Here is a 144,179-nt window from a genome sequence, read left to right as displayed (position 1 = left end):
CAAGCCGGGTGATACGCCAGTATGGCGATGACGAATACACGTTTCCAATCTGCGTTCACTGCGATGTCGCCAAACACGAATGCGACAATCATGATGCTGTAAACAGAACCTGGATTCATTCGAATATATGACGTTTTGCCATTTGTGCACCCAGGTTCGTCGCTGAGTACACCATCGAAGGTGCTCCTGTCTGTTATGCAGCGTCAAGGGTAACCGCAGCCATGATCTCCGAACTAATAGTCCATGCTGGTGCAAACGTCGTGGAACTGTTCGTGAAGATGGTTATTGTCTTGCAAACGTCCCCATCTGCTGACTCAGGGATCGGGACGTGGCTCCACGGTCCGTTGCAGCCATGCGGATATGATGCCTGTCATCTCGACTGCTAGTGATGCGAGGCCATTGGGATCCAGCACGGCGTTCCGTATCATCCTCCTGAACCCACCGATTCCATATTCTGCTAACAGTGATTTGATCTCCACCAAAGCGAGCAGCAATGTCGCGATACGATAAACCGCAATGGCGATAGGCTACAATCCTACCTTTATCAAAGTCGGAAACGTGATTGTACGCATTTCTCCTCCTTACGCGAAGCATCACAACATCGTTTCACCAGGCAATGCCGTCAACTGCTGTGTGGATGAGAAATCGGTTGGAAACTTTCATCATGTCAGCACGTTGTAGGTGTCGCCACCGGCGCAAACCTTCTGTGAATGCTCTGAAAAGCATATCACCGCATGTTCTTGCTGTCGGTTAAATTTCGCGTCTGTAGCACGTCATCTTCGTGGTGTAGCAATTTTAAGGCCAAGAGTGTATTTTAGTAGTTGTAGATCCAGACGAAGCAGCCAACACCTTATCGACGTTACTGACAAACCTGCTGTGATGTTTCTATTTAGCATTGGTCACCAGTCTACATTGGCGACGACTCGTTCGTCGTCATCATAACAAGAAGAATGGGTCGAGCAGAATAGCTTAGTGACTTCGATCGTGGACTAATTATTGGATGATATCTGAGTAGGAAATCCTTAAGGAGCCTATCAATTCTTCTAAAGTTGCCTAGGTCGGCTGCTGGTGATGTGACTGTGAAGAGGAAAAGTAAAGGAAGAGCCACACCTAGACCATCACCAGGCGGGCATCATGTACTGACAAGGACCGTCGAACTCTACGGAGGGTGACTGTAGAAAACCACCTGATATCAGCAGGAGGAGTCACTTATGAGTTTCAGAGTGCTACCAACAGTCCAGGTAGCATCGTTATTGTGCGTACAGACCTAAAAGTACTGGGGAAAAATTGGCGATAAGCTCCTCAAAAGTCACCCATTTTGGGGGGTCAACGCTAACAAGGGAAATTCCCCATCGCACGCTCATCAGATTTAGTTGTAAGAAAGCCCAGTGGATAGTCCGTTGATCACGACATCTTGAAAAAGGTGCAATGAACGATGAAATAAGAGGCAAAATAGAAACAGTGAACGGTCCAAGTTCAAGATATGCCACGTCGAGAGAATTTGAATAGCCACGGGGTCATTGTTATGTGGTAGTGATGTTGGACTGCGAAGGGGGAGATCCGTGTTCAAATCTCCTTCGTGACCCATTTTTTCAATAACATTGTGAACTGTCCATTCTGTCACTGACGTATCTGTTCGCTGTATTTAATTTTATTTCTGTGTCATGGTGTAATGTCCATTTGCAATAGCGAGTTCTAAGGAAGAGACTTCCAAACGTATGTGCCTCCTATTTTTTCTACGTAAGTACCACAGGTTGTGACCACTGCGTTCCATTTTGGAAGATTTAACTTTTGAATTCCTAGTTGTAGCTTGGTTGTTCTCATTTCTGTAAGAGGTCTATGCGGCATCTCACTACCTGTCCCTGTTCTTCACATTTATTTGCGACATTAATATAATCTCACCTCATGAATCATAACCAATGAACAGTATGACAAGAAGTGCAGGAATGTCAGTGACCAGACGGATAAGACATTATGAATTAAGTCCAGAAAGCTGCTTCTTTTTTGAGATGTTTATTTAACCACGGCAGGCCTGTTTCAGCACTACTGCCATCATCAGGCGATCTAACAGTAATGGTTTTATTATATACTATTTTCTAGGGCCGACGGTAGTCTACTTGACGTATATGAGATTGACAACCATACATTTATGGAATTCTTAACTTACCTACAACATCGCTGTTTAGTGACCTAAGCGTTTTTCTTACGTCTTTTAAAGGTATTTTATGAAGTAGCATGTTTTGGAAGTTATAGCCTGATTTTTGGTTAAACGTGAAACAAAAAATTGTCACACACAACAAATAAAATTCAGGCTATAACTTCCAACAAACGTAGCCAATGAAAGCTACGTCATAAAATAACTTAAAAGACGTAAGAAGAACGCTTAGGTGACTAACCAGCGATACTAGGTAAGTGAAATTACAACTTCTTGTGGTTGTTGTGGTCTTCAGTCCTGAGACTGGTTTGATGCAGCTCTCCATGCTACTCTATCCTGTGCCAGCCTCTTCATCTCCTAGTACGTACTACATCCTTCTGAATCTGCTTGGTGTATTCATCTCTTGGTCTCCCTCTACGATTTTTACCCTCCACGCTGCCCTCCAATACTAATTTGGTGATCCCTTGATGCCTCAGAACATGTCCTACCAATCGATCACTTCTTCTAGTCAAGTTGTGCCGCAAATTCCTCTTCTCTCCAATCCTAACCAATACCCCCTCATTAGTTGTGTGATCGCCGGCCGCGGTGGCCGTGCGGTTCTGCCGCTGAGGTCCGGAACCGCGGGACTGCTATGGTCGCGGGTTCGAATCCTGCCTCGGGCATGGGTTTGTGTGATGTCCTTAGGTTAATTAGGTTTAAGTAGTTCTAAGTTCTAGGGGACTTATGACCTAAGATGTTGAGTCCCATAGTGCTCAGAGCCATTTGAACCATTTAGTTGTGTGATCTACCCATCTAACCTTCAGCATTCTTCTGTAGCACCACATTTCGAAAGCTTCTATTCTCTTCTGGTCCAAACTATTTATCATCCATGTTTCACTTCCATACATGGCTACATTCCGTACAAATACTTTCAGAAACGACTTCCTGACACTTAAATCTATACTCGATGTTAACAAATTTCTCGTCTTCAGAAACGCTTTCCTTGCCATTGCCAGTCTACATTTTATATCCTCTCTACTTCGACCATCATCAGTTATTTTGCTCCCCAAATAGCAAAACTCCTTTACTACTTTAAGTGTCTCATTTCCCAATCTAATTCCCTCAGCATCACCCGACTTAATTTGACTACATTCCATTATCCTCGTTTTGCTTTTGTTGATGTTCATCTTATATCCTCCTTTCAAGACACTATCCATTCCGTTCAACTGCTCTTCTAAGTCCTGTGTTGTCTCGGACAGAATTACAATGTCATCGGCGAATCTCAAAGTTTTTATTTCTTCTCCACGGATTTTAATACCTACTTAGAATTTTTCTTTTGTTTCCTTAACTGCTTGCTCATTATACAGATTGAATAACATCGGGGAGAGGCTACCACCCTGTCTCACTCCCTTCCCAACCACTGCTTCCCTTTCATGTCCCTTGACTCTTATAACTGCCATCTGGTGTCTGTACAAATTGTAAATAGCCTTTCACTCCCTGTATTTTACCCCTGCCACCTTCAGAATTTGAAAGAGAGTATTCCAGTCAACATTGTCAAAAGCTTTCTCTAGGTCTACAAATGCAAGAAATGTAGGTTTGCCTTTCCTTAATCTAGCTTCTAAGATACGTCGTAGGGTGAGTATTACCTCACGTGTTCCAATATTTCTGCGGAATCCAAACTGATCTTCCCCGAGGTCGGCTTCTACCAGTTTTTCCATTCGTCTGTAAAGAATTCGCGTTAGTATTTTGCAGCTGTGACTTATTAAACTGATTGTTCGGTAATTTTCACATCTGTCAGCACCTGCTTTCTTTGGGATTGGAATTATTATATTCTTCTCGAAGTCTGAGGGTATTTCGCCTGTCTTATACATCTTTCTCACCAGCTGAAAGAGTTTTGTCAGGACTGACTCTCCCAAGGCCGTCAATAGTTCTAATGGAGTGTTGTCTACTCCCAGGGCCTTGTTTCGACTCAACTTAAGGTTGTCAATCTCATATATGACAAGAAGGCTACCGTCTGCCCTAGAAAATAGTTTATAATAAAACCATTATTTTCAGGTCGCCTAATGATGGCAATAGTGCTGAAACAGGCCCGTCGTGATTAAATAAACATCTAAAAAAAGATGTAGCTTTTTGGACTTAATTCATAATGTCTTTACACGAAATATACCGAGCTGCCGGCCCATTGGAAACAGAAAAAGACCAGACAGATAGTTCATAATTTTGTGGATATAGGAATCAAGACAAATTGGAATCCAGATCTTCCACTTTGTAGTCCTACACCGTGACCACGGAATCACGACGCAATGGTTTCCCAGTATGCTCGACGTTGCACGTTTTCAGCTTGGATCGATCGCTATTTCTATTTTGCTTCACCCTTTTTCGCAGATCAGTGCACTTTCTTCCTGTTTTCCTCCTTGAGCTGGCCGCTGTGGGCTGGTGGTTCTACGCGCTTCAGTCCGGAACCACGCTGCTGCTACGGTCGCAGGTTCGAATCGTGCCTCGGGCATAGATGTGTGTGATGTCCTTAGGTTAGTTAGGTTTACGTAGTTCTAAGTCTAGGGGAACGACGACCTCAGATTTTAAGTTCCATAGTGCTTAGAGCCATTTGAACCATTTTTTTCCTGCTTGATACGTGTTCAGTTTTTTACGGACGATCCACTGGGGCACCTTACAACTAAATCTGATGTGATGCGATTGGGAGTTTGCCTTGTAAGTGACGCTTGCTGTACTGTTTTAATAATTAAAATACCAGTTTCTTTCTCAATAGATTTTTTTATCATTTTTTTTTTCAAATCACACAGTATGACCCTTGCCAAATCGAAATACACGCTAACTGCGTAGAATCGTAAGTATCTCATTCTTATTTCTACCAACACAGTAACCTTCTCTTATACTGGTTCGGTATGGCTGCGTTTATTACTTTGTGGCAATTAGAACTGACACACGTTTCCCTTTATTTCCCGGGTAGAAAGTACTGTACTTCCCTGCTGTTTCTGAGATTTTGTATTGTACACATTATGACTTCCCGACAATTACTAAATTTATATTGTAAAAAGCAAAAGACTGTATCGTGCCCTTGATGTCTGTCTCAATGACATTTCTGTTTCCAAGGTAAGGAGCAGTTGTTGCACCTTTCGCTTTGGCGCAGTGTATTTCATTTTCGATATCCTTTCTTTTTGTTTCCTACTGTAGGGCGCTGCTGTATTTCGTAATTCCTTTTGCTACAGGGAGAACCTTTTTAGAACGCACGGTCGCTTTCAAAAACCTTGTAAATTCTCTAGAGTGCAGGAGTTCACCTTCCTCTCAACATGATTCATGCCGTGTCGAGTCAGGATTCACTGTTTCTGATGATGGCGCAGCACCATCCAGTTTATTCAGATGCCGTCTGGCCGTAGGCTGGGAGATTTTGCTTTTCAAAAGGTCAGTCTGTGTTGGTTGGGCTTCCTCACTTTGATACTTGTGTGCATGTGGCAATTAGTTTCTATCATTTCTAACGTTTTTGACGACAAGAATGAGTGAAGTAGGATTGCAACCTTCCCACTTCTCTTATACGTGCCTTCTCTGGAAAGCAGGCTTCTGGAATCTCCATAAACGTCTTCTCCAAAGAATGATGCTAGTCACAGGAACCTTAAATACTCTTCTTATCACTTGCAAAATAATTCGGTACTCGAAGAATATTTTTCAATAACTATTGGTATATTTCAGCTTGATAAGAACAAAATTCACACTTCGCACATAAACATTTAACGTCTTGTAAGTAACTCGGATCGTCTCACATTAGAAACAGATTTAAGTCCATTTAGAAAGGAATTGGCTTAACAACCATGTCTCCACTACAAATTTGCCTCCAGCAAGTCCTAGATAAGAGTTTTTTCACAATTCAGATTCTCAGCTGATCTTTTGTCACTTTCAATAGTCACAATTACTAATCAGCACAGAATAACATAGAAGTTCCTTGGTGCTGCCGTATGCTTTCATTCGACTTCCATGGACTGACCGAGTACTTGTCGGTGCCGTTCGACCGCGGGTCTACTGTCTTCTCACGATAAACTTCGGACCTGCACACACAGAGAGGTGACGCTCAGTAGATAGGATTCCTTTCTCCCACTCACATCTAAAATATCGAGTGTTCGAGACTGTGGAAGGCCGAGTGATTCTAGAATTTGAGCGCAAATTCTCGAAACACTACGTATGCCCCCCCCCCCCTTTTCAGATCGAACACGCATTATTTTATACACAATCATTGTGTACATAACATCACAAATAATGACAATTCACATTTCAATAATATACATTTATTTTTCTTTTAATAATCGTGAGGACTATGTATTTTTTTTTCTGCTATATTTCCAACCGCAAACTCCAGGTGTTCGTGAAACATGAGTAACCTACTTCCTGTTCTCACCTTTTGTATTACTTTTACTATGTACGTACTAATTGTAGTATTTTTGTGTAGTTTGGAGGAACTCTGGGCAAAATGAAAGTGTTCTTCTGAGACTCGTAAACTTCCAAAAGAGGCAATAATGCTAGTTGTGCGTAGAATTCAATCTTACCAGAATAATCGCTATGAAATGTGTGACTTCAGTCACGATACTATCCCCTTCTCCTAGTATCAGTACCTATACCTTGCATGTGGGTTGACCTTGGAGAGCACTTCAGCTTTCCGTATTGGTAGGTATGCCCCTTTATAAAATATTTCAGGCCGCAGTTCGTCCTATCTCCCTGTAAGTATGCCTGTCCTATATACTTAGCAAATGCTGGGTACTCCCCCCTTGTCCTTTTTGAGTAGGCCCCATGGTTCATTACCCTAGTATACATTTCTATGCATGCTATAATTATTTCCTGGTAAAGCTACAAATCAATTTTACACTTCACATGCTCTTTTATAATACATCACTTAATCCCTGGAGTCCTTCCCCACGTCTCAACTCCTATATCATTAGTATATACTATATCTACCTACAATTTAAGTCTCACTATCCTACTATTCATCAATTTATTAGAGTATTTGCTGCACTGACTTATCTTCAATAGGCTATATATATATATATATATATATATATATATATATATATATATATATATATAGGTGATGTAGAATCCTCATAGTGTTTATATACCTATATGTGTATGTTTCCCTCCCTATGTACACATATTCTTTCTCCTACAATACCTGGCGTTCTCACATGGTGACAGGTTACTAGTCAGTAATTTTAATGTTTGTGTATAAATGTAATTTTGTGTGTATGCAGTGTGTTCTGGTTCTTCGGCCTTCTTATCTGAAGATAAGATGTAGGTTATTGGAAATCACGGAAACCAGGAAGGACTTCTGCGATAGAAGTAGATGAATATGGGAAGAGGGAAAACATAGGTAGGTCCTCAAATGAGAAGTAAGAAAGGAAATAAATAGAAATGGTTCCTAAGGCTGAAGAAGAGAAAGAAGATACTCCCAAAGACAGGATACCCTTCCCATCCCCCTTCTCCAGTTTCCCTATCTTGCAGGTACTTGAGTGAGACGCAAAAGGAGGTTTGGTGTCAAATCGTCTCCTACAGAACAGACATTCCCACCTTCACCCTTGAGGCCACATAGGAAATCTTAGCAACCCTATGGAAACACCAAATGGTGAAGAATCAGTCAACTTGTTTGCGAGGGTTGTCTAAAAGGTGTGATGTGTGTTTTATTTTAGTCATGATTTATCTGTTGTACATAATGCTTTACAATACCCACCCCTTTCAAAATTGATACAAACCCTCCCATTTAAATCACATCTCATAAAAGTTATCAAATATTCTACAAAAAATATAAAAATCTATACGCTACTGTAATATATTTATTTAGATCTTCATTTTATACTTTATACTCATGTAAAATACTCTATTGATTTCATTTAATGCCAATATCAGTTTCTTTCTTATTCTGCGATTCTCTTGGATTGTTTATTTATTTTTTTGTCATATCCAGTTTTCTAGGTAATAAGATTATACGATAGTTCAAGATTTTAGAAGTAGATGATTGAATAGTTTAAGTTTTGCAAGGAATTCGGCGCAGAAGAACTGTTATAGGACTGGAAATGGAAATGAGCGTTTGGCATCATTGGCGGGGAGGCCCCGTACGGGGCAGGTTCGGCCGCCGTGGTGCTGGTCTTATTACATTCGACGCCACATTGGGTGACTTGCGCGCCGGATGGGGATGAAATGATGAAGACAACACAATACCAAGTCCCTGAGCGGAGAAAATCTCCGACCCAGCCGGGAATCGAACCCGGGCCCCCGAGGACGGCAGTCCGTCTCACTGACCATTCATCTAATGGGGTGGACACTGTCATAGAAGAAACACCGAAAACTACTCGGGATTCAACGGTCGTCAATCCGCCCGTTAACTCAGAATGTTAACGTCCCTGGGGGATAAGATGGCTTCGCCCGGGTCGCATGGATCTGATATTAACTTCACTTGAGCAGGTGCAGACCAGTACGTCTCGTTAAATTTTGTTTTGAAATCTCCCCACTAAGAAAAGTTCTCAATATTTACAGTACCCCATTCTGAGGCATCCCCTAAAAGGTACCCCACAGCTAATTCAATCAGTGTTCCCGATTTTTCGACAGAGCTTATTTAAACCTTTTCAAGAAATGTGTTGGGTGCACATCTCCATCGGGCTTGAATTTAGGGAATTGTCTCGATAACCTCGAATTCGCCCCCTATTGTAAATCAGTAACTAGTTCACTAGCCAACACAACAGTTGGTGACGTTGTCCGTTTTTCCACGTTATCCTGGATCAGTTTGAATTCTTTTCACCAGACATCTATAAGCTTTCGGGTATCTGAAAGATCGGAAGAAACCATAGGCGACACGTTCCCGGATGTCATTTTCTCGGTGATTTTTCGATCTATAATCCTTTCAAATTGTTCCTCCAAGCTAATTATATTTACTATATCAGCGTGTTCTATCTTCTCTTGGAAGCTTCTTTCTACATTATCCACTCGTGTACTTACACCTGTAATTTGCGACTGGAGGACAGGCGTTAATTCGCTTTGCTTATCGACGCCCTATTTTAAAGTATTCACTCCCTGCTTTAGTGCATTAAACGCAACATTACATACATTTTCAAAAGATCCTAACTTTTCATTAATTTCTGATTCTACAGTATTACATTTTTCCTCAATATCAAATTCTAACTTTTTACTAAATCTTGTAATTGATCATTCTATTTCTGACTAAAGTAAGTGAGTGGTTGATTTACATGAAAGTCCAATGAATTGGTTAATTCTTTCTTTAAGTCTAGTTTCAAATACTCTACTTTACTATTTAAAGTGTCAAATTCAGTCTTTAAAGCATCCATGCCTTCGCATAGATTACCACATTCTTTTCTCTGTGAGTCCACTTTGGCATTTAACAAACCTAGATTGGTTGCTTGACTATTCAAGGTTTCACTCGGTTATTTAGAACTTTACTCTGAGCATTTAAACTAGAATGTATAAATCCTATTTCTTTTCTTAGAGTTTCATTATGAGCATTTGACTGCTGACTCCGGTCATCTAACTTAGCATTTAAAGTTGTGGTTAGATTTACTAACGGTTGTTAGTTTCAATAAAATTCTTCCTGTTCAGTTAAATATATAACTTCCAGAGACCAATTAAATAAAATTTATAAGAGAGTTGGTTCCGTACGATTCCTCTTTTCACACAATCGTAAACATGTTGTAAAATATTTCTTGCCCCCAGCAAGTTCAAGATAAGATTTTTTTTCAGAATTCAGAACCTCAATTGTTCTTTTGTCACTAAAAATATTCACAATTACAAACCAGGGCAGAATAATACACAAGTTCTTTGGTGCTGCCGTGTGCTTTCATTACGTCTTCCATGGACCGACCGACAAGTACTTGTTGGTGCCCTTTGACCGCCGTGTCTACTGTCTTCTCACGATAAACTTCGGACCCGCACACACAGAGAGGTGACCCTCCGTAGATAGGGTTCGAGACGGTGGAAGGCAGAGTGATTCTAGAATTTGCGGGGAAATTCTCGAAACACTACACATTTTCTACTAACGAGTGGTCTCGCATTATCAGTGGCTCACGAAGCTTCTCTGATCCTGTGTTATTTGCCGGCATTAAGAGTATTTTGTCGATTGCAGTTTCAGAAATTAGATTGTCCTGCGCAAGTTCTCATGAATCAACAACTGATGCCTGAGGATTATCGGAAGCTTCTAAACTCTTATAGTTATGTGCTGGTGGTTCGGTGTCGGTAGAAGAGCGACATCGGCTTGTATACTCTGGGAGCTATTTCAGAACTGTCGGCGGAGAGATGCCCACGTCTTTTTCCGTGATGTGTGATGTCTGGGTTGCATCAAGCGCTTCTCGAACTGGCAAATCTACAGATGATATGCAGGGAAGTCACTTCCGATACCTACACCGTCGACAAGATATGGGCAGTTTACCTTTATGTAACCTGTAGGTTATATATGGACATGAAAATACTATCCTCGACTGGAATCTGCAATTTAGAAGGTACTTTACCAAAATCTTCAGTGGTAGATGGTGCAGTACCTCGAAAAGACTTTATGTGAGCACGGACTTAGATCCTGAGGGTACATCGCGGATATGTCCAAGCCCCCGGCGTGTTTACACATTCAGTCAGTAACAGAAATGTTAAGTGTGAAAAGAAACACACTCAACTTTTCCAACTCCTGAGATGAGTAAAAGTTCCCTCCTTTGTTATGTTTCCATTTGTCTAAAGAAGGAGCAGATGTTGCCAACTACGATACTAGAACAGCGCGTAATACCTGTATTAAATATTATGTCACTAAAGCGCGTAAGTCGTCATCGATGATGATGACATTTACATCCTCGATGACCAAATCATTGTTTGGAAAGACAGTGTGAACTGCAATGGTTCTATGCATTCTACTGAGGTACGCTGAAACTACTATCTAGGGATTTCCTCAGTTAATAGTTTTCTCTTCAGGTTTGAATTACTGCACAACCAGCACTTTTAATTCAGCGCATTAGTGAGGAATGTACTAATCAACATATTTTTGTGCAAATGATGTACAGTTCATCTCTGGCTAGTATGAAAGGTATCAACAAGACGAGTCATACCTACCAGCAGGTGGAAGCACGGTGATATTTAGGTATGTGCCGGAGAACAGCTTACACGCTTGTAACAGGAGTGTGACAGAGTTATCGCGTCGACTGTGACCCGAATGAGAAGTCGATAACTGTTCCGAGACATTAGTCTCCCATCGCGATAACCGACTGTTTGCGGCAGAGAAACCGACCCCGGCGTTGTCGTGTGGTTCGCGGAAAGTTGCAGAACTGATGCCAAAGCGGTAATGGAACGAACTCCCGATATTCCTCGAGGACCATTAATCCTGTCACTGATATTCGGTGATAGATGTCGTTGAAGGGGGTGTCAACTTCTAAATTAATTGTGTAATGAGTATTTACAAAGGAGAGAAACTGTTTCTCGAAATCAAACGTAAAGTTAGAAGTATTCAAAGGAGCCCAGAATTTTATTACTCCTTACATTAGTACTGTTATCCCATGCACTCGATACCGACAGATTTCTTGTTCTTCGCCGGGAATCTACCCTGACATGCCACGCATACGTGTCCATGCTCTCCGCTATATCCCTAGCCTTAATGTCCTACCCTTAGTTCGACTCCCCGTCTCCCACGCTTTCTCTCCCCTACCTGTTCCCACCTCCACTTAAACATCGCACTTCCCAGCCTAACGGTCACCCCAGTCCCTCCCCCTACCTCTCAGTTTGTTCCGGATAAGTGACTACCTAGATAGTCCTCCCTTTATCCTTCCTTACTACTCACACAGAATTTGCACGAAACAGATCTCCTGGTATTTATCAGAATCATCATCAAACTTTTCAACATATTAACAACTGCCACACCATCATCGTATGTGATCTGTGATAAATAATGAAAAAAATCTTTTTGTTATATTTTAATTCTATTATAACGTCTTTTTAGTATAATTGTCTACAGAGGCATACAGGTTGAACCAGAACTGCAAGGACAAGATTTTTGAAGATTGTTTGTTGGTATTTTCGAATATTTTGGTAAAAGGGACATGTGGTCCCCAGTAGCTCCTTGCAGAGTATCATTATTATGTTTCCTTCTGTGCTAATACTTTCACAACAGTGTGAAAGCTTGTAATATGCAATCATCAAAATGTAGTAACCGATCCCGTTATCGTGAGAGCCCACATACAGATAAAAAAGTACTGTGATGTGTTTGCCGACGCTGCGGAATAGCTCAGCATATTTTGGCCGTGTCCCTTTCCTTTGCACTCAGTGAACCCATAGACGAGCTAAATTTTTCATCAGTAAACCTGCCCATCCTGCTACGTCCCTTTTAAGACACACCTAACACTGCCGGAGAAACCAACTCGGGAATGGACCGGACGGAAATGAGTGTACACTTGGGGACCATTGTCAACAGTACCGTAAGTGAATGCCACAAGTTTGTTTCCAAACAATACACACAGCACATACCGTTAAAAACTGCACTGTTGTGCGGACATTTTAACTGCAATGCAGATACTCCTTGTAAGAAATCAAACGAAATGTCATTACTCTGTAGGGAGCTACCGGTGGGACCGGGTACCTTGTAAGAAATATTCATTAACAACTACTGAAATTTTGTCAGTCGAGTTTTGGTTGACCTTATCATTATTTTAAATTATAGTGAAATCCATACCTTTAGCTCCTAACAGGCGTTGATAAATATCAACGGGCACATTTGAAAAATGTGTGCCCCGACAAGGATTCAAATCCGGGACCTCCTGCTCAGACGGATAGAGCGTCTGCCACGTAAGCAGGAGATCCCGGGTTTCATTCCCGGTCACGGCACAAGTTTTCAACTGTCTCCGTTGTTATTTATCAACGCTTGTAAGCAGCTAAAGGTCTGGATTTCATTATGATTTCATTCTTCGCGAGGTGCAAGATCACCAGCTTCATATTCATTATCATCCTTTGGCTGTAGAACTGCCAGCCAGCCCCGCCGCCATGTTGAGTTAATGAAAACAAATCAATATATAATAGAAATGTAAGTACTGAAAATGGTCATCCTGGAAATGACAGAAGCGAAAACGAAAGAATCTAGACAAGAAGTAATTGAGGACTGTATTCTGTTTTGGAGTGGAGTGGGAAAAACTTAAAGAACAAAAACAGTAGTAGCAATTCTAATGAAAAGAAATTGAAAACAAGGAAAAATTAATTGGAAGGAAGTGAATGAATAGATATAACAATGAAAATTTATTTCATAAAATTAGAATTAATTATTGTGTATGGCCCTAACGAAGATGCGTCTGACGAGAAGAAGAGGGATTTCTTCGATGAGTTGCAAGACGTAGTTGACCAATGTCCAGATGGGCGTGAATTGTTAATAGAGGGAGACCTACAGGGACGAACCGGAAAAAGATTAAATGGTGATGTTGTAGGACCATGGGGAGGGGATGCAGAAAACGATAACGGAAGGAGGTTTATTAGCGTCTGTAGAGTTCTGAAGTGTGCTGTCATGAACGGCCAATACCAGCACAAAGAAATATACACGTACACTTTGGCCAGTCCGTTAAGGAATCTAAAATGAATTATGGACTGTGTAATAGTACGAAAGCAGTGGGTAATAGATTGTGGCTCCGATCACTTTATAGTTACTTCAAAAATTGCTTTTCCGATTAAGACCAAGATAAAACAGGAGGAGAAGGAGGAAGATGGTGGAAATAGAACTATAGAGGATCGAAAATATAAGACACATCTGCTATAAGATTAAAAGTTTGAAGAGCTTGTGTCAGCAAGGCTAAAATCTAAAATCGTACGCAGTGGGGGAGGACTGGAGTGCTGTACGACTTCCTGCAACAGTCAATTAAGGAGGCAGTGTAGGATGCTTTAGGAAGGGAAAGGGAAAGTAGTGAAAGAAGTGAACGAACGACCACGAAGTTGCTACAGAACTAAGAAGAGAAGAAGAACCTGTATCACATATAGTCAAGCTCTGGGAGTGAGGCGAATTAGAACAGGTAGAAACGGTGTAAAAAGAAGGCTAATAAATGAAATAGGAAGTATAAGGGAGAGCAACGAGAAAGAGCGTGTGGGGAAATAGAAAATCTCTTGGATACAGAAGATTGACTGAAGAAAGCAGGATGATAAGGAAGATGAAATGCTAAGGAATCCCGCACCCACAATACAATTATTGGCATGAGGACATCGACGCGTGCTACAAAGAAATCGCAGAGCTAGCTGCGTGTGAAGCGATAACTGAGAAACGAGTGGAATCTTCTACTGACTCCTATCAACACATGGATGACATCAGCGAAATCCAGTGTGTCAGCAAGAAATGAATGGTTGCAACAATAATGTAAAAAGCTGAAAGCTTGCAAGCTTTCAAGATGATTTTCACTTACATAAAAAGCTGAACGAAACGGTTGGGGTATGTAGAAGAAAACACCCTTCCTTGGGAGTTAACGTAGATAATGTAGCGCACAAAAATGAGATATGTACATCTACACTTACGTATACAATCCGCAAGCCACCGCACGGTGCTTAGCGATGTGTACCCTGTCCCATTGCCATACATTTCCTCCCTGCTCCACTCGCTAATAGAGCGAGGAAAAACAATTGCCTATATGTCTCCGCATGAGCCCTCCTTTCTCATATCTTCGTTGTCCTTACACGAAAATATTGGATTCCTAAAGTTTCTAAGTTGCGTTCCTCGAAAAGTAATATGGAAACTGCCTGTTGCCCTTCATCCACAGTTCGCAGCGTCCGCAGCTCGTGGTCGTGCGGTAGCGTTCTCGCTTCCCACGCCCGGGTTCCCGGGTTCGATTCCCGGCGGGGTCAGGGATTTTCTCTGCCTCGTGATGACTGAGTGTTGTGTGATGTCCTTAGGTTAGTTAGGTTTAAGTAGCTCTACGTTCTAGGGGACTGATGACCATAGATGTTAAGTCCCATAGTGCTCAGAGCCATTTGAACCATAGTTCGCAGCATATCATGTGAAAAAGGGCAAGCTGAGTTCCGGGATAACCGTTCTGATTCGTGGACAGAATCTTTCCTGTTCGAAGGAAATGTATTATATTCGAACTGAGAATACGTTCAAGGATTCTGCAGCAAATTGATGCTAAGGTTTTAGGTCTGCAATATTGCGGGTCCGTTCTTATACTCTTCTTATATACATGAGTCACCTCTGTTTTCTTCCAGTCGCTTGGGACATAGGCTAGGCGATAGATTAGCGACCAGTGCGAGCTAAGGAAGCGGCAAGTGTTGTTTGTAAAACAGAATTTGGGTTGCATCCGGACCTGGTGACTTGTTTGTTGTTGCATCCGGATCTGGTGAATTGTTTGTTTCGTACTCTTTTAGTTATTTTACTACGCCATGGATACCTATTACTATGACGTCTACGGGGGTGTCTGTGCACTGGTCAAACGACCGTATGTTTGCACGATTCTCCTGCGTAAACGATTTCTTAAAAGTGAAATTTAAAACTTAGGCTTCTCTTTTGTTGTCTTCTACTGCCTCACCAGCCTGATGAACGAGTGATTGTATAGAAGACTGACTCGCTTACCAATTTAATATAGGACCCGAATTTTTTCGAATTCTCGGCCAAATCTTTTGTTGTATAATACGCATAAAGTTCTTTTTACAGAGGCCCGAATCTCTTGTATACTTAACCTCTTGTCATTTGGGAAGAATATATTTGAAACTATTTTTCAGATGAGAGACCGAAAGTTAAGATTACCAGGAGCGAAATCTAATATTACCTCCATCTATGAAAAAAAAAGATGGCCATAAGAAACCCAAAAACCAATAAACCAACTGGACTTGTCGAAATTCCAGTGTAACTCTTTAAATTTCTTAATGAAGAAAATATCAGAGCCTTACAGAAATCTTTTGACAAAATTTACGATTCAGGTCATATTCTGCCGAATGGCTATTTTCAATTTCCATTCGCTTACCAAAAAAGAGTTCACGAGAATGTGAAGGTTGTCGGCTCATTAGCCTTACGAGCCATTATTTGAAAATGTATCTGAAAGTCGTGCATGAAAGATCACACGGAAAATGCCAGAAATCTATTGGCCAGACTTTTTTTCTTTTCTTTTTATTGCTACAGGAGGAACAATAATTGCAGTACAAGCTCGAGTGCAAAACTGTTGTTATCAGGATAAAAATGTCACGCTTTTTTTTATTAATCATGAAAAAGCATTTGACGGGGTATTTCATAACCTTTTGCAGATACTCAAAGGGATGGTTGTGGATCAGAAGGACATTCGTTGTACAGGTAATTTACACTTGAATCAGGCAGCACAGGTTGAGATTGATAACGAGGTTATCTATTTGGTTAATATCCGTACAGGAGTCCGGCAAGTATGTGAACTCTCATCTCTGTTATTCAGTTTGTTCTCACTTTTACAACGTACTAGGTGATGTAGAAAAAGGCATACAGATTAATGGAGCCTTCATCCGCAACATCCGTTATGCCGATGACACAGTTCTGACTGCTGATAATGCGCATGATTTTCAACGACTTGTCACAACAGTGGAGCACCAAAAAGACCCATTTTATGACCGTCACGCGACTGCTCGCCTTCTTTATTAATGCAAACCTAAGAATCAATGACTGCTTAACAGAGAGCACCTTTTGAAGTACCCAGGAGTGATGCTGTATGAAAATTGGAGATCATACATGGGGACAAGATGTCGCATAGAAACGTCCCTAATGCTTTCAAGAAATTCACTAAAACCTTCAGAATTACAGCTCCAGAACTAGACCTTCATGTTTTATTTGTAGATGCTTCTTATTGAGTCCTCTTAAATGTGGCTCAACTACATAATGTTTAAAACACAATGGACATCAAGAATAGCTAACACCGAAGTACCGAGACGAATAGACAAACTTCTAAAACTATGAAACGTCCCCTTAGAAAAATTATTGAATTACTGTGCTGATAAATCTCTTACGTCATTTGGTTTTCAAACAGCTCTTTACCTATTCTGATCAACACTAAACTGACACACAATATTTTTTAGCGCAACGTAATTTGACTTTCAATAATCCCTACAAAAGAATGGCCCTGACCAACATTAACCTATACCTTTCACAAATCACTTACCTCACAAAAATCTTCGTTACTCGAACTACTGCAATACGGCGAGCGCCACTACTGCCAGCTATATAAAAGATTGAAACTACTGAAGGCACTAACTACTGATAGGCACAGTTAGCAAATGAAAGATTTTGATAGGGAACAAACAATGTATTTACCTTAATAGTGTTCAAAAGTCATAATATATATAGCAGTTCATGGCATCCATTCTTACAAATGTACTGTTTCTGATGGACACACGTCCAGATCACCCGCTCTCAAAAATCCGCCATCTCACTTCCCCACATCCACCACTGCTGGCGGCTCACCTCCAACTGCACAACGCTGCGTGCTGTTAACAGCCAACAGCCCAACACTACAATTGCGAATATTACAACAATGCCACCCAGCCACAGACTGCACACAGCACAGCCAGTGATTTTCATACAGAGCGCTACGTGGCGTTACCAATATAAAAACCTAAACAGCGTACTTACAAAACTTAAGAACGTTTCAACGAAAAATAACTTCGTATCAAGGACGTATCTTACAGAACAACAAATATAAATTGCTACAGTGGATAACAGAACAGAAAATCGCGTGTAAGAGAGGGAGAATCTGATGAAGAATAACATCGTGATTAGGTAGCGTGAAGCAGTGGAGAGGGATACAAATTTCAGATCAAATACTACATATTGCAATATACAGAATAAAGGCTATCATGTGATCTCCAACATCCCTAAAGGAACAGTAGAAGACGGAAAAGAAGAAGAAGAAGCTGCGTCGTTTATCAGTGACACGACTCCTCAGCCAACTGAGGCTTTCGTAGTGTCGAGATAGGTTCAGATGGGTCAATGAAAGTCGTTAGGCGATGTTCAAGAAACAGTACCGCTTTAGTATGTTGCAGTCAAATCGACACCAAGACGTCCGAAGACAACCAAGTGAAAGTCAAAGGATTCTCGGTAACCATAACACTGCAATTGTGGGAGTTGTACCTCTGGTATCACTATTTATCCTCTTCTCTGTTCTTCTCCTTCTTCTTCTTCTTCTTCTTTCGAATAACCCATTTGGAGGGTACGATGAATCCACTATGGCTACCCTTCATTGTATTAGATTTCCTTAGTTTTCAAATTTCCTTCATCGCTTTAGTGTTGTTCTTCTCTGTTCCATTCAGTAACGCAGCGTGGGATGAAGAAATGTTTATAAACTTCTGTATATCTTCTGATGTCTCTGATTTTCTACTCCTGATCATTTCGCAAGGTATATAGGGGACGACGTTATATGTTTACTGACTTTTCTTCGGACGTACGCTCTCGGAATTTCAACAGCAATTCTCCCAGTGATGCACAACGCCACTAAATGACTGCCACTGGAGATTGTTTAGCATAGCTGTAATGCTTTCGCACCGTCTGAACGATCCCATCATGAAACGTACTACTCTTCACTAAATCTCCTAATTTTCTTTTGTTAATTCTTTAACAGTGCTGAATTAGTAATTATGCTCGTCAGTAGGTCACAAGACCTGTAAACTCTGTTATCATACACTCTATCACCACGGCACCATTTGGCAACTTTCAGTCGGTTAACGGAAGAGCTTAGAAAGGAGTTCGTCAGTGCTCTTATCTATCTCACATATTGCAGAACACAGTACTCACATGAAATTCATGACGCAGTAGAAAAGAATAAAACTCGTAAATCTACTAACAATATTTAGTCTCGTATTTTTTCAAATGCAGGAACGATGTATAAAACTGTCGCAAGATTTATATTCAGTTTACTTTTAAATTCTAATTATATTTTAAAATATTAGTCATTATATCTGTTTGTACAATTTATTCTGAAATCATTTGACAATAAGTATTTAAATATATATCTAAAGCCCTCTGGATGTAAAATATACTTGTATTTTATGATCTATCAATTGCGACCTTTTGTATCCTAGTTTCCTAGTGTAAGAAGTATATAAGAAGTTAGTCTGACATGATGTACATTAAAAGTTGGTATGTTGTGGCATGAGTTTCTTTAACTGACTGTCATGAAATTGGTAAGAAACTGAGGATTGAAACCAGTTTCTGACATTTTATTTAAATATGAGACGAAGAGAATAAAGGGGAGAATAAAATTTCATCATGATGCCATGTCCTTATTTGTCAAGTACTGACCCTATAATCTTCCTAGCCATCAATGATGATTATATCGACCAATAGTTTTTGCTGAATGTGAACGAGAACTAGGTGGCAATATTTTAATCTCAGTTATTATATAGAACTTCCTAATTGTTTAAAATAGTTACACCCAGTGTTACTGCACTGAAACAACAATTGATGATTTTTGTTGAAACAGATAGAGAGTTCATGAAAATTACAGACTATGGAGATCTTTTTGCATGCTGATTGCTTGTACATAAAATAAATGTGATGTAACAACATTCAGTTTCTTATTCAGAACATACAGTCTGTTCTAGATTTATAGCCATAATTGGAAAACTTTAAACTAATTGTTGTTGAAAAATGAGTATTTCCATACAAATATGTGTTCACAAGCAAACAGGAATTTTTGTTGTACCTTACTTGTAATGTGGACCTTGAAATTTTGATTGTGACATATGTAAGGTTATGATGAACAATGCACAGTCATAGTGCACTTAATGGTTTTCCTAAGTACTATCTAATTATTTATTACCATTCTGTTTTAGGTGACTAGCGATTTTCTAACTTTCAATTGTTTAATGTTTTTCTGTTTCGTTTAGCTATGGTGTGCAATTTTCAAAAGAATTCCTGTATTGGCCTGGAAACAGAAACTGAAATTTTTTACTGAGTAATGTTCATAATGGGAAAGACAAAGAAGGTAATTAGCTTGGTTTCACTGAAATGCTACAAAAATAATGTCATTAGTTTAAAGAATACAAAAGTTGTTGGAGTTAATACTGGAAGAAGAGATCTGAATGTAAGTTTTTAATATGAGTAGCAGCTATTTTCAGTCATTACATATGTAGTGTGAAGTATTTGTCAACCACAATAGAACAACATCTTTATCAAAAATCTGTATGCACCTGTCCAGATCTGTGTGACTTAGGTATGTTGAGTAAAATGATGATATTGTTTGAACTTTTATCTATAATGTAGTGATGAGAAAGTGAATGTTACACTATTGCTTTGATGTTTCAGTAAGGCGAGTTTACTGGTGTCGATGAACTTTAATATGATGATGGTGATGATGACAATGATGATGATGAGTATCATAATAATGATTACATTCATGTGTAGCGGAGAAACATGATATAGATTGACCAAGCACTTTGTTACAGCTTTTTGTTTGTCATGCATTGTATTCACAAAAATCATATAATATGAAGTGTGGTGAAGTTATTGTAATTAGATAAAGTGGTTAATGCAATAAGAATTTAACCATGCAATCAGGTGAAAATAGATTTTACAATTACCATGCATGTGAAATGAATAATGATACAAAAACAGAATAGAAACAAGCTTCATTTGAATCTGCTATGAACAGTAAGACTTTAGAGAGAGATAGCACTAGTACGTGAGGTGTGGAAAACATGGTTTAAAGATAAAATGAGACTTCTACTTGGAAAAAGGATTCTGCACTGCAATATTCTTATATTTTATTGAGAGTGATGAAAAACGTGTTTTTGCATGAAATAATCTTAAATGTACTACATTCTTCATTCTGACTGTATCTTGGGGAAGTTCTGTGGGTAAATTTTGTCTCCTTTTGAAAGCTACCACTTTTCTGTGAAATGTAATACGGCATTTACGGTTTTTACTTGTAAAAATTACTTCGAGATTTTGTATTAGAAATGCTTCATGTATGTTGTGTACAGTTTAACAGACAGATATATGTAGATGTAATTCAATGCAGTTTGCAATACTATTATGCCTCTTCAACCAATTTTGTAATATATCAAAGAACCACTATACTAGTATGAAATGTATTTTGTGCTAATGAAGAAATTATCTTATTTCATTTATTCTTTGCTTTCTGAGCTTTCTTGTTTAATAGTAATGTTTGTACACAACTCTTGATACGTGGCCTAAAATCTCATTATGAGTAAAAGCTTTTGAGATGGAATTTAACTTATCTTAACAACTCTGAAGTAATTACCTCAATGATAGTAAGCAACAAGTGACAATTAAGAAAGAAATCTGTTATTCAGCCATTGTACAGTAAGGTAAATTATGTAATTTGTAACATGTGAAAGCTCTAAGCACTTTTGTCAGTTAGCTTTTTAATGTTGAAAACATTTTGAGAAATTGTTGACAAGTAATGAAATTGATAAGGACTAAACGATGATACACTATGGTGAAGATGTTTTCTCTAACATGAAGTTCGTATGGTCAGAAATATCTTGTGACATTATGTTGAAATAGAATCTTAGTGAGATGTTTAGATATGAGGAGATATTCTAATATTGATGTTATTGATGATGATGGTTTTAATGTGAAGATGATTTTGATGTTGACGACGTGTAAGATGAAGATAATCAAGTTTAGGGAAATTTATTCTGAGATATTTTATAATTATTTTTTTCATTGCTTGTGTTACTAAATGCGGTTTGTTCAGAGGGTTTGCTTAACTTTCATTTTATTAACTGGAACTTTTCTTTAAATGGCTGTATGAAATTTCATTTGTGGAGAACTCTGGGAAATAAAACGTAATTACTGAGACCAAATCTTACTCTACTGAAGTGCTAAAGCTACCATTACCCTGATCCATGGAGTTTCTATCACAATAAAAAGCTCTTCACCATATCAATGAGATTCTGATATGTACTATATTTGTATTACAAGTTCTACATATTTAAGTGCTGTGTAGTATAGTAAAGATATGCTGAGGATATTGATAATTCTTTGATAACAGAGTTTCATGGACAGTAAAATTCTGTATGTTTTTAAAAGTACTTACATAATGTGGAGACATTTAAACCATACTTCATCAGCGGTCATACTCCACCCTGTACCTTGATGTATATGATGTTTTCCCATGAAACATGAGATACAAACGAATTAAGCTTCCTTAAAGACTTAAGAATTTTTTCTGTCTCGAAAATGGAAACTTGTGGTAGTGGCCAATAGCTCCTACTTAGAAATTTTTTAGCTTATAACTTTTTTTACATAAAACCTCTTTTTAATTTTATTTCACTTACAGATTGTTGGTATGCTGTGGAGTAATAATATAATACATTAGCTATTAAATGCAATATTGACGAAATTTTCTTGACTGAAACACTATTCAGTTCGAAAAGAATATTTGTTCCTCGTGTTCAACCTGACCATGTTTTACTATTGAAACTGTTTTTCATATTTGGAAAATCATTACATTTTTGGAGTAGTGTTGGTAATCTTAGAAAAAGGGTGCAACGAAGATACTACAAAAGGGCGCAAGACTTGACTGCAGTCTTCTGTCTGTACCATTCAATCAAAGAAGCAAATGATGGAAATAAAATAAAGGTTCGAGAATGTGATTAAAGTTAAAGGTGCTAAGATTTGCTGATGGCTATCCTCAGTGAAGTGAAGAAGAACTATGTGCCTGCACGTAGCAGAAGTAAGTTTACTGAGGGACTTGACGTCAAGATTAGGGATCAAGAAGTAGTTAAGGAACTATGCTACCTAGACAAAAAAATAATAATAAGCACACTGTTACTCTCAAAAAGTGCTTTCTTTGCCAAGAGAAGTCCACTAGTATCAAATATACGACTCACTTTGAGGAAGAAATTTCCTTTTCTGTATGTTTGATGCAAAACATTATGTGGTAATGAAACAAGGACTGTGGGAAAACCGGAAGAGGAGAGAATCAGAGAATCTGAGATGAGGTACTACAGAATAATGTTAATAATTCGATGGAATAGCAAGGTAAAAAAAGGTGGTTTCTCCACAGAACCGGTGAGTATAGTAACACAAGGGAGAAACTAACAAGAGGATGATAGGACATGTATTAAGGCATCAGGAAATAACTTGTATTGTACTAGAGAGTGAAAACTGTAGCGATGACAGAGACTGCAGTGCACCCTGCAAATAATTGAGGACGTGTATTTCAAGTGCTGGACTGAGATGAAAAGTTTTGCACATGAGAGGACTTCGTGGTGGGACGCATCAAATTAGTCAAAAGACTAATAACAGAAATAACAGAGTCATTTCAAAATGGAATAGCAACGTACAATAAATTTTTACAAAAGTGTCGACTAGAGGAAAAAGTGTGAAAAGTGTCCCAAGGCCAACATTCTTCCTACAAAATTTGACAAATCCTTATTCCCTCTCGAATCAGTCATTACGAAACTATCATTTTGTGTCCTTATCTTGCAACATTGTAACTCCTAATACAGTTATTTGTATATTCACCAGTTCTGATTGCAAGCTGCACCAATAATAGATTTCAGCTGCATGTCATTAAACACATCAATCAATAATTCCCATTTAGATATTACTAGCTGTCACCAAAGAGGACATTGGGGGGAGAGCACTTGTAACGCTGCACTAACGCACACGATACTCCTTAAAGCCTGTACTATGGTAAGTTGACGTGCTTCACCTTAAGAGAAAGGATTTTTGTATAGATATTGACCGCGTGTACCTGAATGGAGGCAAAATCAGTCTTACACCCACTGAGCAATAATAATGATACGTCAAGCAAGTCTGGAGTGCAACTACACATCAGGACGGACAAGAAACAACACAGCAGATGCTACCAATTTGTTAATAATATGGTCGCGAGCCTAATTAGGCATTAACTGAGTTTCTTCCCTGTACAAGTTGATGTACGTTCGAGCATAACAACACGTACTAACACTGCATAATATGGTAAATTTTAGAACCAGAAAATCTACTGAATTGAAAATTTCAGTTTCTGTACTAATATGGATAAATTATAAATACATAACATTACACTATAATGTTTACTACAAAACTTCGTACTGTTCATTGATCTGATTAAAATCGGGCCTAGGTTACTCTAGAAATAGCACTTTCGAAATACACACACAATGTCAATTTTGATAAAGGTAAAACACTGATAACTTTTGGTTTTTATATTGACTTTAACTTTGCTGGTCAAATCAGTTCAGTACACTTCAGAATTCAAATGAATAAGAAAGAGGGGGGGGGCTGAAACTGTTATGATCACTGTATTGAAAAATTTGATTATTGAAATCATTAAGCACTCAAGATTTCCAATATATGAGTTACTACTCTTTTTATCTTATATCCTGCTCATTTAACTACCATTATATCTGTCTCAAATTAATTAAACTTCATTACTAAACCAATTTCAAAATTATCTTCCAACTTTGTCAGACCTTTGTTATTTACCTATAGATTCATTAACAACAAAGTTCTTTAAACATCATTCTAACATAGCTAGGTCTGCAGGTAATTATTATTAAAATAAACTTTAATTCTTCATTTCGGGACACTCGGATTGCACAACATGTGGAAAGGACCCTGTCTAGGTTAGTTGTGAGGATAATTAAATGATAGGACAGTTCTGGTAAAATTTAAGTTGTTATTGAACAGTATGGAACAAAAGTAACACTGGTCCACACGAATACAGTACTAAAAGTTTTAACCTGTTTGTATCGATGTGGCGGTTGGCGGGCGGCGAGATGGCGAGGCACGGAGTACACATACAATCACAGCTATGGCTCTTGATGTATCGGCACTTTACTTCTTCATAGCGTCGCAATATTTTTCCATTTAGTGCCTATGGAATTTTGCCATGCTGTTTAGGCGTCGGAAACGGCACATCCGAGGCTCAACGAAATCACGTTTTCCAGGAGAGCCTCCTCGATCCAGAACGTGTTACTCAGACCAATGCCCAACTCCGACTACTACCGCTGAGCCAGTTATGCCGTGCAGTGCCCGTGTGCATTTTCCCGCGCTCGCCTACCATCCACCTTTTACCGCTCCCCTACAGACAGGGTATTCACCCGACGTTTTGCATTCTACATATCCTAATACATTGCCTATGTATGGACCAGATGCACAATTACAATTTTAACATCTTACAATAGTTTCAACGTTTCTTACATTTCAATTCTGTTATAATATTGCTTAAACATTTATCGATTACACTAATTTATCGAACATCAGAAGAAAAAATTATTATATGTACAATAGTACAGCGTTGTTGTTGTTACACATGCCCCTTTTTCCAGTAAATTTCACTAAGTATAAGTTTGATGGGAACACTGAACTTTATATTTATACAGGGGTTCTGAATCTCTGTGTGAATGTCCCATCAAAAAAATTTTATACCACAAACTTCCTTTCACTCACATTATATAGGTCTATACTTTTTAATATCTCGTGAACATTTACCTATCGTTTGCTGAAGTGCCTTTGGCACACTCCAACCTCCTATCACAACATGATTTAAACAGAAAATTACTCATTTTTATTAAATGTCTAAAAAAAATTCAAATTTTGGAACACAAACACTTAACTACAAAAGCAAATACAAATAGCTATATAAACTATAAGACAATTTGTTGCTGCTTACATTGAATGGCAGTCCATTTCCTTATTTACTAATAAAACACCCAATAATATTCAGAAAATTACTACACATATTTGCTGCCTGTTATTCAGATTTGGGCAGTTCTTTTCACATCATATTATCACATCTCCTGTACCACACTTACAATTCTCCTTTGACTATTTATCTGCCCTCTTTGGTGTATGGCAGTCCCTTATATTATGACTTATATACCGCCCACTTTGGTTTTCGACAGTCCCATCTTTTATCTGGCTGACACCATTTATCCATTCTTTTCAGCCCTTTTCTCCATACCTCTTTACATTTATAGTACATTTGGTAATCTGAAACTCACATAAGTACATTAGCACACTGATATTGGTATACATACATTTACAAAGATTTGTTACATTTGGAATAAAATAGTTTCAGTATAAGACACATCACATTTACTGCAAATTGCTCTCTGAGTGTACTTAGGTCACTCACTCCTAGGAACATACAGTTTCAGGTCCACAACATTTCTTGCACCTAAAGGTCTTTTGGATTTTGGGTAGATCAGGTAGTAAGCATTATCGTGTGGAATGTTCTATATTATATACGGTCCATTATAAATATATTTAAATTTGGAAATTTCATGGTTCAGTTCACTAGACTTTTCGTGGGTTTTTAAAAGAACATAATCCCCAATTTTAAATTTTGAAACTTTCAGATTTTTATCATGTCTTTTAGATCTTGATTCAAATTTTTGCTTCGCCCTTTTTCTGACTAATACTTTCTTTTGACTCAACCCCAAGCTTGTACAAGGTGGAAATTCTAGTTTTTCCTCAATTAAACTTTTACTTCTGCTGCCTAATAAAATTTCTTCTGGAGGGAACCCAGTAGTTTCATGATGTAAGGTGTTCATGACATTCTCAAAGTCCAATATAAATCTGCCCCAGACTCTAAATCATGCCCCTTCCCGTTTTTTCCACAACGCACCTTGGTCGACTGTGACATTGTTGCAAGATACGTTCCTGACCTGTGAACCATTTATATCTGGTGGCTTTTTCGGTTTCTGGAGTTCAAAGTCTTTGCTTACTTGAACTCATTGCAAAATAAACACTGAATCATCCGGTGGCTCTTTCTTTCTTTGTTCAGCCTCAACATCTGGATTTTGTTTTGAAACTTCGTCATCTTTTGGCACAATATCGCAATTAGCTGTATCCCCATTATTTTCACTAGTACCGAAATATTCGTCATCTGAACTATCGTCAGAATCCGACCATTCTGGATCGCTTTCAGGTTCTAACATAAAAGCTTTTCTGAGACAGGCACTTCTTCCTCTGCATTTTCATCAGGCTTTGATTTTAACTCGGTATCTTCTTTCGACAAAACGGCCTCATTATCAGCTTTACTCACATCCACTGTTACTTCATATTTAGTGTAATCCTCATGGACTTCAATTACTTTCAGGTAATTACCTGCCTCTTCCTCACGGTGCCTTCCGGTAGCAGCTTGTACTGTTGGCGGATTGTTAACAGAAGTTACTTTCTCGTCAATGCTTGGGATTTCATCCTCCAATTCCTTCCTATCTTTAACCTTCGTTCTATCGGTAGCACGCGTACTTTGCGCGGCGTTTTTTACTCTCTCCTCTTCAAATTTGGGCCACGTCCCCTTATCGACGTCCCTACTATTTCCTTTATCACTAATTAGCCTCCTTGCCTCATACTGCTTCTTCAAATTCTCGGACTCACATTGCTTGAGGCCCTTGTACAGATCATCGATCTGCACACGCCAGTCAGTTACTTCTGCTAATTCATTCTCGCCATTTACTTCATTGCTCACACTGCTAACCGCACCTCTCTGTGTATCCACTGTTTTATCTACTATTTCCTTCGCCACGGAGTTACCACTCGTAATGTATTCACCAGTTCTTACGGCAATGTTCGTACCTAATGCTACCGCATCGCTAGCGGCTTCTCTCTGAACAGCTGTTCTGTTAGGCAGGGCTGTTGCCCTCTGATGCTCCACTCGCCTGTTAACATGTATTGCTCTGCGCGGCGAAGATGACACACCAGCGCTCGCACCTGACGCTTGTTTCGCAACAACACGTTGCATCGTTCTACGCCTGTCTCTAACCTGTCTCATAACTTTACTGTCAGTCCAGTAACTTTTCTTAAATCGGGGCCGGTATGTACTGTCCGCTTCCGTTTGGCCCGCAACGTTCGCGGAAATCAGTTTCCCGCGTCGTTATTATTTTGCGCGGTGTACCCTCTACCGCGACCTGAATAACTCCCTCTTCTTCTTCCTCTGCCTCTACCTCTTTGTATCACGTTGACGCGAAACCCATCGCCATCATTTCTCTCGTCATTATTACGATTATTTCTGTTACAAAAATTCTGATAATTGGCACGACTTTCGCGCCAGTGGTCTTCGTCTTCGACCCTTTCGACAAACGCTTGGAAGTTGCGATGATTGCTTCCCACGTATCTCTTTGAATCTTCTGGAAGCTTTTTATATGGCTCCCATATGATTTCAGAATCGGATCTTCTCCCTCTTAAATGTCTCAACTTTCAGTACAAATATTCGCAGAAATCTTTCAAAGAATTCCGGCCCCTGTTATCATGAAGTTTGGCCATGATAAACTCTCGCCACAAATGATCCTGTTTTTGTTCGGACCAATATTCTTCCGTAAACTTTTAATTTCTTCGAACGTCATTTTTTCGGTATTCAAATTAATTCCCCAGCGCTTAGCGTCACCTGCTAAGGCGCTAATTACTACGTTTATCTTTTCATGATCAGACAAGTGTTCAGGAAACATCCTCTCGCAATTTTTGATGAAATCTAACGGATGCCATCCGTTATGTTTCTTGGCGGGATCGAAGCGTTCCTCACCTTCCAATAGCTTCGTAAGTGGTGTGCCATTACAGACAACACCAGGTCTATCTTTGATTTTACTCTCGAGATCGAAAATTTTGCCTTGAATTTTCGATGTATTTAGTTCACACTTTTGTACACATCCGGTTACTTTTTCGCCTAAATCTCTTGCAGTGTCTGAAACTGCCTGTTTCAACTGTGAGATTCCATGTTGACAATCGTTTACGATCTCAGTTTTAAGACCGAAAACTTTTTCGTCTACTTTTGTTTCAACTAGAGGCTCTACTTTCTCTTGGATGTTGAGAATTTCAACATCAAACCTACTGTTAATGTTGTCAATTTCCCCCTGCATAGTATCCATATTTTTATTCATTGTGTTAATTTCAAACTTCATAGTACACTCCTGGAAATGGAAAAAAGAACACATTGACACCGGTGTTTCAGACCCACCATACTTGCTCCGGACACTGCGAGAGGGCTGTACATGCAATGATCACACGCACGGCACAGCGGACACACCAGGAACCGCGGTGTTGGCCGTCGAATGGCGCTAGCTGCGCAGCATTTGTGCACCGCCGCCGTCAGTGTCAGCCAGTTTGCCGTGGCATACGGAGCTCCATCGCAGTCTTTAACACTGGTAGCATGCCGCGACTTTGAGCGAGGGCGTATAGTGGGCATGCGGGAGGCCGGGTGGACGTACCGCCGAATTGCTCAACACGTGGGGCGTGAGGTCTCCACAGTACATCGATGTTGTCGCCAGTGGTCGGCGGAAGGTGCACGTGCCCGTCGACCTGGGACCGGACCGCAGCGACGCAAGGATGCACGCCAAGACCGTAGGATCCTACGCAGTGCCGTAGGGGACCGCACCGCCACTTCCCAGCAAATTAGGGACACTGTTGCTCCTGGGGTATCGGCGAGGACCATTCGCAACCGTCTCCATGAAGCTGGGCTACGGTCCCGCACACCGTTAGGCCGTCTTCCGCTCACGCCCCAACATCGTGCAGCCCGCCTCCAGTGGTGTCGCGACAGGCGTGAATGGAGGGACGAATGGAGACGCGTCGTCTTCAGCGATGAGAGTCGCTTCTGCCTTGGTGCCAATGATGGTCGTATGCGTGTTTGGCGCCTTGCAGGTGAGCGCCACAATCAGGACTGCATACGACCGAGGCACACAGGGCCAACACCCGGCATCATGGTGTGGGGAGCGATCGCCTACACTGGCCGTACACCACTGGTGATCGTCGAGGGGACACTGAATAGTGCACGGTACATCCAAACCGTCATCGAACCCATCGTTCTACCATTCCTAGACCGGCAAGGGAACTTGCTGTTCCAACAGGACAATGCACGTCCGCATGTATCCCGTGCCACCCAACGTGCTCTAGAAGGTGTAAGTCAACTACCCTGGCCAGCAAGATCTCCGCATCTGTCCCCCATTGAGCATGTTTGGGACTGGATGAAGCGTCGTCTCACGCGGTCTGCACGTCCAGCACGAACGCTGGTCCAACTGAGGCGCCAGGTGGAAATGGCATGGCAAGCCGTTCCACAGGACTACATCCAGCATCTCTACGATCGTCTCCATGGGAGAATAGCAGCCTGCATTGCTGCGAAAGGTGGATATACACTGTACTAGTGCCGACATTGTGCATGCTCTGTTGCCTGTGTCTATGTGCCTGTGGTTCTGTCAGTGTGATCATGTGATGTATCTGACCCCAGGAATGTGTCAATAAAGTTTCCCCTTCCTGGGACAATGAATTCACGGTGTTCTTATTTCAATATCCAGGAGTGTATTTACTACAGAGCTTAAATTACCCACTTTTTGTTCTACCTGTTCTATTTGTTTACTAATTTTAATTCCTTGCTCTTCGACCTGTGCTTTAATCTGACCAACTTGTGTTTTAAGCTGCTCGTCATCGTGTGTTTTAAGATGATCGTTATGAGTTTTGAGCTGATTACTTTGAGTTTTAAGCTGCTCATCAACGTGTCTTTTAAGCTGATCATTCCGTGTTTTGAGCTGACTAACCTGATTACTGACTTGTCTTATAAGCTGCTCATTCTGTGTTTTGAGCTGCTCACTCTGTACTGCAATTTGTTTGGTTAATTGTTCAAACAAATCGTTCATGCTTAAAATTTCCACGCTGTTTTGTTTTACAAAATCGGTGTGTTCCGATCCTACCTCAAAATTTTCTTTCGATTCTTTCTTTATCTGTGGATAATCAAACATGTCAGTGGATTCGTTCACGTACCCACTATCATCTACAAAGTCATCCTCTGCTTCTTGTTTTATCCCTTGCTGTGTTCGAGGCACTCTCGACATTTCAATCTGTTCGTTAACATGTTCGTGATATTGTATGTACGCCAACTATCTTCCGCTAACGCCATCTGTTATCTGGCCGCGTAAACTCCTGTTATTGCCAGCCGCATTTTCCATTACGCTCGGCACATCTACTGTTTCTACGTTCCTGTCCATACAGAACGCAAATTACACCTTTCCACCGTACTTGACGTTCACTGCTATTTACTTTACTGACTAATATTGCAATTCGTGCCACTGAACATCCACTGTTCGATATTCACATTAATTTGCGACCGACAACAACTGGATGTCCTGTCACGGTCGCCACTTGTAACGCTGCGCTAGTGCACACGATACTCCTTAATGCCTGTGCTATGGTAAGTTGACGGGCTTCACCTTAAGAGAAAGGATTTTTGTATAGATATTCCCCGCGTGTACCTGAATGGGGCAAAATCAGTCTTACACCCACTCAGGAATAATAATGATACGTCAAGCAAGTTCGGAGTGCAACTACACGTCAGGACGGACAAGAAACAACACAGCAGATGCTACCAATTTGTTAATAATACGGTCGCGAGCCTAATTAGGCATTAACTGAGTTTCTTCCCTGTACAAGTTGATGTACGTTCAAGCATAACAACACGTAGTAACACTGCATAATATGATAAATTTGAGAACCAGAAAATCTACGGAATTGATAATTTCAGTTTCTGTACTAATATGGATAAACCATAAGTACATAACATTGCACTATAATGTTTACTACAAAACTTTGTACTGTTCATTGATCTGATTAAAATCGGGCCTAGGTTACCCTAGAAATAGCACTTTCGAAACACACACACAATGTCAATTTTGATAAAGGTAAAACACTGATAACTTTTGGTTTTTATATTGACTTTAACTTTCTGGTCAAATCAGTTCAGTACACTTCAGAATTCAAATGAAAAAGAAAGAGGGGGGGGGGGACCCTGAAACTGTTATGATCACTGTATTGAAAAATTTGATTATTGAAATCATTAAGCACTCAAGATTTCCAATATATGAGTTACTACTCTTTTTATCTTATATCCTGCTCATTTAACTACCATTATATCTGTCTCAAATTAATTAAACTTCATTACTAAACCAATTTCAAAATTATCTTCCAACTTTGTCAGACCTTTGTTATTTACCAATAGATTCATTAACAACAAAGTTCTTTAAACATCATTCTAACATAGCTAGGTCTGCAGGTAATTATTATTAAAATAAACTTTAATTCTTCATTTCGGGACACTCGGATTGCACAACATGTGGAAAGGACCCTGTCTAGGTTAGTTGTGAGGATAATTAACTGATACATGTATGTACAACAATATTCCAGTCACAGTGAACAAAGACAGGAAATACATAACTGTAATTAAAATGCATATTCATTCAACTTAGAGATGTGGGTAACTATTTAACTTGTTATTAAGTATAATAAGTCAATTCAGTCAGGTTTTTAGGACACTTGTAGTGAAGCACATAGTTTCAACAACTGAGTACAGTGTAAAAATGCACAAATAAGGTTGGTGATTTCTCTCATGGGTTGAATACTATGGCTTCCACAAAAGCAGTTGCTGTTGCAGGATACATTTTTCGAAACCTCCATGCTACACTAAAAATCTTGTAGTTATGCGCCAGAGTGAATTGTGGAAACCTGTGAGAATGGAGAAACTGTGAGTCCCTTAGACAGAGATATCATCTACATCTACATCTATGAAGGCATGCTAAAAAGTAATACCGCCAATTATTTGTTTGTGAAAACGCTTAAAGCATTTGAAATAAAACTAAACTTTTTAACGTTACATCTCTTTATTTTCCACGTATACCTATTTGTAGTCGTCTACAGCTAGAGGCCTCTGAATTGCAGTGTGTAAAAGAGTGGAGTGTAACATAACTACGTCGGTACGTTAGAAACAGCGTGCTGTAATGGAGTTTCGAATTCGAAGAGTTTGTCCACACACTAGTACCCTCTACTTCAGATTTTGGCCCATCCGATTAGGCTTTTTTTCCAAAGAAGCTTAAAGAATCCTTCCAGGACTCCTGTTTGATTGTGATGAAACTGTGCAAGCAAAGGTGAGGTTGTGACTCCGTTAACAAAGTCAAGTGTTCTACCATGACGGTATCGACGAAATGGTCTCTCGTTGGAAGAAATGTGTTCGTTGCACTGGTGACTATAGTTGAGAAATACGAGTAAATATGTAGTCATGAAGAATAAATGTGTAGGTTTTTAATAACGTTTATTTTTTTGAGAGTTTTCACATTCGACACTTCGGAGGCATTACTTTTCAGTAAGCCCTCCTTTACTCCGTAAGCCGACTTGTGGCGTGTGGCGGATGTTACTTTGTTTTCCAATCTCACTTGCCCCTTTCCTGTTGTAGATGCGAATATTTCGTGGGATGAACGATTGCTGGTAGGCCTCCTTATGGCCCCGAATCTCCATAAGTACACTCTGAATATGCGCTAGCCAAATTATCAGTAGTGGGACTTAGTCCGAGCGATATAATGAACATACGAATTTTTCGGTTTCGTGGAGCACATGCATAACACAAAGCGCCACAGAAACAAGGGAAATGAGTGACTAAAGAATAATGGTAAAAATCAGAAAAGGGAAACTGACAGGAGTGCAAGTGGAATCAGGAAGATATCACCGAGATGTAAATAGTTACCAAAAAAATCCCAACAATCGTTGGAATCACGTGAATAAAAAAATATGGATGGTGTTAGGCGGAAGGACATTGGTGAGATAAATTGTAGTCAGTACAGATAGCAGCTGAAAAACAAAATTTTTCCCGACTAGTGTCCGAGAAAGAAGCAGAACAAAATAGGCAAGAAATTGGTCCAGAGACGCTATTGGAAGAAATACTACTAATAATCGTAAAGTGAGGAAAGGTATGTGATTTACTGTCATGCTCTGGTCCAGCACTTCACTCAACATTATTTTCAATTTTTGGTTATGCACATCAAATTTTTGTTCGTTTTTTTCTCACAATCATAAAACTTTTTGTACTAATATTAATTATTATCATTGAGGTTTCGTTCAAATCCGCGACCACTTCTTGATTGTGTCTACACAGTTTATGTAAAATCTGCCTTAACATATCCTGCCTTCCTACATCTCAACAAAACTGTTATCACTGCTTCTCAACACACTATGTCTACATTCATTCTGTCTTGATTAACTGTGTCCTCGCCATTAATTAAATTCACAGATAGCATCTCTATTATTATTCAGGTATGCATACTGCACATGAAACTTACAATCAAATCAACGGACCACAGTCTATATCCCTTTCTCTGCCCAGCATTCACTGAAAAATAGAGGATCCCCAGAAAATTTGTGTTTCACTTATCATACGTTGACAATGACAATATGTCTCCGGATCAAAGAACTGTTGAAGGATGTGACGTCTTTCTCACAGGTCTCTGCATACAGGATGTAAGACGTACAATTGCAGATTAGTTTATATATGGTACCCTAATATGTCCACACATCAGTGTTGTTAGTGAGTAGCCTATAATTGGAATTATCTTAAATCCAAATCTGGAAATGTGAACTGACAACCCAAATGTGCCACTCAGCTCAATGCCACATCAGTTACATGAAATGGAAAGGAATCCTGTGTGTATGATAATATAACTCATTCATAAGCGAATAAATAAGCAAAGTAATAACTTCACACTCAGTAAACTTGGTCAGTGCGAAGTGCTTAAAGAAAACACAACTATATAAAAAACTGTAATGTCGACCTGTATAAGAATATAACCTGAATCACACCAAAATTCTTGCATTGGCATATGGCCCATGTAAAACAAAGAAACTGACAGTACCTACATGCGCAGAGGAAACGAATTAATCACGTATTAGGAATCTCACCTGCAAAATGAAGTACTGGCAGAAACAGCAACACAGCAAGACGCCACAACAGCTAAAAAAAAAAAATGCTGCTAGGAAGTAACTACAGTTCGTCCAGTGAAATTGGGTACATAATCTTGACACAGAACGCCAAGTAACACATGACTCAACTTTTCAGTTCTGAAATTTCACTTTGGAATGAATTTATAAAAAAAGGTTATAAACTCTACTATGAAAAATTTATTTAATCCTATATCTTCCATAGTGCAGTAAATTAACTCAGAAGATCAATGAACACAATAATTATCGAGAACTCAACCGTGACGAAAGTGACGAGGATGACGTGGATCAACAATACAAGACTACACAAATAAAAATAAACTTTTTACCCCATCAAATAACAGCTTGTTCTTTATTGAGTCATTATTCCATTCCACAATAAATCTGCAACACACACAGTTTCAAGAGTGTGATCATGCATTACGCTGTACACTCAACGAAAATATCCGCCTACTGATCACGACAGCTATCAACTGCAGACTGTCAAAGATTCTGTGACTCCACAAATCTGCAGTCACAACATAGATTCTGTTGCCTAACGACTGTTTCCCTTACCACAATTCTTCAAACGTATCATTTTCCTTTACGAATATTAACACACCTAATTACATCATCAAAAAATAGCTACCTTGCATCACCCCTCACACATGAAGAAAAGACTTTATGTTTTTAAAACTTGTCATGGCAGTAGATAAAAAAAATTCTAGAAGAAATATTTAAATTCCTAAAATTCAAATATTCTCTAACTATGTGCTCAGGGTACTACATTTGTATGTGTGGATGCACAAACATCTAGTGAAAAGTATTTCGAAATTCAAGCTTAATTAGAAAGCAGTACCAAAGATGAAAAATCATTTCTTAATACAGATCCTTTTAAAGTTTATATCACACCTCCTATTAACACAGGGCCAAACTTGGCTAAAGACCTACTATTTCAATGTTCACAGCATAATACGTCCTTTATTTAATACAGCATCTAAATGCAGGAAATTGTCTGAAGAATAATTGTATATTGCAGTTGCCTTCACCTAAAAACCCACACGTAGCATATATAACGCAAAAAGCAAGTAACTGTAAAAACTTTCACTACAGACAGTACTCCAATCCATGGTGCAGGTATATAGTTGAAGCAGAAGTACACTGCTATTACAAATGATTGAAGCGATTTCATAAATTCACTGTAGCTCCATTCATTGACATATGGTCACGACACTCTACAGATACGTAGAAAAACTCATAAAGTTTTGTTCGGCTGAAGCCGAACTTCAGGTTTCTGCCGCCAGAGCGCTCGAGAGCGCAGTGAGACAAAATGGCGACAGGAGACGAGAAAACGTATGTCGTGGTTGAAATGCACTCACATCAGTCAGTCATAACAGTGCAACGACACTTCAGGACGAAGTTCAACAAAGATCGGCCAACTGCTAACTCCATTCGGCGGTGGTATGCGCAGTTTAAAGCTTCTGGATGCCTCTGTAAGGGGAAATCAACGGGTCGGCCTGCAGTGAGCGAAGAAACGGTTGAAAGCGTGCGGGCAAGTTTAACGCGTAGCCCGCGGAAGTCGACGAATAAAGCAAGCAGGGAGCTAAACGTACCACAGACGACGGTTTGGAAAATCTTACGGAAAAGGCTAAAGCAGAAGCCTTACCGTTTACAATTGCTACAAGCCCTGACACCCGATGACAAAGTCAAACGCTTTGAATTTTCGGCGCGGTTGCAACAGCTCATGGAAGAGGATGCGTTCAGTGCGAAACTTATTTTCAGTGATGAAGCAACATTTTTTCTTAATGGTGAAGTGAACAGACACAATGTGCGAATCTGGGCGGTAGAGAATCCTCACGCAATCGTGTAGCAAATTCACAATTCACCAAAAGTTAACGTGTTTTGTGCAATCTCATGGTTTAAAGTTTACGGCCCCTTTTTCTTCTGCGAAAAAAACGTTACAGGACACGTGTATCTGGACATGCTGGAAAATTGGCTCATGCCACAACTGGAGACCGACAGCGCCGACTTCATCTATCAACAGGATGGTGCTCCACCGCACTTCCATCATGATGTTCGGCATTTCTTAAACAGGAGATTGGAAAACCGATGGATCGGTCGTGGTGGAGATCATGATCAGCAATTCATGTCATGGCCTCCACGCTCTCCCGACTTAACCCCATGCGATTTCTTTCTGTGGGGTTATGTGAAAGATTCAGTGTATAAACCTCCTCTACCAAGAAACGTGCCAGAACTGCGAGCTCGCATCAACGATGCTTTCGAACTCATTAACGGGGACATGCTGCGCCGAGTGTGGGAGGAACTTGATTATCGGCTTGATGTCTGCCGAATCACTAAAGGGGCACATATCGAACATTTGTGAATGCCTAAAAAAACTTTTTGAGTTTTTGTATGTGTGTGCAAAGCATTGTGAAAATATCTCAAGTAATAAAGTTATTGTAGAGCTGTGAAATCGCTTCAATCATTTGTAATAACCCTGTATGCCAGCTGTAGAATGATCTTGAGTACTGGCGCTACAGTAGTATGTAGCATAGGCAATTCCATCTCGTAGACTCATAAGTATAGGTAGATATTCCACTATACTTTTACCAGAGATATGCCAGTTCTTGTAGACTCATTGACAGGCAAGGCAGCGCAGGCATACGACAGGTGCAGAAGAGGGAGTACTGCATGATGAAGTCGAAGGGATAACTGGCCACTCGGAAGTAGGCACTCAGTATAACACCGTGCTCTATATCATCGTAACTTCTGCAGTACACAGTTTATGGCACAAGTTCTACCTGATAGCTACCAAATTGCAAAGAATAGTTCTCTTTCCTAGACGCATCACAGAGAGAAAATTGTACAAGTGTGATTATGTGATTGCCAAACTGACTGTAGTTGGCAGCATTTAGCAGTGTAGAGTTTATAACAACATTGTTTGATATAGTCCATAATCAGAACACCTTGGTAAATTGTTAGCGGTGTGTATCACCCTGGCACTTACAAACAACTTAGCATAAACAGAATAAAAATGGCATACGTCATATGCATTACCTTAGTATGTACAAATGCTGAAGGAATGAAGAAGGAAAAAATCATTGGAAACCAAAACATTAGTACAAAAACTGTTCATGCATCATAAAACATACAAACATGAAATTGTTAATCTAAAATGTATATATCTGCTGACAAAACATAAGCACGCATTTAAATCAAGATGTTCAGAATCATCATCCCCTTAGTATGTTGAATCGTAAATGTAAATGTTTCCCAGTAAAACACAAGGATTGTAGGAATAGTAAGTGTGTTTTAAGCACCACAGAACTGAACTATGAACTGTGTATGCAAGTAATCATTCTTAAATCTAGAGAAAAAAGAGGTAACATAACAGGTAATTTGTTAGTGATAGGACATGTGGGATTGGGAAAGAAAAAATTGCATATTAGACATTTGTCAGCAAAAGTTAAATATTATGTGTCAAGTTATAACACTCCTCTCTGCTGTTATTACTGCACCATAACCTCAATGCCAGAAACAGATTGTGACATAAAACTATTTTGTAAAAGCAATTATAGTACAAATCAACAGAGCTGTGTTACCCTCTGAGAGGAATTTTGTTAAATTTACCGTGTTGTACCTAACGGAAGTGGCTTATCGGAAATGAAAGAACAGAATTACGTAAATATTTGAACAGTACCAAACAAAATTTTGCCTATCTGCACTGTTCAACAGATAAAGAAAACGGCCGCCAGCCTAACTAGGCAAGAGAAAGATTAACATTCTCGTTCAAGAAAGTAGGTATAAGTAACTATAATGGACAAACACAACCTAGACGTGGCCACACGCGAGTGTAATGAACTCTGGCACACATATATTTTAAGATTGAAGCTAACAACTGGAGCAGCGCAAACTATCTGCTAAATTATAAGAGATACCGAAACACCCTATTACTTTCAGGCTTACATAAAGTGAATGGTCTTTATAATATTACTATTAACTTGCACCTCTAATATACAAGATACACAAACACATAGCAAACATGAATATATATAAAGTTTCACAACTGCAGCTTTCTCACTTTTACCACAGCGAAACACAATAATGACCAAATTGCAAGAAACTGACTCACCTTTTTAGGATTTATTACAGACAATAATGTGATTATTTGCCTTATAAGCCTCAGTCTTAAGAACTTTTAATATAGAAGTTAGCAACAGCACTTTAAATAGCAGTTTTAATAGGAAAGCTATTTTGAGCAAATAATATTTACTTTAACTGCACTATATTGCCACATTAACTTTAACTTTACTTTGTCCAATAGGCATTAACTAGCAATCTGAGTTTTAACGTACTTTCAGTAAGGATACTCGGTAATCACTCTAGTTCAAACGGAAAGGACCCTGATAGGTGTTATGATGAGGAGAAAAGTCAAGGTAGGTACATAAATTCAGATATGAATTTACCTTATATTTCAGCACAATAACACATCCATTACGCTGATCCTTCACTGTACATCATTATAGTGTTATGTTGCAATGATTGCGCAATGTGGTGGCCACAGCATGTTAGTAGGTGGAATTGCAGGCAGAATTGCTGGACTCTGTCATTTCTTGGTGGCGAAGATAGATACAAATTCCAGAATAGCCCAGCTATATATCCATCCATCCGAGGCATTGGGAAATAACAGAAAAGCGTCTCTCGAAACCAGCACTATGCAACTTTTACCCGGCAGTGCACGGACTCGTAGCTCGTCCCCGACTGACTGCTCGTCCCCGACTGACTCTTGTTCCACCTTTTCCACCTAGGCCAACCACAATTTGCGCGCGCTACACAGTTCCGTTCCCGAGGGGAACCACTACACCGTTTACATACAGAATAACTAAGAGCCCTAAGTGAGGATCAGCAGTTTACATAACAGCAAACAAACACATTAAATAAGACAGAACATTTTCACATATTGACACCTCTACAAAAATTATTCATACAAAATTACAATTATATACAGTAAGTTTTGTTCCCTCCAAATGGGACAAAGTATTTACAGTACAGATACACTACTTTGCATTGAAACAAACTACGACATCAAAGTTTTAACAAAAAAAGAGTATACAATTTTGTGTTATCTATTCAATCAAAAACATTTACAGGTTCTTAACGATGTAATATTAAATGAAAAAAAAAACAAAACAGATGAGTATAGCATTAGAGCTATGGTGTTACACATGCCCCATGTTTCGTTGAAGTTTCCCGTCAGGGATACTTCAAGGAAACATCCATAACACCTAAGTGGTGTTGGCTGCAAAAAAAAAAAAAAAATAATTTATTCCATCCAACTTTAGTTGGGACATAAAAAAATACATATTACAGACATACAGCATATACACTAAGAAATTTTATACTCTTTTCTAAAAACATTTTCAAAAATGAGACATTTACACTAATTTTCATTTTCACACTGGTTTAAGGAAACTAATTTTGCATCGTTACACAAGATACCTTTAAACATGTTCATTCATACCCATACAGTTCAAATAAAAGACAAAACAGTACACAAAGTAAGCTTCATATTAGCAGAATAAGTATGGCCTTCAAACAAAATTTAATAATAATAAACACATAAACAACAGCACAGAACATTTTAACTTAACCAAGCAGAAATTTGTCTTTCAATATTTTTAAAGTAATGTAAACATTCAGAGACACACAAGTATGTTAATGATCATAGTACTTTTCACAAGGTTGAGCAGTTGATGTAATATTGAAAAATGCAGTTTGCATCCATATATGCACTAATATTTATACAAAACAGCTATTAGAACTTTTTCCAACTGACTCTTTAAATACAAAAGTAACTTTTCAAGGTTTTTTCAAAACAATTAACTTTAAAGCTGCTCTTCATTAATAGCAGTCCAAAATGTTTGTTGCACATAAACACATTAACCTATTCAGAACCTGTCTTTAATCATCACTGCTGTATTTTAAAAACAGACAGTCCAAAAATTTAAGTTATTCCAAAAATCCTAGCATCAAAACATCAACATCCATTTGCATAAGAATCCATATATATTCTATACTAAATTTTCACTGACTTCAGAAAAATAGTCAGTTCATAACACATTGACCAATAAACCTAACTAAGTTCACTGCTTGCCTCAGCACTAGCAGTCCATGTTACACATTCTGCCTCTCATTGGCTTGGCAGTCTTTGTCTACATTTAGGCACAAAAACACAATTTAAATTAAAGACACTAAAGAAAACAAATTTTTAAATTGACACACTGCCCCATCCTCTAGGTTTGGCAGTTCGTGACCACTTAACTTCTTGCCCCACAATGGCAAGTCCTTTGGCTACTGCTCACACAGTATATTTGGTAGCCCTCAACTTCAGGACCACAGCATTTTTGTTGTTTTGTCTCGTTTTACTGCCCAACAGCATACTTTTGAGCAGTTTATTGTCATCATCTTTGTGTTTTTCATAATTACGTCACATCTTTGGTAACATTTGCATTAATGGTACAAAATATAAAACCTGCAACTTTGAAACAGTAATTAGACACTGGCAACAAAATCATTTCTTTTCAATTGACAACATCAGGTAACATATACATTAATCAAGAAACAATTAAATGTCATACTTGGGGTCAAGTCAGGATTAAGAATTTCTTACTACTCCTTTACCATTGCTTTTCCACACACAGTTAGGTCATTACATACGTCAAGTCCAGACAATAATTTTAAATCCTATTGCAAGTGATTTCTGCCTACCTTTTGTGGTACTAGACACATGCCTCTCATACCTATTTTTACATACATTAGTCAGATTCATCTCCTCAGTTTTTGACACACACAGTTTTTTCAACATCATAATTATCCCTATTTTCAGAAACACATTTACATTCAGTCATATTACAGTATTCATTTACCTTGTTTTCTGTATTCTTACCTTTTCACATCCATTTTTCTCTTTCCAATTACTTTTTCATTACATTTTCTCTTTACAGTATCCACAATACTTCCATTATTCTTGGTCATTTTCTAGTGTACCCAATTTAATTATTCATTTACTTGTTCACAAACAATACACAGTATATTACCTTATTTTTACACTATTCAGTTCACTTTGATAGAGAAGAAGGAAAGATGATAGTAAAAGTTCTGAATGATGAAGAGGAAGGTTGGCAGCACGAAAAGAAATGGAAGTAGTGCTGGCAACAACTGAGGTACCTAGTGCTCGTCAGACACTTGACAATGCAAAGAGCGCATGTCCCCTGAGGCTTCAACAACCCTCATCTGAGGACATGTCTCCTTAAGTAAACCACATACTGCAAACATAAGCCCTTTCTGATTTTTAAGTATATTAGAAATAAATTACTATCTTGTGGAGTTCATTGCACTTTCATAAAGTAACCATAAGCATCATTATTCACAAAGTTCTCAGGTTTGCTACACTACATGCCCCTATCTCATAATTAGGCTGGCAACAATAAGTATTCAATTGAAAATAAACATTTCCTAAGCAAAGACAACCAGTGCACTACAGTAAATAGACAACCTGCCCCAGGCCTCAAGGTCAACAAAACAATAATTAACTTTCAGGTAACACTCAGATACAATAATAATACTAAGGTCATGCATTATATTAACAAAATATATACATACATCCTGCCCACAGTCTCTTTATTAACAAGGCAGTCTTTTATGGTTCAAAAACAGTGACTTAAATCTGGTGGCTTTTTAGGCCTCCTATTTTCTACATCTTTCACTAACCTATCCAGATCTTGCCAACGTTTTGTTTCATCAGGTGGCTTTTTAGGTCTTGGAATTTCAAAGTCTTTAGCAAGGTACAACATCTCCTGCACTGCTATCATTTCATCAGGTGGTTCTTTTTGTTCCTGTAATTTACACTCATTTAAAACATTTGTTAAGGCTTGCCCCAGTATAGTATCATCTGGAGGTTCCTGCAAATTATGCCCCTGTGTTACATTACTGAATAATTCCTTCGGTTTTGGCCCATTTTCACTTTCTGTATCCTGCTTTGGAAAAATGTCACTAATTTTCTCATACCCTCTTTCAGTAAATGTATATTCACTCTCGTTTACACCTGAAAATTCATCTTCACTGGAGTCATTACTACTCCCTTCCTCACCATCAGACTCACTTAAGTATGCGACTTTTGAACAATTGGCAAAGTTAGTATATTCATTCTTATCTGTATTCATATACCCTTCATCGCCTGAACTATAACTGATTTCATTTTCGTCATCCGATTCGAGCAGGAATGCAACTTTTAAACAGTGAGGCAAATTATCACTAGATGTTTCAGTCACTTCGTATTTCGACTCATTTTCTACACAATGTACACCGTTTGGACAGTCAGACACTTCTGTTATATCACTTTGAACGATTTCGGCCTTAACTTCATATTTAGTATAATCGTCATGTACTTCGATAACTTTCATTTCATTTTCTTCCATGCTATCAGTTTCAGGCAATCGTGCGAAATTACCACACCCTTCTACCTCAGAATCACTAAACACATTTCCATCAACAACAATTTTGTCTGCACTGTTTACAATGCAATGTTCACTGACGTCCTCCTTTACATCATTTTTACCTATTATTAATTGAGCACACGTCTTTTGCGTGGCATATTCTACCTCCCTTTCCTCTTTATTCATCATAACTCCTCCCACATCTACGTCCTTTACCTCATACACATCATTAACAGCGCCAATATTTCCCTTTTCACTCGCCTTTTCTGTCTCCCTTTCATTCTTTAATAAAGTCTTTTCGCACGAAACCGTTACTGAGTTATCTTTATCATATGACGTATTAACTTTATTTTCATTTCTACATTCATCTAGTACTGAAACCGGCCATCGGAAGTGTCCGATCCCGCCTCTTCTGTCTCTCTCTACGGCAGCCATCTTGTTCTGACGTCTGCCATTTGTGTCTGCTGCCAAATGCACTGTACGCTGCTCCGGCAACCGCTGGCCCGAGCACGAACTGTCACGTGACTTCGCACTGGGACCGCCACTATGTATCACTCCGCGCCCGTCTGCTATAGGCACGCCCTTAACCTTCCTGCCTCGTAGTTTACATCTTTCCTTTTCGAATCTAATATTGGACATCTTTTCTTTGGGCCCAAAACCAGTTTCCGCGTGAATCCGGCCCGTAACACACGCGGTTTTCAGTTTTCCATTTCTTCTCTATTTTGGAAATTCCGCGCCATGTATCCTCTGCCGCGCGTCGTAAAATTTCCCCTGCCTCTCGCACGACCTCTTTGAATCGTGTTTACGCGAAATCTATCATTCTCCTGTCGTTCGTTTTGGTCATTATTTTCGCGCGAATAATTGTTGTTATGATGGGGACGGGACTCGCGATTTCTGCGCCAGTGATCTTCATCCTCTACCCTTTCCAGAAACGCAGAAAAACTGCTGTGTGTACTCCCAACATATCTTTTAGAATCCTCAGGCAATTTCTGCCAAAGAACCCAAACGATCTCAGCTTCAGTCCTTCTAGCCTTCAAATGTATCAGTTTTCTGTACCATGATTCGCAGAATTCTTTCATGGTTTGCCTACCTCTGACATCATACAGTCTGGCCATTAGAAATTCACGCCATAACTGGTCTTGTTTTTGTTCTGACCAGTACTCGTCAATAAATTTTTGTTTAAAGGTCTCAAAAGACATCTGGTTATTATCCAGATTCAACCCCCATCTTTTTGCTTCTCCTGTTAGTGCACTAATCACGACATTAATTTTTTCCTGGTCGGACAAATATTCAGGAAAATTTCTTTCGCAATTCTTTATAAAGTCTAGGGGGTGCCATCCGTTATGCCTCTTTGCAGGGTCGAATTTCTCTTCGCCGTCTAATATTTTACTGAGGGGCATTCTTTCAGAAATATGTGTAGGTCCGGTTTGTATTTTTCTTTCCAAGTCATACATTTTGCCTTGGATTTGTGAAGTGTTATGTTCACACTTCTTTTCGCAAGTAAGAATCTGTTTGGTTAGAGCTCTGCTTGTTTCTGTTACAGACTGTTTGATCTGTGCAAATTCTTCGTTACATTCGGTTTGTATTTCGGATTTAATACCGAATACCTTTTCATCCACTTTAGTACAGACTAGGGGTTCTATTTGATCTTGGATTTTAATTACTTCTGTGTCAAATCTTTCGTTAAGGTCATCAACTTGTCCCTGATGCCATTGATGACAGTAATTTCGCTTTTGAGGTTTTTAATTTCATTACTCACAATGTCTACTTTTACATCAACCTTCTCAATCTGTTTACTAATATCATTACCCTGTATTGTAATTAGCTGTCTTTGTTCTACATTTTGTTGCCCCAGTGCTGTGATTAGTTGCCTTTGTTATACATTTTGTTGCCCCAGTGCTGTAATTTGTGCAGACAACATTTTTAACAAATCAGTCACATCTGGTGTCTTTTCACTTTTGGGTTCAACTGAATTTTCGTGTTCAAATCCTACAGCCCTTTCTGTTTTCGGGGATTCAAATATATCCCGCGATTCATTAACATAGCCACTGTCTTCGGCAACATCACCCATATTATCGTGCTTAGTACGCGCGACATTCAAAGCTTCTATCTGTTCATTTACATCGGCGTGGTACCGTACGTAATTTAACTCGCGAGTAATGCCATCTGTTGGTGTGCTCCCTGAACTGCTCTCGATTGCTTTCTGTTCTCGCGTGTCTAGATTCATTTCTAATTTCCTGTCCATTTTAGTTGCTATTAAGTATTGATACGTATTATTTTCAATTTAAGTTGAACTTTCACTACCAGTTCTGCCAAATAAGTTACAGGTTCGTGCCGCTGGACGTTTTATGTTCACTTAATGTTTGTAAAATTCTAACTACTTATAATTTTTTCCGGCTGTAGGTGCAAGCTGAACAACGTCCTGTCACGCGGCGCCACGTATAACACTACAACAGCGTATTTACGTAACTTATACTATGAAGTACCAAGTTTGGTTTATTACGTAGTATGTCCCCAACAGAACAAAATAGTCCTGTCACGGAAAAGCCACGTATAACACTCCTCTCTGCTGTTATTACTGCACCATAACCTCAATGCCAGAAACAGATTGTGACATAAAACTATTTTGTAAAAGCAATTATAGTACAAATCAACAGAGCTGTGTTACCCTCTGAGAGGAATTTTGTTAAATTTACCGTGTTGTACCTAACGGAAGTGGCTTATCGGAAATGAAAGAACAGAATTACGTAAATATTTGAACAGTACCAAACAAAATTTTGCCTATCTGCACTGTTCAACAGATAAAGAAAACGGCCGCCAGCCTAACTAGGCAAGAGAAAGATTAACATTCTCGTTCAAGAAAGTAGGTATAAGTAACTATAATGGACAAACACAACCTAGACGTGGCCACACGCGAGTGTAATGAACTCTGGCACACATATATTTTAAGATTGAAGCTAACAACTGGAGCAGCGCAAACTATCTGCTAAATTATAAGAGATACCGAAACACCCTATTACTTTCAGGCTTACATAAAGTGAATGGTCTTTATAATATTACTATTAACTTGCACCTCTAATATACAAGATACACAAACACATAGCAAACATGAATATATATAAAGTTTCACAACTGCAGCTTTCTCACTTTTACCACAGCGAAACACAATAATGACCAAATTGCAAGAAACTGACTCACCTTTTTAGGATTTATTACAGACAATAATGTGATTATTTGCCTTATAAGCCTCAGTCTTAAGAACTTTTAATATAGAAGTTAGCAACAGCACTTTAAATAGCAGTTTTAATAGGAAAGCTATTTTGAGCAAATAATATTTACTTTAACTGCACTATATTGCCACATTAACTTTAACTTTACTTTGTCCAATAGGCATTAACTAGCAATCTGAGTTTTAACGTACTTTCAGTAAGGATACTCGGTAATCACTCTAGTTCAAACGGAAAGGACCCTGATAGGTGTTATGATGAGGAGAAAAGTCAAGGTAGGTACATAAATTCAGATATGAATTTACCTTATATTTCAGCACAATAACACATCCATTACGCTGATCCTTCACTGTACATCATTATAGTGTTATGTTGCAATGATTGCGCAATGTGGTGGCCACAGCATGTTAGTAGGTGGAATTGCAGGCAGAATTGCTGGACTCTGTCATTTCTTGGTGGCGAAGATAGATACAAATTCCAGAATAGCCCAGCTATTTATCCATCCATCCGAGGCATTGGGAAATAACAGAAAAGCGTCTCTCGAAACCAGCACTATGCAACTTTTACCCGGCAGTGCACGGACTCGTAGCTCGTCCCCGACTGACTGCTCGTCCCCGACTGACTCTTGTTCCACCTTTTCCACCTAGGCCAACCACAATTTGCGCGCGCTACACAGTTCCGTTCCCGAGGGGAACCACTACACCGTTTACATACAGAATAACTAAGAGCCCTAAGTGAGGATCAGCAGTTTACATAACAGCAAACAAACACATTAAATAAGACAGAACATTTTCACATATTGACACCTCTACAAAAATTATTCATACAAAATTACAATTATATACAGTAAGTTTTGTTCCCTCCAAATGGGACAAAGTATTTACAGTACAGATACACTACTTTGCATTGAAACAAACTACGACATCAAAGTTTTAACAAAAAAAGAGTATACAATTTTGTGTTATCTATTCAATCAAAAACATTTACAGGTTCTTAACGATGTAATATTAAATGAAAAAAAAAAATAGATGAGTATAGCTTTAGAGCTATGGTGTTACTAAGTATATTGCCTTTCAAGCTTGACATTTGTGTCTATGAGACCTCTGATAAATGTTACTCATAATGGATCGTCCATGGTCCCCCTTTGTTATAATCAAAATTTCATCATACTTTCAAGTGGCTGTTTTATAGACTCATAGACCACATTTTCATCATGTATTACACATAAAGCTCTATGTCTTCATTTACAAATCATAAACCAGTGTTTTATAACCTACTTTTCATAAGCCTCTATGTCGTCCTAATGGAAAGGTTGCTTTTCATCTGCCTAGAAAAACTCTTCTTCAGCCACTTCACTAGAATATAATATACTCATTTACTTCCTCTCTGAACACAAACTGATTTCTTCTACCTGTACTAAAATTCATTTCCCTTCCTATACCAAAATACATACTGCAGTATCTGCCACTTCATATATCTTTATGCTTTCTTAATTTTTATCATCATGTCATACATTCTTTTTCGCACTCACTTAAGGCGAAGGTATATGTTTCTGTTCTACGAGAAAACTTAAAATTAGTGATTAATCTAGTTCATGGTGTATCCACATTCATTTACATCAAGCAACGTAAAGAATTCCTTCTTGAAGCCAAACTCTATAGTAATAAGAGAAGAGAAAACTCGAGGTACAGTATGGCAAACTCATAAGAGATGAGTTGCCACTATATATGAAACAAAATATCCAGAGAGCGTCAGCACATATAGACATATACCATAAACACAGTAATGAACAGGAACACACGTTGTCAAGAAAATATACCTGAAAAAGCTGAAAAATGGTAAGAAAATTGGATCACTATGTTGTCCTGAGAAAACTACATATTTCCATACAAGATTATCGTTCATTTCTGTATTGTGTACTCTATGACAATACTGCTAAAGCTAACTGCGTTTGGTCCAGGCAAATTGGGTTCATAATTTTGACATAGAATGCCAATGAAACACGTGACTCAATCTTCAAGTTCTGAAATTTCAGTTGGGAAGAAATGTATAAAAAATTAGACTCCAACATGAAAATTCATTTAGCCTAATAATTTCGATGGTACAATAAATTAACTTGGAAGATCAATCAGTAGAATAATTATCAAAAACTTGACTGTGTCGAGGGTGACGTGGATCTACCATACAGGTCTACAAAAATAAAAATAAAATTTTACCTTATCAAATAACACCTTTATCTTCATTTCAGAACCTTTCTCTGTATGCAGTCCAACCGTCTTTCTGAGTCATCGTTCCTTCTCGTAATAAATGTACAGTTTACATAGTTCCAAAGGTGCGTTCATGCATTACACTGTACACTCAAAAAAAAAAAAAAAATCCGCCTGCTGCACACCGCGTCCATCCACTACAGCCTGTCAAAGATCCTACGATTCCACAATGCTGCCATGCAGACACAGATACTGTTGCCTAAAGACTGTTTCCCTGACCACAGTTCTTCGAATATATCATTTCTCATTACAAATATTAACACATCCAATAACATCCTCAGAAAATAGGCATCTTTCAGTGTATTAGTTATTTTTTCTCTACATCGAATAGTCTTCCCTCGAACAAGTCACTTGACTTTTCTGCATATTCATACCTGACAACTCGTGGACCACCTCTATTTTGCGTCCACGCGAGCGCACATCGACACCTGACCGGCTGCCCAAGGGAAAATAAGCTATAATGGCTTACTCTTGTCACATGTACTTAGAGCTGCTATTCAACCTGAAGACGTATTATTCTAATAGCTATAATTTTTAAACTACAAATGACGTAAATGCTGATGTAATGTTGTTCAATACACCTCCCCTCATTCACCAACAGAAGTACCTGCATTTATACACATTACATACCGTATAACACGACTTACTGATGTGGGAATATATATAATCCTCACAACTAGCACCTCAACACTGCTGTTCTCTAGCTACTTTCTCGACCGAGACGGGAACAAATGTAACTAAAGTGTAGACATGCGCGTGGCAGCAGTAGTCACTGATGGGAAATACGGAGTGGCAAAATAAAACCGGCCAAAATTACGTTATCCGTCCCGGGTTAGGCTAATGTAGATTGGGCCGAATATCTTGAGATATATGAAACATTTTCCTGGGCGGTTCTATTTTCCCGTCCTGGGTAGAAGACACTGAAAAGGTGCGAGATGGCAAGTTCTAGGGAGAGCCATATGTGAAATGTACATGTTGACTAACAGTCCAAGAACACTGACAATGACTGCAAACTCTTTTTTGCCGCAAACAAACGAGAAACAGTTCGTGCGAGAAATGGAACCCAAACATCACATCATGATGTTACTCACATTAGCGAGACATTCGATGGTACGCCCAAGTCTGTCGACGTGGTCCTACGCGTTAATAACTCAAGAGTCTCTTTTGTACATTGTGCATTATATATGTATCGATTCCTATTCAATGGCGCAGCGCAAGCAGAGGGCTCAAATTACCGTTACAATGGGCTGAGTGGCGGCTTTAATCAGACACCATTGTCAGAGGAACGCAGCGAGACGATGGAAGCGGTGACTCACAGAAAGATGGACCAATTGTGGCCGGCTGTAACTCACCACTCAGAACTCACCGCCGATTCTCTATGCTCTTTAGTCCTATCATAAATGTTACAGTGAGGCGGCAGCAGAGGTTTGTAGGCGCTAGTAGAAAGCTTTCCAGGATACAAATGACAAGAGCGCTCTATAACGTAGGTAGTTCGACTGCATTAGTAATGAAAAGTAGTAATTTGAGTTACAGAATTCAGCAATAATTTTTTTTAAACCGTGGTCCAAAGCTTTGATGTTTGAAAGACATGTTTATTATCCCAAAAGCTGCTATAGAATATGCTTTATAGTGCTGTCACTTGCAGTGTGATGGTTCAGTCTGCCACTTGGAAAACTGTTATGTAACTTTTTGCGCAAAAACAGCTTCGAAAGAAGCGTTATGCCAGAATACATATTTGGTATAATGTACTACAAGTATTTGTAAATATTTTTGAAATTACTGTTTTCTAAGGTACGTAGAGAGAGATCAACATATGTTAGTTCAACCCTACCATCTTAAAGCGCAAATCAGCGTATGAGCAGCAAAAGTTGTAAACAGAGACCGAAGTGTTTTGTGGTGTGAGAAACGCAGGATATTTTCAAGTTTTTAATGCGTATCATAAATATTACATACCATGCATTTTTTGATTCAGTTTTGGTTCATATAGACAACTAAGCTATTGTAGATATAATTTTTCCGAAGGTAGCTGGCAGTGAACAAAAATCGTGCCACGTATTACTTGTTCCGTCACTTCATCCAGAAATCACGGAGTAGTACACACACACACACATACATAATGTTTCCAAAATTGTTGTAAAGTTTTTGAATTTTGTAAATTTTACTCACAATGGAACAGTTTATTCCTCAGATGTTACTGCAGGTGGAAAAATACGATGTTTTTCGCGTGATGAAAACAAGCATTTCCCTTATACCAGCTGTAACTAAAAAAAAATACTAATGCATTTAAGCACTTCAGAGTAACTTTGTTTAACATAGTTTGGATAGATTAATGAATGTTTGCGCCGCTGGTACGCATATTGTGCTGCGTACTAGGCATACTTGACAAAATTTGCAAAACATGACAATGCAAACTGATAATAGAAAAATCACTGTAGTCGAAAAAGAGGTCCTAGATACTGTCGAAAAGTCAAAGCATTAGAACGAATGTCCCGGAGCATGAAAACCAAACATAAACAGGCGTTCAGGAAAATTAGGCCATACTAGTTGCATCCCACCTTCCTCCTACTTCACGATTGCAAGATGAGAAAATTATTATCTGTAGTTTAAATGATGGTAACACTTACTTTAAAGCAACATTTTTGGATGATATTAAGTAAATACTGAACTCTGAAAACTCATCATACTTTAATTTCCTCCCGTATTTTCAAGCATGTATAACTGTTAGTACAACACAGAATTTCAGCAGCGTGACTTGCAACCATCTGCAGATGACTGAAAATGGAAGTATATATTCGCACGCAAAACCTCCAATCGCCGATTATAGTACTGACGTTAGAAACACAAAAATATTCATTAAATTATTTATTATTCATTTCAGCACTAAAGACATACAACAAAATACTGAGTGTATGTACACAGTCACATAATCGTATTCTCGGTCTGCATAGTCGACAAACTTTACAGTCCAAACCATAACAGCCATGTGACAGAACCATGGAGTTTAAAAAGATTTCCTCTCTGTATCCTAGAAAGGTGCTTGGACAGAGCATATTCTCCCTGCTCAACCATTCCATAAATTTCACTCGTGAAAGAGCTATAACGTAAACAAAAAGGCCGACATAATATAGAACATCTTTCAAAAAATAAAAAATAAAAAAAAACACGAGAGCGGTGGTAATACTCATCGGAACAGGAAAACCAAGATGAATGTACAGTCGTGGACAAAACGAGCGAGACCCCTCGCCTTTTCGTTATGCTGATCCGCACGGCTTTAAAGTCTGCTACACAGCATAACAGGCAAGGCGACGAAGTGCTACCAACATACTATGCGCAGGCGTGAAATTGACAAACTATCTGAACTTTTTTAGACTGTATTCCATAATTTGTAAGACTATATTAATGCTGATTAGTGTGTTAAATACAACACGTAAACATAAGACAGAACTGAAAGAAGAAACGCTAATTTGTATGAAACGGACGAATAAAAATGAATTTCAGCTTATCCAGATAACAGACAAAGAACCCCAGACCGTTACGAATTAGCAAAATATTATCCGCATTCGCCCGCGAAACGGTCTGTGTCAACGTTCAGACCAGTCATACTGGATTACCATTGCTGACCTACCATGAAAGTGTGCAAATTTAGCAATGCGTGAAGATTCATAACGAAATTCACTTAAACATCATTCAGTGCCACACTTAAGTCAATTCCATTATTGACAGAAGCGGAAAAAGGAGGCAGTATCATGTATGAAATTCTACAAGAGTGTCATATTGACATCCACAGAGCGCCAGTACAGAATAAAGGTAGCGATAAATCGTATTGGGTGCGCGAGAATTTCTTAAAATTGCTTTACTGATATTCTACCTGCCTCCATAGAGATTAGAACCGAAAACAAACCAGACCTTCCTTTCACTATGCTAGCAGACAACCTAGGCAAACAGCCCTCTATTATTACCCCAGACATGAACAAGCAGGCAATTTCGAAATGAAAATCTGCAGTTTCTGTTGCATAGAGCTTTCTGGACTCAAAAACATGAATTTTCTTCCTTTATGTCACCGCTTATGTGACAATCATTCGGGATGTTTATCGAAATAACAAATTACTGTTATTAGAGAGTAAATTTTGTAGGATAATTCTGCACCACCCCAGGAAATAAACGGCTACATAGCTGCCAAACGTATTCTGCATTGTTTCGAATTCTCCACTAGACTCGCCACAGCCAGAAAACGTTCATTAGCAGAAGTGTTTCTTAAGCTAGCTAGCAATGAGAATGTTCGTACTTCTAAAACGCGGTGGCATTAATACTGGGATGTGAATTACCACGTGTATAGGCAAATACATTCTATTTGCATTCCTGTAAACGTGATTTGGATCGAAAACGTAGCTACGACTAATATGCTTATGTATCGACAGCAACTAGAACATTTCGAATAAAGAGTAGCGGGTGTTATTTATGCGGCCCTCATCTTCAGTGTTTTCGTTGTTAGGATTTCGTCACCTAAACCGGTAAAAACGGAACCCTACTAGTCTCACTTTCTTGACCGTCTATCGGTCTACCCAACCCTTAAAACCCGTTTACCTCCAGAACGGGTGGACATAATAAGCGGAAATGTATCGCACTTCTTGCTGTAACCGGTCCCTTACTGGTGTAAAAAAGTGAGCTTCTGTGTCAACGCAATCAAAAGATACGACGGTTTATGTAAAGAAAATTTACGCGAAAGGTCAAAAAATGGCTTCAAGAACTATGCGACCTAACTGCTTAGGTCATCAGCCCCTAGACCTAGAACTACTTAAACCTAGCTAGCCTAAGGGCATCACAGACATCTATGCCCGAGGTAGAATTCCAACCTGCGACTGAAGCAGCCGTGCGGTTCGTCACTGACGCGCCTGAAACCGCTCGGCCACCGCAACGCGGCGAAACCCTACTCACCTCATGTATAATGATAATATATACTGTCTAGTGAGGATAAACTGTATTCTCCAGCAACTCAGATCGTTTGATCACGGAACTTTTACGAAGCTACATTCAAACTTTGTCGAAGTCGTCTGCAATATCCATTACAAACACCCTAGGAACTTCGTATGCGATATCCACTTCTGAATACGCTGGCAGATAATGCAGTACTATAACAAGTAGGTGGGAACTTATTATTGGTCCATGCATGACACTTTATTTCAATATCACTTTAACGCGCCTAGGTGTTCGTATATGGCTGAAATTAATGAACAAAAAGTAAATAAACAGTAAACAACTTCGATGTTCAGATCAAGTGAAAGTCACATGTCGTAATTACAACATAATTTCGTTGTTACATCTACATGACTACATCAACAGGATTTCTTTGCAATCCGGACTTACGTGCCTGGCAGAAGGTTCGGATTATTTCTCTACCGTCCCACTCATTAACAGTGTGCGGGAAAAGGGACTACTTAAATCTTTTCTTGCGAGCCTTGAATTACATTATTACTATGGTTTCTTCTTGTGTAAGTACCCTAGGAAATAATGTTTTGGCATTCAGAACATATGGTGGTGATTGAAATTTCGTGAAAAGATCTCGTGGCAACGAAAAACGCATATGTTTTCATGAATGTTACCCCAACTCGATTATCAAATCTGGGATCCTCTCTCCCCTATTTCGTGACATTACAAAGCGTGCTACCGTTCCTTGGACGTTTCTGCGTGCACAGTCAATCACGTCTGTCAAGGATATTATAGCAGTGGACGGACAAACGTAGTGTAGGCAGTGTTTTCAGTTGGCCTGTTGCGTATTCTTAGTGTGCGGCCAATAAAACGCAGTCATTCGTTTGCCTTCCCCACAAAAGTATGTTTTCGATCTTTCCAGTTTAAGTTTTACTGGGTACTGAGATGAACTGACAGTGCTTCGACTTGTGTTTTGTCATGTAACCGAAAGTTAATTATTGTTATTGGACGCAGCTTTCGTGTTTAATGTATTCCTCAGTCAACAACAGTAGACTCCTCGTACACCACACATAACTGTTTCAAAGTATTAAATTGTTACTGATCTTACCATGTTGCAGTGGTCATCTTAACTTGCCGTTTTGAAAAAAAGGAAAATATTTTAGCGAAATGTAGCAACTAAGAAGCGAGTATCCAAACAAACAAACGTTTCCGGTTTAAGTAGTTGCAGTAGGTCTACTACACAGTAACGTAAATTAGGAGCAAAGTCCATAAGTAGATCCTCATCAGGAAAACCAGCCCTCATAATGCAAAGTGCAACTACAACAAAGAAAGTTTCCAAACATGTCAATGAGTAGTCGAGGAAAGTGGACGCATTCTGTCTACTGAATCCCAACGCCGCAATTTACGAGGGGGCACGCCAAGTGTCAGACCCCGATCTTGCTTTTAACTACGCTCATTGAAAGAGGGGACAAAATAAGCTTAAACTCTACCGCTTCTGAGAAAACGACGGTCAAAGTTTTCAATGCGCTGTTACTATAGTGTAGACACCTCTTAGCGGGTAAGCATTCAACTGGAGCGGTGGCTCTGCGGCTACCATAGCGATTTCTGAACTTTGCGCTGCGAGTTCGAAACCCGGTTTTTCCTTTTTTTTCCCCTCACTCTCTGAATTATCTACGAATGTTTATTCCAATTTATGATGAAACACTGTTGTCGTTATTCGTCAGTTAATTTACTGTGTAAAGAAATAAGTTAAAAAGGGAACACACAGTGCGTAGTGGGGCGATCACTCTGTTGTATCAATAATTCAGAAGCCAAGATCGCTTAAATACTGTCTACTGGATAACCGGTTTCAACACCCTAAAGGTGCCATTATCGGATCTAAATGTAGATTAACATTGATAAACCATTTGGATATAACGATACATGAGGCAGACGAGATGATTTTATATCAGCTTGTCTCATTCGTTTATTATTTTTTTAATTCATTAATTACACATAAAGTTAATTGTCGAGTAATGACAACATTATTTCAACATAAATTAGAAAAAAAACATTCGAAGATAATTCTGATAGAGAGGCAGGAAAATAAAATAATTAAAAAACCCAATATGGTCTCGAACACGGGAATCAATGCTAAGAAGGAACGACGGTAGCCACTGAGCCACCGCTTCAGTTGCGTTCTCGGCTGCAGAATGTATCTACACTAGGGCAACAGCGCGTTGATAACTTTGGCCGTCGTTTTCTCGGAAACGGTCGAGTGTCTGCAGATAAGCCGAAACACAAGTTCGCTTATTTTGTCCTCTCCTTCACTGACAAGGGGAGGCCGCCAATTGTGAAATTCAGATTCGATTCATACTGCGCATAATAAAAGCTCATGGCCAGAGGTGTAATGTGGCAAAGCACCAAGATGCACTTCTCAGCCGTTGTCGAGAAAATCGACAGTTAGAAGAAACCGCTGCGGTGAAATACTCTCTACGATTCATAATTTTCTACAGCGTCGTGGCGCAGCGGTAAGCGCTCGAGTTCGTAATCCGAAGGTCGGCGGATCAAATCTCGCTCCATGCAACTTTTTTTTTTTTAGTATTTGTTTTTTGTAATTCAAATGTGTGTATAAACACACACACACACACACACACACACACACACACACACATATATATATATATATATATATATATATATATATATATATATATATATATATAATTCCCGGCAACAGGTTGCAACAATTATGCATATAATAAGTTGTTGAAAGTCGTTTGTCGTTGAAAAACTGGCGACTTCGAACATCATTATGTTTTCCGCAAACAAATTTGTATTTCACAAATGTTATTAATTGTCTTCATAATGTTAACCACGTATAGTTAGCGGAAGGCGTAGAAACGATATTCCGAAACGAATACGTATAGCGTAAGTCAAACGTTCGAATTAGAATAGAAACCCCACGAACACAAATTTGCTGTGGCAGGTATGAAATATAAACTCCGTTAATCGCTCGTTACACTTGAAGGACAGATGTTGAATGGGCCGAAACGAGCCGCCGCATAACAGCGTAGTTGCCTGCTAACTTCGAAAGAAGGTAGATGCGGTCCCTAGCACAACTTATAACACCGTCGAAAATCAGTGCGGACGTGAGAGCTTTGGTACACCCTGTTAAACAAACGGTAAAATGGAGGCGGTACAATTGGAGAGCGATCCGCCTTCACCAACATGCATAAGCAATTCATTAATAGTTTATATATATATATATATATATATATATATATATATATATATATATATATATATATTTGAATTACAAAAAAATAATAATAATAAAAAATGTTGCATGGCGTGAGATTCGATCCGGCGACCTTCGGATTACGAACTCGAGCGCTTACCGCTGCGCCACGACGCTGTAGAAAATTATTAATCGTAGAGAGTATTTCACCGCAACGGTTTCTTCTAACTGTCGATTTTCTCGACAACAGCTGAGAAGTGCATCTTGGTGCTTTGCCACATTACACCTCTGGCCATGAGCTTTTATTATGCGCAGTATGAATCGAATCTGAATTTCACATTTGGCGGCCTCCCCTTGTGAGCAAAGTTTCGGGACAATCAGCCTATGACACTTGGCGAGTTCCCCTCGCTCGTCGAGTCGCTTCTTACGCCCGGCGAGAATTATGTATGCCTCCGAGTAAACTGCGCCACCTGGAAACACGGCGAGCGGGGATAAACACGTTTTCCTTCTTATAAGGCAACCCTCTACAGATAAAATTCATGAAGTGTTCTTCAGGTTGCCTCAGATATTTCAGAAATGTTTCTTGCGTCAGGCCTGCCGCATATGCAAAACGTAAACATTTCATTTCATGTAATATTTATCAGGATAAGACATGACAAGAGTGGACCAGTCCCTTCTGAGAAAAATTAGAGATTTTAAGTTGCTCCACTATGTAATGACACGGGTATGGGCTTGCGATCTCTCTTTTATGCCATCGATTTCCGTGTTACACATACTTGGCCACTGCGTTGTGGCTGCCATCGTGGAGGAGGCAGTCTGTTTCCTGCCAGCGCTGTTTCCGCAGCCAATATTAACCGCGACGAATCATTCAGTCAACGCTAAATGGCCCATCTGGCTGAGGCAGACAAGGGCGCTATAATAGAACTCCATGCAGAGGGATCTTCAAATGCCGACATAGCAAGAACTATGGGTCTTCACAAGTCGACGGTAGCCAGGTGGATCAGACGAAAGGAAGAGAGTGGTAACTTGAATGGGAGGCCTCATGGCCGTCGCCGCAAAACAACAGCAGCTCAGGATCAGCAGATACGCCGTTTCAGTGAGAACCACCCATTTGTCAACGCACAACAAATTCAGCAAACTTTGGGTCTCAATGTTAGCAGTAAGACCGTCACTCCTCGTGTAAGGGAAGGTGGACTGAGAGCAAGAAGCGCTGCTGTGAAAGAGACATTGACTGTTTCCCAAAGAGAAGCTTGCCTTGCTTTTGCTACTGAAAATGGCGACAAACCTCTCCAGTTTTGGAGGCGAGTGATTTTCACGCACCAAAAAGTTTTCTCTACGGCATCATCCGGAAAAGTACTAGTTTACCGGCCTAAATGTGCTAGGTATAATCGAAAATATATTTACAGTTGCCGAAGGAGTGGCAGGTTGTCGGTGCCGGCCGGTGTGGCCGTGCGGTTCGAGGCGCTTCAGTCTGGAACCGCGTGACCGCTACGGTCGCAGGTTCGAATCCTGCCTCGCGCATGGATGTGTGTGATGTCCTTAGGTTAGTTAGGTTTAAGTAGTTCTACGTTCTAGGGGACTGATGACCACAGATGTTAAGTCCCACAGTGCTCAGAGCCATTTGTAGTCGGTAACGGTATGGGCGTGGATATCGGCCGAAGGGTGTGGGCTCCTGTGGGAAGTGGAAGGAAGATTCGATGCGCGCAATGACATATCAATTCTGGAGAACGTGATGTTGCCTGCTGTGGCAGCAAGATTTGGCGATGATCAGATCATGTTCCAACAAGATCGCTCGTCTATTCATATGGCACGTGTGGTTAAGAGGCGGGTCGACGACCATAGTAATATTACTGTAACGGAGTGGCCACCTAAAGGAGCTGACACGAATCCCATTGAGAATATCTGGGCAGAAATGGTCAGAGTAATACGAGAAAAGGGCAGTCACCGTCGACTCGCCGACAGCTTTCTGATGTGATTCATGACGCTTGGAATGAGTTACTTGAATCTCCTAGTTATGTGGCTCGAGTTGTGGGCTCAATGCCCAACAGACTTCGAGCTGTTGTGGAAGCCAAAGGAGGCTTCACCAATCAGCTGTTTCAAGCTTTGTTTCTTTCTTCTTCGTCTTTTTTTTTTTTTTTTTTTTTACTTACAGACGTATATTTTATATAATTTCAAGGAAACGCAGTAAATGGAATGTGGACTGATTTTTGAGGCTTCATTTTGTGACGGCTAAACAGTGCTGCATCATGGGACCCGCTATTTGTCCACATGTGGCTGAACATCAGAGGTGTAAAAAATTTTGAGGTGCCGAAGTTCTCTGGAAGAATAACGTCTTTTAGACAAGGAGATGATTTTTAGTTCATTTCATTTTAACCATTCACACTATGATTTGACATTATAATCTTTGATTTCATTTTATTAATATGTATCTTTTCTCCAGTGAAAGTCAACGGTAGTAAGTTTCAAGATATGAAGAATAACTGGAAGTTTCTAATTTGTGGAAAGCGTATTTAACAGTTAATATTTTCGACAAATCTGTAGTTATAGGACATATTAAGAAGCGAGTCAAAAATGGCATTGTGGAATGATCAGGTTGGTCTCTAAAGGGTAACGACGATAAAATAGCAAATATGAAACTATGGGTAACAACTATTGTTGATGATGAGGAGCCATAATCGATATGTCACTTTTCCGTAATTGTATTTCTGAAGTTTATCGTCAATCCTAGGACTGACACCGATACTCTGTTTTACGTAAAGAATACAACCTTCAAAATTTATTTAGCAGCGCAGAATATTAAATCACAGTTTATAGATCAGGAACCTAATCCAACTGCCTTTAATTTTATTTTCACGGATGACATTGAGACAGTAAATAACAAGAGAAATAAGAAAACTCTCAGAATCAATATAGAGAATTCAAGTATCATGTGAATTCAAAAGTTTGCTATAATAGCGATTAATTGCTTTTTACAGACCCCTTCATGCCTACGTTTTCCGTCAGACAGACAATGTTTGAAACTAGGACTAACGAGGTAAACAATTTTTCCACAAATTGTCAAATTGGAAGTCGGAGAGACAGTTACATAAATTACGATGACAACAAACGTTTTTCAAGTAAACTGATCACAGGAGGAATCCAACGCATTTATTGTGAGTTACATGCACAGTATGTAAACTGGCAACGCCACCAACACACAATACCACTAACAAGGGAACATCCCCATCGCACCGCCCTCAGATTTAGTTATAAGTTGATACAGGGGATAGGCCTTGAAAAACTGAACACAGATCAACCGAGAAAACAGGAAGAAGTTGTGTGGAAGTATGAAAAAAATAAGCAAAATATACAAACTGAGTAGTCCATGCGCAAGATAGGCAACATCAAGGATAGGGTGAGCTCAGGAGCGCCGTGATCCCGTGGTTAGCGCACGCAGCTGCGGAACGAGAGGTCCTTCCGTCAAATTTTCCCAGGAGTGAAAAGTTTAATTTTTATTTTCAGACAGTTATTATCTGTCCGTCCGTCTGTCCGATGCGAGGTAACCGCGCCGTAGTATGATGACGCTACACCTAAAAAACATCGAAAGACATGACGTCAGTCGACTATAGCGCACGGAAGAGAGAGTATTCCTGCTAATGAGGCTCCCTGGCTGGCAGTTAACTGTTCGCTACTTTGGACGAGAGTGCATTAAATACGTGCGATGCATTGCGTGGGCAATATGAATCCAGCAAATATAGCTCGTGACTCCAATAACAATGTCAATGAATATTTTCCGAACTGTAAGGCATCGGAAAGTTCCTTAAGGGATCGAACGATTGTCGAACATTTGTATGATTATTTCCTACATTTGTTGAATAACAGTACGTGTGGTGATGATTGTCTGAAAATAAAAAAAATCAAACAACTAACCCGAGGGAAGCCTTAAACCAACGACCTCTCGTTCTGCAGCTCCTCACGCTAACCACGCGACGACTGCGCTCCCGTGCTCAAGCTATCCTTGATGTTGCTTATCATGCACACGGACTACTCAGTTTGTTTGGTTTGAATATTTTTTTCATAGGTCCACACAACTTCTTCCTGTTTTTCGAATGATCTGTGTTCAGTTTTCAAGGCCTATCCACTGTGTCAACTTATAACTAAATCTGAGGAGGGTGCGATGGGAAGGTTCCCTTGTTAGCTATGAAACAACTGTAGCAAAACGGAGCATCCTCGTTATCCATGTGATGGATAAGACGACTAATTCGCAACATAAATGTCAATGTAAGCATCAGTTTCTGTTGGAACGTGCTTCCCGGACCAAATAACATACATTTCCTACGTCTTCAATGCGAATCATGTAGCAAATGTAATTTAAAGGACATAAAAATATCGAGTGAATTTACTAAAATAATTATGAACCACTTGAATTTGCATTCAACAGGCAATGTTCAGAAGTCTGGTGTAGGAGTACTGCATGCTCTAATTCGAAACAACAAAAATCAACAGAGTAACTATTATTGAACGTCATCAGGTCACTCATCGAGCATTCCTATGCAGTACTGTTACTGGTGACGTGTTATGATGCCTTTATCGTTAACTTCCTAAGAAGAAATGAAAGGCTGAGCCCCACCAAAAGACGTAAACTCGAGGAAAGAGTTGCGTGAACATATTATTTTACATCTGATAAATCCAAAAGTGTGTTTTGGGCTACGAATTCTGCCCCCAGGGTGTGTGCAACACAGCTGGAATTTGTTGCCAACAACTGAGTCACCTTTCGGTCACAGTGTAAGAAAATCGAGCAACAAAACTACATCACCTGTGCTACTGCATGATAACGCACTATGTTGATTTGAGAAACAAAACTATCCAGGAGATTGATAGGAAAGTCGTCTCTCAGGCACATTTGTATTGATAGGGAAGTCCTCTCTCAAGCACTTGTCCCTCTCGTCATATATTTGTAAAATTTTACCTTTCCCACTCTAGATCGATCAACCGTCAAGGCAATTCATTTCTAGACGAAAATACTTTTAAAACTACTCTTGTTTATTGACATCGTTAGAACAAGTAGGTTTCTACAGGCGTAGAATTTGTAAACAACTTTAGCATTGTCATATCGTTTTAGATATCGTGAAAGAAAATTCTGCTGCTAATTAATTTCTCTTTGATAATTACTGTTGCGTTTAGTAAACTAATGGAAAATGCAATTAAAATATTCACTGTACTAATACAAACTAAAGTCAGCTTAATACAGAAACATCACGACGGCAGTCTATCTTAATAAAGCATTAAGTTTCTGTGAGACAATTGGGCTTATTTGAACACGAATTAGTAGGATATTACAGACTTTACACTTAGAAAAGATCTGTATTTATTTCATTTCCTGTACCATTCGTAAGTGTTATGAAAATGGGGCTTTTCATAGATAAAATTATGTATTCACAACAACAAAATAATGTCGGCAGAAAACAAAAGTGGCATTATGAATCTGGCAGTACCGTAAGGTTTTCACTCTGACACTAAGAGTTACTGAAAGTAGCAAGAAGAATTTTGCTCGAGCGTTGTCTTACGATTCCCTTATTAAGTTTTTATCTGCCTGCTTGTAGCTGTGCTACAAAAGAATTAAAAATCTGGCTTTCAGCAAGTCTCGAAAGGCGAACAAAAGCAGCTTGCACCTGGTTACTAAGCATGTTACCTGGGGACTGGTTTTTTCTTAAAGCGGGAAGACATCCTTTTGTGGTTCAATTGGCAAATGTCAGTCAGACGTGTGACGTTAGTCTAAGCGTTTCGGTGTGTTGAATTTGTACCAATGATTTTTCTACACGTTTTTTCTGTCCCAAATAGAGTTGAAGTCTCCCATTAGTATTTTCACGTCATCTTGGTGAATTTTGCTCATGGTATTTTCGAGTGTGTTCCAGAATTTTTCAACATTGTCGGTGTTTTTCTTATTTTCGATGTTGGTGGGTTCAAATGGTTCAAATGGCTCTGAGCACTATGGGACTTAGCTGCTGTGGTCATCAGTCCCCTAGAACTTAGAACTAGTTAAACCTAACTAACCTAAGGACATCGCACACATCCATGCCCGAGGCAGGATGCGAACCTGCGACCGTAGCGGTCGCGCGGTTCCAGACTGTAGCGCCTAGAACCTCTCGAACACTCCGGCCGTCGATGTTGGTGGGGACACGTGCATTGATGAGTGTATATGTTTTACTGGGGCTCTGAATGACCATAGTCATAAGTCGCTTGTTGACGGGCCAGCCGCGGTGGCCGAGCGGTTCTTGGCTCTTCAGTCTGGAACCGCGCGACTGCTACGGTCGCAGGTTCGAATCCAGCCTTGGGCATGAATTTGTGTGATGTCCTTAGATTAGCTAGGTATAAGTAGTTCTAAGTTCTAGGAGACTGATGACCTCCACTGTTAAGTTCCATAGTGCTCAGAGCCATTGGAACCTTTTGATTGTCGATCGGTGGGATTTCTTTGACAGAGTTGATAGATCGGTGTTCGAGAAATGCAATGCCGAAGATTGGTACGCCTTTCGTTACCTTTTGTTGTATTCTGCTCTTGAAGATGCAATGGTTTCCCTAATGCACGGTTTCATTGTCAGTTAGTCGTGGTTCTTGAAGTGCAAGGATGAGAATTTTTTGTCGGTCCATTTCTTTTGTGAGATTATTTAGTTTTCGTGTTTGGATCAAGGTATCGATGTTTACTTTTAAATGCATGTTTTTTGCTTGTAGGGAAATTTACCAGAGATCTTCGATATTCTCTGTCGTGCTAACCTGGACTCCCCAGAATCCGAAAATCCAACTGCCGCCTGTCGACAGCCGGGTTGTGTACCACCTGGGATAAAGTTGACTTTGCTTGCATAGTTTACGTTTGCTTGTGTTTCATTGGTTGTGCTTGGGTGATACCAGGACCGGACAGGACCAGAGGGTGTTGAAGCCTTTGAAAGCAAATATTTTCAGCCAAGCTCATTGAGCTAACACGGTGACCAGAGTAACGGTGATTTTCACTCAGACGTGTCTGGATTTTGCGTTCAACGGATTGAGTAGCCGTTCAGGATTGTGTTAGTATTTGGTTCACCCCTAGTATTTGATTTCCTCGGTACCACCCATATGGGGGAGGGTTTCCACTATCCGCCACACGCGATTATTATTATTATTATTATTATTATTATTATTGCCATTATGTCTCAGCAAATCCCATATGGTGTATCTTCCCACCACTGAAATAGATGTGTATTGTTCGATTCAGTATTTCCATCACATAAATGTGGTTTATAATTACGTTACATTGCTACTAGTAGACATATTTCTCACTTTTTCTTAGACAGTTGCTACCTGTTACTCCATCATAGGAATTTATGTGCGAAGCATTGTTGAAATACAGACGTTCAAATTATCCGATTTCTGTAATTTCATTTCGATACCAGATCGTTCTAATCGGATTCAGCCAGGTAGTCTTAATGTGGATATCCGACCACGACTGTCATCATATGATAGACTGTGTAAACCACATTCTTTATCGGACTGTTGAATATAGATCACTTATCTATGACAGGACCTGAATTCTTAAACACTGTGGAAAATAATAATCCGATGTGCTTATTACAAATACGTTATTCCAATATAAATATGTGAACTAACGAGATAACAGTTTATTTACAGGAGCAGAACTAATGTTCAAATGTTCAAATGTGTGTGAAATCGTATGGGACTTAACTGCTAAGGTCATCAGTACCTAAGCTTACACACTACTTAACCTAAATCATCCTAAGGACAAACACACACACCCATGCCCGAGGGAGGACTCGAACCTCCGCCGGGATCAGCCACGCAGCTCATGACTGCAGCGCCCCTGACCGCTCGGCTAATCCCGCGCGGCTACTAAAAGTATACTCGTCCACAAAACCCATGTGGACAATTATCTGATAATCGGTCAAGCTTTGCTTTGTCGCAGCTCTTTAGGACAAAAGAATGGACAGCTCCCTGCTTTTTGCGTTTCCGATAGCGCCTACGATAAGAATCTGGTGTCATATTATGTTTCAGAGCCGTAAACTGTTTATTTTTTCACCTCATACTAAAACAAAAGCTATGATATGAGACGAGGAAATGACTTATATGCTTCTCAGGAACTTAAGTTTTCCGCGTTAATTTTCTCACTTCATTCTAAAACAAGGACGTTAATATGAGAAGAGGAAATGAAATATACGCTTCCAAGACATATTATTTCCTTGTGTGCTACTACTGCATACATGAAAGCCCTGCAGTTAATTTTTGTATGTTGGATAAATTTTGATATCACCTCACATTCCTTTGTGAGAAGGTTCCTATTTTCTTAGGATTCAAATAGAGTGGACATTTCATCACTGGTTAATATCCTCATGACTAATGACATGATACCCGTTGCAATTGCTCCATGGCACCTGTGAGTAGAGTCTCACGTTGGTTACTATAAGAACACGCAGGCAGTGATATCCGCTCACTGCAGTCAGAGCCAAGGTGATTTCTTTCTGTTTATGGCGAAGCGTCTGCTGCAGTGTCCACGCTCAGCCAACATAAACAAATCGCGGCGGCATTGGGCAGTGCTGATCGCTGCGCTTGTCGCAGGCCTCGACAACAAGAGCGCACTCTCTGCTAACGATACTATGGAGTTAATACATCTTACTTAACGTAATATGCAGGACGTGGGTTAGGTGAAAATTCAGTTTGTAACTTCCCATCGCATTAACATACTTTACAGTCATATTTGATGCCCGGTTGTCAGTCTGATGTTAATAGTATTGATTCAGATTGTGCATTAACACGAAAACTCACTCACTCACACACACACACACACACACACACACACACACACACACACACACACACACACGCACGCACACACTCATTGATTCCAGTGAGGGTGACAACTACTGTGTGTTGAACAACACATGCACCAGTCAGTTCCTCAGTTGGCGTCGAGTGGATGAGTTTTTTCAATTACCTTGCATTGCAAGAATTGTATGTAAGAGCCTGAAAGTAAATGGACTTGTATCCTAAAGAGCTGCGACAAAGCAAAGCTTGACCGATTATCAGATAATTGTCCACATGGGTTTTGTGGAAGAGTATACTTTTAGTAGCCGCGCGGGATTAGCCGAGCGGTCAGGGGCGCTGCAGTCATGAGCTGCGTGGCTGATCCCGGCGGAGGTTCGAGTCCTCCCTCGGGCATGGGTGTGTGTGTTTGTCCTTAGGATGATTTAGGTTAAGTAGTGTGTAAGCTTAGGTACTGATGACCTTAGCAGTTAAGTCCCATACGATTTCACACACATTTGAACATTTGAACATTAGTTCTGCTCCTGTAAATAAACTGTTATCTCGTTAGTTCACATATTTATATTGGAATAACGTATTTGTAATAAGCACATCGGATTATTATTTTCCACAGTGTTTAAGAATTCAGGTCCTGTCATAGATAAGTGATCTATATTCAACAGTCCGATAAAGAATGTGGTTTACACAGTCTATCATATGATGACAGTCGTGGTCGGATATCCACATTAAGACTACCTGGCTGAATCCGATTAGAACGATCTGGTATCGAAATGAAATTACAGAAATCGGATAATTTGAACGTCTGTATTTCAACAATGCTTCGCACATAAATTCCTATGATGGAGTAACAGGTAGCAACTGTCTAAGAAAAAGTGAGAAATATGTCTACTAGTAGCAATGTAACGTAATTATAAACCACATTTATGTGATGGAAATACTGAATCGAACAATACACATCTATTTCAGTGGTGGGAAGATACACCATATGGGATTTGCTGAGACATAATGGCAATAATAATAATAATAATAATAATCGCGTGTGGCGGATAGTGGAAACCCTCCCCCGTATGGGTGGTACCGAGGAAATCAAATACTAGGGGTGAACCAAATACTAACACAATCCTGAACGGCTACTCAATCCGTTGAACGCAAAATCCAGACACGTCTGAGTGAAAATCACCGTTACTCTGGTCACCGTGTTAGCTCAATGAGCTTGGCTGAAAATATTTGCTTTCAAAGGCTTCAACACCCTCTGGTCCTGTCCGGTCCTGGTATCACCCAAGCACAACCAATGAAACACAAGCAAACGTAAACTATGCAAGCAAAGTCAACTTTATCCCAGGTGGTACACAACCCGGCTGTCGACAGGCGGCAGTTGGATTTTCGGATTCTGGGGAGTCCAGGTTAGCACGACAGAGAATATCGAAGATCTCTGGTAAATTTCCCTACAAGCAAAAAACATGCATTTAAAAGTAAACATCGATACCTTGATCCAAACACGAAAACTAAATAATTTCACAAAAGAAATGGACCGACAAAAAATTCTCATCCTTGCACTTCAAGAACCACGACTAACTGACAATGGAACCGTGTATTAGGGAAACCATTGCATCTTCAAGAGCAGAATACAACAAAAGGTAACGAAAGGCGTACCAATCTTCGGCATTGCATTTCTCGAACACCGATCTATCAACTCTGCCAAAGAATTCACACCGATCGACAATCAAAAGGTTCCAATGGCTCTGAGCACTATGGAACTTAACAGTGGAGGTCATCAGTCTCCTAGAACTTAGAACTACTTATACCTAGCTAATCTAAGGACATCACACAAATTCATGCCCAAGGCTGGATTCGAACCTGCGACCGTAGCAGTCGCGCGGTTCCAGACTGAAGAGCCAAGAACCGCTCGGCCACCGCGGCTGGCCCGTCAACAAGCGACTTATGACTATGGTCATTCAGAGCCCCAGTAAAATATATACACTCATCAATGCACGTGTCCCCACCAACATCGACGGCCGGAGTGTTCGAGAGGTTCTAGGCGCTACAGTCTGGAACCGCGCGACAGCTACGGTCGCAGGTTCGCATCCTGCCTCGGGCATGGATGTGTGCGATGTCCTTAGGTTAGTTAGGTTTAACTAGTTCTAAGTTCTAGGGGACTGATGACCACAGCAGTTAAGTCCCATAGTGCTCAGAGCCATTTGAACCATTTGAACCCACCAACATCGAAAATAAGAAAAACACCGACAATGTTGAAAAATTCTGGAACACACTCGAAAATACCATGAGCAAAATTCACCAAGATGACGTGAAAATACTAATGGGAGACTTCAACTCTATTTGGGACAGAAAAAACGTGTAGAAAAATCATTGGTACAAATTCAACACACCGAAACGCTTAGACTAACGTCACACGTCTGACTGACATTTGCCAATTGAACCACAAAAGGATGTCTTCCCGCTTTAAGAAAAAACCAGTCCCCAGGTAACATGCTTAGTAACCAGGTGCAAGCTGCTTTTGTTCGCCTTTCGAGACTTGCTGAAAGCCAGATTTTTAATTCTTTTGTAGCACAGCTACAAGCAGGCAGATAAAAACTTAATAAGGGAATCGTAAGACAACGCTCGAGCAAAATTCTTCTTGCTACTTTCAGTAACTCTTAGTGTCAGAGTGAAAACCTTACGGTACTGCCAGATTCATAATGCCACTTTTGTTTTCTGCCGACATTATTTTGTTGTTGTGAATACATAATTTTATCTATGAAAAGCCCCATTTTCATAACACTTACGAATGGTACAGGAAATGAAATAAATACAGATCTTTTCTAAGTGTAAAGTCTGTAATATCCTACTAATTCGTGTTCAAATAAGCCCAATTGTCTCACAGAAACTTAATGCTTTATTAAGATAGACTGCCGTCGTGATGTTTCTGTATTAAGCTGACTTTAGTTTGTATTAGTACAGTGAATATTTTAATTGCATTTTCCATTAGTTTACTAAACGCAACAGTAATTATCAAAGAGAAATTAATTAGCAGCAGAATTTTCTTTCACGATATCTAAAACGATATGACAATGCTAAAGTTGTTTACAAATTCTACGCCTGTAGAAACCTACTTGTTCTAACGATGTCAATAAACAAGAGTAGTTTTAAAAGTATTTTCGTCTAGAAATGAATTGCCTTGACGGTTGATCGATCTAGAGTGGGAAAGGTAAAATTTTACAAATATATGACGAGAGGGACAAGTGCTTGAGAGAGGACTTCCCTATCAATACAAATGTGCCTGAGAGACGACTTTCCTATCAATCTCCTGGATAGTTTTGTTTCTCAAATCAACATAGTGCGTTATCATGCAGTAGCACAGGTGATGTAGTTTTGTTGCTCGATTTTCTTACACTGTGACCGAAAGGTGACTCAGTTGTTGGCAACAAATTCCAGCTGTGTTGCACACACCCTGGGGGCAGAATTCGTAGCCCAAAACACACTTTTGGATTTATCAGATGTAAAATAATATGTTCACGCAACTCTTTCCTCGAGTTTACGTCTTTTGGTGGGGCTCAGCCTTTCATTTCTTCTTAGGAAGTTAACGATAAAGGCATCATAACACGTCACCAGTAACAGTACTGCATAGGAATGCTCGATGAGTGACCTGATGACGTTCAATAATAGTTACTCTGTTGATTTTTGTTGTTTCGAATTAGAGCATGCAGTACTCCTACACCAGACTTCTGAACATTGCCTGTTGAATGCAAATTCAAGTGGTTCATAATTATTTTAGTAAATTCACTCGATATTTTTATGTCCTTTAAATTACATTTGCTACATGATTCGCATTGAAGACGTAGGAAATGTATGTTATTTGGTCCGGGAAGCACGTTCCAACAGAAACTGATGCTTACATTGACATTTATGTTGCGAATTAGTCGTCTTATCCATCACATGGATAACGAGGATGCTCCGTTTTGCTACAGTTGTTTCATAGCTAACAAGGGAACCTTCCCATCGCACCCTCCTCAGATTTAGTTATAAGTTGACACAGTGGATAGGCCTTGAAAACTGAACACAGATCATTCGAAAAACAGGAAGAAGTTGTGTGGACCTATGAAAAAAATATTCAAATCAAACAAACTGAGTAGTCCGTGTGCATGATAAGCAACATCAAGGATAGCTTGAGCACGGGAGCGCAGTGGTCGCGTGGTTAGCGTGAGGAGCTGCAGAACGAGAGGTCGTTGGTTTAAGTCTTCCCTCGGGTTAGTTGTTTGATTTTTTTTATTTTCAGACAATCATCACCACACGTACTGTTATTCAACAAATGTAGGAAATAATCATACAAATGTTCGACAATCGTTCGATCCCTTAAGGAACTTCCCGATGCCTTACAGTTCGGAAAATATTCATTGACATTGTTATTGGAGTCACGAGCTATATTTGCTGGATTCATATTGCCCACGCAATGCATCGCACGTATTTAATGCACTCTCGTCCAAAGTAGCGAACAGTTAACTGCCAGCCAGGGAGCCTCATTAGCAGGAATACTCTCTCTTCCGTGCGCTATAGTCGACTGACGTCATGTCTTTCGATGTTTTTTAGGTGTAGCGTCATCATACTACGGCGCGGTTACCTCGCATCGGACAGACGGACGGACAGATAATAATTGTCTGAAAATAAAAATTAAACTTTTCACTCCTGGGAAAATTTGACGGAAGGACCTCTCGTTCCGCAGCTGCGTGCGCTAACCACGGGATCACGGCGCTCCTGAGCTCACCCTATCCTTGATGTTGCCTATCTTGCGCATGGACTACTCAGTTTGTATATTTTGCTTATTTTTTTCATACTTCCACACAACTTCTTCCTGTTTTCTCGGTTGATCTGTGTTCAGTTTTTCAAGGCCTATCCCCTGTATCAACTTATAACTAAATCTGAGGGCGGTGCGATGGGGATGTTCCCTTGTTAGTGGTATTGTGTGTTGGTGGCGTTGCCAGTTTACATACTGTGCATGTAACTCACAATAAATGCGTTGGATTCCTCCTGTGATCAGTTTACTTGAAAAACGTTTGTTGTCATCGTAATTTGTGTAACTGTCTCTCCGACTTCCAATTTGACAATTTGTGGAAAAATTGTTTACCTTCTTAGTCCTAGTTTCAAACATTGTCTGATAGAAAATGTAGGCATGAAGGAGTCTGTAAAAGCAATTAATCGCTATTATAGCAATCTTTTGAATCCACTGGACACTTGAATTCTATATATTGATTCTGAGAGTTTTGTTATTTCTCTTGTTATTTACTGTCCCAAAGTCATCCGTGAGAATAAAATTAAAGGCAGTTGGATTAGGTTCCTGATCTATAAACTGTGATTTAATATTCTGCGCTGCTAAATAAGTTTTGAAGGTTGTATTCTTTACGTAAAACAGAGTATCGATGTCAGTCCTAGGATTGACGATAAACTTCAGAAATACAATTACGGAAAAGTGACATATCGATTACGGCTACTCACCATCAACAATAGTTGTTACCCATTGTTTAGTATTTGCTATTTTACCGTCGTTACCCTTTAGAGGCCAACCTGATCTTTCCACAGTGCCATTTTTACTTGCTTCTTAATATGTCCTATAACTACAGATTTGTTGAAAATATGAACTGTTAAATACGCTATTCCACAAATTAAAAACTTCCAGTTATTCTTCATATCTTGAAACTTACTACCGTTGACTTTCACTGAAGGAAAGATACGTAATAATAAAATGAAATCAAAGATTAGAATGTCGAAGCATAGTGTGAATGGTTAAAATGAAATGAACTAAAAATCATCTTCTTGTCTAAAACACTTTACTCTTCCAGAGAACTTCGGTACCTCTCAAAATTTTTTCAGCTCTGATGTTTAGCCACATGTGGAAAAATAGCGGGTCTCATGATGCAGCACTGTTTAGCCGTCACAAAATAAAGCCTCAAAAATCAGTAAATAAAACTATTCTTGTACAGTTGCTCCGAATCGCATATACCAACCGCCCTTTGCTGCGACAACTACTCAAAGTCTATTGGGTATTTGATTTTGTTCTGCTTTTTCGGGCCTCCTTACCTCTCCTTCTAGCCCAACCTTTGTTCTGCAATTACGTCTTCATCGGGGAGCTTCTCCTCAACATTTTTATTTTGTGCTGAACTGTTTTGTACCCTTCTTGCATACACACGTGTGTCACGTATTTTATAGAGACTGAATGAATATATAAGGTGAGTATTTCTTCTCTTATCAAATTAAATATTACATATCTTGCTGTGAATTAATTTGTTTGTCCCCATTCCACTTATTGCGTTTCCTTGAAATTATATAAAACATAAGTCTGTAAAAAAAAATCGCGTATAGCCTCCTTTGGCTTCCACAACAGCTGGAAGTCTGTTGGGCATTGAGCCCACAACTCGAGCCACAGAACTAGGAGATTCATGTAACTCATTCCAAGCTTCATGAATTTGCTGATTTGTCGTGCGTTGACAAATGGGTGGTTCTCACTGAAACGGCGTATCTGCTGATCCTGAGCTTGCGTTGTTTTGCGGCGACGGCCATGAGGCCTCCCATTCAAGTTACCACTCTCTTCCTTTCGTCTGATCCACCTGGCTACCGTCGACTTGTGAAGACCCATAGTTCTCGCTATGTCGGCATTTGAAGATCCCTCTGCATGGAGTATTATAGCGCCCTTGTCTGCCTCAGCCAGATGGGCCATTTAGCGTTGACTGAATGATTCGTCGCGGTTAATATTGGCTGCGGAAACAGCGCTGGCAGGAAACAGACTGCCTCCTCCAAGATGGCAGCCGCAACGCAGTGGCCAAGTATGTGTAACACGGAAATCGATGGCATAAAAGACAGATCGCAAGCCCGTGCCCGTGTCATTACATAGTGGAGCAACTTAGAATCTCTAATTTTTCTCAGAAGTGACTGGTCCACTCTTGTCATGTCTTATCCTGATAAATATTACATGAAATGAAATGTTTACGTTTTGCATATGCGGCAGGCCTGAGGCAAGAAACATTTCTGAAATATCTGAGGCAACCTGAAGAACACTTCGTGAATATTATCTGTAGAAGGTTGCCTTATAAGAAGGAAAACGTGTTTATCCCCGCTCGCCGTGTTTCCAGGTGGCGCAGTTTACTCGGAGGCATACATAATTCTCGCCGGGCGTAAGAAGCGACTCGACGAGCGAGGGGAACTCGCCAAATGTCATAGGCTGATTGTCCCGAAACTTTGCTCAGTGAAGGAGAGGACAAAATAAGCGAACATGTGTTTCGGCTTATCTGCAGACACTCGACCGTTTCCGAGAAAACGACGGTCAAAGTTATCAACGCGCTGTTGCTCTAGTGTAGATACCTTCTGCAGCCGAGAACGCAATTGAAGCGGTGGCTACCGTCGTTCCTTCTTAACACTGATTCCCGTGTTCGATACCATATTGGGTTTTTTAATTATTTTATTTTCCTGCCTCTCTATCAGAATTATCTACGAATGTTTTTTTCTAAGTTATGTTGAAATAATGTTGTCATTATTCGCCAATTAACTTTATGTGTAATTAATGAATTAAAAAGTAATAAACGAATGAGACAAGCTGATCTAACATCATCTGGGCTGCCTCATGTATCGTTATAACCAAATATTTTATAAATGTTAATCTACATTCAGATCCGATGATGGCACCTTTAGTGTGTTGAAACCGGTTATCCAGTAAACAATATTTAAGCGATCTTGGCTTCTGAATTATTTCTACAACAGAGTGATCGCCCCACTACGCACTGTGTGTTCCCTTTTTAACTTATTTCTTTACACAGTAAATTAACTGACGAATAACGACAACAGTGTTTCAACATAAATTGGAATAAACATTCGTAGATAATTCAGAGAGTGAGGGGAAAAAAAAGGAAAAACCGGGTTTCGAACTCGCAGCGCAAAGTTCAGAAATCGCTATGGCAGCCGCAGAGCCACCGCTCCAGTTGAATGCTTACCCGCTAAGAGGTGTCTACACTATAGTAACAGCGCATTGAAAACTTTGACCGTCGTTTTCTCAGAAGCGGTAGAGTGTAAGCAGATAAGCCGAGACACGTGTTCGCTTATTTTGTCCCCGCTTTCACTGAGCGAAGTTTCAGCAAGATCGGGGTATTTCCTCGGGAACACAGGAAGAAACCATAGTAATAATGTAATTCAAGGCTCGCAAGAAAAGATTTAAGTGGTCCTTTTTCCCGCACACTGTTAATGAGTGGGACGGTAGAGAAATAACCCTAACCTTCTGCCAGGCACGTAAGTCCGGATTGCCAAGAAATCCTGTTGATGTAGTCATGTAGATGTAACGACGAAATTATGTTTTAATTACGACATGTGACTTTCATTTGATTTAAACATCGAAGTTGTTTGCTGTTTCAAAATGGTTCAAATGCCTCTGAGCACTATGGGACTCAACTGCTGTGGTCATAAGTCCCCTAGAACTTAGAACTACTTAAACCTAACTAACCTAAGGACATCACACACATCCATGCCCCAGGCAGGATTCGAACCAGCGACCGCAGCCGTCGCACGGTTCCGGACTGCGCGCCTAGAACCGCGAGACCACCGCGGCCGGCTCGTTTGTTGTTTATTTACTTTTTGTTCAATAGTTTCAGGCATATACAAACACCTAGGCGCGTTAAATTGATATTGAAATAAAGTGTCATGCGTGGACCAATAACAATAAATTCCCACCTACTTGTTATAGTACTGCAGTATCTGCCAGCGTCTTCAGAAGTGGATATCGCATACGAAGTTCCTAGGGTGTTTGTAATGGATATTGCAGACGACTTCGACAAAGTTTGAATGTAGCTTCGTAAAAGTTCCGTGAGCAAACGATCTGAGTTGCTGGCGAATACAGTTTATCCTCACTAGACAGTATATATTATCATTATACATGAGGTGAGTAGGGTTTCGCCGCGTTGCGGTGACCGAGCGGTTCCAGGCGCTTCAGTGACGAACCGCACGGCTGCTTCAGTCGCAGGTTGGAATTCTACCTCGGGCATAGATGTCTGTGATGCCCTTAGGCTAGCTAGGTTTAAGTAGTTCTAGGTCTAGGGGCTGATGACCTAAGCAGTTAGGTCGCATAGTTCTTGAAGCCATTTTTTGACCTTTCGCGTAAATTTTCTTTACATAAACCGTCGTATCTTTTGATTGCGTTGACATAGAAGCTCACTTTTTTACACCAGCATGGGACCGGTTACAGCAAGAAGTGCGATACATTTCCGCTTATTATGTCCACCCGTTCTGGAGGTAAACGGGTTTTAAGGGTTGGGTAGACCGATAGACGGTCAAGAAAGTGAGACTAGTAGGGTTCCGTTTTTACCGGTTTAGGTGACGAAATCCTAACAACGAAAACACTGAAGATGAGGGCCGCATAAATAACACCCGCTACTCTTTATTCGAAATGTTCTAGTTGCTGTCGATACATAAGCATATTAGTCGTAGCTACGTTTTCGATCCAAATCACGTTTACAGGAATGCAAATAGAATGTATTTGCCTATACACGTGGTAATTCACATCCCAGTATTAATGCCACCGCGTTTTAGAAGTACGAACATTCTCATTGCTAGCTAGCTTAAGAAACACTTCTGCTAATGAACGTTTTCTGGCTGTGGCGAGTCTAGTGGAGAATTCGAAACAATGCAGAATACGTTTGGCAGCTATGTAGCCGTTTTTTTCCTGGGGTGGTGCAGAATTATCCTACAAAATTTACTCTCTAATAACAGTAATTTGTTATTTCGATAAACATCCCGAATGATTGTCACATAAGCGGTGACATAAAGGAAGAAAATTCATGTTTTTGAGTCCAGAAAGCTCTATGCAACAGAAACTGCAGATTTTCATTTCGAAATTGCCTGCTTGTTCATGTCTGGGGTAATAATAGAGGGCTGTTTGCCTAGGTTGTCTGCTAGCATAGTGAAAGGAAGGTCTGGTTTGTTTTCGGTTCTAATCTCTATGGAGGCAGGTAGAACATCAGTAAAGCAATTTTAAGAAATTCTCGCGCACCCAATACGTTTTATCGCTACCTTTATTCTGTACTGGCGCCCTGTGCATGTCAATATGACACTCTTGTAGAATTTCATACATGTTACTGCCTACTTTTTCCGCTTCTGTCAATAATGGAATTGACTTAAGCGTGGCACTGAATGATTTTTAACTGAATTTCGTTATGAATCTTCACGCATTGCTAAATTTGCACACTTTCATGGTAGGTCAGCAACGGTAATCCAGTATGACTGGTCTGAACGTTGACACAGACCGTTTCGCGGCCGAATGCGGATAATATTTTGCTACTTCGAAACGATCTGGGGTTCTTTGTCTTACTGAAACAGTTAAGTCATCTCGATAAGTTGAAATTCATTTTTATTTGTCCAGTTCATACCAATTAGCGTTTGTTCTTTCAGTTCTGTCTTATATTTACGTGTTGTATTTAACACACTAATCAGCATTAATATAGTCTTACAAATTAGTGAATACAGTCTAAAAAAGTTCAGATAGTTTGTCAATTTCACGCCTGCGCATAGTATGTTGGTAGCACTTCGTCGCCTTGCCTGTTATGCTGTGTAGCAGACTTTAAAGCCGTGCGGATCAGCATAACGAAAAGGCGAGGGGTCTCGCTCGTTTTGTCCACGACTGTACATAAACTCGGAATCTTAAACTGTATAGACACTGACTGTGTTGTCCAAAGGTGATGAAAGATGTTGGAATGCGGATTAGGCATATTCGTTGCACTGACAGTCAGAAAGATGAACTGAATTTTTTGATCGCATTATGTATCACAGCACATTAGATATAAATAGGTCAAGCGTTATATAGTGTCCAGTCAGTATCGTGTTTCAAGATATTTGGTGTTGTAGTTGCATCCTGTAGTGTACCTAATTGCACTTGCAATTACGTGTATCTGTTTACTTATTTCATTGTTTGTCAGGTTCCATAGGACCATACGAGCCTGAGCTAAATGGTCATGGAACGCGTCAGTAGGTAGTTTACAGATTGCTGGTTAGGAAGTGTATGAGCAAAAGACTAAATAATTAATACAACACGACCAAAAATTGTGATAGGCAATGAGATACGTTACTACAGTATTTCAAATTGAGACACAAGGACTTTCAGTTTACAATACAGCTGAATGGCTTTCCAACAAATTTCTTTGAACTTAATATAGATATTAGCACAGGAAGACACTTATTTAGCTTTTAGAGAAAGAACAGTAACTATGGATGTGGTTGTCCTTACAAGCTCCTAGCATCCACACAGCTCCAGACATGCATCATTCCATTCGATGGTGTATCGCATCACATTCGTTGTATTAGGTACTCAGCCTTTCAACCAGAAATACAGACCATCAAACATATAGCTTTACCATGATCCTTCATGTACTACGAAAAACGACAATGCGTAAAAGTACGCCACTTTTGTACGTTGACCAACGTTAGTCAGTCAATAGTTACAAAAAGTGGTGTAAAATCGAATATATTGGCAAAATTTCATTTAAGCTTGCAAAATATTAAAATTCACATCTACAGACTTGTGTTATACAACAGTAAAGGCATATAAAAAATTTTATTCAATAGTAAAGACAAATTGCATCCTTTGACAGAGAGTGGTGTCGGCAAAGTAACATGCGAGCAATGTGGGAAATTATATATTGTTCAGGCAGACGAATCTGTGGCAATTAGACAGTCTGGTAACGAGAGAAATAGGTTAATGCAAAAATATAAAGTTTTTAGTTAATGAAATTATTTCTATGTGACAAATAATGCAATATTTTCGCATCTAAAGTCGCCATTTTGTATCTCCTGTATAAACAAAATCACTGTGTAAGTAGCACATCATTTTTTGTGTGTGTTCGGGACATTCATTTTTCACCAGAAGATGGTTTAAGAAGCAGGAAACAGGTTCGTGACGAAATAAATAAAACTTTGAGGTCATTAGGAAGTGTTTGGAATTTAATTTTGTTTTTCATTTAACATAGCTGCGATAGAGTCTACGAATGCATAACGCATGACAGAGACATGTGAAGCGGTTACGATGTGTTTGGTGCATAATGCACCGAATTTCCGTTGTGGTTATCAGACGAGGTCGATCAGAACGACGTGTGTGACTGCCCTCAAGTTCCCAAGCAGTCCAACGTCGAGTCACGGCCACATGCTAAGGTCCCACAAATCGCACGATTCGACCAGCAACTCGAATGGATACTTACAATGAAGTCTGTTTCAACCTCTGTCATTTGCTGGTTATGCTGTCTCACGTGAATAGGCCTACACATCATCTTCAGGTCCATCGCTCACCATGTAATTTTTTTCCGATTCTTTATACACTGAGGCGACAAAAGTCATGGGATACCTCCTTAAATGGTATCAGGCTTCCTTTTGCTCAACGCAGTGCAGCAATTCGACGTTGCATGGACTCAACAGGTCGCTGGAAGCCTCTGCAGAAATATCGGACCGTGCTGGCTCTATAGGCGTCCTCAATTACGAAAGTGTTGTCGGTGCAGGATTTTTTGCACGAACTGCCGTCTCGATTGTGTCCTACAAACTTGCTGGAACTGTCCAGTAAGTTCTGCAAACCCATCGTAAATAATAGTGGCCGAGAGGCATGGCGCATCTTTGTTTGGAAAGATAAAGTCCATGAATGGATTCAAGTGGTCTCCAAGTAACCGAACATAACCATTTCCAGTTAATGATCGTTTTTGTTTGACCAGAGGATCCAGTACAGTGTATGTAAACGTAGCCCACTCCCTTATGTAGTCACCACTACTTTACACAGAGCCTGTTTGACAAAATGGGTTTATGGCTTCTTTGTGGGATCTTCACCACACTTGATCCCTACCATCACATCATACTAACTGAAATCGGGACACATCTGTCCTGTTCACTGTATTCCAATCGATTGAAGTCCAATGCATATTGTCACGAACGCAGCAGAGGCGCTGGTGGCGATGTCGTGCTGTTAGCATAGGCTCTCTTGTCGGTCGTCTGCTGCCACAGCACATTTATAACAATCTCGCCGCCTTATCTTAATGGACAGATTCGCCATATGTCCAACATTCATCTATGCGGTTAATTCACGCATTGTTACCTGTCAATTACCACTGACAACTCTACGCAAACACCGCTGCTCTCGCTCGTCAAGAGAAGATCGTCGGCCACTGCTTTATCCGTGGTGAGAGGTAACGTCTGAAATGTCGTATTCTCGGCGCAGCCTTGACACTGTAGATATCGGGACATTGAATTCGCCAACGGTTTTAGAAATTTAACGCCCCAAGCGTCTAGCTCCAACTACCAATCCGCATTCAAAGTCTGACCATTCCCGTCGTGCCGGCCGGAGTGGCCGAGTGGTTATAGGCGCTACAGTCCGGAACCACGCGACCGCTACGGTCGCAGGTTCGAATCCTACCTCGGGCATGGATGTGTGTGATGTCCTTAGGTTAGTTAGGTTTAAGTAGTTCTAAGTTCTAGGGGACTGATGACCTCAGAAGTTAAGTCCCATAGTGCTCAGAACCATTTGAACCATTCCCGTCGTGCGAACGTAACTATGTCAGAAACTTTTTCGCATTAACACGTGAATACAGATTAAGGCTCTGGCTTCTATACCTCGTGTACGCGATACTTCCAGCATCTGTACACTGATTATCCGGAACAATTATAACCACCGACCCACTATCAATACAAAAACGTCTTAGCAGCTTCACCTGGCGAGCGATGACTGCTAGTCTGACACAGCTACGGTGCATGTAGTATCAGTGAGCGTGCTGCCCATGCTTAGAATGGTGAAGATGTGAGATATATCTGAGTTTGATCGAGGGCAGATTGTTATTATCCGGCGACCCGGCACGAAAATTTCAGAAACTTCACGACTTGTGGGAGTGTAGCGGTGAGTGTCTTCAACATGTGGCGTAACAAAGTGAAATCACGTCCAGACGTCGTGTGGATGGACGACAACCCCTCATTATTGATACTGGACGTTACAGGCTGGACACACGTGCGAAAGCGTACAGATGGTAAACTGTGGCACAACAAACATCAAATTTTAGTGGTGGGCGGAGTACAAGTGTGTCTGAACAGAGAGAGAAGTAAACACTCCTAACGATGGGCTTCCACCGCAGACGACCTACGCATGTGTCAATGTTAAAATCATGACATCGGTAACTAAAAATGAAATGAGCACGTAACAATTGGCACAGGACGGTGGCGCAGTGGCAGAGCGCTGCATGGTCTGATGACTGTCGATAACTTCTTCATCATGCCGATGGGAGGGGACGGACGCATCGCCTTCCAGGACAACAGCTTCTCGACATCTGTTTACTGACGACAGTGGTATTTTTCAACAAGATAATCCACCATTTGACAAGACCAGGAGTGTGATGGTATGGTTCGAGGAAGACAGTTGCGAGTTCCAATTGATGTGCTGGCATCCCAACTCTCCAGATCTGAAATTAATCAACACATCTGGTGGCGTCAGAGCTCATTGCTCCCCTTCCAGCAGTTTACAGGAATGAGGTGACTTGTGTCTGCAGATGGGGTGCCAACTCCCTCCAGCGACCTATGAAGACCTCATTGCTTCCATGGCACAACGCGTCGCCACTTTTATCCGTCACAAAACTGGCCATACTGATTCTTAGTAGGTGGTCATAATGGTTCAAATGGTTCAAATGGCTCTGAGCACTATGGGACTTAACTTCTGAGGTCATCAGTCCCCTAGAACTTAGAACTACTTAAACCTAACTAACCTAAGGACATCACACACATCCATGCCCGAGGCAGGATTCGAACCTGCTACCGTAGCGGTCACGCGGTTCCAGACTGAAGTGCCTAGAACCGCACGGCCACACAGGCCGGCTGGTCATAATGCTCTGGCAGATTAGTATATACACACATAAAGAAGTCTTGGTTCCGAGAGTTCCGGAACCAGTACAGAAAACTTAAATAGAGAAAACCATACATTGTACGTTTTATCACCAGTGAGCGAGACCTTCAGAGGTTGTGGTCTAGATTGTTGTACACACCGGTACCTGCAATACCCAGTACCAAATCCTCTTGCATTGATGCATGCCTGTATTCGTAGTGGCTTACTATCCACAAGTTAGTCAAGGCACTCTTGGTCAAGATTATTCCACTCCTAACGGCGATTCAGCGTAGATCCCTCAGAGTGGTTGGTGGGTCACGTCGTCCATAAACAGCCCTTTTCATACTATCCCAGGTATGTTCGATTTGGTTCATATCTGGAGAACATGCTGGCCACTCTAGTCAACCGATATCGTTATCCTGAAGGAAGCCATTGACAAGATGTGCACGATGAGGCGGCGAATTGTCCTCCATTAAGACGAATGCCTCGGCAGTATACTGCCGATATGGTTGCACTGTCGGTCGGAGGATGACACTCACGTATCGTACAGCCGTTACGGCGCCTTCCATGACCACTAGCGGTGTACGTTGCCCAACATAATGCCACCAAAACAGCAGGGAACCTCCACCTTGTTCAACTCGCTGGACAATATATCTAAGGCGTTCAGCCTGACAGGGTTGCCTCCAAACACGTCTCCGACGATTATCTGCTTGAAGGCATATGCGACGCTCATCGGTGAAGAGAACATGATGCCAATCGTGAGCGATCCATTCGGCATGTCGTTGTTGCAAAAATGGACCTCACCATGGACGTCGGGAGTGATGTTGTGCATCATGCAGCCTATTGCTCACAGTTTGAGTTGTAACACGACGTCCTGTGGCTGCAAGAAAGCATTATTCAACATGGTGACGTTGCTGTCAGGGTTCCTCCGAGCCATAATCCGTAGGTAGCGGTTATCCAGTGCAGTAGTAGCCCTTGGGCGGCCGGAACGAGGCAGGTCATCGACAGTTCTTGTCTCTCTGTATCTTACCCCTGTCCGAACAACACCGCTTTGCTTCACATCAAGACACCAGGATACTTCCATTCTTGAGAGCTTTTCCTGGCTGAAATAAAAAATGTGGACGCGATCGAACCGCGGTATTGACCGTCTAAGCACGGTTGAGCTACACGAGCCGTGTACCTCCTTCCTGGTGGGATGACTGGAACTGATCGGCTGGCGGACCTCCTTCGTCTATTAGTCGCTGTTCATGCATGGTTGTTTACATCTTTGGGTAGGTTTAGTGACATCTTGGTTCAAATGGTTCAAATGGCTGTGAGCACTATGGGACTTAACATCTACGGTTATCAGTTCCCTAGAACTTAGAACTACTTAAACCTAACTAACCTAAGGACATCACATAACACCCAGTCATCACGAGGCCGAGAAAATCCCTGACCCCGCCGGGAATCGAACCCGGGAACCCGGGCGTGCGAAGCGAGAACGCTACCGCACGACCACGAGCTGCGGACTTAGTGACATCTCTGAACAGTCAAAGGGACTGTGTCTATGATACAATATCCACAGTCAGTGTCTATCTTCAGGAGTTCTGGGAACCTGGGTGATGGAATACTTTTTTTAATGTGTATATATGCGTATCGCTATCCCATTACTTGTCACTAAAGTGTATATCCCACCTGTCCTGGTAACACTAAACACGAACAACTAATGCACTCTCGTGGTGTTCTGTCTGTTGCAGCGAACTGTAAATCTAATCATTTACTTACCCACCGGTGATGCGTACATTTACGATGTTATATCGACTTCCGACTACGTCTGCTGGATGGGTACTTCATTTTTTTTTTCTAGCTGTTTAATATAATCGTCAACTAGCGCTGATGTTGAGCCATGAGATGTGAGTGTAGACGTTTCGTCTTTGTTGCCCAGATCTACCAACTGCTGAACTCGGATTATGCCAGATTCTCATCAGGAATATGGGGAACTTACTGTATGCATTTTGGTTCCATTTATTTCTCCTCGTTCTCCATTTGAGCATCATCTTAGTCATGCATCTCTGCTGAGAGTGTACTCCCTTTACTTTCGTACGGGAGCCTGGATATTCGATAGACGTGGAGGATACTGTTCCCCGACGCTAGGAAGTGAACTACGTACTCATCCGGTTTGTCATATAAAATTGTTTATGCCTTACATTTTGTATATGTGTTTGTAAAATTGTGTTCCTCTTGTTTTGCTCTATGTAACAACAGTACTGGGCGTATAGTAAGTATTGGCAGAATTACTACTAGACGGATGAACAGAGAAGAAAGTAAGACAAAATTTTTTAAAAAGACATGAGCATCAGTAGCTGAGGTCGCTAACGCATGGCTGTGCAGTACCGCTAGTGTAGAAGGTTATGGTTTCGTATCTCGTTGTTGGAGCAAAAAATTTCACTGCTAACATTTGGTAGGCAATGGGAGGGAGAAACGTGGCGTAAATCACATCTGGCATCAGTGTCTTGGATTACAAGACTAATCTCGCAGCAGCGTTTCCTGGAGTGAAGGGGTGTGATAATTTTGACGGTATTACGTCCATTGGTTGGGAGCCTGAAGCCCGGAGATCTCTTTGGTGCTGAAACCTCCTGGCAGATTAAAACTGTGTGCCCGACCGAGACTCGAACTCGGGACCTTTGCCTTTCGCGGGCAAGTGCTCTACCAACTGAGCTACCGAAGCACGACTCACGCCCGGTACTCACAGCTTTACTTCTGCCAGTACCTCGTCTCCTACCTTCCAAACTTTACAGAAGCTCTCCTGCGAACCATGCAGAACTAGCACTCCTGAAAGAAAGGATATTGCGGAGACATGGCTTAGCCACAGCCTGGGGGATGTTTCCAGAATGAGATTTTCACTCTGCAGCGGAGTGTGCGCTGATATGAAACTTCCTGGCAGATTAAAACTGTGTGCCCGACCGAGACTCGAACTCGGGACCTTTGCCTTTCGCGGGCAAGTGCTCTACCAACTGAGCTACCGAAGCACGACTCACGCCCGGTACTCACAGCTTTACTTCTGCCAGTACCTCGTCTCCTACCTTCCAAACTTTACAGAAGCTCTCCTGCGAACCATGCAGAACTAGCACTCCTGAAAGAAAGGATATTGCGGAGACATGGCTTAGCCACAGCCTGGGGGATGTTTCCAGAATGAGATTTTCACTCTGCAGCGGAGTGTGCGCTGATATGAAACTTCCTGGCAGATTAAAACTGTGTGCCCGACCGAGACTCGAACTCGGGACCTTTGCCTTTCGCGGGCAAGTGCTCTACCAACTGAGCTACCGAAGCACGACTCACGCCCGGTACTCACAGCTTTACTTCTGCCAGTACCTCGTCTCCTACCTTCCAAACTTTACAGAAGCTCTCCTGCGAACCATGCAGAACTAGCACTCCTGAAAGAAAGGATATTGCGGAGACATGGCTTAGCCACAGCCTGGGGGATGTTTCCAGAATGAGATTTTCACTCTGCAGCGGAGTGTGCGCTGATATGAAACTTCCTGGCAGATTAAAACTGTGTGCCCGACCGAGACTCGAACTCGGGACCTTTGCCTTTCGCGGGCAAGTGCTCTACCAACTGAGCTACCGAAGCACGACTCACGCCCGGTACTCACAGCTTTACTTCTGCCAGTACCTCGTCTCCTACCTTCCAAACTTTACAGAAGCTCTCCTGCGAACCATGCAGAACTAGCACTCCTGAAAGAAAGGATATTGCGGAGACATGGCTTAGCCACAGCCTGGGGGATGTTTCCAGAATGAGATTTTCACTCTGCAGCGGAGTGTGCGCTGATATGAAACTTCCTGGCAGATTAAAACTGTGTGCCCGACCGAGACTCGAACTCGGGACCTTTGCCTTTCGCGGGCAAGTGCTCTACCAACTGAGCTACCGAAGCACGACTCACGCCCGGTACTCACAGCTTTACTTCTGCCAGTACCTCGTCTCCTACCTTCCAAACTTTACAGAAGCTCTCCTGCGAACCATGCAGAACTAGCACTCCTGAAAGAAAGGATATTGCGGAGACATGGCTTGGAAGGTAGGAGACGAGGTACTGGCAGAAGTAAAGCTGTGAGTACCGGGCGTGAGTCGTGCTTCGGTAGCTCAGTTGGTAGAGCACTTGCCCGCGAAAGGCAAAGGTCCCGAGTTCGAGTCTCGGTCGGGCACACAGTTTTAATCTGCCAGGAAGTTTCATATCAGCGCACACTCCGCTGCAGAGTGAAAATCTCATTCTGGAAACATCCACCAGGCTGTGGCTAAGCCATGTCTCCGCAATATCCTTTCTTTCAGGAGTGCTAGTTCTGCATGGTTCGCAGGAGAGCTTCTGTAAAGTTTGGAAGGTAGGAGACGAGGTACTGGCAGAAGTAAAGCTGTGAGTACCGGGCGTGAGTCGTGCTTCGGTAGCTCAGTTGGTAGAGCACTTGCCCGCGAAAGGCAAAGGTCCCGAGTTCGAGTCTCGGTCGGGCACACAGTTTTAATCTGCCAGGAAGTTTCATATCAGCGCACACTCCGCTGCAGAGTGAAAATCTCATTCTGGAAACATCCCCCAGGCTGTGGCTAAGCCATGTCTCCGCAATATCCTTTCTTTCAGGAGTGCTAGTTCTGCATGGTTCGCAGGAGAGCTTCTGTAAAGTTTGGAAGGTAGGAGACGAGGTACTGGCAGAAGTAAAGCTGTGAGTACCGGGCGTGAGTCGTGCTTCGGTAGCTCAGTTGGTAGAGCACTTGCCCGCGAAAGGCAAAGGTCCCGAGTTCGAGTCTCGGTCGGGCACACAGTTTTAATCTGCCAGGAAGTTTCATATCAGCGCACACTCCGCTGCAGAGTGAAAATCTCATTCTGGAAACATCCCCCAGGCTGTGGCTAAGCCATGTCTCCGCAATATCCTTTCTTTCAGGAGTGCTAGTTCTGCATGGTTCGCAGGAGAGCTTCTGTAAAGTTTGGAAGGTAGGAGACGAGGTACTGGCAGAAGTAAAGCTGTGAGTACCGGGCGTGAGTCGTGCTTCGGTAGCTCAGTTGGTAGAGCACTTGCCCGCGAAAGGCAAAGGTCCCGAGTTCGAGTCTCGGTCGGGCACACAGTTTTAATCTGCCAGGAAGTTTCATATCAGCGCACACTCCGCTGCAGAGTGAAAATCTCATTCTGGAAACATCCCCCAGGCTGTGGCTAAGCCATGTCTCCGCAATATCCTTTCTTTCAGGAGTGCTAGTTCTGCATGGTTCGCAGGAGAGCTTCTGTAAAGTTTGGAAGGTAGGAGACGAGGTACTGGCAGAAGTAAAGCTGTGAGTACCGGGCGTGAGTCGTGCTTCGGTAGCTCAGTTGGTAGAGCACTTGCCCGCGAAAGGCAAAGGTCCCGAGTTCGAGTCTCGGTCGGGCACACAGTTTTAATCTGCCAGGAAGTTTCATATCAGCGCACACTCCGCTGCAGAGTGAAAATCTCATTCTGGAAACATCCCCCAGGCTGTGGCTAAGCCATGTCTCCGCAATATCCTTTCTTTCAGGAGTGCTAGTTCTGCATGGTTCGCAGGAGAGCTTCTGTAAAGTTTGGAAGGTAGGAGACGAGGTACTGGCAGAAGTAAAGCTGTGAGTACCGGGCGTGAGTCGTGCTTCGGTAGCTCAGTTGGTAGAGCACTTGCCCGCGAAAGGCAAAGGTCCCGAGTTCGAGTCTCGGTCGGGCACACAGTTTTAATCTGCCAGGAAGTTTCATATCAGCGCACACTCCGCTGCAGAGTGAAAATCTCATTCTGGAAACATCCCCCAGGCTGTGGCTAAGCCATGTCTCCGCAATATCCTTTCTTTCAGGAGTGCTAGTTCTGCATGGTTCGCAGGAGAGCTTCTGTAAAGTTTGGAAGGTAGGAGACGAGGTACTGGCAGAAGTAAAGCTGTGAGTACCGGGCGTGAGTCGTGCTTCGGTAGCTCAGTTGGTAGAGCACTTGCCCGCGAAAGGCAAAGGTCCCGAGTTCGAGTCTCGGTCGGGCACACAGTTTTAATCTGCCAGGAAGTTTCATATCAGCGCACACTCCGCTGCAGAGTGAAAATCTCATTCTCTTTGGTGCTATTCGACACGAATAGATGATGTGGCGGCATTGTTTTCCACTCACTCCCTTCTCTCACCATCATGTACCCCAAACTTAGCACTACGAAATATACATATTCATCACCGCCACCTACACACAATAGATGCACAATGAATCACTGAAAGGGGGGGGGGGGTGACGAGAGTATGGGGCCGTGTTTGGAGCTTACGAACACTTGATGGATAAAGTAAAGTAATTTGCGTTATTCTGTCCATTAATTACTTGATATCAGTAATTCTTGCGTTAAAAGCCGCTGTGAAACAAGAGCCTGTACTCACAACAAATTGATTACTCTGCGTTGCGGAGGCGCGCGCCTTCCTCACGACCATATTTCCCTTCTCGTAACGCTGTTAAACAGGAGCGCTATTACTGCACCACGCTCACGATTAAATTACCCCCACTGAAATCTGAAACACGGTTGGATGAATTAATTGTAGTTATGGTACACAAAATAATCGCACCACCACTATACTATACATAAACATTTAACGAAGAACGATGTTAACAGCCGAATGAAAATGTTGGGAAGTAAAAGTAAAGGCTTGATACCGGGGTTCGGTTACGAAGGTGCTCAAGGTTTATCACAGACCACCTTCCCCAATCAAACAAAACATCCCTTCACTCGCTCTTTTATAAAGCCAAGCTTAACGAAGTTATGAGACACCGCTAACAGTATTCTAAAACAGTAGGAATAATTCATTTATAGCACTGCTTTAGTATATTCATTCAACAGAGTATGCTGATGCATTACCTCCATACTTAACAATAATTTACAGCCGCTCGCTCTACGGATGTTCGGCAGACAACTACTGAAAAGCTGCACAGGTCACACCAATAGTCAAGAAACGTGATAGGAATAATCCACTAAATTAAAGGTCCATATCGTTAACGTCGACATGCAGCAGGATTCTGGAACATATGTTGTTGTTGTTGTTGCGGTCTTCAGTCCAGAGACAGGTTTGATGCAGCTCTCCATGCTACTCTATCCTGTGCAACGTTCTTCATCTCCCAGTACCTACTGCAACCTACATCCTTCTGAATCTGTTAACTGTATTCATCCCTTGGTCTCCCTCTACGATTTTTACCCTCCGCGCTGCCCTCCAATACTAAATTGGTGATCCCTTGATGCCTCAGAATATGTCCTACCAACCGATCCTTTCTTCTAGTCAAGTAGTGCCACAAATTTCTCTTCTCTCCAATTCTATTCAATACCTCCTGATTAGTTATGTGATCTACGCATCTAACCTTCAGCATTCTTCTGGAGCACCACATTTCGAAAGCTTCTATTCTCTTTATGTCTAAACTATTTATCGTCCACGTTTCACTTCCATACAAGGCTACACTCCATAGAAACAGATTGATAGACTTCCTGACACTTAAATCTATACTCGATGTTAACAAATTTCTCTTCTTCAGAAACGCTTTCTTTGGCATTGGCAGTCTCATTTCCATATCCTCTCTACTTCGATCATCATCAGTTATTTTTTTCCCCAAATAGCTATACTCATTTACTACTTTAAGCGTCTCATTTTCTACTCTAATTCCCTCAGCATCACCCGATTTCATTTTACTACATTCCATTATTCTCGTTTTGCTTTTGTTGATGTTCATCTTATATCCTCGTTTCAAGACACTATCCATTCCGTCCAGCTGCTATTCTAGGTCCTTTGCTGTCTCTGACAGAATAACAATGTCGTCGGCGAAAATAAAAGTTTTAATTTCTTCTCCACGGACTTTAATTCCTACCACAAATTTTTCCTTTGTTTTCTTTACTTCTTGCTCAATATACAGATTAAATAACATGGGGGGAGAGGCTACAACCCTGTCTCACTCCCTTCCCAACCGCTGCTTCCCTTCCATGTCCCTCGACTCTTATAACTGCCATCTGGTTTCTGCACAAATTGTAAATAGCCTTTCGCTCCCTGTATTTTACCCCTGCCACCTTCACAATTTGAAACCGAGTATTCCAGTCAACATTGTCAAAAGCTTTCTCTAAGTCTACAAATGCTAGAAACGTAGGTTTGCCTTTCCTTAATCTATCTTCTGGAACATATATTGTGTTAGAACATTATGAATTACCTCGAAGAGAATGATCTATTGACATACAGTCAACGCGGATTTAGAAAACACTGTACTTGCGAAAAACAACTAGCTCTTTAGAGACACCAAGTGTTGAGCGCTACCGCAAACAAACAAAAGTATTATTGGATGAAACGCTTTTAACGCGAAATCGTGCACAGTGCGGACGCTGGGTACACAGTGTATACTTCACTTTCTGATGCAGTACAGGACAGAGGTGGCGGCAGCGCGGTGTTCACTTCAATTCCTATTGAGGAAGATCATGGACTTAGAGATGGAGAGAGCCAAAGGCGGTATATACATTTAGACTTGTAACAGTTTGAGTTTTTGTGACCTCGAACTACACGTGATCAGGTCCGCTCACAATTACGGTAAAATCAAACACTCAAGTAAATTGACGCAGGTTCACCATGACTGAGTTCACAGGCATGGTGCACGTTTAGTTCTTCTTCTTTCTCGCGATGACGTCATCATTGTATTCTCGCGGCTCCATTATGTTTAATGAATCTGTTAGGAAGTTGTTTATCACTGCCGTACATACTGCCATGAGATAGCTTTCCGCGACCTGTAACCTCCCTCTTAGTATTCGGCCTATCCTGCTTGCGATATAAAATATGACCGTGGATCGCGGGTACGCCTAATGGACTTTTTCTAATTACATAAGGTTATCTTTCCTAAAGAAGTGATAGCGATAAGTAGGAGGAAAGTGTACAACCGACCTTTCTGATGGAAAGAGTTCTAAAAATAAAAAGTAATTAAACCGAACAGGGCTATAAATTGGAAAATGAAAGTTATTTTGTGCGTTCACTCACGAAAACACTAGACAGAAAAAGTGTACCACTGATCGTGACTCCCAAAATTACACTAATAAACGAAAAGGAAATAATTAACGGTTGACAGCCCACAAGAGCAACTTACATCGAAAATCCTGTACAAGATGATGTGAATAAACATGTATTATTAAAAACTGATATGGCAACTGAAGGTTGTCACACTTTTTGACACTAATTTTAAGTGAGCATCTTATGATAAAGAAAAAAACATAGAAGTCGCTCTTACGTTATGTTTGGAATTAAATTTTGAAAAAGGCAATCGAGTAATGATTTGAAAATATGTAATTAAATTGTGTGTCAGTGTTGAACTTCGTTACGTGAACAATGACTTTCAGTGACCTCAACATAACGTCATCAAGGAAATTTAGGAGAAAAGCAAGCAAATTTTACTTTGCCATTACTTATTTTGCAAATTGGATTTCTTATTATTGTCTGACCAACTGAGCCTTTTCTTTACTAACTTTAAAAGAATTAAGCACTAGAATACGTACCAAACGAAACAGCCATGTGCTCCAAGCTATACGTAAATTGAATCAAACTTCCACACTCTTAATTTTTGTATTTCTTTAGATTTGGATTTTTTCCTGTGATAGATTGTCAAACTTGAAAAAGGAAACTGCTTTACTTTAGTCATATACTGAACCTCTGTTGTACAACAGTTAATTGAAAGTAGACTGAGGCTTAAATTCTTAAAAGATAAATTATTCATTAATAAATTGACTGTAACTATTCAATTTGTTTCTTATGACACTCAGTTTGCATAAAAGGAAAAAAGGACCCTGCTTGGTAACAATGTCTGGAGGCAATGAGGACACAATCGCCCTGAGTTTAACTGACTGTAATTTAAATAATTTTTTTTCAATCAAACCACATTTAGTTTTGCTGCTGCGTTAGCCATTAATACTTTCTACCAATAAACAGTCTTGCTTCAGTGCTGTGCATAGGACGAAAGTCGGAGCCGACGACGAAACTGTGTTGCTGGAACTGCTGCTGTTGTTGAGGACGGTAGCATCTTATGGAGCCACGGCTAATTACAGGAACGGGCAATCGTAATTAATACAGCCTCTTCCGCCCGTCTATTGTCCATACTCCTGCTACTAGACATCTGGCCGGTGCGCGTACATGATGCCGCCGAAAATGGTACTCTCTACTGCGAGAGCGTTAACATCACACTTCCACACACTACAAGCACTGAAACCCGTCCCTCTCTCTGTCTCGGCGAGCTCCGCGCCCCAACTCGCTACACAAAGATTTTACAACGCACAAGCACTGCTTTTATCGTTGCTAGTCGATGCAAATAACAATTACTTTGGCTTTTTCGCAGATCTTATAAGTTTCACTGTAAGACACAGATAAATACAATGAAACGTCTACAGACGTTTACCAAAATTTACACATACAGTGAAGAAATGTCCTTACTTATTGAAAGAAAGCATTTAAATTACAAATATTTACATACAATTCAGAAAAAAGTTATATGTCGGTAGCAGGTGCCATGCTTCCTGCAAAAAAAAAAATGGTTCAAATGGCTCTGAGCACTATGGGACTCAACTGCTGTGGTCATAAGTCCCCTAGAACTTAGAACTACTTAAACCTAACTAACCTAAGGACAGCACACAACACCCAGCCATCACGAGGCAGAGAAAATCCCTGACCCCGCCGGGAATCGAACCCGGAAACCCGGGCGTGGGATGCGAGAATGCTACCGCACGACCACGAGATGCGGGCATTCTTCCTGCACTGTGGGTGTTACAGACAAATGGTGTTCTTACCATTACAATAGATTTCGTGTAACAGTTAAATGTTCTTGAAGCGGCGAGTTAAATGATGTGATGTTTTTCTAGTAATCTGTGCACACACAACAACTTTTCAAAATTTAGGATTTGCCTGGACCATATAATCAGTAGATCGTTCTCATTACTTTCATCAGCATAAAAAATACGGAAATGCTGGTACCTGGAATTCAATGCTAGGGAAACTTTAATATAAAAAGGCATTAAATTTAATTTCATTGCTTGATTTCATTAGTCAAGTACTGATTTAGCTGTGATTAAGTTCAGTTCACACAGGTCTAGCAGGCTCACACGCAGCACGGAAGTGTGATAGGACCGCTGTTATTTTCTATATACATAAAAAATAGGTGTAACATCGGGATGTAGTCTTCCTCCCTTATGGCTAAATCTATAGGCCGAAGAAAAAACTACGGAATAAAAGAAAGTTACAAGAATGGGATTGAAATTTAAGCTGAAAGGATAGCAAAGTTAAGATTCTCCGATGACACTGATCTCCTCAGAGAACGTGAAAAAGAATTACAGTATCTGTATAATGCAATGAACAGTCTAATGTGTACAGAAATTGGACTGAGAATAGATCGAAGTAATTTGAAAGTAATGAAAAGTAGCAGAAAAGAGAACAGTGAGAAACCTAACATAATCGGTGATCACGAAGTACACGAACTTAAGGATTTATGCTACATGGGTACCAAAATAACACCTGGCGGATTATTAAAAAGCAGACTAGCACTGACAAAAAGGACATTCGTGGGCAAGAGAGGTCTACTAGTATCAAACATAGACCTGAAATTGAGAAAGACGCTTCTCACAATGTGCGTTTGGGGTACAGCATTTTATCCTAGTGAGACATGAACTTCGGGAAAATTCTAACGCAAGAAAATAGAAGCAAAAATTTGGGCTACTGGTAAAGTGAGGTTCCTGAATAATGGATGCCATTTTGGACCAAAGGACGTATCTTTAAATCTTAATGAAGATTATTATTTTTCTAGTAACGATCACATGAACTGAACACTTGGGTTGAAAATAATGTTTATTATTTCAGATTTATTTGATTAAGGAACAAATGTATCAGGATACAGTAGTCAATATTCCCATTCCTTGAACCTCATGTCGTGCAGTTTTATACGTGACTTTGTACCTGGCTCTAATAGAAATAATTTCTCCACGAGGATGGAAGGATCCTTTCAGTATGGTGCCATCATCCATTGACATATATGTATTCGTTTATGGGCTTAAGAAGTTCTGTGCTGTGCTCCTCGAAGATTAATTTCTTATCAGGTTGTAATAACGAGAACTTAAAACGCTCCACAGCATCTATCTGCTTGTTGTCATATCTGAGACAAATACTAGAAGGAAACCTCTTACGATACCTCAACTACATAAAGTGTTCTTTTCAAAGATTATTGTCGCAGGAAGCCTTTTTTCGCAAAGTCGTACACTTACGTGCGCCACTTTGCTCCTAGCGCCATCAGAAACAAATTCTGCACGAGGGTGGTAGGCTCACTACACAGTTGGGCGCGGCATTTGACATGGAACTCAACGGCGCACACTCTAATTACGCCGATGTTCGCGGCGCTCGGCCTGCAGTCGTAGCCACTCTTATTAAGTGCCGCTATCCGACGCCGAGTATGCGAGGTACGTTAATTACCGACTGGAAATTAACAAAACTGCGTGCCGTGGATTCATGAATAGCCGTGCGCAGAATCTGATTTTGCACCCCGTGACCGCCTCCGATGTCGGTCACCGGAGCCGCATTGTCGCGGGGCGCCAGCTTGCGTCGCCTGTTTTGCAGTTACGTCCGGAATATTATCCGTGATGCGCGTCCCACAGGATTCTGTAGTAATTACAAGGAGACGTGGCACGGTTCATGAAATACGCCATCCGCTCGGAATCTTATTACAAGGAGAAGTTAAGAAAAGAATTACATCCATCTCATTCCGTAGGAAGAAAGGAATTTGTAACAACATGGGTTATAACACTGCAACTGGATTTACGTAACTTGTACAATCAAATACCAAGTTTGGCTTATTACGTACTATGCTCCAACAGAACAGATAGTCTTGTCACGGAAAAGCCACGTATAACACTTCCGTCTGCTACTGCTATACCATAACCTCAAAGCCTAAGGCAGTTCGTATAAAGAAATTATTCTTGTTCTAGTAATTATAGTATGAAGAAGCAGAGCAGTGTTATCCTCTGAGAAGAATTTTGTTACGTTGATCGTGTTGTACCTAACAGAGGTGGCTTATCGTAAGTGAAAGTCAGAATTACGTAAATATTCAAACAGTAACAAATAATGTTTCACCTAGCTACACTGTTTAAAGAATAAGGAAAACGGTCGCCAGCCTAATTAGGCAAGAGAAAGATTAACATTCTTGTTTAAGAAAGTAGGTATGAGTAACTTTAACGGACAAACACAACCTATATTTTGCCACACGCGAGTGCAATGACTTTGATACCTGCATATGTTCACGGTTAAGATCGGAAACTGACAGAGCAGAACAGACTATTTGCATAAATATAACAGATAACATTACACACTATTACTTTTCACACATTTTCCCAGCTGACAAAATCGTAAATGTAGTTCACTACAAATTAATGAACTAATCACAGGTTAAGTCTCTCTCAACTAAATACTTTTCTATTAAGAATAAAAGTTAAATGGAATTCATGATCAGGTTACTTCTATAGTCAAACTGTGGATCCTGTTATACTGTTAATATGCACTTCCAATACACAAGAGAGACAAACACTTAGCAAACATGAGTATATAACTTTCCATAAATGCAGTTCACGGCTTTTACTACAGTGAGACACAATGTTGACAAATTTACAAGATACCGGCTCACCTTTTATGATTTACCACAGACAGCACTATCATCATTAACTAAGCAAAACTTTATAAACCTAAGTTTTAAGAACTTTTAATCTTTAAAAGAGACAGCAAATTGTCTTTATTACCACAGTCTTCTATTTTCAAGTAAATGATTAAATGGGTGACTTTAAAACTTCACAAAACCAAATTTACTACCTCCCACAATTTCACTAAATCAATAGTAAATCTGAATATTCCCTTCTTACCAAAGATTGAGGCTTTCAATTTTTCCACAAACTAGGACACTCGGCAATCATAGTTCAAATGGAGAGGAACCTGTGAGGTGTTGTGATAGGGAAAAAATCAAGGTAGGTACATAAATTCATTTATAAGTTACCTTATATTTGTGCACACTAAAACATCCAATAAGCTGATCCTTCACTGTACATTATTATAGTATTCCGTTACAGTGATTGCGCAATGTGGTGGCAACCGTATGTTAGTAGGTGGATTTGTAGGCAGAACAGCTGGACTCTGTCCCTTCTTGGTGGCTATGTGATAAAGACCAATTCCAGAATCGTTCCAGCTATTTACCCATCCATCCGAGGCATTGGTAAGCGGCAGGAAAAGCCTCTCTCAGAATCAGCACAATATAGAACTTTTACATGGGCAGTGCGCAGTTTGGCAGCTCGTCCCCGACTGACTCTTGTTCCACCTTTTCTACATAGGCCAATCACAATTTGCGCGTGCTACTCAGTTCCGTTCCCGAGGAGAACCACCACACATTTTACATACAGATAACTAAGAACCCTAAGTGAGGATCAGCAGTTTACGTAACAGCAACCAAACACATTAAATAAAACAGAACATTTGCACATATTAGTATTTCTACAAAAAAATTATTCACACAGAAATTACAATTATATACAGTAAGTTTTGTTCCCTCCAAATGGGACAAAAAATTTAAATGACAGATATACTACATTGCCCAGAATCAAAGCACGACATCAAAGTCTTAACAAAGAAAGGAGTATACAATTTTATGTTATCGATTCAAACACATTTACAGATACTCAATGTTATAACATTAAACCAAGGCAAAAGGCAAAATAAATCAGTAGAGTATTAGAGCTATGGTGTTACAGGGTTACAGAAAAGTACGCTCTAAATGTTCGTGTATAGTTATTTTAGATATAAACCGTACTTGCTACTTGTCATTTCACGCTATTTTCAATGGATGAAATATCAGTGTCCAGTTTACCATGATAAAAGGGTAAGTTAGGAAAAAGCAGATTACGTCTGTCCACTCATTTTCTAGCCTCACGTCAGTACTATGCCTGAGTTTAAAACTATCTATCAACCTTGCCGTATCAAACCCTATATTCCTTTAAGTGAAGTTCTACAATATTTTTATTTTATTTTTAGGTACACTGTGTGTCTCAGGAGGAATGGTCAGGAATCAAGTATACGAAAGAAACGATTACTCGAGACACAAAATTCTAGTAAACGTGGGCTCCAGAATGCATACCTTAATAGTTATCAACACTTCTTTATCTTCGATACTGTGATGCAACCGCTTTGCTTTCCATGTTTGGCGTGCAGGGTAGCCGCGCGGTCTCAGGCGCCTTGTCACGGTTCGCGCGGCTTCCCCTGTCGGAGGTTCGAGCCCTCCCTCGGGCATGGGTGTGCGTGTGCGTTGTCTTTAACGTTAAGTTACTTTAAGTTAGTGTGTAAGCCTAGGGTCCGTTGACCTCAGAAGTTTGGTCCCATAGGAACGTACCACAAATTTGTAAATTTCCTTTCCATCTATTGAGATGTGGTAGTTTCCCCAAAAGTAGAAATATAAGTCTAGTAAACATGGTCTCTAAAGTGCGTACCTTAAGAGCTGTGAGCACTTGTTCATCTTGGCTGCTGTGGAACACATTTCGTCTGCTGAACAAGAGGCTCATACATCTTAACGTATGAGTTTTAGAACCTAAGCTTACCAGACAAATTTTCACTACCACCTCTCAAAATAGGAATGGAAACAAAGAGCTTACAGTAGAAGAGATTTGCTTCTCAGTATCGCAGATGAAGACGTGGTCACAGCTCACAAGGTTTCGCTTCGAATGATCGTTCCGGTCGTGTCCCTCAATATTGACGACCTTTTTTATAAGCAAAGAGGTGCAAAGAGGTAGAACAGGTAAATTATCACTACGCCCTACATTATAGGACGTCTTCGACTCTTCACAGAACGTGGGATTCGGAGGCTTGTTTACTCTGAAACGTGCGATAGATGGTGATCTGTGGCATCTATGCCTCAATAGCACAATGCTAGAGCACGTGCAAGTGTTTCAGAGCAAGCCGTTCGTAGTGGAATTGTTGAACATGGAGCTCCGTCACAGACCGCCCCTAACTGTTCATATGTAGATCCAACGACACTGTCATTTACAACTGCAGTGGGCACGGAAACATCAGGATCCGACCGTCGATCTATAAAAAGTGTCAGCTCTTCGGGTGATTCATATTTTTTGCTACACTAGGTCGACGGTCTCGACAAACGTTGTCATCGAGGTGAAAGTTGGCTCGAAACATGCAGCATGCCACGGACTCAAGCTTGTGTGAGCAGTATTATGGTATGGGTAACATTCTCCTGCGCTTGCCTGGAACCTGCAACAGTAGCGACTGCTACGGTCGCAGGTTCGAATCCTGCCTCGGGCATGGATGTGTGTGATGTCCTTAGGTTAGTTAGGTTTAAGTAGTTCTAAGTTCTAGGGGACTTATGACCACAGCAGTTGAGTCCCATAGTGCTCAGAGCCATTTGAACCATTTTTATTTATTTATTTATTTATTTATTTTTTTTTTTTGCAACAGTAGCGGTCTGAAGCGCCTAGAACCACTCGGCCACACAGGCAGGCTGTTGTGGAGGGATATGAGTGCTCAGGAAATTCCCTCTTCCATCCCAACAATATACCATCACACCATTTCCTTCATTTGTTCACATTCCTGAATGACGAGTCCCGGTCTGCTGTTAGAAGTAATGTCAGGCCCTGTACTCCTTCTAATCCTCCAAGTCATTCTGAAAGTCAGAGCTCAGAAACATTGTCATCAACATTTTCGTCTCTTTTTCCAAAACCAACGAAAACTACCCGTACCACGCTCGCGAGGAGACAGAATAATTCAGCTTGACGTCTGATCTCAGTACTTCGTCTCAGTCTTACGAGAGGGAAGAGCAATAACATTTTGAAAACACGCAAAGAAAGAAGGTTAAGGTTCGTAGGAATGCACAGGATGTTGGAGAAAAAGCTTGAGATCGAGAAAGGGGCTCATCTTCATCATCACCGAAGCAGAAACCGAAGAATAAAACATACCTTGTCGTTTCTGCAGCTTCAAATAATATGGAACTAGATTTGCGAAGAAAGGGCAATAGATCAACTTTGATAAGTACAAGGTGTGGTTTCACGAAATTTGTATGGTCACTGCCTGTCGTAACAAGTTGCGGTGTGGGAAATGCATGTAACAATTACTGGAACCGTTAAAAATGTAAACATCCATTATTTTGCTGTGGTCTTCAGTGTGAACTTCTTTCTCGCAGTATCATATCTCCCATCTCATCTTCATCTACGTTCACTTCCTTTTTCTCCGCCCCGGTAGCTGAGTGGCCAGCGTGACAGATTGTCAATCCTAAGAGCCTGGGTTCGATTCCCGGCTGGCTCGGAGATTTTCTCCGCCCAGGGACTGGGTGTTGTGTTGTCCTAATCATCACCATTTCATCCCCATCGCCGCGCAAGTCGCCGAAGTGTCGTCAAATCGAAAGACTTGCACGCGGCGAACGGTCTACCTGATGGGAGGCCCTAGGCACACGACGACTTCCCTTTCTACACTATTGCATTTAAGTTCATCTTCATTGTATGGTCTCCATATGTAACCTTTCCAATTTTCAGCTTTCCCTTCATTGCGTACGACTGGTTTACCATATGAGCTCTTGATATTCATACATCTGCTTCTCTTTTCCCCAAAGGACACCTTAATTTTCCTGTAGGCGGTATCTGTCTTTCGCCTAGTGGAACATGCTTTTAAATCCTTACATTTGTTCTCTAGTAATTCCCGCTTATCAATTTCGCAATTTCTGCCAATCTCAGTTTTAAACGTTTGTCTTCCCTTTTGCCTGCTTTATTAAAGCATTTGAAATTGTCACCTTTCATCAGTTAAATTCAATATCTCTTCTTTTATCCAAGGATTCCTACTAGGTCGATGTTACGAGATCAGATTAGTCAATCATGCACACTGTTGCCCCTGCTACTATTGAAATGACCGCTGTCCCTCTTCAGGAACTAAACGTTCTTCCATATTGTGTATTATTGTATGATAGCTTACAATGGTTCACGTAGCCTTCTTTACGATTCAAATAGACCCACACCTTTTTAAATTTTTCCGTTGTTCCAACATTTTAAATTTTGCTGTTTACAGTGAAGAAGAATACTTCTTGATCTATATCATTACAATTTAACATGCGAATAACTATTTACTACCCCTTTGAGGCGCAAAAAATTGAAGTGGTTAGTTTAGCTCCACTTCACCCTACAGGCAAATTACGTGAGTTTCGTTAGCCTCGTAAGTTTTTTTTTTTTTTTTTTGCCTTGAAAATGGAAATATGCCGTAGTTTCCAATAGCTTCAGTTTCAAAATGTACGAGTGTTGGAACGTAAAGCCGGCCGGTGTGGTCGAGCGGTTAGGCGCTTCAGTCTGGAACCGTGCGACCACTACGGTCGCAGGTTCGAATCCTGCCTCGGGCATCAATGTGTGTGATGTCCTTGGGTTAGTTAGGTTTAAGTAGTTCTAAGTCCTAGAGGACTGATGACCTCAGATGTTAAGTACCATAGTGCTCAGAGACATTTGAACCATTTGGAACTTAAATAGTGGCAACTATTTATTCACAACCGATACGCAAGAGTTACATGTTTGTACCTTTTCCTGTCCTCCAAAGTAGTCATCAGCGTTGTGCAGAACGCGTTTCTAGCCATGTGGAAGGCGTAGTATACCGTTAGCAGAGCCTGTTCTGTTAATGGTGCGAATGGAACGCTCTTCTGCCTGTTGAATCTCTGGAGCAGTTCTGAACCGAATGCCACTAAATGTTTCCCTTATCTTCGGAATCAAATCAAAATCACAAGGACTTAAGTCCGATGAGTATGGTGGAGGGTACAGTACTTCGCAGTCCCATCGACCGAACAGAGAAGCCACAGCTTGTGCCGTATTCGCCTGCGCATTGTCGTGCAAAATGATGGGTGGGTTGCGCGGAAAGTGTTGCCGCTCCTATCGCAAAGCTGTTCGCAGGTGACCTAAGTCCTGGTTCCGAAGAAGGAGGAACCACCACTTCGTAGCATTCGCTTCATAACTGTTCCAGAGATTCGACAGGCTGTAGACCGCTTCATTCGCACCGTCAACAGAACAGGCTCTGCTAACGTTATACTTATGCCTTCCATATCGCTGGCAACGGGTTCCACACAACGCTGGGTACTACTTTGAGAGGCAGTAACAGCTGAAAAAATGTACCTCTTTTGTATCGGTTGTGAATAAATAGTTGACACAATTTAAGTTCCAACCTTCGAATTTTGTTTGTAACCGTTTATAGATGATACTCTTGCTTAATCTGATTTCACTTATTGATGATCAGTGTGTAGGAGAGTAATAATGTAACAGGTAGACTATGAAATACAATGTTGACTAGATTATTTCGATTGTAACACCTTTAAATTTCGATAGAGTAATTGTTCCAAGGAACCTGACCATATTTCACCTGGGAAAATGTTTCCATATTTGGAAAAATCTTAATCTTTCTGAGTAATTTTTGTATATACAGAAAAAGACTGCATCACATACAAAGTGAACGTCATTTAAAATTGGAAAAAATTGGCAGAAATAGGCAAAATTTTGAAACCGGTTTCAAGATACAACTCTCCACCCGCACTAGCAGTCCCAGTGCCGGACTATATTTACCATCCTAGCATGACTTTCGTCATGAAATGAGCAAAATAAACGTAATTGGTGTGAAGAATAAAATGCATGTCCTCTAAATTTAGTTGATGGTTTGAAACTTTCCTAAAATTCCTGCTATATCTGCGTATAATTTCTCTATATTGCACTGTATAACGTACTTTAGATTTATTACTGGAATGGAGAAAATGTACATAATTTGCAAAATACAGTTCGTGAAGTATAAGTTTAATTCCAGGATTTATTCTGTCCACAAATGCATTACTATTTGTAATGGATGCGTGATGTAGGAGAAACGTGTACCATCCATTTCCCGATAGTAATGACTGCTTGGCAACTCCTGTTTTTTCGACACAGTGTGCTCGCACTCCTAATCGTAAAATTTGTTACGGTAGTTAATAATTTTACGAGGTAATAATTTTAGTGGCAAAGTGACACAAGGCAGCATCGACATATTTCCGTGCTGTAAGCGCCATAGGGTGAGGGAGATACGGGTGAAAAATTGCCCCTGTCAAACAGGACGCTGGAGCCAATACAGCACGTCGCGAATTTTGCAGAGCCCCTTTCTGACGTATTGGCACTTCCCTGTATGGTCTTGTAGCTCTTTCCATAAAAGGCGGTTGTAGCACTGCAAGACTTCACAAGGACAAGGAAACACGTGGGTATTAGTAATTTCTAGTTATGATCATCACTTTCCACGTATATTCTAGTGGGTATAGTTTTCTTTTGCATTTGATCCAAGGGTTCTCTTGACTATGAGCTGCTACACAGGCACGTAACACTTCGTTCCGTCGAGTGGGCTGGTTGTCCTTTGTAGTTGATGTTCATTCTAGCTGTTTTATCACGGATATTGTCGTGCTTCTTAACGCTGTGTCTTCCCCTTCCTCTCTTTCCGACAATATGCCAAGAGATTATTATTCTACGTGGAGCATAATTATAACTGTCATGGCCGAGCGGTTCTAGGCGCTTCAGTCCGGAACCGCGCTGCTGATGCGGTCGTTGGTTCGAATCCTCCCTCGGGCATCAATGTGTGTGATGTCCATAGGTTAGTTACGTTTCAGTAGTTCTAAGTCTAGGGAACTGATGACCTCAGATCTTAAGTCCCATAGTGCTTAGAGCCGTTTGAACCATTTAATAATTGTCAGGGAAAAATTCATAACAAAAGAGGTAGTGTCTTTTTCCAAAGCTGTTTCACAGAGGAAGAGTGCACTGTAGTTCCTTCTCTAGATTGTCGCACAGATGACAAAATGGTAGATATCGAAATAGACGACAGAGGGATAGACAAACAATTAAAATCGCTCAAAAGAGGAAAGGCCGCTGGACCTGATGGGATACCAGTTCGATTTCACACAGAGTACGCGAAGGAACTTGCCCCCCTTCTTGCAGCGGTGTACCGTAGGTCTCTAGAAGAGTGTAGCGTTCCAAAGGATTGGAAAAGGGCACAGGTCATCCCCGTTTTCAAGAAGGGACGTCGAACAAATGTGCAGAACTATAGACCTATATCTCTAACGTCGATCAGTTGTAGAGTTTTGGAACACGTATTATGTTCGAGTATAATGACTTTTCTGGAGACTAGAAATCTACTCTGTAGGAATCAGCATGGGTTTCGAAAAAGACGGTCGTGCGAAACCCAGCTCGCGCTATTCGTCCACGAGACTCAGAGGGCCATTGACACGGGTTCACAGGTAGATGCTGTGTTTCTTGACTTCCGCAAGGCGTTCGATACAGTTCCCCACAGTCGTTTAATGAACAAAGTAAGAGCATATGGACTATCAGATCAATTGTGTGATTGGATTGAAGAGTTCCTAGATAACACAACGCAGCATGTCATTCTCAATGGAGAGAAGTCTTCCGAAGTAAGAGTAATTTCAGGTGTGCCGCAGGGTAGTGTCATAGGACCGCTGCTATTCACAATATATATAAATGACCTTGTGGATGACATCGGAAGTTCACTGAGGCTTTTTGCAGATGATGCTGTGGTGTATCGAGAGGTTGTAACAATGGAAAATTGTACTGAAATGCAGGAGGATCTGCAGCGAATTGACGCATGGTGCAGGGAATGGCAATTGAATCTCAATGTAGACAAGTGTAATGTGCTGCGAATACATAGAAAGATAGATCCCTTATCATTTAGCTACAAAATAGCAGGTCAGCAACTGGAAGCAGTTAATTCCATAAATTATCTGGGAGTACGCATTAGGAGTGATTTAAAATGGAATGATCATATAAAGTTGATCGTCGGTAAAGCAGATGCCAGACTGAGATTCATTGGAAGAATCCTAAGGAAATGCAATCCGAAAACAAAGGAAGTAGGTTACAGTACGCTTGTTTGCCCACTGCTTGAATACTGCTCAGCAGTGTGGGATCCGTACCAGATAGGGTTGATAGAAGAGATAGAGAAGATCCAACGGAGAGCAGCGCGCTTCGTTACAGGATCATTTAGTAATCGCGAAAGCGTTACGGAGATGATAGATATACTCCAGTGGAAGACTCTGCGGGAGAGACGCTCAGTAGCTCGGTACGGGCTTTTGTTAAAGTTTCGAGAACATACCTTCACCGAAGTGTCAAGCAGTATATTGCTCCCTCCTACGTATATCTCGCGAAGAGACCATGAGGATAAAATCAGAGAGATTAGAGCCCACACAGAAGCATACCGACAATCCTTCTTTTCACGAACGATACGAGACTGGAATAGAAGGGAGAACCGATAGAGGTACTCAGGGTACCCTCCGCCACACACCGTCAGGTGGCTTGGGGAGTATGGATGTAGATGTAGATGTAGATGTAGGTAACGACACGTACATGTATTAAGATGTAAACTGATAATCAGTAATTGCACTGGTATCTTCCTTATACGATATCTGATTCTGATTCGAGAAAAGAAGGGCTTACTCTGGTTGGGATCATTTTTCGTTGATCTTAGCTGATGAGTCGTTACAGGTTGGCTTCTTCACAGGAATAGCCTCAATGACTAGAATGCAGTATGTAGCCACAATGGAACCTCTGAGGCAGAGTAATCTCACAGAGTGTTTAAGAACTGTGATATGCATTCTGATTAGTGAGAGAAATTTGTCTCGTTAAATGAGAGCATACTGTTGAGGACATTCTATACACTATACTAATACAGCTTTGTGCAGTACCGGATATCCATATGATATCGAAAGTAATTACTGGTTGTATCATTAGTCTCAAATTTAGGGAGAACATGGGTAGTAAATTTAGCATATCCTGAGTAGCCGACGTTAAAGAACCCTATAAGTCTTTTCATCACTCATTTGCAAATGTAGTTATATTACACAGTTTTGTTTTCTAACCCCTAATGGCTTAATGCATTGTTGTCTCGAAACCATACGGCGAGAACTCTTCACTGGTCCAAAAAGGTATTCAAAAAACAGTGAGTAGGTTGTTTTGTAGTAGATGGTAATCCTAATAGCAATTTTGATTTTTAACGAGAATACTCATGGTGAATTTGTTAAAAGAATTAATATTTTGGTGTAAAATCCAAGTAAAATCTTACACTGTAATAATGCAGAGGTGTCTGCTTCGACAGTACACAAAACTTCCGATGTGTCCATAAGGGGAGGTTTGCAATCAGCTTGTGCTACGAGTTTTGACCGATAGATCCGGAAGGAAACAAGACTGCCGGTTCGCTAGCGAGCAGTGGTTACGCATGACAGGAATAACTAGAACGAAACGAAAAACAAAAAAATGGCACAGACAACTGAACTGGAAGACAAAATTATAAACATAAGTGAAATGGACTACAGAATTTCCAAAAAAAATGGCTCTGAGCACTATGGGACTCAACTGCTGTGGTCAGAAGTCCCCTAGAACTTAGAACTACTTAACCGTAACTAACCTAAGGACATCACACACATCCATGCCCGAGGCAGTATTCGAACCTGCGACCGTAGCGGTCGTGCGGTTCCAGACTGTAGCGCCCTTAACCGCGCGGCCACCGGCCACAGAATTTCCATAATAGACACCGATAAGTATAGGTAAATTGGGTAGCTCGATGTCTTAAGGGTCCATTACACGATCAAAAATTTTGCTCAACTTTACCATGTTTGCCAAACATTTCACGGTGTAAAGTTCTGTTTGACGTGTTTGTTAAGTATAGATCTTAGAACTACTTAAACCTAACTAACCTAAGGACACCACACACATCCATGCCCGAGGCAGGATTCGAACCTGCGAACGTAGCGGTCGCTCGGTTCCAGACTGTAGCGCCTAGAACCGCTCGCCCACTCCGGCCGGCTCAAACAAAGTCAATTACTAGACTGCTTTGTCTGTATTTGTGGCCATTATCACTATTGTCAAAATACTCACGAACATGAAGAGCATGTACTTCAAAGTGAGGTTAAACAAAAAAACTTCGTTTGCATGTGTACGGACTCGTTCGAAAAATTCGGCTACATAAGCTGGAATTTGACACACGGTTTACTCGTTTACGTGGGCCTTTGATAGATGGTGGATAGATGGCACTAGGAAGCACGTAACAACAACATGGATGCATAATCTGAAGACCGTCATATGAAAACACTCTAATGGTTTTCGTATCAGCAGCCGGTGAGACACTGGATAATACAGAATGGTTTTAAGTCGTGAATAAAAATAAGGTAAATGTAGCCATGGGCAGATGAGTCCATTTGCAGATAGAGATCACAGTCTAGTTTCGATTAAGCATTTGTTCAGACACAGTCTCTATGGCGTGAAGCATGAAGAAATCATACTTTAAACTAGTACACAAATAAAAATGAAAACTGGATTAAATGGTTAAACGGAGTATGGAAATTTTAATTTTGTAAGTGCGATAACAGGAAAGATGAAACTACAACCTGGAAAATCCTTGATTGTCAAAGAGGTACTGGATATTATAGAGAGAAGTGACACCATCAGAGAACTAAAATCGCATGAAGACTTACAAATCATTAAAAGTGATGTTATACACAAGTGTAAACTGTGAACTAAAACGTGACTCATACGATTTGCGACGTGTTGCATGATATTGCTGACTGAAAACAGAAGTTCTGGTTTCATCTACAATTACACATTTCTCATACTCAATAACATGTTATGCATCGTACAACATAAGAACAGATGTTCACACACAAAACAGCAGTTAAAAATGTGCTCACATACATTTGCCAGATCCGTACCCCATATGTATTTTCTCATCTTTTCACTATTATCGTTCAGTACCCCTACTCACCAAACATTTTTCTCCTTAACACAGCAGATAACTGCATGAAGATGTCACAAAAACCATATGGTAATTTTAAAACTGTTTTCTGTTTTAGTGTCCTGGGATGTATTTAGATATAGAAAGCCTTCGCCCATTTTACAAAAATGATAGTTTCCTGACAAGCAGCACTAATTCCGGAAACAGGATTCCGGTTTCTTGTTACTCTTCGTGCTTTAAAAATACTGAACTGAAGCGATCCACTGTATTAGCTGTGCAATGTCATTGTCTCACATAGCCTTATATTCCCTGTCGCACTTCACCTACAAATGACAACTACGAGGTGCATTCAAGTTCTAAGGCCTCCGATTTTTTTCTCTGGACTGGAAAGAGATAGAAACATGCGCATTGTTTTAGAATGAGGCCGCGTTCATTGTCAATACGTCCCAGAGATGGCAGTACCGTACGGCAGATGGAATTTTACCGCCAGTGGCGAGAATGAGAACTGTTTTAAATACTTAAAATGGCGACGTTTTCCTTACTTCAACAGCGTGCAATCATTCGTTTTCTGAATTTGCGTGGTGTGAATCCAATTAAAATTAATCGACAGTTGAAGGTGAAATGTGGTGATGGAGTTATGGATTTGTCGAAAGTGCGTTCGTGGGAGAGACAGTTTAATAAAGGCAGAACATTGTGTGACAACAAACCGAAACAACCTCGGGCTCGCACAAGCCGGGCTGACGACATGATCGAGAAAGTGGAGAGAATTGTTTTGGGGGATCGCCGAATGACTGTTGAACAGATCGCCTCCAGAGTTAGCATTTCTGTGCGTTCTGTGCACACAATCCTGCATGACGACCTGAAAATGCGAAAAGTGTCATCCAGGTGAGTGCCACGAATGCTGACGGACGACCACACGGCTGCCCGTGTGGCATGTTGCCAAGCAATGTTGACGCGCAACGACAGCATGAATGGGACTTTCTTTTCGTCGGTTGTGCCAATGGATGAGACGTGGATGCCATTTTTCAATCCAGAAACAAAGCGCCAGTCAGCTCAATGGAAGCACACAGATTCACCGCCACCAAAAAAATTTCGGGTAACCGCCAGTGCTGGAAAAATGATGGTGTCCATGTTCTGGGACAGCGAGGGCGTAATCCTTACCCATTGCGTTCCAAAGGGCACTACGGTAACAGGTGCATCCTACGAAAATGTTTTGAAGAACAAATTCCTTCCTGCACTGCAACAAAAACGTCCGGGAAGGGCTGCGCGTGTGCTGTTTCACCAAGACAACGCACCCGCTCATCGAGCTAACGTTACGCAACAGTTTCTTCGCGATAACAACTTTGAAGTGATTCCTCATGCTCCATACTCACCTGACCTGGCTCCTAGTGACTTTTGGCTTTTCCAACAATGAAAGACACTCTCCGTGGCCGCACATTCACCAGCCGTGCTGCTATTGCCTCAGCGATTTTCCAGTGGTCAAAACAGACTCCTAAAGAAGCCTTCGCCGCTGCCATGTAATCATGGCGTCAACGTTGTGAAAAATGTGTACGTCTGCAGGGCGATTACGTCGAGAAGTAACGCCAGTATCAGCGTTTCGGGTGAGTAGTTAATTAGAAAAAAAATCGGAGGCCTTAGAGCTTGAATGCACCTCGTAGTATAGGATCAAGTTGGGTGGATAATATAAAGACAGAGCTGTTCAGTCTTCATGGATAGGGACAAGTCATCAGCAATTGTGACTCCAACATTTTGGATGGTGATTGTGGCTAAATATACTCCATAATCTCTCCTGCAGAGTCCTGTGGCTATACATGTGTTACGCCATGAGAAAGTAACATCAATGTGACTAAAGAGAGTAGAACAGGCAAAAACTAAAAATTTTTACAAAAGAAACTACTGTCTGTTGTGAACTGTATGTTATTGTTCTTTATTTAATTCATGCGATTAGCTAATTTCAGATATGCTTTACTGTAAAGTGGATGTTTGATATCAACCTCTGTACCTCAAGTTTTACATTCTGTACAAATCTGATTCATTTTAGACATACAAACACACACAGACACACACACACACACACACACACACACACACACACACACACACACACACACTCACACACTCACACACACACACGCGCGTGCGCGCAAACATAAGATGAATCGGATATGTACACAATGTAAAACTTGAGGTGCGTAAGTAGATATCAAACATGTGCTTTATAATGACACAAAGTCAAAATCGCACGAATTCAATGTTAGGGATTATAAATACAGATAGAGTTGTTTTTTCTCTATGGTTCACCGTCTTCCCGCAGACACATCACCTGATGTTCTTTCTGCATGATCGTAACGACACCTCAAAGTGGACTACGCCAGTCAGTATAGACTTCCCTTTTGCCACCACGCATCCACACTTCAATACCTGACACCTGACCTGCTGTCCAGGCAAAATGAGCTTTATGACTTACTTGTGCCATGCATACATGGAGATACTAAGGAATTAAAAAAAAAAAACAGCAACAACAATACTTGCAGTAGCTATTATTAATAGTCAGGAAAAGAAGTAAATACTGACACAGTTTTGTCCAGGACACTGTCCTCAGTCATCACTACAAAGATCTGCACCTATACCTCTCGTGGCAAGTATAAGTGAACATATTTCTGTTGTTCACTGAGGTCGGTGTCCTGAGCTACATTACATCAGTATTTATGTCATTTGCATAGTACCAATTATAATCGTTAGAAGACCTATGTTCATAGGCTGGTTAGTACCTTCAAGTGGATGTGCCATCTGCTGGCGGCAGATGAGATCGAAGTTTTGATGCGTGGACGCAAAGTGGTTAGATTAAACCGACGGGCATAGTCCACCAGTACAACCATGCAGGAAACCACAGATCTTGAAGTTTGTTTCGTATTTATGGAAAGACTGCTCGATGCAGAAAAAAAAAAACCAACACACTGATGAGTGTGTACATGTTAAGGTATAACATATTAAAATATCTGACCATAGTTTGTAAAAAGTGAAACACTCAGAAGCAATGGTCTGCAACACATCACAATAAGAGGACATGTAGAACAGCACAACCGTTAGAAGTAATTTAAACGGCAGAAAGGAGCGTGCACGCAGGCCTAATAGCGACTTCTTTTGCGTGACCAGAAAGGTCAGTGATACGCAATGCTCAATCGGTGCAGAACCATCATACCAACTGAAAACGTATAACGAAGTGCTACTACAACCTCTCCTTCATTACAGAGTGGAATATCAGCATGTGAGTGCGTTCGAACTGGGCAGAATGATTTGTCCCCGGGAGACGAATGCGTCGTTCCGTGACAATGTGCCTTGTACGTGTCACACTGATTCAACAAAACGGAGTATATCTGGAATCACTGGAGGGAAGTTCGCAGCTCGTGGTCTAGTCGCTAGCTTTGCTGCCTCTGGATGACGGAGTCTTGGGTTCGATTCCCGGCCGAGTTGGGGATTTTCTCTGCCTGGGAACTGGGTGTTTGTGTTGTCCTCATCATCTCATCCCCATCACCATCATCATCATTGTCATCATCATCATCATCATCATTCGTGACAGTGGCTTGATTGGATTGTGTGAAAATTGGACTGTGTATAAATTTGGAATTTGTACAGGCTCTGATGACAGTTCAGTTGGGCGTCCCACAAATCCAACGTCATAATCATTACTGGAGAGAAGAGGGCTCTACACAGTGCTTGCAGGATACTGTACTACACCTGTGATCACAGCACGAGATGACCGCCATCTTTCCAGCTCGCCCGTAACGAAGAGAAAAGCTTCGACTACAGTGTTAGCGCGACGTAGGTTTACTGCAGCTGGCGTGCGCATGTCTGCGTCGACGTTTAGACGACGTGTTCAGCGTGCTCCATTGGTGGCATGCATGCCATTCTGTTGGGTTCCATTGACTAGAATATACCATCGCCGCAGACTGCAATGGGTGCGTGAACGCTGACACTGGCATCCTGAGTGACAAAATGTAGTGTTTTCGTAAGAGTCTCGATTCAACTTGTCCTACAGTGATGACCGCATATGCGCTCGGCACCGCTGTGGTGAACACAGTCAGGCAGGCTGTCTTGTTGAGCAGCATAGGAGACAATATGAACAGCTACCCCCACATCAGGGAAGTTTTACAGTCTGAGGCATTGCCCCTCCTACAGCCCGTTCCACATGACATATTTCAACTGGACAGTGCCCGGGAGCATGTAGCGAGGAATGTGCAGGTCTTCTACGAAGAATGATGGGTACCACACCTCCCTTAGCCTGCGCGTTGGCCTGTCGTGTCGCCAGGAAAATATGTCTGGGTTATCGTTGGTCAGCAGCTTGCTCGTCCAGATCCTCCTGCAGCCATGACTGATGCTTTGTGGACGTCGCAACAAAACCATGGGGCAGAGTTCTGCCCAGCAGCACATTCAGGCCCCTTTGATTTAATGCCAGCTGTGATTGAACCACGTGGTGGTGCTACTCCATACGAAAATTGCAAAGTCACAGTACATCTATAGGTCTGTAATACGGGTTCCCAGGTAGATCCTATGTTTCTTGACTTCCGCAAGGCGTTCGATACAGTTCCCCACAGTCGTTTAATGAACAAAGTAAGAGCATATGGACTATCAGACAAATTGTGTGATTGTATTGAAGAGTTCCTAGATAACAGAACGCAGCATGTCATTCTCAATGGAGAGAAGTCTTCCGTAGTAAGACTGATGTCAGGTGTGCAGCAGGGGAGTGCCGTAGGACCGTTGATATTCACAATATACATAAATGACCTTGCGGATGACATCGGAAGTTCACTGAGGCTTTTTGCGGATGATGCTGTGGTATATCGAGAGGTTGTAACAATGGAAAATTGTTCTGAAATGCAGGAGGATCTGCAGCGAATTGACGCATGGTGCAGGGAATGCCAATTGAATCTCAATGTAAGCAAGTGTAATATGCTGCGAATACATAGAAAGAAAGACCCCTTATCATTTAGCTACCATATGGCAGGTCAGCAACTGGAAGCAGTTAATTCCATAAATTATCTGGGAGTGCGCATTAGGAGTGATTTAAAATGGAATGATCATATAGGATTGATCGTCGGTAAGGCGGATGCCAGACTGAGATTCATTGGAAGAATCCTAAGGAAATGCAATCCGGAAACAAAGGAAGTAGGTTACAGTACGCTTGTTCGCCCAATGCTTGAATACTGCTCAGCAGTGTGGGATCCCTACCAAATTGGGTTGATAGAAGAGATAGAGAAGATCCAATGGAGAACAGCGCGCTTCGTTACAGAATCTTTTAGTAATCGCGAAAGCGTTACGGAGATGATAGATAAACTCCAGTAGAAGACTCTGCAGGAGAGACGCTCAGTAGCTCGGTACGGGCTTTTGTTGAAGTTTCGAGAACATACCTTCACCGAGGAGTCAAGCAGTATATTGCTCCCTCCTGCGTATATCTCGCGAAGAGACCATGAGGATAAAATCAAAGAGATTAGAGCCCACACAGAGGCATACCGACAATCCTTCTTTCCACGAACAATACGAGACTGGAATAGAAGGGAGAACTGATAGAGGTACTCAAGGTACCCTCAGCCACACACCGTCAGGTGGCTTGCGGAGTATGGATGTAGATGTAGGTGTAGATTCATTTGCGTAGTGTCAAGTCCTTAATCGGTTGAAAAAATTTGTTTGTTATCATATCTCTCGGTTTTGGTGTTTGACTTCTTCCAAACACTACTGTATACAGGGTGTTCGAGAAGGAATGGTCAATATTGAAGGATATTGAGTCATATCCTGTTGGGTTTGAAACTGATCACCTAAGATCTTATTTTTTAAAGTATAAAACGTCTCAATAAACGTTAAATCTGATAGAAAATCTCACGAGTTTACTTTTCTTAATCAAACCTTATTGCTCTAAATTATGGCAGTCAGATTCCGTCACGCTAAGAAACAGTTCGTGTCAATGACACACTACTCATAACGCAGGTTGGTGACACTGTATTTCTTTGGAGTTTATTTTGGCAGATACTCGATGCGAAATGCATTAGGTTGAGGATGATCGGCGGTTCTTGAAAATGCGTAGAAGAACCTTAACAAGAAGTGAAATTTTAAATAAAAGTGCTTAATATATCACGATTGGTGATCAGTCACATTCGGCAAGCGAGTGGGTATATGATAAATATATATTAGAAAAACACCTTTCCTTAATTTTACGTTTGTGTCTTACACTGCTGGCCACCGTAAATGCAACACCAAGAAAGACAAGAGGTAGCACAACAAGATTTATTTTGTAGATAACATGTTGACCAAGTATCAAATGATTACGTTTACAGACGTCTGTGACATGTGGTTTCTGCCAGAATCAGTAGCCAGAGTAGCTGCCATTGTTGGAGATCACCGCTGCCACACGTCTCGGCATTGAGTCAAAGAGACGTTGGATGTGTTCCTGGGGTACAGCAGCCCAAGCAGCTTCCACACGTTGCCAAAGATCATCTAGTGTGGCAGCTGGGGATGTAATCTGGGTCACTCGTTGAGCAACCATGGACCACATGTTTTCTATCGGCGAAAGATCCGGAGAGCGAGCCGGCCAGGGAAGCAATTCAATCTGGTTATTGACGAAGAACCTTTGGACAATGCGTGCCACGTGTGGTCGCGCATTATCCTGCTGAAATATGGCTGTGGCCGAGCCCTGAAGGTAAGGAAGGACAACTGGCTCCAGCACCTCGGATATGTAGCGCCGGCTATTTAAAGTACAGGCAATGCGTACTAGAGGCGTGCGAGAGTAATATCCAATACCGCCCCATACCATAATACCCGGTGCAAGACCAGTGTGGCGGTGCATAATGCAGCTGTCCAGCATCCTCTCTCCACGGTGTCTCCACACTCGAATCCGACCATCGTGGTGCTGCAGACAAAAGCGTGCCTCGTCAGTAAAGACAACGTCATTCCATTCTGCCGTCCACATCCGTCTGTCATCACACCATTGGCGACGGAGACGTCTGTGGTTCTGCGTCAATGGTAGACGAAGCAATGGACGTCTTGCGGACAGACCATTCTGCTGTAAACGGCGTCGAATGGTACGCGCAGACACTGGATGATGCGTTACAGACGCAATGTGCTGTGCTATGGTTCGGGATGTCACTGAGCGATCCGTCACTGCCATGCGCACAATTTGACTTTCAGCACGTGCAGTGATGCACCGAGGTGAATGCGATCGACCACGTCGGTCCGTCGTACCCTCCTGCATCCAACGGTCACATATCCGCATTACAGTTGTTTGGTTTCGTCCAACACGACTAGCGATTTCTCTGTATGATAATCCACAATCTCGGTAAGCCACTATCCTTCCTCTGTCGAACTCGGATACTTGATCAAAAGATGTTCGCTGTTGTCTACGAGGCATAACTGATCGTCTTGTGAAACAACCACAAGGTAAACACACGTGCCGAACGTACACTCGTCGAAATCGCCAAGCCTTAAATGGCGCTATGAGGTGGCGCCACAGGCGCGCGTGATGTGCGTCTGCGCTGAAATTCTAATCAGTTGCATATCTCATCGCTGCAAACCCATGGTGTAAATTTCACTTGATTCGGATGCTTCCTTGAGGGTGTTGCATTTACGGTGGCCAGCAGTGTATTATGTTAAGGCTTCCTCCATATAATTTTGAGCCATCTACAGCCTCTCAGTTGTTTCTTACACTATGGTTGGATCTTCGAAAAGTGCGTGACAGCACTGTGATTTAGTACATCGTCATTAATGATAATACTGAATATAGTTCTGTATTTTCCCGAGTCTGTCTTTCATCTAACTAAACAAAAAAATGTAAATGTCGCGTGACTAGTTCCTCCCGCCAGGATGACAGTTCACCTGGTGCAAGTCTTTCGATTTGACGCCACTTCGGCGACTTGCGCGTCGATGGGAAAGAAATGATGATGATTATAGTTGAATTCTTTTATCTTGGCGGCTCGCGCATGCCCGCCCAGACGCGGGAGATTGCTGCGTTGCCAGTTGCACACGACGCACGCGCCAAGAGGAACAGCGCCATAGTACAGTATAGTTTGCAAGCTTACGTTTAGGGGGGAGCGCGCAGCTTATGAAGTAAAGCCACCACGGCCGCATTAACCCTTTCGCTGCTACAGAGACGTGCTCCCCGCATTCCGCGCTGTGCGCGATTTTGTCACTGCACTGATCGCCTGTGCTGACACATGGTGTTTCCGACTGCTTTGACACACTTATCATTCGATTCCAAAACAACTATTTGGCACAAAAATTAGATTTTTACACATCTTCTTGACTGATACCTTCCCCCCACTTCCTTTGACTGACTGAAGTGCTTTAAAATAAAGCCAAACGCGCCCAGTGTAAATAAAACTTTTATTACAGTCGCGAAAGACGGAATATTTCTCAATATTACATACGACACCTATGTGAAATTTAAATGAAATGAGATATTGTTATACAGTAAATTTTATATGAAATTTAGGTACCTTGTCCACATTTCATTCTCAACATTGTGGCAACTAAAATTGACCATACGGAAAGTATACGCTATGGACTTTTACCTCTGCAAACTCTTCAAAATTTCGTGCAATGGTTTACTACATTTAATGCTGCACAATAACTGAACATCGAAACAAAATTAAGTCATTTATGGGGGGAAGGTATCAGTCAAGAAGATGTGTAAAAATCTAATTTTTGGGCCAAATAGTTTTTGTGAAATCGAACGATAAGTGTGTGAAAGCAGTGGAAACACCATGTGTCTGCACAGGCGAGCAGTGCAGTGATGACAAAATCGCGCACAGCGCGGAATGCGGGGAGCACGTGACTGCAGCAGCGAAAGGGTTAATGAAGAGACAAAGCACTAGAAAAAAACTGCATTCAAACGAATAAAACTCGTGAAGTAAGACACTTCGATATTGTTTTAAAATAAAAAAAAAATATTTAGCATCGCACAAGGTTTGAACTCGTTACTTATCGTCTTCTTAACCAACGCCTTAACCATTACGCTAACGCAGCTCGTCCTGCAATATTACTCCATAAGGACTCTAACACATCACGCAAAATTCTCACAAACACTTTCGGTATGCCTATGAATTACTCGCACTTCGTCGAAGTACAATAGGAAATAAACAATTACCGCTGTTCTTTATTGCGAAAAAGCGGTTCGTGAAATTGATACAAACACCTTTCCTTGCTATCGCCTGAATTAAGAGTCTTATTGCTTGTTTGGTTTAATTAATTAATAGAAAATGAAGCAATTGGCATAAAGAATGGTTTTTCCAAACTTTCAAAAAACAAAGTCTGCTATCAAGACATTGCTTTTGTTCTATTACTTTATTTATGACTGAACGTTTCTAAAACTGAAGACACTCGTCCGTGCTCTGCACTGCAGTCGAGATATGGCAACGTCGTTCTCTGTTCATTGGCTGACTGTATGTTTTGACGTCAGATGCGCAGAACGAACCTAAACTTGGCCGCCAAGATATATGATGCGCACTTTTTTTTTTTTTTAGGACTACACAACACCCAGTCCCTGAGCGGAGAAAATCAACGACCCAGCAGGGAATCGAACCAGGGCCCTTAGGATTGACATTCTGCCGCGCTGACCACTTTTTATTTCTCATTTCATTTTGTTCTAGTCTGTTCGGTGAACTTGTCAGATGATAGCCGTTCAGGTTCTTCGTTGATCTGTTCACTCTGGTATTTTTTTTTTATTACAGAGGGTATCTGACCTCTGAACACGCTGAGCTACCATGCCGGCACCACCCAACTACCGGGGGCGGACATCTAACTACATTACAATTTACTACCTTTTTTAAGTCAAAATTTATCCTTATTTCAAAATCTCGAAAAGCGTTAAGGAAAATTTCATCAAACCACCTACATCACATTTATGTCTCAAGATGCATCTATTCACTTAACTTCAGGATTTCTCTTTTCCCTGCTACCAGTAAACATTACGATAAACATCGATATTTATGGAAACTTCACACTAAATTTTTCTCAAACGAAGCATTTCTTACATCTACATCATTCTACACTATTGTATGAACAAATTATTTAACTATAAAACTACTGAATTTCTGTATTATATAGTTGTGGAATGCTTTTCATGTCCGTACGCCGCCTTGGTGCAGTCAGTATGTCCTTGAGGCAGAGTTGGGGAAGTCTCTCTCTCTCTCTCTCTCTCTCTCTCTCTCTCTGTATCTTTCCCTCTCTTGCTCGATACTGTAATTATGCAGACAAAGCGCAAAGTAAAACAAGGAACGTAATCAATCAGAAGTGGAGAGATGCGAAGTGTTGTGACAAGAATAGATAGCCGGCCACGGTGGCCGAGCGGTTCTAGACGCTTCAGTCCGGAACCGCGCGACTGCTACGGTCGCAGGTTCGAATCCTGCCTCGGGTATGGATGTGTGTGATGTCCTTAGGTTAGCTAGGTTTAAGTAGTTCTAAGTTCTAGGGAACTGATGACCTCAGATGTTAAGTTCCTTTGTACTCAGAGCCATTTGATAAGAATAGATAAATTACTACTGTTATTTTTTATTTAGGGTTTTGATTTCATGACCATACAACCTAGGATAGTTTAAACACGTACGTTACAAGTGTTTTGAATATTATGTATGTACAAATTTCAGCAAATGAAGTATAAATATCATAAAATTAGAATATATACAATAAGATTATTTATGTACAAAATTTCGGCTGGGAAAGTGGTCAAAACGTGTGGTTGGTGTAGCAATCACAGAGACGGACTGCTCGATGTCATAATTGATAAGTCAATACCAAGTACGGTTGATGACATTTCTTGAAGAAATACAGCAAAGAGTAACTTTTTCATGCTACGTATAAGGAAATTAATAGCACCACAGTTCCAGAAAACGAATGCAGAAACTTTAAGCTGTTGTCACTGGCATTAGGCCTGACCAGTAGACATAAACGAAATAGCTATAAGTTAACGTCTTTCATTTTAGATGATACATATTTTTGTTTTTTCATCAAAGATCATTACTTCTCTTTTCTCTAATTAAGGTTACTTTTTCCATAATCTGACGACAAAATCATTCGCTCAAATTTTATGTCATATAAAATACTTTGAATATAATATTTTCAACATTTTATGTTCCTCATGAAACATTTTATTAGATTAGTAGTGTTTAAAAGTAAGCAACAAGGGAAAAAAGTTACAGTACGTACTAGGTGGGATTATTATAACCAGTCTCGTGAAATGTATCAGCATTTGACTGGCTTACACTTCATTTCAGTTTTGAGATTACTAAATATTCCGATCTCACATAGGAATGATCCGTTTATTTTTCGAAGGAAATGATATTTTGTTTTAGTTTCTCGAAATTAGTGGCGAATTTGCTGATCATGGATAAGAAATTGGCATCACGTATTTTTAATAGAATGTGTCTCATGTAAGTTCGCGTCCACTTTTCCTTTTAGAGTATTCTAAATTAGGAGAGTCAAGCAAGAAAAAAGGCCATTAGTCCTCTTGTCTCTCTGTCGCTCGTAAATTCATTACGTGACTTACTACCTCTGGAGAAAAATAAGGCGTGTCCTGTCACAGGACGTCTCTGCTTAATTGCGTTCCCGATGCTGAAGGAATGCGCAGGAAAAGGCCATTTCAATCTTCTGCTTGCTCTTCTGCTCCCTGTGTAAGATCATGCCCTGAGTGCTCCTCAATTTGCAACTAATGATAACGTCATTTCGGCCATTTTTATGTCAGCAGAATAGTAGAATCGATTTTTTATTAAAAAGTAGTTTCGGTTCTTCATCACATTAACCATTATTTTTCAAGGTTCGAACTACTGTAACTGTGGCCGAAACGTCGGCTTTAAACAGCGATATTTATTGTAGAATACAACGCGGCACCATACACTGAAAATGTTTATGTTAACTGGCTTTGGCCGCTGACGCCTATGCAGGAACTTCATATTGGTCTATTTTGCTCATTCCTCTGATCCGTATCCTTCTGTCGATTTGAATAGTTACTTAAGGGGGGTAGGACGTCAAACGAGCCGACTTGGAGCAGGAGAGGTACCACAGGAGATTTTAATTGACAGTGCCTATACCTTTACAGATAAATTGATAAAACTTTGTCAGCATGACCAGGAAGGATTCAGGATTTACACTCATAGCCGTGGAAGTTCAAAAGCATAACAAAATAATTTTTTCTACATGTGAAATTTCATCATTTTTCACTTACAATTGGCTGCATTTGTTGCTATAGGTACATTTTTCTTCACAAGTAAGAGAGATTCTTTGATGAATTTTGCACAGCATACAAACCATACTTACAGGTGTATGAAACTCTAGAATTTTCCAAATCTATTAAAAACTATGGTAAAAATTGAGATAATTAACTACAAAATTTTGCCGGCCGGTGTGGCCGTGCGGTTAAAGGCGCTTCAGTCTGGAACCGCGTGACCGCTCCGGTCGCAGGTTCGAATCCTGCCTCGGGCATGGATGTGTGTGATGTCCTTAGGTTAGTTAGGTTTAAGTAGTTCTAAGTTTTAGGGGACTGATGACCACAGATGTTAAGTCCCATAGTGCTCAGAGCCATTTGAACCATTTTGAACTACAAAATTTTATTTTCTTTCTAAACATAAAGCTTAAAACGTAAGAGCTCATTCATTTTTTTATAAATTAAATATATTCTAGAGTTTGAGACACCTGTAAGTATGGTTTGTATACTGTGCAAAATTCATCGAACAATCTCTCCTAGTTATGAAGAAAAGTATACCTATAGCAACAAATTCAGCCAATAGTAAGTGAAAAAATGATGAAATTTCACAGGTAAAAAAATTTGTTTTGTTATGTTTTTCAACTTCCGCTGTTATGAGTGTGAATCCTGAATCCTTCCTGGTCATGCTGACAAAGTTTTATGAATTTACTTGCAAAGGTATAGATAGTGGAAATTAAAATGTCCTGTGGTGCCTCTTCTGCTCCAAGTCGGCCCGTTTGACGTCCTACCCCCCTTAGGCAGTGTATCAGTGGTTTCCTTATCACCCCATATTCTCATCAAAAAAATGGTTCAAATGGCTCTGAGCACTATGGGACTTAACTTCTGAGGTCATCACTCCCCTAGAACTTAGAACTACTTAAACCTAACTAACCTAAGGACATCACACACATCCATGCCCGAGGCAGGATTCGAACCTGCGACCGTAGCGGTCACGCGGTTCCAGACTGTAGCGCCTAGAATCGCACGGCCACCCCGGCCGGCTTGTTCTCATCACCGCCGTACTATGCGGAAGAAAAATGTCGAATAAACCACATTTTAATTTTCCCATGGGAGGGTTCAAATATGGTGATATTAGTGGTTACGCAGCTTAGAAGACAGGCCAACGATTTAGTTTTCCCACGGCAGGTTGCTCCAGAAATTGTTGAAGCAGTTACTACCTGCATGGCGGAGGATGCTGGACGCTATATGATACCTTCTATCAGTGCACGAGCTGCGTCACTAGAGTGAAAACCTCATGGTCAACCGTTCGAAAAAAGCTGAGAACAATTTTAAAATTACATCCGTACAAACTTTAAATTAGTCACCAATTTTTACCACGTGACCAAGAAATTCGAGTACATTTCGTTCCTATGCTTCCAAGGGTTGAAGTTAACGACGAGTGGCCTTGGAAACTGTTGCAGAGTAATAAAGCACACAGTACGCTCACTGGGACACTGAACACTCACAATTGCCGCGTTTGGTTGTCGTCACCGTTCATGGAGTTCCCCCACGTAGCGAAAGTGTCATTGTTTGGTGTGGTGCCACGGCACAGTTCATTATTGATCCATTCATCTTTGAGGAACTCAGACCCAAAGGACCAAGAACATGCAGCGTCAACAGATAACGCTACTTCCATCTGCCTCAGTAACGTGTGGTCCCTGTTCTACAGGCGAGAGGTACTTTGGACTCAACTGCTTTGATACACGACGAAGCGCCATCTCACAGTGCTCATGGAGTCACTCGATTACTCGTTAACAGATTTGGAGCAAAGCGAATCATTGATGGATCGCTCCAAAGAGAGCGACCACAACGATCACCAGATTGAACCCTCTCATGCCTACACTAAAACTTTTCTTTCAATGGTTTATTGTTATTTGTCTTCCGTACGCCCTTAAAAACGTCTTCACATTGTCCTATGATCACTCGTTTTCCATGGGGGCCCTCTCAAGTAATGGAAGTTTAGTTACAATTACGCCGTAGCTATTTCCCTGTCCTTTCATAATTTCTCATTATTTCACAATCGTCAGAGGATCACTATAAAGATTCTTTGTCAACTAAACCATAGTAGGTTGTAGAAAAATTTCCGCCACCACTCACAATCAAAGGTTATTTATTTGTCACACGACCAGTTTCGAACTTGCGCCCATCCTCAGGTTTTTACACATTCATCCTCTGATATAATAACAGAGTAATATTCTATGGAAATTCGATGTGACAGTCATACAACAGTTCAAGTGTCATTATCGTAATTTGTAATATTCATATTGTAAACACAAGTTGCAACTGTCATTGTATAATTTGTAATAGCTTTCAAAATTTCATGTGTGTAACATCATTGTACTTCATACATCTAAGATCTCTGACAAAAATGTGGCTCTAAACGGTTCTAGCTGTAATTTTTTAATTTTTTAATTTGTAATAGCTTGTAGTAATTTCATATACACAGGGTGTTACAAAAAGGTACGGCCAAACTTTCAGGAAACATTCCTCACACACAAATAAAGAAGAGATGTTATGTGGACATGTGTCCGGAAACGCTTAATTTCCATGTTAGAGCTCATTTTAGGTTCGTCAGTATGTACTGTACTTCCTCAATTCACCGCCATGATTTCGTACGGGATACTGTACCTGTGCTGCTAGAACATGTGCCTTTACAAGTACGACACAACATGTGGTTCATGCACGATGGAGCTCCTGCACATTTCAGTCGAAGTGTTCGTACGTTTCTCAACAACAGATTCGGTGACCGATGGATTGGTAGAGGCGGACCAATTCCATGGCCTCCACGCTCTCCTGACCTCAACCCTCTTGACTTTTATTTATGGGGGCATTTGAAAGCTCTTGTCTACGCAACCGCGGTACCAAATGTAGAGACTCTTCGTGCTTGTATTGTGGATGGCTGTGATGCAATACGCCATTCTCCAGGGCTGCATCAGCGCATCAGGGATTCCATGCGACGGAGGGTGGATGCATGTATCCTCGCTAACGGAGGACATTTTGAATATTTCCTGTAACAAAGTGTTTGAAGTCACGCTGGTACGTTCTGTTGCTGTGTGTTTCCATTCCATGATTAATGTGATTTGAATAGAAGTAATAAAATAAGCTCTAACATGGAAAGTAAGCGTTTCCGGACACATGTCCACATAACATATTTTCTTTCTTTGTGTGTGAGGAATGTTTCCTGAATGTTTGGCCGTACCTTTTTGTAACACCCAGTATAACGTCATTGTACTTCCTAGATCTAAGTTCTCCGACAAAAATGTGGATAAAAAAATTTCATAGTGTGTATCAAAAAACTTCGTAGTCTATAATAGCTTTTTAAGTTTCTATATGTTCAACACCCTTGCACTTTCTGTGGCTACGTTCTCTGACCATAACCTACATGTCTCTGTATGAGCAACAACTTTACACCTGCTACGTCTACGTTCTTTGACCACAGCCCACACGTTTACATGGAAATACAGTGTATTTCATGAGTGCACATCGTAATAGTGAACCATGCAGCTAAACTTCATAAATTGAAATATGGACGAGAAAATGATAATAAGTGTTTAAGTGTAATAATGAAGCTTCATCTTTATGTAAATACAGATATATTTTTGACAAATGCAGCCTTGCCACTTACACTTGTCCCACTTGTATCTCTTTAGTCACCAGCAAATAATTTATTTTGTATTTATACAGTGATCTCCAGCAATATAAAAATGTAGATGAATGGATAAACTATTGAGGATGGGCGCAAGCCCGAAACCGGTGGTGTGACAAATGAATAACCTTTTATTGTGACTGGTAGCGGAAATTTTTCTAAAACCTATAAAGGAACAGTCACGGAGCTCAACAGCGTCCACTATGGATAAAATTCATTTAAACCATAGTAGTCTTTCTTTTGGTAGGAATATCTGGTACAACGAAAACGTTGGGATCCTCATTTATTTCTGCTACTATCTTTGTTTTATAGTTCCTTTTTTCTCAACAAATTTCTTTGCAGTGTTTACAAATTGACGAAAGATCATTCCTACAGCTGAGAGACGTAATATGATTACCAGATGTTAACAGAAAGCAAGTCCAGTTGCGCGTCCAGTTCAAATGTGTCAAAAAGTCAACGTTGGCGTAAAAGTTTGGATTCCATATCCACATAAATCTGGTTGAGAGGTTTAAGTGCAGTTTCTTTACTTGTGCATACGCGTTTAACGAAACAAAACTGACTGAAGCAAAGAAGGTAAGCTTTCACAACGGTTTTCTCACTCAAAAATAACGTTTAACTATTGGTTGTTTGTTAGAGAACTCTGTATACCTCCTGTAAGAACGAGAAACAGCTTCCTGTCACGCAGGTTGGAATCCCAGAATTGTCACTTAATATGGAATCGATGGCCTCTGGAGGGCCATAGTCAACCCCATACAGGAACTAGGTGGCTTCACGCACCTGGCGCCCAAGATGAGAGGCATGCAATAATGTTGCGTTGACCACGCACGATAGTACAGCTACGTCACACATAGTGAACGAGGGAAAGGATTTGTTTGTATCATTCTAGTTATCTACTGAGACAGTGCGACGACTGGACCACCACAGATTGCCAGCGTGGCCACAATTACTGTGGCTTCCCTTGACGAGCAAGCAGGAAGTGGTCGACCACCGCTTTTTGTGAGTCCATCATCACCACTGGACGTGAAAGGGGCACAACGTCGTTTTGTGAGACGAGTCCCCATTCTGCTTACAGCATCACAACAGTTGTGTCCATATACAGAAAATCAGACGAGAACGAATGTTGCCTGAATGCATTCTTCATTTCAGTCTCCCCCACACCCAGCAGGTGACGTGATGATGCGGATATCCTCTACTAATGCAGCAGTCGTTACATTTCCAAAATGTGAAGCCTGTCACTTTGCCCTGTTACAGACGCCTCTGTGGGGTTGCATTTAACCAAGATAAGGCAAGACTACTTGCTACCTGTGGTATCATGATATATCTCGACACGAAGGTTGTTCGCCGGCCGGGCTGGCCGAGCGGTTGTAGGCGCTACAGTCTGGAACCGCGCGACCGCTACGGTCGCAGGTTCGAATCCTGCCTCGGGTGTGGATGTGTGTGATGTCCTTAGTTTAATTAGGTTTAAGTAGTTCTAAGTTTTAGGGGACTGATGAACTGAGAAGTTAAGTCCCATAGTGCTCAGAGATATTTTCTGAAGGTTGTTCGACTGTTGTTATTGCTAGTACTGTCTCCACATCTCGCACCCACTCAAAACGTTTGGATTGCGGAAAGACTGACTCGAGAATATATTTCATCCACAAATGTTGAATTCTCCTATCAAGTTGAAGCTCCATGAAACGACGCCCGTTTCACGCTTCGTCCTTTCGTATTTGAGCTGAATGCACAGTAGGATTATACAGTACTGTCCATTAAAATTGCTACATCGCGAAGATGACGTGCTAAAGACGCGAAATTTAACCGACACGAAGAAAATGCTGTGATATGCTAATGATTAGCTTTTCAGAGCATTCACGCGAGGTTGGCACCGGTGGCGACACCTACAACGTGCTGACAGGAAAGTTTCCAACCGATTTCTCATACACAAACAGCAGTAGACCGGCGTTGCTGATGAAACCTTGTTGTGATTCCTCGTGTAAGGAGAAATGCGTACCATCACGTTTCCGATTTTGATGAAGGTCGGATTGCAGCCTATTGTGATTGCGGTTTATCGTATCGTGACATTGCTGTTAGCGTTGGTCGAGATCCAATTACTGTTAGCAGAATATGGAATCGGTGGGTTCAGGAGGGTAATACGGAACGCCTTGCTGGATCACAACGGCCTCGTATCACTAGCAGTCGAGATGACAGGTGTCTTATCGCCATGGCTGTAACGGATCGTGAAGCCACGTCTCGACCCCTGAGTCAACAGATGGGGACGTTTGCAAGACAACAACCATCTGCACGAACAGTTCGACGACGTTTGCAGCAGCATGGACTATTAGCTCGGAGACCATGGCTGCGGTTACCCGTGACGCTGCATAACAGACAGGAGCGCCTGCGATGATGAACTCAACGACTAACCTGGGTGCAAAACGTCATTTTTTCGGATGAATCCAGGTTCTGTTTACAGTATCATGATGGTCGCATCCGTGTTTGGCGACATCGCGGTGAACGGACATTGGAAACGTGTATTCGCCATCGCCATACTGGCATATCACCCGGTATGATGGTATTGGGTGCCATTGGTTACATGTCTCGGTCACCTCTTGTTCGCATTGACGGCACTTTGAACAGTGGGTGTTACATTTCAGATGGGTTACGACCCGTGGCTCTACCCTTCATTCGATCCCTGCGAAACCCAACGATTCGGCAGGATAATGCACGACCGCATGTTGCAGGTCCTGTACGGTCCTTTCTGGATACAGAAAATGTTCGACTCCTTCTCTGGCCAGCACATTTTCCAGATCTCTGTCCAACTAAAAACGTCTGGTCAATGGTGGCAGAGCAACTGTCTCGTCACAATACGCCAGACACTATGCTTGATGAACTGTGGTATCGTGTTGAAGCTGCATGGGCAGCTGTACCTGTACACGCCATCCAAGCTCTGTTTGACTCAATTCCCAGGCGTATCAAGGCCGTTATTACGGCCAGAGGTGGTTGTTCTGGGTACTGATTTCTCAGGATCTATTCACCAAACTGCGTGAAAATGTAATCAGATGTCAGTTGTAGTATAATATGTTTTTCCAGTTAATGCCCGTTTATCATGCATTTCTTCTTGGTGTAGCAATTTTAATGGCCAGCAGTGTAGAATATGTTTTAGCTTTGCGTACTAAATTTCGCTCCCTGTACAACCCCCATACCACCTACAAATTTAATCATGTCCTTTCAGTGCTATACTGTGTATAATTTTCCTAACTGCTTTCCTCCCCGAAGTTTCAAAGTTTAAGGTCAGCAGTGTAGTCACATACACTGGTGAGCTACGCCGGCCGGGGTGGCCGAGCGGTTCTAGGCGCTTCAGTTTGGAACAGCGTGACCGCTACGGTCGCAGGTTCGAATCCTGCCTCGGGCATGTATGTCTGTGATGTACTTAGGTTAGTTAGGTTTAAGTAGTTCTACGTTCTAGGGGACTGATGACCTCAGAAGTTAAGTCCCATAGTGCTCAGAGCCATTTGAACCATTTTTGGTGAGATACCAGCGAGACTGAAAGCTGTCTGCTGGCTTTGATTGCACGTGACGCAGTAAGGAAAGAAGGGCAGGAGATCCGAATGGGGAATTATTGAGGGCAACGAGCGGGCCGCAGTGGGAGAGGTCCTCAAACACAAGTGACTCTGACAAAGGGCAGTTTGTTATGGCCCAGCGCCTGGTAAAGAGCATTTCAGAAACGGCGAAGCTGAGCGGATACCGTCCTGAGCAGTAGCAGGCGACACCTACGTATACGCATGTCGAGCAAACGGCGTCAGTTATCACTGCAGAGGGCACGGGATCATTGAAATTGGACTGAGGACAAAGGTGTCACAGGTCGAACGAATCACGCCTCTTATTACGTGTCCGGATATGCTGTCATCCAGACGAGCGGCTGACTGAAACATGCTCCGCACCACTGACGCTTGAGGAAGCACTATTATTCAATGGGAACATTCACACAGGTTCCATGGGAACTGGAATCATAACTGAAGACAGCCTTTGGACTACCTGAAAATTATTGCAAATTACCGGCACCTCTTGATGCTTGTGTCTATTCCGACGGCGATTACATGTTTCAGCAGGATAATTGTCCATGTCAGAAGGCCTGAATCGTGGTGCAGTGGTTAGAAGCATGATGGTGAACTCACGTTGAGGTCTTGATTCCATAAATCGCGTGATTTGAGCCCGATGACACCTATCTGAGACGCTGTATGGTAGCCAGCTCAGCGTCCAGAAACCTCTTGCCCTTAAGATTCAGTAATTGCATACGCTGTGCCAAGGCGTCTGGTGCAAGGTACCTACGGAAATCTACCAGAGACTAGTCGAATCCACATCATTAAAAACAAGTGTTGTATTTTGTTCTAAGGGCGAACCAGTAAAATTTTTTATTTATTTTTTATTTTTTGAGTCATCAATTTTCTGACTGTTTTGATGCAGCCCGACACGAATTCCTGTCCTGTGCCAACCTTTCCATCTCAGAGTTGACCCTACAAACTACGCCCTCAATTATTTGCTGGATGTATTCCAATCTCCGTCTTCCTGTACAGTTTTTGCTCTCTACAGCTCCCGCTAATACCAAGGAAATCATTCTCTGATGTCTTAACAGATGTCGTTTCATCTTGTCAGTGTTTTGCACATATTCCTTTCCTCACCGATTCTGCTCAGAACCTCTTCGTTCCTTACCTTATCAGACCTCCTTTTCGACATTCATCTGTAGCATCCCATTTCAAATGCTTCGATTCTCTTCAGTTCTAGTTCTTCCACCATACAATACGTGCTCCAAACGTACATTCCCAGAAATTTCTTCTTCAAATTAAGGCCTATATTTGATACTAGTGGACTACTCTTGTGCCAGTAAAGCCCTTTTTGCCAGTGCTAGCCGCTACGAGGATTAGGCCAGCCTTAGGACAAGACGGGGTCGCCGAGACTAGCCCCGCGAACTATGAAACACTACGCCGCTGATATACTGCTGACATTAAGGAGCATATTGTATAAGGAGCACTGAAGTGCAGACTGTTCTGAGTACGTGAGATTGAAGTTTTCCTTCACAAGCGATACAACTTAGTACGCTGTTAGTAATTTTATCTTCTTAACTACTACGTTTTTGGTATATACATATTGGAGACTTGATGCAACACGCGTGGAGGATGACACCTGCAGATTTCTTCATGATGTGTAATCATTCCTTCTATAAAATCTGTCACCTAAGTGACTCATTCTCGCCCTGTACAGAATGTACAAGTACCTTACGACTTGCATGCTATCGTCTTGCTACGAGTAGTACTGATGATATTAATTACTTATCCTCACGCGTAGCAAACTTTTTTGTTTATTTCTAACATATCTGAATATGTTCAGTACATAAATGAAGCGAGTAACCCCTAAAAAAATAGTGCGACACCAGACTGTAACCGAAGACATTTCTGTAATTTGGATAGCTCAGTCTACAGAGAAGACAGCATCTCGTGGCATAACACGTAAGAACAAATTTAATTAAAAAGTGAAGAACCTCACTCTACTTCTATGAGCATCATATCTCTTTGAGCTCTATTAAGTAGCCTATGTGAAAAGTACCGAAATAAGTGAAAAGTTCATACAGTGTAGGCTCAGTTCTCTGTTTACTTTTTGTTTCGTTAAGTAAACAATACAGGTTATATCGTTTTTGTTTTTCCAGAAGTTTTGAATTGGTGTCCGGACTTTAAGTCTAACATTCCGAGAAATTTAATATATTGAGTACTTATCGAAGTTATTCCTGTTTTTACTTACACAAAAGCTAAAATTTGTTTGCGAAGAGTGAGACGTGTATGACGTGCCGTAGGATTATTAGTTCCGGGGTGTAGCGGGAGGGTTGTACAGAATTTTGTCTTGTTCAATCGGATAAAATTTTTGAGAACACTGTTTGGTGAGACTCTTACTGCGATAAATTGATACAATTACCTTGCATCTGAGACCAACGGAAGAGAGGGAAATACGAGTAACACAGCACCAGGCATAGATAAGTAAATACAAAAAATTACTTTGTAATGATTACGGAGAAGGTACTTAAACGAATTGCGTCAAAAAGGAAATTTTGGTAAAACGATTCGCGAACACACACACACACACACACACACACACACACACACACACACACACACACGCACACACGCAAACGCACACATACACACGCAAACACACACACACACACACACCACATACACACACACACACACACGCACGCACGCACACAAGAAGCAGTGACTCGCCAATTTAGTAATGGAGGTAACTGTGGGGATATTAAAATTATACAGGGAGACCAAGTCCTCGGACTGAAGACCAAAACAACACCAAACACCAATTTTTGGGATTCGGGTGGACGTAGACATGTATAGATAAAAATATTTACGTAATGAATAAAAAATGGAGGATTACACTAAAGTAGTCACAAGAAATGTGTTAAAAATTAAATTTTAGTGGAGAGGACGTACAAAGTTTAAATATCATTTGTCACATACTTCAGAGATTTATTCTTGTCACGAAAACATTACAAAAGGTTGCTATGAACATGTGTCCCAAAATCACTTGATAGGAAGATGTGAAACGACTTATTTATCCCTGGTACAAATATGGTACAATTATTAAACACACTTGCACTTACAAGAGGTCAGCTCCTGCTTCCATAAATCCACTTATCCTGCATTCCACACTTTGCCATACATTTAGCGGAAACTATTGGTGTGTTTCATGTTTGGTCGAACCCATTTTTGAATGAACTCCCTGAGAACATCCACACGGGATTGAATACACCAAGGATTTTATGTCCTCAAAGGAATAATCCGTTTCATTCAGATTTGTCATTCGTGCAGTTAATGCAGTCGATCCCTCGACCAATCCACCTGTTCGGAAAATCTCCAACGACATACTGTCAAACAATGCATGTAAAGGGAAATGGAACACCATCGTACATAAACGACACTCGTCGCATGACGTGCAGAGGTACATCAAAATTTAAGGAAGAAAATAAAGTCTGTGAAAGTCTGATGAGCGTGAACGATTCCATTCCACACGATGAGACTGAACCCCTGTTGATGTTAGTCTTGTCATATTTTATGGGGGTCTTCATAAGCACAGAGGTGAGCGTTATCGTAATTGAAGATCCCATCACGTGGAAAGGCAGCCCCATTAGTGAATGAGGTATATGTTAAGAACCTCAGAAACACAGCACACTGGCCTAGCATGCGAGGGTTGGAACTTTAATAGTGGCCACTATTTATTCACAACTCGTACAAAATAGATACGTGTTTCAAAGTTTAACTGACATTCAAAGTAGTCACCACCATTTTGTATAACCTGTTGCCAGCGATGTCGTAGGCTGTGTTCCAAAAATGAACAGCATAGACATAGAAGTGATGACACTTTCTGCAGAACCTGACTATCATTTTGCAGGACAATGCTCAAGACGTGCAGAGCAAGCTGTTACTGATTTGTTTGACTGATGGCGCTGCTAAGTGCTATACCATCTAGTGCACTGCCATGACTTAAGCCCTCGTAAGTTCAACTCGATTTCTAAACTGAAGGAAACATTTCACGGCATTCGCTTCAGAACTGCTACAAATTCGTCGGGCAATAGACCGTTCCGCTCGAACTGTCAACATAAATCGCACTGCAAAGAATAAATAAATAGTTGCCACTATTAAAATTCCAACCCTCGTACGTTGAAAGAAAGTTATTCTTGGCTGAAAGTCTGCCTCATTTAATCTTTTCAGCCGTTGAAGGTGATACAATACAGAAGATTTCGATGCAGAATGTTTCAGATAGTTATGTGATTAACACCTTCCCTTCTCGCAATTCTGCTTGTACCAGTTATTTTCTATACTCAACTGTCTGACGGACAGGGCTAAGCAGAAATCTGCAGCTGTTTGATGATGATGCTGTGGTGTATTTTGAATATGGGCGTTGGGCGAATGTAGGAGGATACAAGACGACTTAGACGTAATTTCTAGGAGGTTTGATACATGGCAGCCAGCTCTAAACGTATAAAAATATAAGTTAATGCAGATGAGAAGGACATACGAACTCGTGAAGTTCGAATGTTGCATTAGTAATGTACTGCTACACACAGTCACGTCGATTAAATAGCTGAGCCTAACGTTCCAAAGCGATATACGGCGAGCACATAAGAAAGACAGTAGAAAAAGGTTGTAAGAGGTATGCGATGTATGCGCTGCCTGCAACAGGCAAGACTTAGGAGAGTCTCTGACCAGAGAGCAGTATGTAGTTAGTTGTTGCTTGTCGCTAGTCGGCATCAGTCTGCGGTAGTCTTGAGTAGTCTGCGTGAGTCGGCAGTAGTGTGCAGTAGTCGGTAGGAGTCTGCGCGTGTCTGTGCTTGTTTGGAGTCTGCTCTGGTCGGGACTCTGGAGGATGAGTATTATTGAAGAAGGTAAAGAAGCAGCCTTGCACATATCTAATAATGTATGTTAACTGTCATTTAATTTCTTTCAAAAAATGCCCCAATAATTATTTTTATAATATAAAGTAATTTTTTTAAAAAAAAGCATTCATTTCAATTTAAAGATTTTATCCAATGAATAATTAATTCCTTTCACGAGTCACAAAGCATAGGCCAGCATTGCACGGAGCTGTGCCGAAAAATTTTAGGTAAGAGCAGATATATTTGCAGTTTTTATTGAGGTAAGAATTTTTGATTTTTTTTATTCAGAGTACAGGGCCGTGGCGCAGCGCTGCTGGTTACCAGGTTACTGAATTTTTTTATTATTTCCTGGTTTAGGAATTGAATTTTGTGGTTACATTAAATGGGAATGCATTTCTGCACGGAGACTATAAATGGGAACCAATTTAGTTCAGAGGTTATAATATTTAAAATTCATTTAATTCTTATTTCCGTTGGGAGTTTACACTTGGTTCATTTTAATATTTTTGTGGGGAGGTTACAAGGTGAGTGGTTGACTTCGGTTTATTGGGAGAATCTTAGGAAAATGTTCATCTCTAAAGGAAACTGCGTGTAGAAGACTAATGCGACACATTTTTGAGTACTGCTCGTGTGTTTGGCATCCTCACCAGGTCTGATTAAAGGAAGATATCAAAGTAATTCAGAAAAGATGTGCTACAATTGTTACCGATAAGTTCAGTCAACACAGGAATATTACGGAAATGCTTCGTGAATTGAAGTGGAATTCCCTGGAGGAAGCTAGACACTAATGGGAGCATGTAGAAAATCGGCTTTTGAAAGGGAGTGCAGAGAAATTCTACTGCCGCCAAATAACACTTCTCGTAATCACCGCGAACGTGAGAGAAATTACCGTTCACTCTATTTGTTAGTGAAAGTAGAAAGGAAGTGACTAGTAGGGGTACAAGGTAACTTCCGCCAAGCACCATATGGTGCCTTTCGGAGAATGTATGTAGATGTAGATGTAGATGTAGATGATGGAACTTTGTAGACTACACTCAGGCATTCGGTACTAGAGTGGTCCTCCAACATCCGCAACTCTCTTCTCAAGCGCTGCTGGAGTCATAAAAAACGTTCTTGCACATGGTAACCACCTCACAGGGTAATGTTCAGTATCAAGTACATGAAGCAGCGGCTTTCCTATCTGATAGGCCGTGCTTGTAGTGTATGTCCATCATTTCACACAGTGAATTCGCCGTTGTGCTGTGATGAAAGTTACTCTAAAAAAGAACAAATGATTATCAGACAAGGCAAAACAAATGCGATGACTAACCGTAAAAAAGAAAGTAAGTAAAAATGTCCATTTGAGGTAATTTTAACAACAAGAAGTAACTACTGGAAACGCCTTCCATACCTCCATAATGAACTATTTTCAAACCCATGTTGATTTGTACTTTCTGCAATGTTTTCGTGTCAGGAATAGAACGCCAGAGTTTCTGACACGTGTTCTTTATACACCCTGTACAGTATGAGGTACGGTTGCTGATGTCAGATGATACACGCGGCATTATATTACACTAGAGCGCCCCGAGATCGCTCCTGGGACTTCCTTGCGTGGTCGTCCCCTGGGACCTGCGAGACACGCCCACCCCACAGGTAGGCTCGCGTCTGTTGCTTGCATGGCGTGCTGCTATGGTAACGAGTCACCCGTGAACAATGAAACTGCTAAATTGAATTTGGAAGTAGGGCGCCACGCGACGGGACGGGGCGCGTCGCGCGGCGACGAGAAGACAGAAAACTGAATAAAGGTCTCCCAGCGTGCACACGCGCAAAGGAGTCCCGGGTCCAACGTCCTCGCTGAATGGGAACAGCCCTATGCATGAGCTATGTGGCAGATGAAAAGGCGGAATTCCAAACGCGGCGACGAGGGCTTCCGAGCGTCTCATTTCTATAAATATTTGAGGTGATGTCTGGAAGGACACGGTTATCTTATGTAATTTATTTGTAAATGAGTTTTCGATCTAAATAAGCGTGACTGTAGTAAAACGAATTCATGTCACTGCGTCCGTCAGACTGGAAGTAGCCTCAGTGTACCGCTGGCTTAAAATTGCAAATCAGATGACAGTATCGTAAAATCACAAAAAATGTATGAAATTTTACAGTTATTATTATTTTCAAGATTTAAATAAATGCGCTAAAGACCTAACCGTAAATTAGTTCGATTAATTTTTTAAGTATTTTGAATGATGAAACAGAGAGGTAAATTTAAACAAGAATCAATTATCACATGTCAATAGAAAAGAATATAATAAAACATAAGGAATGATAAGAACCTACATGAGATTGAGCGGCGACTCCATAGGGTGCTGTGTTCACAACGACCGAGTTCTTGTGATCGTTTCATAGATTTGGTTACTGATAATAACTTGGCACCAGTGCCTATGAGTTTTATTTGTACACTACAGCACTGAAGATGATCACTATGTCATTGAAAATCGATTTTGCTGTCAATAAACCATCAAAATAACTGACAACGCTGACTTTCCTTCTAAACTACATGAGATTGTAAACAGTGAGCTATTAGGGGTCCAGATGGCATGGCATGAGAGGACATTAAGAATTGCAGATTGCCATAAAAATTACAAAAAATGAAGAAAACAAGTTGTCCCAGGAGGAGTGGATAATATTCCGGGATATGGTGGTAACGATCATTTGAAGCAAAACTATCTAGTGACCATGAGAAATTGTTAAGTAGAAGAGATGTGTTTCACAGTTGCGTCTGAGAAGGTATGCACTTTTGTGGACATGTTTACTGGATATTTTTTTTCTTATTTCGGTCCTTACTGCCACCTCTCAAAATATGGAAAGCAAAGAGCTTGCATTAGCGGATACTTGTTTCACAGTATCGAAGACGAAGAAGTGCTGATAGCTCATAAGGAAGGCATTTAAAGCCCTTGTTCGCTAGACGTTTTTGCTTCGAATGATCGTTCCCGCCATATCTATGAATACAGACTCCTCTCCTGGGTGACCCTGTGTATATCCTGATCCGTGCTAGCGCATATCGATAGTTATTAAGCTCGCCTATCTTTGCTCAGAGAAGTTACGACTTTCCTGTCCCACCGAGAGAGTGCATGGTCGGATTAGACGATTTAAGCGGCTTCGCCGGCTAGAAGAAAGTTTCCTGTATCGGTGTCTGCGGGCTGTTTTCGTCGTGTCTTGTTGGCTGGTCACAATATAACACCGGGAGCTGACTTGGTTGGTGATTGCGTGTGAAGCCGCAAGGCGCAGTCGTATCTACGTTAGTGTTGGTTTTCAATCGGCACTGGTTGTACGGAATTGTCTCTCAGCAACGAGGGCTTACTGGATTTATGAATGTTGGTCAACTTCTGTAGCAAAGAGAAAAGGCTGCATGGTGACCAATTTGTGAACATTATACTCCCTATGTTGTTGTCGAAGGCGGTGGACGAGGCTGTACACCTGAATATGGTCGGCATGTCAGTCATTTGTACTTACGTCACCGGAATAATTGCTGCATTTCGGCTATTGTGGGGTCGAGTTATTAAGACTTATCACGAGTACTAACTAAATGTGTGTGCTTCCCCGGGTAACTCTGTAGAGCATGATTGTATAGCGTTTATTTTAAGCATGTGTTGTACTGTTCTGTGTTGTCCGGCGCGTAATTGCAGTTGTTTTGAGGGCTTTGTTTGTCGACCATTCAGCTATAGTTACTATGATGTTACTAGAGTGGATAACATCGTGGAAGCCTAATACTGGCTGTGAGTCAAAGAATCCTGGAAGGTGAAATAAAATTAATTTTGCTATTTTCCCTTATTTATGTGTAGGCATTTAACTTGGTATTTTACCAGCTTTGCTAATTCTGTTTATTGTTTTAGTTCGTAACTTAATTTGTTAACCAAGTATGTTGGCTTCCGCACAATTCTAGTAATCTCGCATTTCAGCAAGATTGCCGTTCATGTATATTACTTTTAAAATAGTATTCCTTGCACAGTTTTGATAAAATCTGTGTGTTACCCTTCAGGGAACGGTATCGTAGTGCTCTTTCTCAACAGGGAAATGGTCTTCTTCATATTTCACGTATCTTTGTGAACCGTTAGTGAAGTACCCCCATGACCACTGGGGTGGACAGTGGTCACAACTTTTTGGCTTATCAGTGCATAAGGTTGTGAGAAATATTCATTCTTTACATGTATGTGAACATGTCCGACAGAACACAGACACATATATGCAGCATTTCTGTAGGCTTGACTGCCAAACGTCATTCCTGCACTGTGGATGCATCCCAGGTTTCATTTCACCTCGCGGGGTGACAGGTCATGCTGCGAGGGGCGGTACGTGGATACGTATAATGAATTGACGTATGACGAACTGGGAGTTTGGGTCGACCGAGAAACGTGTCCATTAGTCTGCTTCTCTGTAAACCATGCAGAACATTTAGAGATTTTTCGATGTTTCTGGTATTATGATTGTAATTTCATAGATGTACAATAAATGAAGACTTACAATTCTTGCTTATATTTATGTGCTCTCTGAATCTGATGGAGAAACATCCATCTGTTCCCCCCATATGGAAACTCTCAGACACACCATATTTGATTTTATAAATCCCTGAGTTTGTAAAAGGTTTTGTTTTGTGAGTGGTGTGTCTCAGTAATGTCACTGCGGAACACGATTCGTATATTATATTTAAGAAATTTATCAACTATCCCATCTCATATGGTACCAAAATTAGGTATAGCGTTATCTTTCGTTCTTCCTGGTTCTGCTTCTCTTGTTAGTGTCATTTCTTAATATATGTTTCTACTTTTGATACGTAATTTTGTATCATACATTTTGTCCGCTATATCAGCGATGTAGCCGTTTTATATTGTTTATGTTTTAATATACAAAACTCTTCGGTAATTTCGTTTTGTTCTAATGGAAGGCTAACAATTCTTATGGCCATGGAGGGGTAGAAAAGCGCTCCGATATGTTTCTTTGTGGCACGAACTGTTGTGGATTATTCTATCAGTATAGATTGCTTTCCGAAATATTCCGAATTCGTTGTGGGCACCATTATCATTCCGTATGATAAAATCTAAAAAAAATATAATAGACTGGGATTTTTCGAGGTTTATAATAAAAAAACTAGGTACACATTGTTAAACTGTGAAATTATACTTTGGATTTTAGCAGTTACGACATCAAGGGAACAAGAATATCGTCTGCATACCTTTTGTAATATATAATCTTGGTACTCCTGTGAATGAATTTTTCAAAGAACTGGTTCGCTATATGATTCACGAAAACATCGGGCAGTGTGCTAGCTACACAGCTACCCATTGCAACTCCATCTAGTTATTCTTTGCTGTGCATATTACGTTGTTAATTCCGCCTAACGTAAACCTCTAATATGTCAAAATCTTGTGAATGTGTGAATGTCAACAAGCTACAAAATTGGTTATAAGTACTGTTTATCCAAATTTATATTGTTCTCTTTACTTTATATTGCGTTTTGGATGCTTGAAAATCTTATAATGCCGAAGCTTCTAAGGTCAAATAATTAAATAATAACACCTGAAGCAAGATGGCATCATTTAAATACTTTGTAGAAGTTGGTCAAATTTTCTACCCCTTACGTGAGCTCAACCGGGAGCTAATGAAACTTGTAAGTGGTTCAAATATACGAGGGCTATTCCGAAAGTAAGGTCCGATAGGTCGCGAAATGGAAACCACGGTAAAAATCAAAAATGTTTTATTTGCAACAGTTAGATACACCTTGCAGCTACTTATCTCCATAGTCGCCGACCCGACTTAGACGTGTATCGTAGCGTTGTACCAACTTTCCCATACCCTCGCTATAGAAGGCAGCCGCCAGTGCTCTCCGCCAATTCTCTACGCTGGCCTACGGCTCGTTGTCTTGTGCCGAAATGTTGTCTTCATAACCAGCGGTTCATGTGACCTGAGCTGAAACTCAGAGGGAGACAATTACGGGCTGTATTGTGGGTAATCTCACATTTCCATTTGAAAACGATGCGGGAGCATCTTCATTGCCCCTGCAGAATGCGGCTGAGAATTGTCTTGAAGACGAAACAGCACGACAGTTATGTAATGTTAGCTGCATAGCTTCAGGGGAAATTTCTCACCAGGCCCCCGTACTTGGCGGCAGACACTATTTTCTAGACATCTTTACGCACTCACTGCGAGCTCAGAAATGAGAAGAGCGACGTGATGCTAACTGGGGTTATACTAGAGACACTACCCAACACATCTGTGCAAAGCTTTATCGGATTTTCATAGTCGTTTCCATTTCGTGACCGATCGGACCTTACTTTCGGAATAGCCCTCGTACAAATGGAAGAAAAATCGCAACACTAAAAAGGCGTTGTGCGACATAAAAGAAAGTTGGTAGACGTGTTCCTACATCTGAAAGACGATGTCTGTTCAAATTTCGCGCTAGTCGCAGAAGCGGATGCAAATCAGGTTCACTTTAAGTACAGACTTGAGCTTACCTTTGATATTAGACGTTGTGAGTTAATGTTGGTCAAGAATGTGTCGGTAAAGACCACATTATCACCGCCTCACTGAGTTTGAACGGTTTTGTGTAGTAGGGCTACGAAAAACTGGATGTACCTTCTGCGATATTGCAGAAAGACTTGGCAGGAAAATAGTCACTGTACCTGATAACTGGTAGCAGTGGTCACTAGAAGACCAGGCTCCGCACGGCCACGTGGCACTACGGAGACGAAAGACGATCGTGTTCGGTATACGGGTCTGGCACCAGCAATTTGAGCAGCTATCTGACACCTGTACAACACAGCGCATGCACGTGTGCAGGCCCACATTGATTATTCTGGCGCTTACACTGGTTATTGATGCATCAGCGTTTCTCACTTGCAGTGGCTCATCTCGCACTTACATTAACCTGTGATCTTGCACTATTAATCACTTAAACGTGTTACCTAGTAAAATATATTCCAAAAATTTTATTGCTCTACAGTAATTTTTCGTGTTTCCTTCTCTCCGTAAGTTCAATAGCATCAGCAGAGACCTTTCCATATTTTCTTCCAGCCGCTCAGCTAACAACATACGAATCGCATAATTGTTATAATGGAGCGGAGCCTCAAGATATATGAAGTGTTAACGTCTGCGGCTGTGCTCTACCACGACTTCTCCGTGATGTAATGTTTCCGCAAGATAACAGAAAGACGCTTCCATGTCTTACACCATTTGTAAACTAAGCACTTCGTTCTTGGTCTTTCATTCTTATTGTTCCTTCTTGGTCCTTATACTGAAAGGTGGCTACACTGAGCCACAGCGCCAGAGATCGCGCTAGAGAGTATTGTTCCACCGCCTCCACTGGCTGTGATTACCGTTACGAGACTTCGTAACCGAACAGACAGTTACTGAAACAAAAAATTAAAATTATTTGCATTCTATTTTAATTAAGCCCCCATGCAATACATGTATATTACCCGTCTTTATCTACAGTTTACATTTTTTTTTCTGAGAAATTCGAAGATTTTGCATCCTTTATTTGTTGAGTCCTTTATCTAGGTCTAAAAATAAAGTGCACGTGTCTTGATTTCTGTAAATACTCAGGAGCAATAAATAATATGATGGTAAAAGTCACAAGCATTTAGAATTTCATAGGGATAAAAACGTGAACTGGTATGAGAATACTCGTATAATGAAATTTATGAGGTAATAGCTCTGAATAATAGTAACATATGAACTAGACTGGTAAGAAACCTTGCATCTTTTCGTTAACTGAGGTCACACGAAATAATACTTGCGGATACCACTTCACATGAAACGTCTTATAATGGAGCAAGAAATTAGAATTATTTATGCACTTCATTTGTGTGTATTTTAACCATCTGTTTATGCAGTTCCGAATGCATGTTCCAGTATAGCAGTACATTTATTCACTGATAGTATTGTTTGCTAATAATAATTTCGGTTAGAGGATAACAGAGATAATCGAAAATATATTAGTAGAAGGAGAAATGGTCTGTCTTACCCCTCTAGTGAATATGACTACAGTATATTAAAAAGCCAATCCATAACCTAAAAACTGTTTAACAGTATACGTACAGAAATACAGTGCCAATATACAATCGTCTTTTCACATACACCACTTTCTCCATAAAAACACCTTGCACATCGTACAGAAATTTTTAGAAAGGTATAACTAGTTAATTAAGAGGTTTTAGATTCCGAGTTCTACTCAATGAAATATTTGCTTTTACAAATACAAGTACGATTTAATTTAGGTTATACATCCTCGAAACCACAACGTTTATCATTTGTGTCATCTATGGTGAACGTAAACAGCTTGATTAAATTTTAACTATATTTTCAATACAAAAGTGAGCTTCTTTCTCCTGTGGACATTCCACTACAAAAGTTTTTGTTCATGCCCATTTATGATCACATAGCGGAGATGAATAGTCTGACAGAAATAATCCGAACTAGTGAAGGAATCGTTGCTTGGTAAAGAATGGTTCGCATACCGTACCTCAATTGATCACGTATGGGTCCATTTCCGTCAGGTATATACGCGGTGTACGCACGTGGCCTGAAACGCGTGATTAATTAGCGGAGGAAATTACGTGTAGTAGTTTCCTCCATGAAGGCAGCAAACAAAACAATTGAAGATTGGCATGTTCTACACGTGTCCGAACGACGACCACCGCCCGAACTACGTTCACAAGAAAGAATTTTAAAATACTGCATTGATTTTTGTAAATAAGATATACAATAATAAACAGCTTGGTTAGAAGGTTCACCTGTACCGTCACAAAACTCTTTTATATATAAAACGCACATGGTTTACAAGCGCCCTTATTGTTTATTTTCTTAGTACATCTATTTCCTCATTTCACGGAGAACATGTTTACTGCATTGATCTGTAAGTGAGCTGGTTCTTTCTGGTTCATTCTGATAAGACTGTCAGGAAGCGGAACGGAAAACAATCGAGGCGTTTGAGACGTAGTGTTGGAGAAGAATGTTGAAAATCACGTGGACTGGTAAGGAGGTTCTGCGTAGAATCACCGAAGAAAGGACCATATGAAAACACTGACCAGAGGAAGGAACAGGATGGCAGCAGACGTGTTAAAGTATCAGACAATTTTTTCATAATGTATTGAGTACTATAGCTAAAATCTTTTTTATTTTTATTATTTTACCTCTGATAACTATTATGCATTACGCGAATCGATACTGAACTAGTATAATCATATCGTGTAAGGAATTTTGTGCTGTTGATTTTAGACTGACTCGACGATAAAAGTATCTGAAACATGAGGCGATTAATGTAAAGCCAGTATAAAGCCAATAAGATTTGCGTACCTCGGTAGGCATTACGTTTCTTCCTGGAACTATAAACACAACGCCTATTAACTTTCTCTGCTGCTGATTTTAAGTGGTCATTCCATTTTTGGTGACTCTTGACCAACACTCCCAGTTATTTTATGCTTGTTGCTGTTTCTAGAAATTGAACGCCAACAGTGTAGTTGGACACTATTTGCTTCACCAACTTATCGAAAGAAATTGTAAAGAGCTTCACGGAGCTTACCACATTATATAACAGATTATTTACGTTGTTGTTGTTGTGGTCTTCAGTCCTGAGACTGGTTTGATGCAGCTCTCCATGCTACTCTATCCTGTGCAAGCTTCTTCATCTCCCAGTACCTACTGCAACCTACATCCTTCTGAATTTGCTTAGTGTATGCATCTCTTGGTCTCCCCCTACGATTTTTACCCTCCACGCTGCCCTCCAATACTAAATTGGTGATCCCTTGATGCCTCAGAACATGTCCTACCAACCGATCCCTTCTTCTGGTCAAGTTGTGCCACAAACTCCTCTTCTCCCCAATCCTGTTCAGTACCTCCTCATTAGTTATGTGATCTACCCATCTAATCTTCAGCATTCTTCTGTAGCACCACATTTCGAAAGCTTCTATTCTCTTCTTGTCCAAACTATTTATCGTCCATGTTTCACTTCCATACATGGCTACACTCCATACAAATACTTTCAGAAAAGACTTCCTGACACTTAAATCTATACTCGATGTTAACAAATTTCTCTTCTTCAGAAACGCTTTCCTTGCCATTGCCAGTCTACATTTTATATCCTCTCTACTTCGACCATCATCAGTTATTTTGCTCCCCAAATAGCAAAACTCCTTTACTACTTTAAGTGTCTCATTTCCTAATCTAATACCCTCCACATCACCCAACTTAATTCGACTACATTCCATTATCCTCGTTTTGCTTTTGTTGATGTTCATCTTATATCCTCCCTTCAAGACACCATCCATTCCATTCAACTGCTCTTCCAAGTCCTTTGCTGTCTCTGACAGAATTACAATGTCATCGGCGAACCTCAAAGTTTTTATTTCTTCTCCATGGATTTTAATACCTACTCCGAATTTTTCTTTTGTTTCCTTTACTGCTTCCTCAATATACAGATTGAATAACATCGGGGAGAGGCTACAACCCTGTCTTACTCCCTTCCCAACCACTGCTTCCCTTTCCTGTCCCTCGACTCTTATAACTGCCATCTGGTTTCTGTACAAATTGTGAATAGCCTTTCGCTCCCTGTATTTTACCCCTGCCACCTTTAGAATTTGAAAGAGAGTATTCCAGTCAACATTGTCAAAAGCTTTCTCTAAGTCTACAAATGCTAGAAACGTAGGTTTGCCTTTCCTTAATCTTTCTTCTAAGATAAGTCGTAAGGTCAGTATTGCCTCACGTGTCCCAGTATTTCTACGGAATCCAAACTGATCTTCCCCGAGGTCGGCTTCTACCAGTTTTTCCATTCGTCTGTAAAGAATTCGTGTTAGTATTTTGCAGCTGTGGCTTATTAAACTGATTGTTCGGTAATTCTCACATCTGTCAACACCTGCTTTCTTTGGGATTGGAATTATTATATTCTTCTTGAAGTCTGAGGGTATTTCGCCTGTTTCATACATCTTGCTCACCAGATGGTAGAGTTTTGTCAGGACTGGCTCTCCCAAGGCCGTCAGTAGTTCCAATGGAATGTTGTCTACTCCTGGGGCCTTGTTTCGACTCAGGTCTTTCAGTGCTCTGTCAAACTCTTCACGCAGTATAGTATTATTTACGTATGCCGTAAACAATTACTACCATGAGTCTCTCCATTACGACACGTTTGAGGTAACTTACAGTTTTAACAATTTTGCATATCACTCCGCGAAAAAGTAGTCTTTCGGTTCCACATGCGATAAAAAATACCAATAATTATGCTTTAATATAAATTTTCAGTTTGGCTGACGATAGTGCGAGATCTTTGAGCATAATATCTCGCAAATTCAATCATTTATCCTTCCTCCTATCCCGTACGCGTAAAATAAGTTGTTTCGTTATACATACGTAAATAAATTATTGCTCAACTCAATAAACTAAAACAATTCTAAGTGAAAATGATAGCTATCGCATTCAGTAGGTTATCCAAAAAGTCTGAAACATGTACTCAGGAAGCGTACCAACAACAGTGTAATGTATATTATTGTTGTGAATCTGAATTAGTACGTAATATTTGACTAAATTTAATTCTGATCATGCTTTTTCATGCAATTATTGGTGTCTGTAATAAAAATACTAATGGAATAAATATCTAAACTCCAGTGGAAGTGGGTGCTCGACTAGCAGCTGGTCTCTAGTTGAGTTGTATGAATACCGGCCTTTTACACGTCTGTAATCGACTAATTAATTGTATATAATGATTCCTCGGTTATACAGCAGAAGTTTTTAAGGTAAAACATCTTCGATACACATTCGAAAATAGTTCTGCTATCTGTCAGACATGTTATTTCAATAGGTACAGTATCAAAGAGTTTTGCAGCTGAATATTTCACACCGGTCTGTGGCAAACATTCGCTAAATGAAAGTCCAAACAATATTTTCCTCTAATTTTCGGTTAGTGATGTACTTCATTTACTGTCTGACTACAAAGGCCTTACGAACTTTTCACAGTAAATTTCATGATTAAATTGTTTAAACAGATACCTGAAAGATGCATGTCTGTGAACTAGACACGTAGAATTAGTTTTTTTTTTTTTTTTTTTTTTTTAGGAAAGGTCCAGAATAGCTGAATAAATTTGATAGTATTTCTTCCGGCCTCTGTCCATTTATTTATTAGGTTTCCAGCATCTAGCTGTCATTTAGCTAGCTAAACTTTAAATAAGAAACATGATGAAGTACTACCCACACATTGATGTCATAAAAGTGATCAATATATAACAACATCAACGTTTAATTCTGAGAATGAAAACATGGTCCAAGTACGCTACAATCATTTTCTTGTTTGTGCGATCGACCAGGTTCAACTTTGGGTCATTTTCAAGTAAGTGTCTTAACCTTCCAGCTTCATGTTACATTGTAAATGAAGCTTGAGATAAGTGCTCGAAAATGACCCAACGATGAGATTTGCCGATCGCAAAGATAATAAAAACAATACAGCTTGAACCATGTTTTTTTTTTCTCAGAAGACGGTAATGCTGTGGACCCCCACAAAAATTAAAGTTTGAAATTAACTACTAACGCCACACTTAGGAGCAACAGAAGTACAGCTGCTCAGAACCTAAATCAAAATAACTGTACATATAATATACGTATTAACACCATAGTTAACATAGTTCCCAGTATTGGGCTATTATTACAAAGACATAGTTGAAGCACGTAAAAATTTTAAATACTCTTTGTTCTGTCCAGCATTATTCGAAGAAAGCAGAATGGTGGCACTCGTCGGGAACTTCACTTTCAGGTGACTTAATTGTTGTAAAATGATTGTCTGTGTCTCGCTCACTTTGCACATGCATTGTGGATGTGATTGATGTCGCCTTCGAGGTTCTGATATTACAGTCACAGAGTGGGGTTGTATCTCGTGAGGCAGACAGTAGTTATCAGAATGGAACACAGGCGTAGTATCTTCCCCTGAATAGCTGTAAGTTCCAGTCCTCTTGTCATTGCTGTAACTCATTCCGTGTGACCCGACGGTACACTTCAAAGGGCGAAACTTTGAGATCGATGAAAGGTCCGGAGTTTGTGACCTTTTTAGCGTTATATCGACTTCTTCGTTATGAATTATGCCGCACTAAGATTTAACCAACACGAATTCTACCGCCTGCCTTTGGATTTCACACTGAATGCATTGCCAAATGAATCCTAAAATGAAGTTGGCTGTTTTAGAATTCCATTTCTTATGCCTTTGAGATTTCAAAAGTGATAAAATCAGATAAAATGAGGACCTTGCAAAAATGAAGGGAGCTGACATTTTAAGGCTTCTAATACTGCTGCAACTTCCGCAGAAAAAGTCGAAGTTTCCTCCAGCACTTAACATTTTTGAGATACGTGTTTGTGGACAGAGAAAGGCACTTCCCTCATTTTCTTTCTCTCTCAATTGGGAGCCATTAGTATGCATGTACAAAAAGTTCGACCATTTCTGGTAGACAAAGCACATGCCTTCCTAGTGTATACGCACTTCATGGGAGAGGACTGAATAATTGTGATATAAATATATCACGTGCTTTTCTGTTAATTTGTAAAATTGGAGTCACATAGTCTATTTGCCATGTCTTGTAGATTCTTTTTCCTCGCGGAATAAATAAATAACTTTCTAAAATGAAAAAATTTGCAAAGTACCATCACGTGAAACTATAACAGATGTTCTTTGCTCTGATTGGTCAAGAACCACAGCCAGCGCCGTATGTTGTGCATGTGCTTGGGACTGGTTTGTTTACTATATTACGCGAGTTTCGTGGGTTGGTTGAGTCAGTGAATTTTGAATACTGAGCGCATTTCTGCGTGCATGTCTACTTACTATTCAATAAAAATGCTCCTATACATGGTGTAACAACAAGTTACGGCCAAACAAACTGTGAGGAAGCATTCCTCAGACATGGACAAATAAAATCGTTGTATTGACTAGGGTCCCTGTTAGAACTCAGTTCTACAATTCTTCAGTATGTTAATCATCTAGTTTGAAACGAAAACTCATCCGTAAAATCACTTTTTCACTTAATTGAGAGCTGACACATTGTTGAAGAACCGTTCACGCACACGTACCCGTACAGGATAATCAGCTGCTCATAGTTTCTACATAAGCTATGAAGGGTATGAATCAACAGATTCTCGTGTGGCACTCTCTAGACAGTCATGTGGTCAGTATTACTTGTTGTAGTCAACTGTTGTACGCTGTCACTGGGGTTATACTCACTTGGACGATGAATCTCTTCTTCTAACAGAGGTGTCCCCGTCTTTTCAGACCTCCTAGAGACTTCCTCCCGCTGGACAGAGTTCTGCACATCTCTCCCTATACAAATGTTGAGAAAAAGGCCACTACCATCTGCTAACATGTGCAGCAAATGGGCATCTGCCAACTCCGCATTTGAGTATATGGGGCACCAAGTCCGTGATGAATTCTAAACAGTTGGTGCTTGACCCAAGTAGAGCACTGAAGTTAATGCAAGTCAATACAAGCAATGAGGCGAGTCAGGTGTTCACACGTGACCTTCGTTCAATTGGAACAGCGAACGCTGGCGGCGAACCGAAGAGTTAGAACTTTATGTACGTTCTAAC

The sequence above is a fragment of the Schistocerca nitens genome, chromosome 1, assembly GCF_023898315.1.
Source record: "Schistocerca nitens isolate TAMUIC-IGC-003100 chromosome 1, iqSchNite1.1, whole genome shotgun sequence".
In the NCBI taxonomy this organism is placed as follows: Eukaryota; Metazoa; Arthropoda; class Insecta; order Orthoptera; family Acrididae; genus Schistocerca; species Schistocerca nitens.
This window is presented reverse-complemented; position numbering follows the sequence as displayed.